The sequence below is a fragment of the Narcine bancroftii genome, chromosome 1, assembly GCF_036971445.1.
Source record: "Narcine bancroftii isolate sNarBan1 chromosome 1, sNarBan1.hap1, whole genome shotgun sequence".
In the NCBI taxonomy this organism is placed as follows: domain Eukaryota; kingdom Metazoa; phylum Chordata; class Chondrichthyes; order Torpediniformes; family Narcinidae; genus Narcine; species Narcine bancroftii.
This window is the reverse complement of record NC_091469.1, coordinates 152,879,371-153,019,735: the sequence shown is the minus strand read 5'-3', so window position 1 is coordinate 153,019,735 and position 140,365 is coordinate 152,879,371. Positions and strand designations below refer to the sequence as shown.

The window sequence follows — 140,365 nt, the reverse complement described above, 5'->3', positions numbered from 1 at the left end:
CCACAGGTGTTTGACAGCGTGTGCAGGGTCCCCCTGGGTGCTAGGGGAATGATAGGGGGGCCATTCCAATAAACCTTTCAGGTTGTAGCACCTTTCCCGGGAGGGGTCTGATGATTGAACGAGTCTAGCCGATCCAGGAAGTGATACTCGGCCTGAAGTCTCACTTCTCCAACTGAACGTCACCACCAAGGTCATCCCTCCCATCTCCATTCTTCCATTCCCCTCCCTACCCATCAGTTCCTCATTTAAGGCCTCCTCCCCTGAATCTTAGAAATGCCATGGCACAGAAAGAGGCCACTCGGCCCATCAGTCCATGGTCCTGAACCTCTCATTTTCTACTGGCTACCCCCGTGACCCTGTGTTCCTCTGTATCGGGTTTGGATTGTTTCTCCCCGATTCACCAGGGTGGTTCAAAGTGCTTTGCCAGTCTATTTATGGTCTCTGATTTGGGAATCCCCCTAGGTTGGGGACAAACCTATAATTCTGTACTTTGCCTGGACAGAAGGTTCAGCCTTGGGTATGAACTGTAAAGTTCAAGTGACATGGTGTGTTGTTCTGGAAATAGGGCATTTTAGATGGAGGTGAGGTAGACTTAGAACCACAAACCTAAAGATCTGCAAATCAGGCCATAGCCCTCCATACCCCTCCCATCCATGTACCTTAAATGTCAAAATTGAGTCCACATTCATCGCTTCACACTCCCACCACTCTCTGCATTAATGGGATTAGGCCGAAACATAGTTTGGCACAGACTAGAACAGTGGTTCTCAAATCTTTTTCTTTCCGCTCACATCCCACTTTAAGTAATCCCTATGCCATAGGTGCTCTGTGATTAGTAAGGGATTGCTTAGGGTCATATGCGGGTGGAAAGAAAAAGTTTGAAAACCACTGTTTTAATCGTCCCTCATTGACTCGTTATGTGCAGGGTTTCAGAACTCCAAAGGAAATGGGCCAATGACAATTTTTCTCAAGGAAAATATTTCAGTTATAATTGGGACTAGAGCAGTGATTCTCCACTCGCACCCCACCTTAAGCAATCCTTAATAATCACAGAGCACATGGCATAGGGAATACTTAAAGTGGGATGTGAATGGAAAGAAAAAGGTTGAGAATCACTGGACGGTCCAAAGGGCCTGTTTCTGTGCTGCAGTGTTCTATAATTCTAAGAAGATTCCCGTCTAATGTTGCTTTTAAATATCTCACCTTTCATCCTTGACTCATGTCCTCTAGTTCTTACCTCACTTAATTGCAGTGGAAAAAGCCTGCTTGCATTTACCCTATATACACCCCTCATAATTTTAAATACCTCTATCAAATCTCCCCTCTTTCTTCTATGCTCCAGGGAATAAAGTCCTAACCTATTTAACCGTTCCCTGTAACTCATTTCTTCAAGACCTGGCAACATCCTAGTAAATCTTCTCTGCACTCATTCCATCTTATTAATATCCTTCCTGGAGTTCGGTGACCAAAAGCTGCATACAAAATTATGAATTTTGCAAGGTCAATACAGAGTTACTGGAAGGATTCTTAACAGTGTGGAAGAACCGAGGAACCTTGGGGTTCCAAATCCAGAGATCTCTCAGGCAGGGAGGCAGTGCAAATTTTTTTAGGGCCAGAGCTCACCTAAAATGGCGACAAGGAAGTGTCGGAGCTGCCCCCTGAGGTGCTCTCAGGGTTGATGTGCAGGTTGATAGGATGGTTAAGAAGGCTTATGTAATGCTGGGCTTCATTTGTCAGGGAATTAAATTTAAGAGGCATGACGACATGTTGCAGCTCCATAAAACTCTGGTTAAGCCACACTTGGAATATTGTGTTCAGTGCAGAGTAGAGTTACCGGGATATTGCCTGGATTTGAAACTTGCCTTTTGAGTCAAGGGCTTTTCTCCTTGGAGTAAAGAAAGATGAGGGGTGACTTAATAGAAATTGAGAGGCGTGGAGAGGGCTGACATCTAGTGCCTTTCTCCCAGGGTGCCGGTAGAAAATACCAAAGGACATCTGTACAAGGTGAGGGGAGGAAAGTTTAGGGGAGATATCAGGGGTAAGGTTTTTTTTTTACACAGAGAGGTGAGTGCCTGGAATGCATTACCAGGGGTGGTGGTGGAGACTGGCACAATAAGGGCATGTAGCCACATGGATTCACGTAAAATAGAGGGCTATGGGTGTGAGGTATAAAAGGTTTAGACTGTTGATTAAGTTTACGTTGTAACTGTGCCTTAAATGTTCGGGCTGCATGAGTAGCTGAGGAATCTACCTCCCACTTTGATTTTACTCAGAGAATTAATGGCAGACACGGAGTTTCTCCAAACTACACCTGAACTCTCTTTACTCTTCTTTTTTCAAAACACTGAGTGAGCTACTTATAGAAATTTACACAAGCTTGACTTCAAGGCACAAGACAGTCTCGTGAGCCATTCAGTTGATTGATGGCTCCAGTGGTGTAGTGATATGACCACCAGCCTACTGCAGGGGGCGATCTCTGTACCTGTAGGAAGACCACCTAAGGGGCTGATGCCACCTGGCCGGCTATCAATTAGCCGACCTGAATATAAACCTGAGCCTGCCCCTCCTGAGCCAGTCACACAGGGAGCCATCAAGGCATGAACTGGAGTTCAGACTTCGACTGGAATAAAGCCTGTCGTACAGTCTTTGAGTTTAGTGCTTGCTGCTACCTCAGCCCGCCACAAGTGGTAACACCCACTCCTGGCGACTGTGGATCACTCTGATTAGGGCATCCTAGCAGTTTATATACTGTAGGATGGCACAACCTCATGGGGTGAAGGGCCTGTTCTAATACTCTAAATTTGGCCTCACCATTGTCTTGCACAACTTCACCATAACATCCCAGCAACTACACTCAATACTGGTTTATGAAGACCAATATTGCCACAAGCTCTCTTTACAACCCTACCTACTTGTGACGCCGCTTTCAGGGAATTGTGTGTTTGTATTCCCAGATTCCTCAGTGCCCTGTCATTTACCGTGTTGGTGATCTCACTAGAAATTTTAATACCTTTTGTTTAAAAACAAACCCAAACAATGTCGAAGCAGAATTAGACCAGATGAAAGGCTGCATTGCAGGAGTGACCATTTTTAGGTAGAAGCTGGGAGTAGTTTGGGATTGTTACGCTGTTGTAGACAGTGCTGGGCAGGGGGGCACATTAAGTGAAAGCTTTATTTTCACCTCACATCTCTGTATTGCAGCAAACAAACACAAAACTCGAGAAGACTGTACTACAGGCTTTAATCAGCTTAAAGGAGAAGTGTAGCTTGTGGTTCCACGTGCCCGAATGGTTTAGGAAGGGGACGGCTTGAGTCTTTATACAGGCCAGTGATTGACAGCTGGCATGGTGGGGGCGGAGCCTCCCAGCTTGCCTACCTGCAGGTACAGTGGTTGCCCCCTGCAGTAGGCCAGTAGGAGTGCAGCTATAGTAGTGGTTTTATCACCACATTCACCCCCTTCTTAAAAGAGTTCCGGGGTGGGGGGTGCTCTAGGGTATTTACATCCTTTGTCACTGTGACTGTCACAGGGCAGACACCTGGTCAATGGTCGATGGGAGCAGGGCCACTTGAAGTTTGGATGGGTCTGGGGTGGTCAGGGTGTGGGAGGTGCAAGCGGGGTGGTGCCTGATGGAGTGGGGGTGTAGGTGTGGGGCGGGTCCGAGGGGGGGTGGAGGCCTGTGGAGAGGCACTACGTAGGTGTCGTTCCCGTGGGGGGGGGGGTCCTGGATGGGCCAGGGGAGGCTGGGGTAGGGGGGATGGGTCCCTGCTGGTGCCAGATCCCTGGTCGAGACGGTGTCCTCTCATCCATTGGGGTACCTGATGTAGGCGTAGTTTGGATTTGCATGGAGGAGGTGCACCTCCTCATCCAGGGGGTTGGACTTGTGTGTCCTCACGTGCTTATGGAGGAGTACTGGTCCCAGAGACGTCAGCCAAGCTGGCAGAGAGACACCAGTCACTGATTTCCTAGGAAAGGAGAAGTAACGTTTGTGAGGGGTCTGATTGGTAGCTGTGCCCAAGAGTGACCGTATGGTGTGGAATACCTTGGGGAGGGCCTCTTGCCAATAGTTGGTCGACCATCCTTTCAACTGCAGGCCAAGAAGACTGCCTTCCAGATTACCCATTTTCACGATCAATCTGCCTGTTGCCTCTGGGGTTATAGCTAGTCGTGTGGCTAGATGCCATACCTCACACCGCCAGGTACTAGTGCAGCTCCTCACTCATGAAACTTGACCCCCGGTCGCCTTGGATGAATGCCGGGTATCCAAACATGGTGAAGATCTGCACCAGTGCCTTGAATAACAGAGGCAATGGAGGTGTCAGGACAAGGGATGGCGAAGGGAAAACAGGAGTATTTGTATATAACTGAGAGGAAATAGATATTCTTATTCGTGGAAGGCAGTGGTCCCTGGAAGTCGATACTGAGTTGCTCGAAGGGCCAAGTGCCCTTCACCACGTGGGCCTTTGGTGGATGCAGTTGCTTGGACTGCACACTGGCCTCAGGACAGGGTGGAAGTCATTGAGTTTCCCTGGCCTATACTGGATGTCATAGCTGAACGTAGCCAGCTCGACTCTCCAGCGCAAGATCTTGTCGTTCTTGATCTTTCTTCTGTGTGTGGTGCTGAACAAGAATGCCACTGAATGCTGGTCTGTGAGGAGGGTGAACCTTCTGCCTGCCAGGTAGTGCTCCCATGATCGCCTGGGCCTCCTTTTCGGTGGCGGAGTGCCCGAGCTCTGAACCATGAAGGGTCATGTAAAAAAAGGCCACGGGTCTGCTCCCTTGATTGAAGGTGGCAGCAAGGGGAATGCCAGAGCCATTGCACTCCACCTGGAATGGGTTCTCAACCACGGCATGCATCATGGCGATGGCGACGTCTTGTCTGATGCGGGCAAAGGCCGCTTGCGTCTCTGTGGGGAGGGGAAAGGTGGTGGCCTGGGCCAGTGGGCGGAAGTTGTCAGAGAAGTGGGGAACCCACTGGGAGTAATATGAAAAAATCCCTAGGGACCTGTGGAGGGCCTTGAGCTTGTGGGGGAGGGGGAGTTCCATTAGAGGATGCATGCATTCTTGGGCAGGACCGATGACACCATGTTCCACAATGCAACCCAGGATGGTGGTGGTGAACACACTCTTCTCCCTGTTATACGTGAGGTTTGACGCCTCTGCTGTCTGAAGAAATCTATCCAGGTTAGCAAAGTGGTCCTGCTAGTTGTGGCCACAGATGGTGACATTGTCCAGTTACAGGAAGGTACAAGGAAGGCTGTGGAGGTGACACTGGAAATCTAGTCCCAGGATAACTGGGACACAGAGCTTGGGCATGACCAGTAGCCTGAACCTTGGTATGTCTCCCCCCGCACCCCCACCCCACCACTGTCAAGTTCACTGAGCAGCACCTCTGTGCAGTGTTCAAGTGGTCCTGGGACGCAAAAGCGATGGGGATGTGTGCTGAGTGCACCCTGAGTTTCATTCTCCAGACCACATTCAGGTGCACAAAACTTTGAGTACTACTGTTCTTCCAACAGGCATTTTTTACCTTCCCGTTAACAGCAATGTCCATCATTGAGCACTCGAGTCCATGGGGACTGTCCTTCATCAGTGTGGTGGATGCCAGGACTCCCTCAGGGTCCAAGTCACTGCTCCCCGATGGTTGTGGTGAGCAGCAGCCAGTGGGTGGCCTTTGGAGCATTGGGTGCGATGAGTGCACGTCCTGTCTGCGCACATGTTGACCACAAAGTTTGGTCGGCGTGCCGGTACGGCTCGGGTTGGTGTGGTTGGGGGTCAGCTGGCCCATGATCGTGGCACCCAGGGGATGCACACAGCACACAGCGACACGCAGTGTCAGCTCAGCCCAGCAGCCCAGCTGAAAGTGACATCGGTGTGGGTGGAAGTGATGGGCAGGGTAATGGCATCGCCTGGCAATTGCACGTGGAGGAGCGTAGAGGGTCAGGAGGCGCTCCCGGCTGGTCGTGGAAGGCCGCAGCATTCCCGGTGGGTTTGGAGAGGTACACTTCAGCAAAGGGGCCTTTCTTCCCACATCAGGAGCAGAGCAAGTTCCTCGCAGGGCAGTTCATGTGGGAGCGGCTGTCTGACCCACACCGGGACCCACAGTACTTACGGCGGCGGCTGATGATCGTCTGTTCCTTGTGGGGCCCTTCAGCAACTGCTGCTGTCATCGACCAGGCCGATGAGTGGGGGAGGTGGGCATCGAAGACCTCCACATGGTGAGCTGCAGCTTCTAAGGACGGACCACTTCCATGATCCTGATGAGGGAGGGATTGTCCTCCTCCAACAGTCTCTGTTTGGTTGCTCTCGAGTACAACCATTGCACGCATGAGTTGCTCCACTTCCCCAGCAGTTAAGCCAGCTTCAACAGTGCATGTGCATGCTCGCTCTCAAAGAGCCTCCAGGTAAGTGTCGGCTGTCTCACCTGGCTGCTAAACTCTAATGCTGAGCAGGTTCTGGGCGTAGAGTATATTTTCAGGGGGCAGAACATACCTTACAGAGTGGCCATTGCAGGTTCAAAGCCCGTGCAGCCTCTGATGGCCGGGAAAGCATGGGGGCCCAGCTTAGTGCATAGGACCATGACCTTATTCTGGTTCATATTGGTGACCTTCGCTTGAATGTGGATGATCGCCTCAATCGCGTGCTTCCAGAACTCAAAGTATGATGGAACATCCGGGTGCTGAGGGTCTTTGTCCAGCCTCTCAAGGGTGAGGAACCATTTCATAGTTCTCAAATTTTTAAGTTGATTAAATTGTGGTGCGCTGTGGTATAGCAAACAAACACAAAACTCGACCATGCAATAGGCTTTAATCAGCTTAAAGCAGAACACCAGGTCTGTGTAGCTTCTGATTCCACGTGCCTGACTGGTTTACGAGTCTTTATACGGGCCGGTGATTGACAGTTGGCATGGTGGGGCCAGCCTTCCAGTTTTCCTACCTGCAGGTAGAGTGGTTTCCCCCTGCAGTAGGCTGGTAGGAGTGCAGCCAGTGTAGTGGTTGTATTGCCACAGTTGCCTTATATTAATTTTTAAAAATTGGAAGTTGTAGACCTTCTAATTCAAATCTCCATGTTAATTTTTCTTTAAAAAATCCTCAATATCTTGCCCTTTCAAAAAAATTTTCTTAAATATTTATTTAATTCCTGAAAAATGTTCTGTGGCAAGGATAGAGGCAATGTTTAAAAAACGTATTGCACTCTAGGAAATACATTCATTTTGATACAATTAACTCTTCCCAGTAATATTTTTAAGTCTTCATCAATTTTATTAAGGAGAATAATTCAATTTAAATAAATTGTTATCTACCCGAATTCCTAAATATTTTATTCCATTTATCAGCCATTTAAATTGAGTTTCTCTTTGACACTTGAGTATAATCAGAGGGATAATTTCACTTTTATCCCAATTTACTTGATAGCTGGATACTATCCCCTATTTTAATCTTAAATACAATTTATGTAGTGAGCCTTCTGGTTCTGTCAAGTAAATTAAGAAGTCATTTGCAAATGAATTAATCTTGTTTTTCTCTCGGTTCATTTTAAAACCTTTAATGTCAGGGTCAGATCAAATCAATTCTGCAAATGGTTCTAAAATAAATAATGCTGGAGATAATGGATACTTTTGCCAATTAGATCTAGTCAAATTTGTAATAGATCTATTAAGAAACTTATCTCAGCCATTTATACATTATTGCAAAAGAGAACTCAAAAGCAGGGAATTTATAGATCTACACAGGGATGAGAAACAGATTTAAATATTATTATTGGGGAGAAAAATTGGTCGGAACTATGTCAGGATAGTGTGACAAAGTATATAGAAATGTTTTTGGGAGATAAATTGGAAAAGGTTTGTTAGAGTAGGTCACATGCAAACACTTTAAAGCACATCTTATTTGAAATACTGGAGACATAGTGGCTTTTCACACCTTTTTGCAGGAGCTTTGAAAGTGCTACAGAGACGTCATTGATGAGTTCTTGTTTACCTAAAAGCAACAAATGAAAGAGCAGGCTGGTGCCCTATTGTCTACAGAAGACTTGCTGTTGTAAGAGGGTCATGTGGCTCTGCAAGCAGAGAGTTAAACAGGCTGGCTCAGTCTCAGAGTGTGAGAGAGGGGGAGAGACAGCAGTTTCAAGCAGCAGAAGTTGCTGGAACTGAAACAGAAGCTCCAATGTGGAAGACGGCCTACTAGTCTCAGCCCTTGTGGTTCATGCAAGAGGAGAGGACTGACTGTCTAATGTTTCACTTGGAATAAGTAGAACAGAAAGGAACTCTGTAGTCGCCTGAAAGAAAGAGGTTATCATCTGGAGAACCCTGATGGGGCAAGTTTTGTCAGCAAGACACTGAGGAGACTGAGGGAAGTACCTCAGTTGTGGATGTCCTGGAACAAGACATCTCTCTTTGAAAACCTACAAGAACCTTCCTGAGTGGTAACCATTTACCTTTCAAGCACCAAAGCCTGGTGAACTTTATACATGTTAAATTCTCTGCACAGTATAAGAATTGCCCGCAACAAGTGATCTTGGAGGAATGAGAAGTGAGATTGGACTGTGAACTAAATAACTTTTCTGAACGTGGACATGTGCGCTTAGAATTAGAAGGGGATTAAGTTAGGTAAAGTAAGTCAATAGTGATAAGTTAAAGTGTAATTCTGTTTTCATGGTTAAAGATGATTAAAATCAACTTTTGTTTAAGTAGCCATTTGTCTTGGTGAATATCTTTTGCTGCTGGGTTTTGGGGTCCTTTGGGCTCATAACAATAAATACAATAAATGTTAGATATAGATTGGTTCAATATAATTTTTTTACATCAACTATATCTTACCCCACAAAAATTTAATCATTTGAAGTCAGATCTTTCGGATCAATGTTTTAGATGTAGCTATGAGATTGGGACTTTTTTTACATTCTACATGGTCATGTCCAAAATTGAGACCATTTTGGAAAGAATTAGGAACTTTTTAGGAAAAAGTCACAGGAGTTACATTTCCACAGGATCCAATGTTATTGTTACTTGGTAATATTTAAGAGATAAGACCAAAATTTAAATTGAATTTACATCAAAAAGAATTTGTAAAAATTACATTAGCTGTTGCAAGAAAATGTATAGCAGTGACATGGAAATCAGATTCTCATGTGGAAATTCATAGCTGTGAATACCTCTTGAGAAGACCATATAATTTAAGAAATAAATGAGATACAGTTTTGAAAATTTGATGCCCATATTTACATATTATAGGTATAAATTTATGAATGGCTTTCCATAAACCTCGTGAAACCTCGTTAACTCCTTGAACTAAATAAACAAACAAAACTGGAAAAGTGAAAGGCAGTGAACCCTTGACAACTAGATCTGCTTTTTTCTTTCTTTACTAATTGTGGTGGATGATTGCTTCTCAGGCTAGTGGTGTGCCTCAGGGATCAGTGCTGGGACCATTGTTGTTTGTCATCTAAATCAATTATATGGATGATAATGTGGTAAATTGGATCAACAAGTTTGCAGATGACACTAAGATTGGAGGGACCTGGTGAAAGTGGTGTCACAGGTGGATAGGGCTGTAAAGAGAGCTTTTGGCATATTGGCCTTCATAAATCAAAGTGTTGAGTACAGGGGCGGGGATGTTATGGTAAAATTGTACAAGACAGTGGTGAAGCCAAATTTGGTGAATTGTGTGCAGTTTTGGTCATCTAACTACAGGAAAGATATGAATAATGTAAAAAGAGTGCAGAAAAGATTTACTAGGGAGTTGCCTGGACTTCAGGAACTGAGTTAAACAGGAAAGGTTAAACAGTTTAGGACTTTATTCCCTGGAGCGTAGAGGAATGAGGGGAGAATTGATAGAGGTATTTAAAATTACGAGGGGGAGAGACAGAGTTAATGTAGATCAGCTTTTTCCATTGAGGGAAGGTAAGATACAAACCAGAGGACATGGGTTAAGGGTAAAAGAGGAAAAGTTTAGGGGTACATGAGGGGGAACTTCTTCACATTGAGAGTGGTAGGACAGTGGAATGAACTCCCAGCTAAAGTGGTGAATGCGGGCTCAATCACCAACTCCCAATCTGCCCAGAGGACCACCCAGAGGTGGATGGCCACTCCTACCACTTCCTCTGGGTCCTTTTCAGTGTCACAAGCAGGGTCTCCATCTTCCAGCAGGAGATGGACTGCATGATAGATCTGTGGTGATGACCTGCAAGGCCATGATGCAAATCTCCATAAATTCCTCTAGGCTGAAAAATGCCTTAATCTTACTTATAATGAGGACAAATGTACGTTCTGGACAGCACGACTAGCCATCCTCGGCTGCATGGTTGAGAACGGCATCATTGACCCCCGACCCTGATCGCATGCGTCCATTGCTACCTCTTCCACGTACCCTCAAAGCACTGAAGAGATGCTTCAGGTTCTTCTCATATTATGCTCAATGGGTCCACAACTATGTCCATTGGTCAAAGCCACCACATTTCCACTGCCAACAAAGGCCCAAGCTGCCTTTGACCGTATCAAAGGTGACATCGCCAAGGGAACCATGCATGCCATAGACAAGTCCAATAGAGAGAGATGCGTCTGACTTTGCTCTGGCTACCACATTCAACCCACTGAGCAGGCCTGTCACTTTTTTTCTCACACACCCTCCAGGGCCCTGAAATTCGCCACTCCTCCGCCAAGAAGGAGGCCCAGGCCATCGTGGAGGAGTAGGCCACTGGAGGCACTACCTTTCTGGAAAACGATTCATCCTCCTCATGGTCACATTCATGTTTTATAATAAACAAAGGGGCAAAATCAAGAACGATAAGATCCTCAGGTGGGGAATCAAACTGTCCATTTACAACTACAACATCCTCTCCTGGCCTGGTACACTTAACGAGCCCCCGGATGCTCTAACCCGTAGGACCTGAGCAAGTGTCCAAATGGACAGATTGCAGACCCTCCATAATAACATTTACCACCCTGGAATTACTAGATTTTTCCATTTTATCAAGGCTCGGAGTCTACCATACTCCATTGAGGAAGTCCGGGCAATGACTAAAAACTGCCAGGTCTGCGCCAAATGCAAACCGCAATTCTACCGACCAGGCAAGGTGCACCTGATCAAAGCCACCTGCCCCTTCGAGTGCCAAAGCATTGATTTCAAGGGGCCCTTCCCCTCATCCAGATGGAATGCCTACCTCCTTTCAGTCATCGACCAATTCCTCCATTTCCCCTTTGCCATTCCCCGCCTGGACATGACCACAGTCATTGTTATCAAGGCCCTCCACAATATCTTCACGCTCTTTGGGTATTCCAGCTTCATCCACAGTGACTGGGGGACCTCATTCATGAGTGATGAGCTGTGGCAGTATCTGATGGCCAGGGGCATCGCCTCAAGCAGGACCACCAGCTACAACCCTTGAGAAAAAGGGCAACTGGAAAGGGAGAATGCTACAGTCTTGAAAACCATCCTCCTGGCACTGAGGTCACAGGGCCTCCCCAATCTCCCAATGGCAAGAAATCCTCCCAGATGCACTCAACTCTGACCAGTCACTTTTATGTATGGCCACCAACAACACGTCTCATGAATGGATGTTTGCTTTCCAGAGGAAGTCTGCATCAGGGACTATGCTGCCCGCCTGGCTGAGCCCCCTCAGCACCGGTCCTGCTTCGGAAGCATGCCAGGCAATCTAAGACTGACCCACTGGTTGAGAGGATCTGCCTCCTCCACGCTAACCCCTAGTAGGCCTACGTTGTCTCCCCTGGCGGGTGCAAGGACACGGTCTCGATCCGGGATCTGGCACCATTAGGCACCTCTCCAACCACCACTGACTACCAACAGGCACTTCCCCGCACTTCTACCTTCGGGGTCCCTGAGCCTGCAGCTGACCACTCTTCACCCCTGGCCACTGTCATTACCAACGATGCACCAGCACCACACTCCCTTACTCCCTCACCTGTTTCTCCCCCCCACCTCGACAAACTGGAACCGGTGATGATAGGCCAACCCATAAGCTACTCAGGAGGCAACGGCAACCATTACCATGTCATTCGCTGTGGCAAAGGAGACCTCCTGACAGACTTAATTTGTAAAATGTATATATGTACATTTGTTTCATCTTTTTTTTCTCACCCTGCAGGACTCTTCTTAAAAAGGAGGGTGAATGTGGTAAACCACTGTTACACTGTGATTGGCTGCTGTGGGCTGGACGTGCCTCCCGAATTCAATCCTTTTTGCTCCCCATTCCACTCTGCCTCTATCAGTCAATGAGGTTGATGGCTGTTCCAGTCTATAGTTAATAAAAGCCTGAGAGTTTCACAAATCCAGTCTTGTGTGATTATTGATGATGCATCAAGAAGATAAGAAATAAGAACAGGAGTCGGCCATCGGGCCCATCGAGCCTGCTCTGCCATTCAATATGATGATGGCTGATCTGATGACAGGCTCATCTCCACATCTTGCCTTTTCCCCATATCCCTTAATTCCTTCGCTATGCAGAAATCTATCCAACCTTGTCTTAAATATGTTAACTGAAGTTGCCTTCACTGCTTTAATGGACAGCAAATTTCATGGATTCATGACTGAATGCGCCTAGGACTGTCCGATCTCTGAAGCTAAGCAAGCACAGAACTGGTCAGAACTTGGAGGGGAACACCAGGGGCTGTACATTTCTGTGAGGGGCGCTGGACAGAGTAATGACTCTCTGTCTGCCTTATGGTAGACAAAAGTTAAAGAATTTCATGCATGTTACATTCCAAATGTACTATTACCCGACAATAATGGAACCTTTACCTTTACTCTTTGGGAAAAGCAGTTCCTCCTCATCTCTGCCCTAAATTTACACCCGTGAATCTTGAGGCTATATCCCCTAGTTCTGTCTCTCCTACCAATGGAAACAACTTACCTACCTCAATCTTATAAAAAGTATGAAATTATGAAAGGCATAGATAAGATATAAATTTTCACAGCCGTATGAATGTTAGAGATATTCCATCCATCTCACTGTGATAAATAAGCTGAAGCTAAAACCCTCGCTCAAAATCAGGACGTATTTTGAAATTTGTGAAGGCAGTGATCACAGACAGGGATGGTTACAGGATGTGGGAAGGGGATCGGTTGCCAGGGGAGACACAATTCCTTGGGAATTTAACAAGGATTACAGCTCCAGGCCTTGCCAGAGAGAACTGCAATCAAATGATAAAAAATGTCAAAAGGTTTTTTCAAAAATCTTGTTGCACGTTGACCAACCTGTTCCGAAACATGGGAACTCCCTGAATTCATTTCAGTCACCAAGATTTTCTGTGTAGCTTCCTGGCCTGCATCCTCTGAGCTCTGAGTCAGTACGTCCGCCGTGTGTTCAAATCCAGTTGTGGATTTTGTAACTCTGGTTCAAACCATGGCAGGATGTTAAAAAAAAAACACTGAAAACAACTTCACGTCATCAGTGAGCATTTTGACCAGTGAACTTCCTTTCAGCAATTTATACCGGAATCGTTGTCTGAAGAGGGCGCGCAAAATCATTGAGAATCCCTTCCACCCCGCACCCGGCACCTTTCGGCTGCTCCCATCAGGGAAGAGATCAGAGCCAACGCCACCCGGCTGAGGAACAGCTTCTTCCCCCGGGTAGTGTAAGGTAAAAACATCATGAGTTGGGACCAGAGAAGGAGTCACCCAGTACTAAGGAGTAACAGGATGCAGGTGTGACCTTGTACGCTCAAGATAAGTGTGGCAATAACAAGATGATGTGCAGCAGACTAACAGAGAAGGGCAGCAATAGCTTATTCATTGGACAATGTAATGGTATGATAATTTACTAAGTGTGTGTCCTGAGGTATAAAAAAACACCACTTGATGATATTGGGAGAATGTGCCTTCTCCAACTAACACTGTTAGTTGCAAGTGTTACAATCCGGTAATAAAGAACCTTGATTTCGACTCAGTCTGGTGTCTGACTCACTCATTCTCGAACAAAGCAGACCTAACAATTTGGTGACCCCGACGTGATGGGTGAGTGGATACTAGACGACGGTTTCTGTTTTTCTTGACAATCATCTCAGCCGGCTGACAAAAAGGTCCAGAGAAGCCTCTTTTAACAAAATTCTCTCTCTCTTAAAATCTTTATGATTGTCAGTAAGAAGTGGAGATCGGACAAATTGGACAATCATAATTGAAGGTCGTCACCTGCCAGGATTGTAACACGTTAAGTGTTTACAGACAAAACTATAAAAGTCCTTAAGGTGTTTTAGTGACATTTGATAAGTGCTTCGCCGACAAACTACTAGAGTTTAAAAAGTCTTTATTGTGACATTGCAAAGTCCAATAGAGTGAGAAGGTGGTCTAAGAACAATTGGGGACCTGAGTTTTCTGCCCTAAACCGGTTATTAAGAGGAGAAATCTCCCACGTGAAGGTTGGGCTTTGAAAGAAAACGAAGGTTCAGGCTTATTGGTCTCCATTGTATAAGACTCGCTTTTAAATGTGCGGTAGGTATGATAATGTCTGTACACTTGAAAACTTAAGAATTTATTTCCCAAATTCACCGTGGTGGAATACCACAGCGGAAATTAGAGACCTTGAGACGACAAAAAGAGTACTCAGAGATGCCTGCCTGGTGAACAAGGGCGACGACCAAAGACTGGAAAAGCTGTGTCCGGATCAGTTTCACAACAGGTGGCGAATGCAAATAAGGAGAACCCGGACACTGAAGGAGTTCCAGTGAAGGAGGGAGACCTGGTGTATATCCGTAAACCAGGGAAGGTACATTGGACTGAAATTAGATGGACTAGACCATACACTGTTACCGCCGTGACAGATAGGTCAGTAAGAATTGACAAACCAATAATTGGCATCATTTTGCCTTTTGCTCCAAGGCCAAACCACAAGTAGCGAGTATTGGAAAATATGATGAGACTCATGTGGACAATGCTGAGGGCCCTATGGGCATTCCTGTTGATGGGTTGCCAAACAAGCCAACAGAGTAGTTCGGATCCATGCGGGGCCAAAGTTATTCTGAAGATAGATAAAGTCAAGGATAGCACCTTCCAGTTCGATCTATGCAGTGTAATAGCGTGTGGTAGGAATGAGGCGTCCTGGAGAGGATATGATGTTTACATGTGTCACTTTCAGAGAGGATATCCGGAGTGGGGCCTACATGTATGTCCGTCCTGGGGTGAGGTTTGGTGGTGGACAGGACCCGACACTAGATGGATATGAAAGCCCCTTAACAAAGGGTCCAGCAGACCCCTTTATAATTTTTTCACTAAGGTCTCCCTGATACGTGGTACCGTTACCCATACTATGAAAGGCAAAAATCCCCTGATTTTGGCAGTAAAAGCGGGGCTGAACAACCTGTGGAATATGAAGGGATGGAGCTCTAAGACATGCGAGGGAGGCACAGGGAGAGAACCTGGAGTCGGAGATCTCCTCTACCTAATGATTGGAGTGTTTGTAAGTGGAAAAGACCCTTGGGGAGTGGTGAGGTTTGACTTACAAACCTACACAAAGGACATACCCAGACCCACTTCTACAGAGGAGGTAGTGCGAAAATTTGATAGTAAGAAGCTGTCCAGGGGAGAGAAGATAGCAAATGAGACAGGTATAGATGAGACAAACTCCTGGATAGAACAGATGGGTAAATATGCGGATCAGGCAAGGTATGGAAACTGCTGGATCTGTGCCCGGGGAAGGCCAACGTTACGGATGAGCAGATCGATTTTTGAGGAGACAGATGCTATGGACTGCGCCTTGAACCTAATGTCAGAGTCTAACCCACTGAATAGGTGTCTGACATGGGAACAGGCGTTTCCCATAGCTCCGGCCAATGTGACCCCCCCTATCTTTAGATCCACGGGCATAAGTAATGTTACTTGCTTCGCCAATAACAACACAGCGGCACACGCTTTCCACATGGGTTGGCTACCCAGTGACTCGTGCAGGACTCATGTTGATCTCACGGGCAGCAGAAATGCTACCCGATTGACCCAGGCTAGGGCAGATATTTGGTGGTTTTGCGGAGGTAGAGTGCTGTATAACTGGCTCCCCTCTAACTGGAATGGTCGGTGTGCTTTAGTAACGCTTAATGCGCCAGTCCTGATTGTGGAAAGGCAGGAGGGGGACGAGGATGCCCTAGATCTACACCAAACAAGGGGTTGGATGTGGAGAAGAAGGAGTGTTGGACTCCTGGGGCCAGAAGGAAGGAACCCTGACGGGATGTGGATTGATGCAATTGGCCAAGCCCGGAATATACCGGATGAATTTAAACTAGCCGATGAGATTGCAGCTGGGTTTGAAAGTTTTCCTATATTTAGTGCAATCTTTCCCATCACAGCAAATAAAAACGTAAATAGGATCAACCTAATTCACTATAATGTCCAGCACCTTACAAATTTGACCAGGGACGTTGGTGAGGCTGTACACCAACAACTGTCAGAAACTTCCCTTATGACGCTTCAGAATAGGATAGCGATTGATATGGTCCTGGCAGAAAAAGGCGGAGTGTGTGCCATGTTTGGAGATCTGTGCTGCACTTCTATCTCTAATAACACAGGGCCAGATGGGTCACTCACTAAGGGGCAGACAAAACTTAAGGCATTGGCGAAGGAATTAAAAGCCCAATCTGGAGTCTCTAACCCTGTTTTGTCCTGGTTACATGGAGTGTTTGGGAAATGGGGCACAATGTTGGGACAACTTTTCCTAGGATTCTTCATTTCTGTATCCATTTTTATCACTTGTGGCTGTTGTTGTATTCCATGCATTCGAAAGCTGGTCTCGAGGACCATTGAGAGAGCCTTTGCCAACCGCGATGAGCTGCCTCCAAAATATCAAGCTCTACAAGCTACGGAGCGGGACTATCTCACGTCACAGGAGGGGTCAAAAAATGCTGAGATCGATCCGGAGTCTGATGGAGAATGCGACAGGGAGGAGGGATTATAAAATAGATTGTAGAACAAATATTATAAAATAGATTGTAGCACAAATGTTAACTTTTATCTTAACTAATTACAAATGCTTAGAAGGGATAGCCAGTTATTTGCTTGGGGGAAAACGGGGAGGAAACTTGTAAACGGGCAATGGGATCGGGAAAACGGATGGGGGGTGTACGCTAAAGACGGTTGGGGGGAGCCCTCGCCCACCAGCCGAAAAACCCCGTGAACAGAACCCGTATAGAGCTTGGCAATAATAGACAAACTAATGTAACGCGGTGGTAGCATAGTCAGAGCAAGATTGTCCTCTAAAGAGGACAAAGGAGGGATTGTAAGGTAAAAACATCATGAGTTGGGACCGGAGAAGGAGTCACCCAGTACTAAGGAGTAACAGGATGCAGGTGTGACCTTGTACGCTCAAGATAAGTGTGGCAATAACAAGATGATGTGCAGCAGACTAACAGAGAAGGGTAGCAACAGCTTATTCATTGGACAATGTTTACTTTACTTTGGCTTGGCTTCGCGGATGAAGATTTATGGAGGGGGTAAAAGTCCACGTCAGCTGCAGGCTCGATTGTGGCTGACAAGTCCGATGCAGGACAGGCAGACACGGTTGCAGCGGTTGCAGGGGAAAATTGGTTGGTTGGGGTTGGGTGTTGGGTTTTTCCTCCTTTGTCTTTTGTCAGTGAGGTGGGCTCTGCGGTCTTCTTCAAAGGAGGTGGCTGTCCGCCGAACTGTGAGGCGCCAAGATGCACGGTTTGAGGCGATATCAGCCCACTGGTGGTGGTCAATGTGGCAGGCACCAAGAGATTTCTTTAGGCAGTCCTTGTACCTCTTCTTTGGTGCACCTCTGTCACGGTGGCCAGTGGAGAGCTCGCCATATAACATATAACATTGGACAATGTAATGGTATGATAATTTACTAAGTGCGTGTCCTGAGGTATTAAAAAACGCCACTTGCTGATATCGGGAGAATGCACCTTCTCCAACTAACACTGTTAGTTGCAAGTGTTACAATCCGGTAATAAAGAACCTTGATTTCGACTCAGTCTGGTGTCTGACTCACTCATTCTCGAACAAAGCAGTCCTAACAGCAGTGAGAATGCTGAACGATCAAAGGAACTGCTTGCACTGACCCTCCGAGACTCTAACGTTTATGGCACAATATTTATTTATTTATCTGTCTATATGAACACTCCATAGGTATTGTTTGTCTGTATGCGTGTTACGTCTGGTTGTGTGTCGATGTGTTTTTGCACTGAGGACCTGACAACGGTAGTTTGTCAGGTTGTATTTATGCAATCAGATGACGATAAACTTGACTTGAATCCACTGTTGCTCTGTTCTGAGTTCTGTTCTCAATATCTTTCCTTTGAGATTTATTCTCAGTGACCTGATTAGAAAGGGCAGAGATGAGAAATCCTATCTGTCAGCAATTCAATCTGAAACTGACCTCTTGAGCTGCCTATTAGTTGAGTTGTGAATATTAAAAAGAGTTTAACCCACTCTTCTCACACAGAGTTGGAGGTAAGAACCCCTGGAGGCAGTGTCAGTGATGTCACGCCAAGGCTGTAAGTGCAAATAATGAGCATCAGTTTCCAAGCCAGAGGTTTCACGAGATGTGACATTAACACACAACCCTGGTCCTGCTCATTTCTTATAAATTACAGAATTATTCTTGTTTGTTCTTTCTTCTTTAGCCTGGAGGCCTCTCGCCTCTGCATCTGAAGGTCAAATCCCACAAAGAGCCCCAGGCACGGGATCAAGGCACCCTGGTGCTCTACTGAGGGAGTGCTGCCTTTAGGATCAGGTGTCACAATGTGGTTCCACCCGCCCTCCCACGTCCTTGTTCTGAGACTGGATGACCGTAACCTGTGACGTACCGCAGGGAGTGGTGGACGGACGTGAACACCTGGGCTATGAATGGAGGAGGCATGATTCGGGAGAAATGGGTGCTTTTTGGATGTTTCAAAACTTTGATCAATGGATCTATGATGATGACGGGAAGGGAAGTTTAGGGGAGGCATCAGGGGCCTGGAATGGATTGCCACGGGTGGTGGTGGAGGCTGAAACGTCGGAGGCATTTAAGAGATAGGCAGATGGATGAAAGAAAAAAAGAGAAGTTTATGAGATAGGAAAGGTGTGAGCGCTGCTGTGCAAATAATTCTGATGCAAAGTCCACAGTCTGTACAACAGGCTTTAATTAGCTTAAACTTGTACACACCAGTTATCAGTATACTCCTGGCTCCACGTGTCTGACTGTTCCCATAGGGGCCGGCTCGAGTTTTTATGCGGGCCAGTGATTGACAGATGGCAGGCGGGGCCAGCCTCCCAGGTTGCCTACCTGCAGGTACAGTGGTTGCCCCCTGCAGTAGGCTGGCAGGATTGTGGCCAGTGTAGTGGTTGTATTACCACAGAGGGTTTCTTTTTTTGTAGGAATATATGAATCAGCATAACATCGAGGTTGAAGGGCCTATACCGTGCTGTGGGGGTCTGGGTTCTAAGAGCAAAAGAAAACCTGAGTCTACTCAAGGAAGCCCAGGATATGGCTGTGATCAAGGGTGAGAGCTTTATCTCACTTGCTGTTGGAGGGACACCAAAGGAACCCTCCGTGACTCAACTATTTATTTATTTGAATATTTGTATATACATACTGTGCATAATGTGACGGGCCCAGAGGACCCCAAAACCCAGCAGCAATAGATATTCACCAAGACAAATGGTTACTTAAAAGTTACTTTTAATTTTCTTTAAACATAAAAACAGAATCAAACTTTAACTTATTACTATTAACTTAGCTTAACCCCCTTCTAAGCGCATGTCTATGTAATGTGTGTGTAAGTTCTGAAGAGTTTTTTGATGGACAGTCCAATCTCACTTCTCACTCCTCCAAGTTCACCGGTATCAGGCAATTCTTCTACTGTGCACAAAATTTAACATTTATGAAGTTCACCAGGCTTTGGGGCTTGAAAGGTGAATGGTTACTGCTCAGGAAGGTTCTTGTCAGTTTTCAGAGAGATTTGTTGCTCATTGGACACCCACAACTGATTCCTTCCGATCAGCCACTTCAGTGACTTGCCAAAGAAACTTGCCCCGTCAGGGTTTTCCAGATGATAACCTCTTTCTTTCAGGTCATCACAGAGTTCCTTTTTGTTTCCCTTATTTCAAGTGAAACATTATACAGCCAGTCCTCTCCTCTTACATGGACCACAAGGGCTTTGACCAGGCTGAACTAAGAACTCACAACCCATCTTCAAAATGGGGTTTTCCACAAGCTTTCCAGCTTGTCCTGTTCCAGTCCCAGTTGATGCTGCTGCTGACTGTAAAACTGTAGAACTGAATTTCTCTCTCTCTCTCTCTCTCTCTCTCTCTCTCTCTCTCTCTCTCTCTCTCTCTCTCTCTCTCTCTCTCTCTCTCACTCAGCGAAAACCACATGACCCTCTTAGAACAGCAAACTTCACTCAGACAGACTGCGGGTCCGGACCCAATCTTCTGAGTTCGTTCATCTGTTGCTTTCCAAAGGCAAAATAATCCATTACTCCATAGCAGGTCCAATTAACACCTACTTGTGAAGTCCTTATAGGTATTCTTCAAAGCTTTTGCAAAGGCACTAGGAGCCTGAACTTGAGCAGAGCTCTGGCATTTTAAATGAGATTTGTTTTGAAGTGTTTGTATCTGTGTGTGACCTAACTAAAAACCCCACAGAATTTACTCCTTTAAAACATATCTATGGATAATGTAAAACATAACATAATCCATCTCAATATGTATCATTTCCCTGTACGTGTGTTATGTCTGAATGTGTGTTTGCAATGTGTTGCACCAAGGACCAGAGAATGTTGTTACATAGGGATGTAAATGGGAGGCAAGGTTGGTGTAGTGGTTAATGTATTGTTGTTACAGCGCCAGTGATTGGGACTGGGGTGCAAATCCCACACTGTCTGTAAGGAGTTTGTACGTTCTCCCTGTGTCTGGGTGGGTGTTCCTTGTGGGCGCTGGTTTCCATCCCATCTTTCAAAGTGTACCAGAGTTGTTGGTCAATTGGATGTAAATTGGGCGGCATGGACTCATGAGCCAAAAGGGCCTGTTATTGTCTAAAATAAAAACTTGAGCTTGAAGATGTAATTGGGATTCCTGCTGGGATTAAAATAGGAAGGCCAGCTGCTCTTTCAGTGAATGAACCCTAGGATGCTGAGGGAAGAAACTGCAGAGGCTCTGGTCTTAATCTACCAAACATCTGCGGATTCAGGGGGGGAAGGTTGCACTCTCCTTCAAGGAAGGTTGTAAGGAGAAACCAGGTGTACCCCTGGAATCTCACCAAAGACTCTTGCAAATTTCTCCAGGTGTACAATGGAGAGCATTCTGACTGGTTGTATCACTGTCTGATATGGACAAGACAGGAAAAAAAATACAGAGAGTTGTGAATATCATGGGCATCACACCAGCCTTCACTTCATCGAGGACACCTACAAGAGAAAGCAGCTTCTATCCTCAAGGACCCCCACTATCCCAGACCATGCCCTCTTCACACTGCTACTATTGGGGAAAAGGTACAGGAGCCTGAAGATGAGTACCCAGAGGCACAAGAACAGCTTCTTCCCCCCGCCATCAGATTCCTGAACAGACAGTGAACCGTAGACACTACCTCACTGTCTCTTATTTTTCCACAAATTTATTTATTTTTAAAGGTAATTTTATAGCAATATTTGTAAAACTGCTGCAAAATAATGAATGTCGTGACATGTTCTGATTCAGATTCTGGTAGAACTAATAATCAAAGCTAGAATTAACAGTGAAGATTAGGATTTATTAAGAAAATGTTTTACTAATCAACTCGATGAAGTGGCTGAGTGGGCTGTTGATGGGGCGTGAAGTTGTTGCTTTATATAGGGACTTCCAAGAGTGGTTTTGATAAGGTGTCATGTCATAGACCATGCAACAAAATGAATAGGTTACATACATACACACACTTTAAAACAGATCTTATTTGAAATACTGAAGAATTCAATGACTTTACAGAAACTATAGAGAATGCTATGCAAATTTCACAAGTAGGTGCTAATAAACGGTTATATGGTTATATGGAAGAGACCATTGTCTTGGAAAAGTCAGGTTGTCTGTTTTTACAAGGCTTCTGACCTTTTTGCCAAGTGCTCACTCAAAGGCAATTGAGAGGTTTGTTTACCTAAATCAACAGATGGGAGCAGAAGACTTACTCCTATTGTTTGCTGGAGAAGGTAGGGGGTTTTGCAAGTGAGAGAGTCACATGAACTTTCTGGCAGTTTGGTATCTCAGATGAGAGAGAGAGTGAGATCTGAACAGTGCAAGCCAGGAAACTTGTTGGAACTGAAACAGAAAGCTCCAGAGTGGCAGATGGCTGGAAGTGCTATGTGTCTGATGGTTCTTTTGGAATAAGTGAAACAGAAAAGAACTCTGTGGTAGCCTGAAAGAAAGAGGTTATCATCTGGAGAACCCTGATGGGGCAAGTTTCATCAGTGAAACATTGAGGTGACTAATGGTGGTACCTCAGTTGTGGAAATCCTGGAACAACAAATCTCTCTCTGCAAAACTATAAAGAAGCTTCCTGAGCGGTAACCATTTACCTTTCGAGCACCAAACCCTGGTGAACTTTATACATGTTAAATTCTGTGCACAGTACAAGAATTGCCTGCAACCAGAGAACTTGGAAGAATGAGAAGTGAGATTGAACTGTGAACCAAAGAATTTTTCTTAAATTTACACACACATTACATTCACGTGCGGTTAAAATTAGAAGGGGGTTAAGTTGGGCTAGTTAAGTTAATAGAGATAAGTTAAAGTTTGGTTCTGTTTTCATGTTTAAAGATAATTACAAACAATTTTTGTTTAAATAACTACTTGTCTTGGTGAATGTCTGGGTTTTGGGGTCCTTTGGGCTCGTAACACCTTCTCTGAAACGTTTACTCCGTCATGTGATGAGATGACCAGAACTGAACGCAATACTCCAAGTGTGGTCAAACCTGAACTCGAGAGGGTTGCAACAGTAGCTCATGGCTCTTAAACTCAATCCCTCCACTAATGAAGGGCAGTGCACCAGAAGCCTTCTTAATGACCCTATTAACTTGCACAGCAACCTTGAAGGGCCTATGGATCTGGACCCCAATCTTTCACCACCTCTGTTGCTCCACACTGTTAAGAATCCAGCCATTAACCATCCGCCCTCGTTGGATCTTCCAAATGCATCACATTGAATTCTATCTGCCATCTCTGTGCCCATCCCTATCCTTGCTTTACTATGCATGAGATGTCTGCTGGTCTGCTCACAAAACAACCTCTGTCACTGCATTTTCGAGGAATCAAGGGGAGGCAGGAAGGAGGATGAAAATGAGTGATGATGACTAGTGGAAGGGGAGTATGGGAAAGGGGACAAAAATGGGGGTGGGAAGTAGATCAGAAGGAGGGAGAGAGGTGGTGAAAAGTTGTTTCTTTGACTGGAGGGAAAGAGGTTATCATCTGGAGAACCCTGATGGGGCAAGTTCTCGACACTCCCTGGGTGAGCAAGTTTTGCCTGAATTCCTTGTTGAACTTCTCGAAACGTACGGGGGTGGGGGGAGGGGGGTGGATGCTCCCACTTTCAGATTGGTTCTGAGGTTTGGCCACACCACATTTGGAGTATCATGAACATTGGCCCCATGCCCAAGGCAAGACCCGTTGGAGAGGGTCCGAAGGAAGTTTACCAGAATGGGTTACTAGGGAGGAGCATTTGCTGGCTCTGAGCCTGTAACTCAGAAGGGTTTACAAGGATGAGGGGAGATCACATTGAAACGCAACAGATATCGAGTGGACTTGGAGATGTTTCCACAGTGGGAGAGACTAGGACCAGAGGGCACGGCCTCCGAATATGAGAATGCTGGTGAATCTGTGGAATTCGTTGCCACACACAGCTGTGGAGGCCAAGCCATTGGGTTTTTTTGGGGAATATTTTAATTTAGTTTTCACAAACTTACAAAATCCAATAAACAAAGTCATTCATGGACATACGCAAAGTCTGTAATTGTCCCAACCACACACCCTCCATCCACCACAGCGAGTGCATTCCAAAAACTTATCTTGATCCCACTCATCATGGGGCACATGACCCCTATGAAGACCTGTAATGGCAACGCCATTCAAAGAAAACTCTAAAAAGAAAAGAAACACAAAAGAAAAAGAAAACTAAGGAAGCCATTGGGTATTCATGGCTCTTCAACTCAGAGGCCCAGACTAATGAAGGCCAGCACACCACACACCTCTATCAACTTGTGGAGCAACCTTGAGGGATTTGTGGATCTTCTTCCCATACCTTAGAGAAGGGCTCAGGCCCGAAACGCTAGTTTATATTTCTTTACCTCCTCTGGACGCTGCGAGACCTGCTGAGCTCCTCCAGCATTTTTTTTAACTGCAATCGCCACGTCGGCAGACATTCATGCTTCACCCCAAGATCCCTCTGTTCCTCCCCATGGTTGAGAATCTTGCCTTCCACCACGTAATCCTCCTTCAAGTTCAACCTTCCAAAGTGCATTACTTCGCATTAATCCAGATTGAAGTTTCCTCTGCCACTTCTCCGCCTATCCTATATCTATCCAGTTGCAGCCTACCATAATTTCCTACATTGAAGTTGCTTACTGAAAATTTTTTAATTTAAATTAGATGTCATTCTTTTTAATTTTAAATTTTTTATTACATTAAATTTAGATACACAGCTCGGTAACAGGCCATTTTGGCCCACGGGTCTGTACCGCCCACTTTACACCAATTAACCTAACATCCACCCCCCCACCCCCGTACGTTTCGAGAAGTTCAACAAGGAATTCAGGCAAAACTTGCTCACCCAGGGAGTGTCGAGAACCAAGGCCAGGTAGCCACATGGAGTGATGAGAACCAGGACCAGGTAGCCACGTGGAGTGATGAGAACCAGGACCAGGTAGCCACGTGGAGTGATGAGAACCAGGACCAAGTAGCCACGTGGAGTGATGAGAGCCAGGACCAGGTAGCCACGTGGAGTGATGAGAACTAGGACCAGGTAGCCACGTCGAGTGCCTGAATAATGATACATTTAAGGGAAGGAACGTATAGACATGAGGATAAACAAGGGACGGACACATTGAAGGGAAGATGACTTATTAGAGCTCTACAAGATCATGAGAGGGTTAATACCTAGCACCAATTTCCCAGGGAGACAGTAGCAAATACCAGAGGGCATCTGTATAAGGTGAGGGATGATCTCAGGGATACTTTTTTTTACACAGAGCCTAGTGGGTGCCTGGAGTACATTAAAGGTAGAAGTAAAACACAAAAATCTGTAGATTCTGTGGATGAAGTAAAAACACAATGGTGGAGACATTTGACAGGTCAAACAGTGTCTGTCTTTTAGCAAAGGTCGACAGCATCGAGTCCACGCTGCTGAAGATCCAGCTGCGCTGGGTGGGTCACGTCTCCAGAATGGAGGACCATTGCCTTCCCAAGATCGTGTTATATGGCGAGCTCTCCACTGGCCACCGTGACAGAGGTGCATCAAAGAAAAGGTACAAGGACTGCCTAAAGAAATCTCTTGGTGCCTGCCACATTGACCACCGCCAGTGGGCTGATAACGCCTCAAACCGTGCATCTTGGCGCCTCACAGTTTGGCGGGCAGCAACCTCCTTTGAAGAAGACCGCAGAGCCCACCTCACTGACAAAAGGCAAAGGAGGAAAAACCCAACACCCAACCCCAACCAACCAATTTTCCCCTGCAACCGCTGCAATCGTGTCTGCCTGTCCCGCATCGGACTTGTCAGCCACAAACGAGCCTGCAGCTGACGTGGACTTTTTACCCCCTCCATAAATCTTCGTCCGCGAAGCCAAGCCAAAGAAGAAGAAGAAATTCTTAACTGACATTTCGGGCTTGAGTCCTTGCATTGCCTGGAATGGTGGTGGAGGCTGGTACAATAGGGACATTGGAATGACTCTTGGACCAGCACATGGATGCAAGAAGGTTATAGGTGTGAGGTAGGTAAGATTTAGACTGCTGAGTAGGTTAATATAGGTCAGCACAACAGTGCCTGTACCCTGTACTGCACTGTAATGTTCAATGTTCTATCACAAGGCAGCTGTGGGGTATAAATGCCAGTATGAGCTAGGAGGGCTGAAGGGCCTGTGTTCATGCTCTGAACTTCGGAACAATTGTGTGTCTTAAACCTCCAAGCCTCCTTCAGCTCCTCTGCCTTCCTCTTAATCAAGCCCATTGACCTGCTGGCTATCTGGTCCAATACTGCCCCCTGTGGGCCAGTACCAAGTTCTCCACATATCAACCCTATTGTCACCTGTGACCCAGCTGAGGGAGTGTTTGCCTTTCTACCAGAGAACTTGGAAGAATGAGAAGTGAGATTGAACTGTGAAGCAAAGAACTTTTCTTAAATTTACACACACATTACACACATATGGGTAACAAAAACACTGAAAAGCTGGGGGGACTTAGCTGATTTGCAGCTGCAGGAGCGATGGAGGCGAATGCACGGACTCTAATTTGCTTCTCTTTCTCCTATCGTTAGGGGTGCCGGGCAAGGCTCGTGGTGTCTCTTTAATGATTAATGCAGACCAAAGTTGAAGTGGATCGTGTATATTGCATTTTATTTTCTTTTGCTAATATTTTATTTATCATTTTAAATATATTTAACAATCAACAGCCATACAAAATCAAAATGTCAAGAAAACCTATCCATCCACCCAACTCCCGCCAATTAAACAGGGAAAAAAACGGAAGAAAAAGAAATGGAAAAATCCCATCGTAAGTGCGTACAGTAAAATGTATAGAGACCCAACGGAACTATAGAGTTAAATAGAGTACTATTTAGCTGATTTTGCAAGCAGCGACCTTAGGAGGTAAAGATATTTTTGTACTGACAATAACCACACCAGCAGTGCAAGTATAAGACAGCTTTAATAAACTAATATGTACATGGGAAAAAAGGGGAGAAAATGCCACTGTGTATATTCAAGAGGGAAATGTTTGTGTGTATTTTGATTAATATGGTTCATAGTGTGAAAAATTTTAAAAAATTAAAAAACTAATATGTACACTAAGAGGTCTTGTCTACCTGCAAGACAAACCTGGAAGGCCGGACTGTAGCTCTGGACTGCTTTATAGACAAGGTCACCAGGATGACCCCTGGTGACCTAGTGGTGGAATTACATCTCAACACAATTTTACCGACGTTTCAGTCTGAACCCTTCTTCAAGGTAGGAGTTACCTTTCAATTCAAGGCTGAATTGAAAGGCTGGGGAGGGAAGAATGGGCAGGGAAGGAGCATGGATCAACAGACAAAAGGTGTTCATTGGATATAGATGAGACATAGGAGAGAGAAAAGGTGAGAATTAATTGGGGCTGAACCGGAGCTGACTCGAAAGGCCAACATGGCCTGTTTCCGCTCCGTAAATGGTTATATGGTTATATGGTTATAAGGGGGGGTTGTTTGGGGCTCTGGGGAAGCAGAGCTAGGGGAAAGGAGACAGAGGGAAAAGGAGAGTGGGAGAGAGTGAGAGAGAAAGGAAAGGAGGCATAGGGAAAAAAGGGAATGTTTCCTATCCTTGCTGGATCTTCTGAGCAAAATGTAAAGGCTTCATCATGGTCTGGTATACATGCAGCAGCTCTTCATCAACTACAGCTCTGTTATTCCCTCAGGGCTGGTCAAGAAGGTACAAATCTCTGTAACCTCCACTGCAACTGGATCTTTGACTTTCTCACTGGAAGACCACAGTCAGAATGAATTGAAAACAATGTCTCCTTCTCACTGATCCCCAACACAAGCGACCCCCCCCCCAAGGATGCGTGCTTAGCCTACTGCTCTACTCGTTATACACCCATGACTGTGTGGCCAGACACAATTTCAATGCCATCTACAAGTTTGCCGATGACACCACAGTTGTTGACAGGATTACAAACAGCAATGAGGACGTGTACAGGAGAGAGATAGATCAGCTCATTGAATTGGGGAAGGGAAGGTTTGAAAACCACTGTTTTAGTCGTCCCTCATTGACACGTTATGTGCACCGTTTCATAACTCCAAAGGAAATGGGCCAATGACAATTTTTCTCAAGCCAAATATCTCAGTAATAATTGGGTCTAGAGCAGTGATTCTCAACCTTTCCTTCCCACCCACATCCCAACCTAAGCAATCCCTTACTGATCACAGAGCACCGAAGGCACAGGGATTACTTAAAGTGGGATGTGAGTGGAAAGATAAAGGTTGAGAACCACTAGGTTAACCGCTACCTAACTGTGCCACCACCGTAAATATCCCACCCTCCCACAGGTTTACAGATGAAGTCTTACTAACAGACTTACTAATAAAAGGGCAGCATGGTTGGCGTAGCGGTTAGTGCAACGGCTTCACAGCAGCAGCGATCAGGACCGGGATTTGAACCCCGTGCTGTCTGTAAGGAGATTGTACGTTCTTACTCTGTCTGAGTGGGATTTCCCCAGAGGCTCTGGTTTCCTCCTACCCTTCAAAACATACAGCATTATTAATTGGGTGTAAATTGAGCAGCACAGGTTTGTGGGCCGAAATGGCCCCATTACCATGTTGTTCTTCTTTGGCTTGGCTTCGCGGACGAAGATTTATGGAGGGGGTAAAAAGTCCACGTCAGCTGCAGGCTCGTTTGTGGCTGACAAGTCCGATGCGGGACAGGCAGACACGGTTGCAGCGGTTGCAGGGGAAAATTGGTGGGTTGGGGTTGGGTGTTGGGTTTTTCCTCCTTTGCCTTTTGTCAGTGAGGTGGGCTCTGCGGTCTTCTTCAAAGGAGGTTGCTGCCTGCCAAACTGAGAGGCGCCAAGATGCACGGTTTGAGGCGTTATCAGCCTACTGGCGGTGGTCAATGTGGCAGGCACCAAGAGATTTCTTTAGGCAGTCCTTGTACCTTTTCTTTGGTGCACCTCTGTCACGGTGGCCAGTGGAGAGCTCGCCATATAACACGATCTTGGGAAGGCGATGGTCCTCCATTCTGGAGACGTGACCCACCCAGCGCAGCTGGATCTTCAGCAGCGTGGACTCGATGCTGTCGACCTCTGCCATCTCGAGTACTTCGACGTTAGGGATGAAAGCGCTCCAATGGATGTTGAGGACGGAGCGGAGACAACGCTGGTGGAAGCGTTCTAGGAGCCGTAGGTGATGCCGGTAGAGGACCCATGATTCGGAGCCAAACAGGAGTGTGGGTATGACAACGGCTCTGTATACGCTTATCTTTGTGAGGTTACCATGCTGTATATCTAAAGATAAAGACTTTTACTAAGCAGGAATAAGGAGACACTTTACTAAGAGAGTCTTCCCCCAATGGTGAGCGGCATCAACCAGCTCTTCAACCTGGACAACGCCGTTACTGTTTTATACAACTTTATTCAAACAGCTGCTCAGAGCAAAGCCTGACCAAGGCCCTCCGCTGGCTGAATATTTGCTCCCATTTTCACCAAAGGTTCATGTGTTACTTCAGAGAACATTTACTTTTACAATTTTAAACTAGTATTTATATTTATATTTTTTCTTATTTATTTTCCGTGATTTTTTTGCCAATTACTTGAATTCCTCATAACAGGGGTTTTAATTATATTCCTCCTGTACTTACACCTGAACACCTTATAACTAATTCTCTCACGTGTTAGCCATTTCAGCCCTGGGGAAAAGCCTCTGGCTGCCTGCACAATCAATGCCTCTCATCAATTTATACACCTCTATCAGGTCACCCCCTCATCCCCCCACTGCTCCAAGGAGAAAAGACTACATTCACTCAACTGATCCTCATAACGTATGCTCCTCAATCCAGTGTCGCAGTCGCGTACTTACCTTCACTGGGAGCGGTGCTGGCTGCCACTGCTGACGTAAGTGATGTGACACGCGGGAGTAATAGCGCGCATGCGCAGGTGTGTTAGGTGTCAGTATACGAGTGATGGATCTCAGACGCAGGAGGAGGAGAGTGAGAATGTCAGTGAGCCAATGAGAAGGTCAGAGGGGTTTAGTTGGGTGGGGGTTTGGGGAGTTGAAGAATGCGGTGTTGTGTCTAGTGAATAATAAAGAAAGTCGACTTCATGGTGTGCTGGAAGAAACAAGTGAGTGTATTCTTTATTTGTTTGTAAGCAGTGCTGTTACACTAGGCAGCATCCTTGTAAATCTCCTCTCCACATCCTCATCTCCACATCCTCTTTAGCATCCACGTTCTTCCTGCAGTGAGGTGACCAGAACCCTAACCAGATCCCCATCATATGGTTAATCTCTCTTCTCACCACGACTTTGGGTCCTGGTTCAAGGACAGTTTTCATCCAATTCAACCCGCCCTGTTCCACCCTAAATCTAACACTATTCTCGAATCTGTCTGCACCATTGAAACAACATCTTTTCTACACTATTTGCAAATGTGAATCTTTTTATATTTATTAACTTTTTTTCTCTCATGGCATGTTGTATTAAATTAAAATATACTGTACATTGATTGTTGGTGTGTCTTATGCCCCCGTGCAACTGCAGCAAGCAGGAATCTCATTGTACTAATTATTGTCATGCAATAATGCATTGAAAATGTAATATACGATGTCACAAAGGTCATACCAGAAGGGCCTCACTTTCGTGCAGAGGCAGGTAGAGTGTAAGAAGGAACCAACCTCTACTCCACGCCTAAAGCTCATCTCTGATAATTCAGGATTATATTAGTGTAATTTCTGTGGGGTGATAATATCCCTGGCATTGATAGTAGCCAACCTACTTCCCTGGCACAGATCTGACCAGAGTTGTTTGTCAATTGTCGTGTCCCATCTCACCCTAGATTTATGTAAACCTGGCTTTGGGATCTTGCTCATCAATAAAAAAATACATTCTAGAAATAAACTGACGTGGAGTAGTTTCTTTGTGACCTCTGTGACACCCTAACCAAGATCACAGGAGTCACCTTCCCAGTAGACCCAGAGTTTTGTCTTCTGGGGAACTTGACAAGTGTTGGTAGATCACTAACAAATTCTCAAATTAAATTCACAGAAATTGTTGTATGTGTGGCCAGGAAATGTATAGCTGTAACATGGAAGTCTGACTCCCCTCTCCTCATGGATAGGTGGTCTTCAGAGATGAATAGTTGCATCAGACTTGAAAAGGTCACATCCAGTGTTCGGAGGGGATATAACACCTTCCTACAAATTTAGCAACCTTATTTAGATCATATAGGAACCTCACTGGTGCCAATATAGGGCTATGGCTGCTACTGACTAGCCAGCAAAACTCTGTAAAAATTTTAACTCTATAGTACCACTGGGTCTCTATACATTTTACTGTACGCACTTACGATGGGATTTTTCCATTTCTTTTTCTTCCGTTTTTTTTCCCTGTTTAATTGGCGGGAGTTGGGTGGATGGATGGGTTTTCTTGACATTTTGATTTTGTATGGCTGTTGATTGCTAAATATATTTAAAATTATAAATAAAATATTAGGAAAAAAAAATATATAATAAACACGATTCACTTCAACTTTGGTCTGCATTAATCATTAAAGAGACACCATGAGCCTTGCCCGGCACCCCTAACGATAGGAGAAAGAGAAGCAAATTAGAGTCCGTGCATTCGCCTCCATCGCTCCTGCAGCCGCACAGACTCCAGATCAAAATATTGGCAGCCCGAGATCCAGATCCAAACCTCCAACATGATCAGGAAGCCTTCAGGGCCTGAGGCCCTTTGGGAGCCCTTCTTGCCCGCAGCGCCCTCTCAAATCCTGGTTCGGATATCCAGTTCCCATGAGCCTGCAACGCACGGCCTATGTGGTTCCTTTGACCGCAAGTCACTGACAGCCCACAGCCTGGCTGGGTCCTACAGCTAATGAGCCCCTCTCCGGTCCATTGTCAAGATCATCTACCCGATAGGATCATTTCCGATGCTTCTCCTTCTCAAGTGGGGGGAGGGGGGGGTGGTCTTCTCCCTGTTTCTGGTGCCACTGCTTTCCCAGAATCTGCAACCCCTCATGGTACAGTACCCAGCACATGCGCCACTATCATGGGCACAGGATTTAGAAAAAACACCGTCAGCTCCTTTAACAGTCTGTTTAAAGCCTGTACAGAACCATCAGCATTGGACTGGGCTGTAGGACCCTGCTGAGCAGTGCTGTGTCTCTGCTCCTCGCTCTCCCCAGGTCTGGCAGTGCAATAACATCAAACTCTGATCATCTTCGTCAAACATCATATGTTGAGGGGAACCCAGCAGGTATTTAATCAGTAGGAAAGCTCCATGGTTTTCAAGGAACAACCTTGGGTTTCCTTGGAATTAATAGAGTTTTCCACAAGTGACATGGTGTGCTGGTCAATATTCCTCACATCTATTGGCTTTGAAGAGAGGTTTGGTGAATGCCCATTACTTAACCTATCCATATTTTATAAAGTGAAACATGAAAATCTCGTGTTACAGTGCGAGAGTAACAAATTGAGTCTCAATGTGTACAAGACGAAGGAGATGATCGTGGATTTCAGGAGGACCAGGAAGGATCGCCCTCCACTGCACATCAAAAACTCTATAGTAGAGAGAGTGGAGACCACCAAGTTCCTTGGAGTTCACTTAACTAGGATCCTATCGTGGACACTCAACATCTCCTCACTTCTCAGGAACACGCAACAGTGAAGACTGAAGCGGGCAAGGCTACCGGCCACCATTATGTTAACCTTCTACAGGAGCCTCTATCGAGAGCGTCCTGGCCGGCTGCATCACAGTGGGGTACGGTTGCTGCAGTGAAATGGATCAGAGGTCAATCCTCAGGACCATAAGAGTGGCAGAGAGGATCACTTGGGTCTCCCTCCGTCGATGGGATCTACCGGAATCATTGTCTGAAGAGAGCGCGCAAAATCATTTGAGGACCCCTTCCACCCTGCACACCGCACCTTTCAGCTGCTCCTCTCAGGGAAGAGATACAGGATCAGAGCCAGCTCCACCAGGCTGAGGAACAGCTTCTTCCCATGGGCAGTGAGAATGCTGAACGACCAAAGGAATTTCTCACACTAACCATCTGAGAGTCACATTCGTGCAAAACAATATTTATTTATTTTTATAGATTTAATACTTGTCCTGCAAATGATGTAGTGTGTGGTGTGCGTGTGTGTTATTGCACCGAGGACCGGAGAACGGTTTCATCGGGTTGTACTTGTGCAATCAGATGACAATAAACTTGACTTGATAGACATCCCGCCATCCCCTTGATGGTCCTGTGTTTATCGAGAAGCCTCTTGATGTGCTATCAATCACTCCAAAGACTAGGTTACCTGACTGAGAGGTTTTTATGACCATAAACAGACAGCATGTTTCATGCTACTCACCTGAGACCTGAGCTTGTTCTGGGGAGGGGGTTATTGCATTGTCACCTTTATTAGGGGTATCAAGGGGGAGGAGCCACAGGTACAATCAGCGGGCCAACCATACATGTACAAACAGCATTAACAGTGGTTCCACCATATTCACCCCCTCTCTTTTTTTAAGAAGTCCAGCAGGATGAAGTGGGTTCCACGTCCATCACAAATTCAGTTTGTCTGGTGGTCTTGTCTGCTGTTGCGACCTTTGTGGTGCTAGCTATGGCTCAGCTGTTGGCTCCTGGATAGTCTGGTCTTTTTTTAAATATTTTATTTAAATCAACACATATATGATAATTATAACAATTAATATCAAATCACAATGTTACAGTGTTTACAGATATATGTTAATATATTGAACAGAGTATATAGAAGTGTTTGGGAGATAAATTGGGAAAGGTTTGTTAGAGCAGGTCACACACAAACACTTTAAAACAGAATTTTTTTGCAGGAGCTTTTGCAAGAGAGCTCAGACTCATGATGGACTGTCATTTGCAAAAGGCAACAAATATAACAACAGGCAGTAGCAGCTTTGACAGGGAAACAGAACTTACTGTCTGGAAGGTCATGTGATCTTTCCAGGCAGAGAGCAGAAAAAACAGAGGCTTTGATCTCAGAGAGGAGAGACACAGGCATCGGTTCCAGAGGGACAAGCTGTCAAGCTTTGGAAGACTGCCTGGTCAAAGGAGAGGACTGGCTGTCTGTTTTTTTCCCTTAGAATAGGAGAAAGAGGAAGGAACTCTGTGACGTCTTGGAACAAGAAAATCTCTCTCTCTGAAAATGAACAAGAACCCTCCTGAGTTGTAACCCTTTACCTGTTCAGCACCAAAGTCTGGTGAACTTTATTAATGTTAACTTCTGTGCACAGTACAAGAATTGCCTGCAACCAGTGAGATTGGACTGTGAACCCAAGAACTTTGCTGAACTTACACATACATGACACACATGTGCACTTAAGTATTAGAAGGGGGTTAATTAGATTAAGCGAGTCAATAGAGATAAGTTAAAGTTTGATTCTATTTTCATGTTCAAAGATAATTAAAAGCAACTTTTGTTTAAATAACCCTTTGTTGATCCATTGCTGTTGGGTTTTGGGGTCCTCTAGACTCGTAACAACAGAAAAAAATAATAACAAGTATGCTAAAAGGAAACTACTAAAACTAAAAAAAACCCCTAAAACTAACCCCCCCCCCACCTAAACTAATCCCAATAACTAAAGTCCTATCTCAGCGGCACCATTTCATCAGATGCAAGGATCGACAACGAGATAGACAACAGACTCGCCAAGACAAATAGTGCCTTTGGAAGACTACACAAAAGAGTCTGGAAAAACAACCAACTGAAAAACCTCACAAAGATAAGCGTATACAGAGCCGTTGTCATACCCACACTCCTGTTCGGCTCCGAATCATGGGTCCTCTACCGGCATCACCTACGGCTCCTAGAACGCTTCCACCAGCGTTGTCTCCGCTCCATCCTCAACATTCATTGGAGCGCATTCATCCCTAACGTCGAAGTACTCGAGATGGCAGAGGTCGACAGCATCGAGTCCACGCTGCTGAAGATCCAGCTGCGCTAGGTGGGTCACGTCTCCAGAATGGAGGACCATCGCCTTCCCAAGATCGTGTTATATGGCGAGCTCTCCACTGGCCACCGTGACAGAGGTGCACCAAAGAAAAGGTACAATGACTGCCTAAAGAAATCTCTTGGTGCCTGCCACATTGACCACCGCCAGTGGGCTGATATCGCCTCAAACCATGCATCTTGGCGCCTCACAGTTCAGCGGGCAGCAACCTCCTTTGAAGAAGACCGCAGAGCCCACCTCACTGACAAAAGGCAAAGGAGGAAAAACCCAACACCCAACCCCAACCCACCAATTTTCCCCTGCAACCGCTGCAACCGTGTCTGCCTGTCCCGCCTCGGACTTGTCAGCCACAAACGAGCCTGCAGCTGACGTGGACATTTACCCCCTCCATAAATCTTCGTCCGCGAAGCCAAGCCAAAGAAGAAGAATATAAAATACATCATAACCTGTATTAATTTGGATTGCTTCAGAGGACGCTCAAGGATCGCAAAAATAACATTTTTCCAAAAACTGTTACTCGTTGAGGGAAAACCTCACTTGTTTGGAGATGGTCTGGTCATTGTGGGTGGGTTGACGGGTTTTTCCCTTCTCCCTGTAACCCTGCGACCTGCGCCTTAAAGATCCCCACTGACTTGGCCTCCACAGCCGGTCCGCGGATTCCACAGGTTCACCTCCCTCTGGGTCAGGGAAATCCCTCCTCATCTCTGTTCTAAAGGGACATGTTGTTTTTGTATTCTGGGGCTGCTCTCATAGTCCATCCCTCTCGAAATGAATGCAGGCATTCCATATGGTGGTTGACCTTCAGGGAGTCTTGCAGGAGGACCTCTCTGATTTCTCAGCAGCCCTCACCTTTATTCCTGCCCCTTCTCCAGCCTGCACTCCCTCTACCCACTCTCCCACCATGTCCAACTTCTGTAGACTCAAGGCTTCCTCAACACTAGCCTCCGATGTTTTGATTGGTCCTCAAGGCCATCGTCCGAACCCCCTCCCCCGCCGTGAGTGCGAGAGCGCGCTCCGCCCACAGCCGCCCAGTGTGGAGCGCGGCGCCCGGGGGGTGAATGCCGGCACTGCACAGTCGGCGAGGCCCCCTGAACCTGAACCTGAACCCCCTCCCTTCGGGCTGGCAGTGGGGATCATCAGCCACGGACTGGTGCCTCTTCGCTGCGCTCACCATTGGTAAAAGGAACTCTCGTGAGTCATTTTTATCACATTTGAGGAAGTGCAGGAGGGAGAGAGAGAGAGGGGAGAGGGAGGAAGGGGGGGCCGGGAGAAGGAGGAGGGGGAAGGGAGGGAGAGGGAGGGAGAGGGAGGAGGGGTGGGAGAGGGGAGGAAGGGGAAGGTCAGGGAGGGAGAGGGAGGGGAGAGGGAGGAAGGGGATGGAGGTGAAGGGAGGGGAGTGGAGGGGGAGGAGGAAGGGGATGGAGGAGGAGGGGGAAGGGAGGAGGGAGGGGAGTGGAGGGGGAGGAGGAAGGGGATGGAGGAGGAGGGGGAAGGGAGGAGGGAGGGGAGTGGAGGGGGAGGAGGAGGGGATGGAGGAGGAGGGGAAGGGAGGAGGGAGGGGAGTGGAGGGGGAGGAGGAAGGGGATGGAGGAGGAGGGGGAAGGGAGGAGGGAGGGGAGTGGAGGGGGAGGAGGAAGGGGATGGAGGAGGAGGGGGAAGGGAGGAGGGAGGGGAGTGGAGGGGGAGGAGGAGGGGGAAGGGAGGAGCAAGGGGATGGAGGGGGAGGGAGGGGAAGAGGAGGGGGGAGGGAGGGAGGCAGCTGGGAGAGAGAGGGAGGGGAAAGAGGGAGGCGGAGGGGAGGGGGAGAGAGGGAGGGGAGGGGGACAGACAGACAGGCAGACACAGGAAAGACAGGTGGGTGTGAGGGGGGAGAGGGGAGAGAGAGTGCGGGGGTGGGGGGAAGGGGGAGGGGAGAGTGAGCAGGTTCACTGACCGAAGGCAGGACCGTGAACCCGATGATCTTCCTTTGAAACCTCGTTCCGTTGGCTCCGGCGGGTTGTTCTGTTCAGGTAGGAGAACATTGGTGGTACTTATTTTATTTTTAAAATAAGGTTCAGTCGGATTGGGGTCAGGGAGCAGTTAGTCTCGGTGCTGTGAAGCTTAAATCATAGGGGCTGAGTCTTCTTTCGATCTGCGTTGAAACTACCCCCCCCCCCGCCACCCACGCCCCCGAGAATGGAAACTATTCCATGTGCATGTGGCGGCGTGAGCCTGGGTCTGTCTGTGTGTGTACAGTCTGTGTGCAGGTGTCTCCCTATGGGTTTCCGTGTGTCTCTTTCTCTCTCTCTCTCTCTCTCTCTCTCTCTCTCTCACTGCGTGTCTGTCTGATCCTGGGTGTGTGTGAGTGCCTGCACTTAATGGGAGCAGGGGTGAGGAAGAAATCAAGTATTTCCTATTCATTTGTCAGTTTTCGAGAGAATGTTTGACCTGATCCCCTTTGCCTCATTGTTGCCTATAACTTTATTTCAAAGCATAAAAGTATTTGGTTTCAGAAAGCAGAGTTCTGAAGGTAGAGCTCAAAAAGATTTGAACTGCTGTTGAATATTTCCAACTTCTATTGATTTTGTTTCAAACATTCAGTGAACGGCATCTGATTTAACTCAATCAGTCATAGAGTCTCATCATACAGAACAGGCCCTTCATCTCAACTCGTCCACACTGATCAAGGTGGCAATCTGGACTTAGTTCCATTTGCCTGCATTTGGCACATATCCATTAAACTCTTCCAATCCATGTATCTGTCCAAATGTCTTTTGAATGTCAGAATTTTACCCTCTTCTACAGTTCCCTCTGGCAGAACGTTCAAGATTTCGACCACCCTTTGAGTGAAAAAGTTGCCCCTCTCTGCTTTCCCTTGAATAGTTCCCCTTTCACCAACATACCCTCTGTTCTAGAATCATCTAACCCGAGAAACATGCCCCTCATTGATTTTATAAACTCTGTAAAATCGCACCCACCCCCCCGCCACCCATGACTTGTAGTCGAGAACTATAAACCGAGCATATCAGACCTGTCCGTGTAACTCAAGCCCACTAGTTCTAGCAAGATTCCACTGAAGGTCCTTAAAACTGGTTGCACAACTCTCCCCATTCCATTAACCCCCCCACCTCCCAGATATGGCAGTACCTATTATCGATTCACCTACAGTGTGAAAGGAACAATAATACTGGAATTTTTTTTACTGTTAATGTTTGCCTTTTGTATTTTGGTGTGAACTCTGCCCAACCATTCCGAGGGCTCACCCTAACCCTGAACCAGTGGTTTTCGAACTTTTTCTTTCCACTCACATGCCACCTTAAGCAATCCCTTACTAATCACAGAGTACCGACAGCATAGGGAATACTTAAAGTGGGATGTGAGTGGAAAGAAAAAGTTTGAGAACCACTGCCTTAAACTCTGGGCCAAATCGAAGTGACAGCCAAATGATAAATGATCATTTTAAGACAGGAAGGATGTGGAGGCTTGGAGAAACTCAGCAGGTCATGCAATGTTCTTTATATAGCAAATGTTTATTAGTTCTATCAATGAATTAAAACTACATAAGGTAGCAGTCACAGAGTTTGATTTGTTGGATTAAAGAGATCTAAATTTAGGATATCGCAGCTCAAGCTTTGGAAGACGATACACTGAAATTAAGATATTGGAACAAGGAAAGTGTCGTCTAGAGCTACTTTCACAAAGTTTATGAAATATGTGGTAATTCACAATTTGTGGAGCATTATTTCCCTTTCCAAGTGCTGGGTGATTTGCAAACAATTGAATGTTTCGTTCACATCGTTTTTATTTGACAAAAACGTAACTGCTCATAAACTATAACATTTGCACACGTTTCTACGGTTGTCATTTCAGTGCATGACACTGGCCCTGTGATGGTAAAGATACATAAGAAACGTTACAGGCCTGAAGCCTTCGTCATGGCACAAGCAAAAAGCAGCGGATGTTGCCTTAATTGAAGAACATGTGTGAGAGCTCAGACTTTTCTCTTCTGATAATGAAGAATGAACAGTGACTTAATAGAGGTCTACGAGATTATGGGGAGTGGGGGGGGGCAGAGAGAGACACCCAGCGCCTTTTTCCTGGGGTGATAATAGTAAATTCCACAGGACATCTGATAAAAGTCAGTGGAAGAAAGTTTAGGGGAGATGTCAAAGGCAAGTTTTTTTTTACTTTGAGTGGTGGGTGTCTTAAAATGCATTGCTGAGTGGTGGTGGAGGCTGGTACAATAGGGACATTCAGATGTCCATGATTTCAGATTTATTGTCATACGTGACATCAGATACAACCCAGAGATTCCTTTTTCCTGTGGGCACAGCAGAATTACCACTAATTGGTAGTGCAAAAAAAAATAAATGGTACACAGCGTAAACATGCAAACAAAGAAAGAATTGTAAACAGGTACCAAATATAAACAAACTGTGCAAGGCAGAGAGAATAAAAGAAAATCAATAAAGTGTACAAGAGTCCTTCAGTGATTCCCTGATTGAGTTTGTTATTGAGGAGACTGATGGTGGAGGGGAAGCAGCCGTTCCTGAACCTGGTGGGGGCGAGTCTTGTGGCCCTGATACCTCTTTCCTGATGGCAGCAGCAAGAGCAGAGCGTGTGCTGGGTGGCGTGGATCCTGGATGATCGCTGCTGCCCTCTGACGGCAGTGTTCCCTATAGATGTACTCATTAGTGGGGTGGGTTTTGCCTGTGATGTCCTGAGCATTCAAAAGACTTGTAGACAGGCACATGATGTAAAAAAAAATTGAGGGTGATGGGTGTTGGGGAGGGAAGAGTTAGATTGTTGTGGAGTAGGTTTCTACAAGGTCAGTATAACATACATAGGCTGAAGGGCCTGTACACTCATGTTCTAACAGTTTGCATTACATTAAAAATTAAAGGGAAAGTAAATACAAATGACAATAAATATTCACAGTGCAAAAAGATATGGCATTACAAACGTGTAATAGCCTTGGGCGAAGGTGTCCATGACACCTTCACTCACTCTACTCCTCCCATTAGAGCCATAGAAAGGGACAGCATGGAGACAGGCCCTCCTGCCCACTGAATGCTGTCTTCCCTTCAACCACTCAGTTACACCATTCCTGGATGAATTCTACCACCCCACCCCTCTTCACCCACTTTCCCATTAGAGTTACCAGAGCAAGTACTGGCAGGTGCAGTTACAACATCCTGTGCAGCCACTCTCAACCTTTCTTTGGCTGTCCCCATCTCCCCCCCCCGCCCCCAGGTCCCCTTATGGGCCTCCTTCTTCGTGAATATATATAAAAACTTATGTTACATGAGGTGAAAAGAAAACAAGGGTTTAACTTTAAATGCCCTGCAGCTCCCATTAGGCTCCTGTTGTTAACGGCTGATCTAAAGGATGTTTAGTTTGGTAATAGCAAAGGTTGTGTGTTTTTTTTTGTTGATGCTCAGCTGCAGCAGGTAAAAATATTAGTGTGTCTGTACATTGTGCAATGTATGTGATGTCCTTGACCATGATGTGTTGTCACATAGGGCGGCACAGTTAGCTCAACGCTCTTACAGCCCCAGCGATCAGTACCAGGGTTCCATTCCCTCTCAGGAGTTGGTACATTCTCCCTATATCTGCGTGGGTTTTCTCGGGGTGGGGGGGGGGGCGGAGGAGAGGGCTCCACCATTCAAAACATACGGGGTTGTAGGTCAATTGGGTGTAACTGCGCGGCACAGGCTCTTGGCCTATTATCGTGCTGTAGGTCGGGTCAGATACAGCAATGAGCTCTCTGAACCCTTCTCCATTAACAATGGCGTGAAGCAAGGCTGTGTTCTCGCACCAACCCTCTTTTCAATCTTCTTCAGCATGATGCTGAACCAAGCCATGAAAAACCCCAACAATGAAGACGCTGTTTACATCCGGTACCGCACGGATGGCAGTCTCTTCAATCTGAGGCGCCTGCAAGCTCACACCAAGACACAAGAGAAACTTGTCCGTGAACTACTCTTTGCAGACGATGCCGCTTTAGTTGCCTATTCAGAGCCAGCTCTTCAGCGCTTGACGTCCTGCTTTGCGGAAACTGCCAAAATGTTTGGCCTGGAAGTCAGCCTGAAGAAAACTGAGGTCCTCCATCAGCCAGCTCCCCACCATGACTACCAGCCCCCCCACATCTCCATCGGGCACACAAAACTCAAAACGGTCAACCAGTTTACCTATCTCGGCTGCACCATTTCATCAGACGTAAGGATCGACAATGAGATAGACAACAGACTCGCCAAGGCAAATAGCGCCTTTGGAAGACTACACAAAAGAGTCTGGAAAAACAACCAACTGAAAAACCTCACAAAGATAAGCGTATACAGAGCCGTTGTCATACCCACACTCCTGTTCGGCTCCGAATCATGGGTCCTCTACCGGCACCACCTACGGCTCCTAGAACGCTTCCACCAGCGTTGTCTCCGCTCCATCCTCAACATCCATTGGAGCGCTTTCATCCCTAATGTCGAAGTACTCGAGATGGCAGAGGTCGACAGCATCGAGTCCACGCTGCTGAAGATCCAGCTGCGCTGGATGGGTCACGTCTCCAGAATGGAGGACCATCGCCTTCCCAAGATTGTGTTATATGGCGAGCTCTCCACTGGCCACCGTGACAGAGGTGCACCAAAGAAAAGGTACAAGGACTGCCTAAAGAAATCTCTTGGTGCCTGCCACATTGACCACCGCCAGTGGGCTGATAACGCCTCAAACCGTGCATCTTGGCGCCTCACAGTTTGGCGGGCAGCAACCTCCTTTGAAGAAGACCGCAGAGCCCACCTCACTGACAAAAGGCAAAGGAGGAAAAACCCAACACCCAACCCCAACCAACCAATTTTCCGCTGCAACCGTGTCTGCCTGTCCCGCATCGGACTTGTCAGCCACAAACGAGCCTGCAGCTGACGTGGACTTTTTACCCCCTCCATAAATCTTCGTCCGCGAAGCCAAGCCAAAGAAGATGTCTAAATTCAAATTTTAAAAAAAATTACCCCGTTTAGATGTCTTTTAAATATTGCAAATCTACCCACCAAGCAGAGCATGAAGAGGGTACCCCGCCAGTCCCTTTTTAAACCTTTCCCCTCTCACCATAAACTGATGTTGCGTGATGGGGGCATCTATTTGCTTTATCCATGGTTTTGTAGGCCTCTATGAGGCCAAGCCTCAGACTCCGACATTCAAGGGAGAAAAGTCCCAGCCAATCCAACCTTGTCACACATTTCAAGCCTGCCAGATCCCGGAACGTCCTCAGTGCACTTTTGCTTCTTTCTGTCTCTGTAAACTCCTCCAGCACAAGGTCATCAACACCCAGCTGGTTTTGGAATCTATAGAGTGTCCTTGATTTTAGTCCATAATTATGCCCTCAGTTCCCAAGGCCCTAACTTCAGGAATCCCGCCTTAAATTTTTTTCTCCCTCTTCTTTCCCCTTTAGATCTTACTCTGTCAGCCTCAGTGTGACCTGGTGGAATGTTTTGTTTGGAGAGGGTGCAGAGAAGATTCACGGGGACGTTGCCAGGCCTTGAGCTAAAGGGAGAGATTGAGCAGGCTAGAGCAGTGGTTCTCAACCTTTTTTTTTCCACTCACATTCCACTTTAAGTAATCCCTATGCCATCGGTGCTCTGTGATCAGTAAGGGATTGCTTAAGGTGGGATGTGAGTGGGAAGGGAAGGTTACTGAAATATTTTGCTTGAGAAAAATTGTCATTGCCCCATTTCGTTTGGAGTTCTGAAACTGTGAGGTACGATTAAAACTGTGGTTTTCAAACTTTTTCTTTCCATCCATGTACCACCTTAAGCAATCCCTTACTAATCACAGAGCACCTATGACATAGGGATTACTTAAAGTGGGATGTGAATGGAAAGAAAAAGGTTGAGAACCGCTGGGATAGAGCTTAATTCCTTGGATTGCAGGAGGATGAGGGGTGATCTCATGGAGGTGTACAAAATCACAAGAGGAACGGATCGGTGAAGTGCAGAGATTCTTTTGCCCAAAGTTGGGGTCAGTAACCATAAATTTAAGCAGGTGAAGGGGGAGAGATTTAACAGGAATCTGAGGGGTAGCTATTTTATACGGAGGGTGGTGGATGTATGGAATGGACTGCCAGAGGTGGTGGCTGATTCAGATACAATTGCGATATTTAAGAAAGAAATTGGGACAGCTGCATGAAGAGGATGGGATTAGAGAGGGAAATGGGCCCAACGCAGGCATGTGGGATGAGATGTCACAAAGGTTGGGGGGGTGTAGTGGACAGCGAGGAGCAGATGAAATAAAGAGTGAAGGATTTGTGGACAGCGAGGAAGGCTTTCAAAGCTTGTGGAGGTGTCTGGACCAGCTGGAAAAATGGGATGCAAAATGGTAGATGAAATTTTTGTTTTTAATTTCTATCTGCCGTTCCTTTTCAACATTTTTTTAATGGTTTCATCAAATAAATGTTACTTGACAATAAAATAAAACATCTTTAAAAATCTTGCATATAATAAAAATGGTACATTGCATTACATTGAAAAGAAATAACTAAAAGCCAAAGCAAACAAAAAACCCACTAACCTAGTTAGCTAATTATCGATCCCCTCCCTTCGGAGGCTTCTGGCTTTAACAGAAACAGTCCACCACTAATAATTTAAAAAAGGTGAACAATGGGGTCAAAAACCAGAAACTAATTAATCTTACAAATTCTGAAAATAATTAAGAAAGGAACCCCATAAGGAAAAAAGATTAAGATTGATTTTAGTCATGGAACATCTAATTTTTTCCAAAGTCAAACATGTCAGACAACCATTGTGTGAGTGGTGGGGGGCAACATCTTTGCATCTCATTAATAGGGCCCTTCTAGTGATAAGGGAGGCGAGGGCAACTACATGGGATTGTGAAGCAGTCAATATTAGGCCCACTTATTCTAAAGAAAGCAAGGAAAGGATTTGGAGTCAAAGTATTGTTAAGAACTAAAGACAAGGTACGAAATACCCCTTCCAAAAAATTGGAAAGGGAGGGACATAACCAGAACTTCAGTTATACATTTATCACATTGAGAAGAGAGATTAGAATAGAATTTAGCCAATTGGACTTTGGAATAGTGGGCCTGGTGTACGAGCTTAAACTAATAATGAGTGTCTGGGACTTGTCAATGAATTCCATGTAGTTTTAGAAATTAACTGTTGAAAATCCTGTTCCCATAATATTTTTAATTCTGTCCAGGGAATGGTCCTAGAATTTAGAAGTAAATCATAAAGGCCAGATTTTACCCTTTATAGTTATAATCACCCCTGTCATATTAGGTTCCAGGTCTTCAGGGAGGAAAATTAAAGAATTCATAACATAACAATTACAGCACGGAAACAGGCCATTAGGCCCTTCTAGTCCGCACCGAACCAAACACTCCTCTTTAGTCCCACCTACCTGCACAATGACCATAACCCTCCATCTTCTTCTCATCCATATACCTGTCCAGCTTTTTCTTAAATAGTAAAATTGACTCTGCCGCCACTATTTCTCCCGGAAGATCATTCCACACGGCTACCACTCTCTGAGTAAAGAAGTTTCCCCTCATGTTACCTCTAAACCTCTGCCCCTTAATTCTTAACTCATGTCCTCTTGTTTTAATCTTTCCTCCTCTTAACGGAAATAGTCTATCCACATCCACTCTGTCTATCCCTTTCATAATCTTAAATACTTCTATCAAATCCCCTCTCAACCTTCTACGCTCCAAAGAATAAAGACCTAATCTGTCCAATCTCTCCCTATACTCTAGATGCTTAAACCCAGGTAACATTCTGGTAAACCTTCTCTGCACTCTCTCCACTCTGTTTATATCCTTCCTATAATTAGGCGACCAGAACTGCACACAGAACTCTAAATTAGGCCGCACCAACGCCTTATACAGTCTCAACATCACTTCCCAACTCCTATATTCCATGCAATGATTGATAAAGGCCAGCATACTAAAAGCCTTCTTCACCACCCTATTCACATGAGTTTCTACCTTCAGGGAACGATGTACCGTTACTCCTAAATCCTTCTGCTCTTCTGTATTCATCAATGCTCTCCCATTTACTAACGTATGTAGTAAATGAAGCTTCTAACCTAGGTATTGTACATTTGGTGGATAATTGTTCAAAAGAGGGCAAGAATTTGGTCAGAAAAAATATCCAAAAAAGACTGGATAGGAACCAATATCTTGAACCGACAGTAAAAAAAAATTACCTAAAATAGGACGAATTAATAAGAATCTATAGCATCCAACATGTTTCCTAAATCAAAACCAGATTCTCAGCGTATGTCTAGCAACAAAATTATCAGTTAACTGGAGGCCAGAAAAGGTAACGGTGCTCCAAGTATCAAAAGAAGAGAATACTTTTTGGTGGATTTAATTTTTAAATTAATCCATCTTGAAGCACCTAAATTTTCCTTACGGTGAATCCAAAAATTAATGGATCTAATATTAGCTGCCCAATAATAAAACCTAAGCCGCCATTTTTAATATTTTGAAGGATAACTTTTTAAAGATGGGGGCTCTTATTTTTCCATATAAAAGAGGATATGATAGAACAAAAACAGGTACAGCTTGAAAAATATATAAACATTTCGGAAGGGTATAATGTTGACGCACCAGCGAAAGAGGGGACCACTGTGTCAAGGGCACAGTGGTGGATATATGGAATGGACTGTCAGAGGAGGTGGCTGAGTCAGGTACAATTGCAACTTTTAAGAAAAAAATTGGACAGATGCATGAAGAGGATGGGTTTAGAGGGATGTGGGCCCAACGCGGGCATGTGGGATGAGATGTCACAAAGGTGTAGTGGACAGCAAGGAGCAGGTGACACCAAGATTGGAGGTGGTGTTGTCAGTGAAGAAGGCTTTCAAAACTTGCTGAGGGATCTGAACCAGCTTTAAAAATGGGCTGAAAAATGGCAGATGGAATTTAATGCAGACAAGTGTGAAGTGTTGCATTTTAGAAAGACCTACCAAGGTAGGACACAGTGGTTAATGTTGGGCACTGAGCAGTAGAATACAGATACATAATTCCCTGAAAGTGGTGTCACAGGTGGATAGGTTTGTAAAGAGTGCTTTTGGTATATTGGTCTTCATAAATCAAAGTATTGAGTATAGGATGTTATGGAAAAGTAATAGAAGACATTGGTGAGGCCAAATTTGGAGTATTGTGTGTAATTTTGGTCACCTAACTTCAGGAAGGATATCAAGAGTACAGAGAAGATTTACTAGGATGTTGCATGGACTGAGTAACAGGGAAAGCTTAAACAGGTTTGGATTTTATTCCCTGGAGCAAAGAAGAATAAGGGGAGATTTGATAGAGGTATTTAAAATTATGAGGGGTATAGATAGAGTAAATGCAAATAGGCTTTTTGCACTGGGGTTAGGTGAGATACAAACCAGAGGACATGAGTTAAGGGTGAAAGGGGAGAAGTTTAGAGGGAACATGAGGGGGAATTTCTTCACACAGAGTGTGGAATGAGCTGCCAGCTGAAGTGCTGAATGCAAGCTCAATTTTAAAATAGAAGAAAAATATGGATAGATATATGGGTGGGAGGGATATGGACTGGGTGCAGGTCAGTGTGACCTTGCAGAATAAAGGTTTGGCACAGTCTAGAAAGGCATTTTTTTACGATTCTATGCTTCTACTGTAGGTGGGGCATTTTGGTTAGCATGGGCAAGTTTGGCTGAAGGACCTGTTTCCATGATGTTTAACTCTTAGCACTGCTGTAAGCCCCTTCAGACATTGATTTGGGGGCATGGCAAGATGGCGTAAAAGACAGACGTGCAATTCCACCTTCCCCAGTTAGATTTTTAAATACCCGATTTAAAAAATTTTTTAAAGTAGTATTTACAGTTTTTGGAATAGTGGAGGATTGCGATGGCTACTAATGTGAAAAAGTCAAAAGCTCAATTACAAAGAAATTACCTTATAAAAGTGTTGAAGAATTGAGGCCTACCTATCAAGTTGAAGCCACTGAGTCATCGATGGGAGCCCCCAGGCCTCGGAGGACTCCTGCACGGTTAAGTATTACGCTGGCGCCAATCCTGCATCCGCAAGATGGCACCGGCTCCACGACAAGCTCGGCTGGTGCTGATTCAGGACGCACGGGCGGTCCGGCCGAGAGAGGAGCCCGCGATGTTGCCTAGTAGTCCGGGGGCACGCAGTGTAGTGTCGAAGGATGCACCTGATCGATCGATGGTTCTGCCGGGCATGCGCGGTGCTCCGAGGGTGCGTGAATTATTGGAAAAGGTGTGGGCTGTGGGGGAACCTGAGCGACAGCGGCCTTGACAAGGTCGGTGCACCGTCGTTGGGTGTCCAGACCCGCAGCTGCACCGGAAAAGGACCAGTTGTGGTTGAAGAAGAAGAAGAAGAAGATTTAACTTTACTGGAATGTACACAAGAAGAAATAGGGGCTGAGACTAGAGAAGGTAGGCCTCAAAGGGAGGTGATGGAATCTGGATTGGATTTTGTGTTTACTGTTTTGGAAGGGATTGCTTACCAAATGGAGAATATGTTGAAGCAGATGGCTCAAGGATTTTTGGAAGTAAAAACTAAAATGAGTACTATGTGTGAAGAAATGACAAATATGAAGCAAGATATGACTGTAGTTAAAAGTGATGTTAATAGATGTATAAAATCAGTAGACACTGTACAAGATAATTTCAAAAAAATTGAAGCAGCTTTTTTTGAATGTAAAAATCAAGTGGAATGTAATAGGGAAAAAGTGGAGGATTCTTTTGTGGACTGGGGGATTCAGAAAAAGGAATTATTGAAGAAGATTGATTCATTGGAAAATCAAAGTCAGAGGAATGATGTAAAAATAGTGGGTCTTCCAGAAGATATTGAAGGTTCTGACCCAATTTAAAAAAATTTAAGAAATGGATCCCTGAGGTGTTGGGCAAGGAGTTTTTCTGAAAGGTCTGGAGTTGGATTGAGCACATAGAGCATTAAGGAAGAAGCCGTTTGCAGGACAGTCACCACGGGCGGTTTTAATTCATTGTTTGAAATACCAAGATAGAGAATTGATATTACGACTGGCGGTGCAGAAGGCGTGACTCTGTCAAACTCCAACGATGATTCAAAATAATGGAGTATTCTTTTATGCGGACTTGAGTCAAGAAATTATTGGACGATGTCGAGAATTTAATTCAGCTACAGAAGTATGGTGGCGGAAGGGTTGTAAATTTGCTTTTCGTTATCCTGCGGTGTTGAAGGATTTTTACGGAAATTTTCAATCCCAATATTTTGGGAATGTCACGATGCATTAATTTTACTAATTCATTGCCAGATTTGCGAGGGAATGGTCAGTCTTCATCGTTGTCCCCTAAAAGAAGGGCAAATGGGAATGGGAAGAATGGGAAGCATGGAAAGAATGGGAAGAAAGAAGAACTGATACAAAGTCTTCTTGATATTGAATTTTATCATTGGGGCTGGAATCACTGGGTTGAATATACTTACTATATTTGATTGTGTTTAATTAAACAATATGTCTGGCAGGGGAGGGAAGGTGGATGGCACTGAAATCTTTGATGGTCATCTGCTGCTAGAGTGCTTTACCATGCTCAGATTTTTAGGGCATTACGAGCTCTGGGTGGTTTTTTTAGGGGTGATTCTTCTTTATTTTTTTCAATTTGATGTTTTACAGGGGAACGGTGTACGATTTTATAAGGGGAGCGATATTTTGTAGAGTGTGAATATTATTAGTTTGTAGGAAAGTCTAATTTGAAATATGCAACCTTTAATGTTCAGGGGTTGAATAATCCAATTAAGCGGAAGTGAGTATTGGCCTATAGATATATATATATATATATTAAAAAAAGAAAGTTGATATTGCTTTTTTGCAAGAAACACATTTGACTGAAAAAGAACACTTGGAATTGAAGAGACAGTGGGTTGGTCATGAGTTTTCTTCTTCTTTTAATTCTAAGGCGAGAGTCGTGGCGATTTTAATTCATAAGAGTTTGCCATTTGATTTAGAATTAATTAGAATTAAAAGGAAATGCTGGGAGAGTTTTGAGGGTGAACTGTAAAATTTTTGCTGAATCTTGGACTTCGCTTAATGTTTATGCACCTAATATTGATGATGAACGGTTTATTTCAGAAGCTTTTTTGTTGTTAAATCAAGCTAATGAAAATATTTTAGACGGGGGAGATTTTAATTGTGTTTTGGATCCTTTATTGCAGGGGTGTCAAACTCAAATTCACAGAGGGCCAAAATTAAAAACTTGGACTAAGTCGAGGGCCGAACTAAATATTTATTGAAAATTTTCAACAACATCTGCATGTTTTCTCTTCTTTCAACATATGTAATGTTAAACTTTAGGATATAACTTTAGGAGGATAATGTTACAGGTCAGGAGTAGGTAGCTCAAGTTCACTCTTTGCTTGACCTGAGGGAAACCTATTTGGTCCCTGTGGAGATGTAGTCAGCATTCACAGGCTGTGTCCATTTTGGCCTGCATCAGGACTCAGCATTTCCTGCTCACTCCTCAGGCTCTAGGCCTCTATTCACCCTCGACCCACCATCCCTCTACCTGACCAGTCCTTTACCCAACCTCTACTCACCCCTCACTCCACTCGCTCTGCCTCTACCCACCCCATCCTATACACGCCCCTCTACTGCCTCTCCCCTCAACCTGTTCCTCCCTCTACCCGTCTCTCACCCCTCCCCTACTCGCCCTGCCCCTCCCCTTTTACCTCTTCCCTATCCACCCCTCCTTCTACCCATCCCTCCCTCTAACTACCCCTCACACCACCATAACTTCCCCTGCCCATTACTCCTCACCTACACCCTCTGCCCACCCCTGCTTACCCACCCACTCAGGCCCAGCGCGCAGCCGATCTGCCTTTGCGGACAGTCACCATCTCTCTCTTCACGTGCAGGGCTGAACCAGCTGTCCCTGGGGTCCATGCGGGTGCAAGTGCTGAAGGCTGTGGCGACCGAGAGAAGTGCGCTCGCGCTGTGGAAGGGCCGTCCGGTGCCAGTCGCGCGGGTCTCGCGCTGCCCGGGGGACGTGCGCAGCCTGCCATGCCCATCGCGCCGACAGGAAATCACAGGCGCTCGCCCATCCGCCCCACCGCTCGACAGGTGGGAGAAGTGACTGGTTGTGCGGGGAGCCTTCCAACCGGCTTGCCGGCTGATGACATCGACAGACTTTTCGTGTTACAATTTCTCGTGTTACAATGGGGAAGGATGTGCAATGAAGGGGGAGGATGGTGGGGGTGACATTACCACAAAACAGCATCGGCTCTCGCTGCAGGGCGGGCCACCTCTAATACATTTTTGAAATGATCTTGCGAACCAAAGTTTGACATGTGTGTTTTATTGGATAGATCTCCGAAAAGTATAAGGAAATCAAAGATGGTGATACAAATTGGGGCCTTGATGAAAGATTTAAGTTTGGTGGATATTTGGAGAAGAGTTAATCCTACGGATAAAGATTTTTATTCAACTTTTTATTCATCTCGACATGATTCGTTTTCCAGAATAGATTTTTTTTGGTATCGGCTCATTTACAGGGTAGAGTATTACAGGCTGAATATAAAAGTAGGGTTATATCTGATCATTCTTTATTGCTGTTATCTTGTGTAAGCTCGGAAGTGGTATGTTCATCTTACAGATGGAGGTTTAATACAATGTTATTGAAAAAAACCAGTTTGTTACTTTTGTTAAAGGACAGATTACTTTGTTTTTGGCTGAGAATGTTAATTCTGTAGATAGTCATTTTGTACTATGGGATGCTTTGAAAGCTTATTTGAGAGGGTAGATTATTAATTATCCTACGTAAGTTAAGAAACAATATATGGCAGAAAGTTTAGCGTTGGAGAAACAAATTGCTGAGTTAGAGAAAGATTTTCAGAAAGTTATGACAGAAGATAAAAAAGCTGCTTTAGCGAATTTGAAACTGTGATAATACATTACAAACTTATCAATTTGAGCATTTAATTAATTGATCTAAACAGCGTTATTATGAATTGGGCGCGAGGACACATAAGATACTTGCGTGGCATTTAAAAATCGAACAGGTATTGTGGATTATTAATGCTGTTAAAAAGAATTCAATAGTTACCTATAAGCCTCAGGAAATTAATGACCAGTTTTATTCATTCTATCAAAAATTATATACTTCTGAGGGGAAGCAGGACAATGGTTTTATTGAATCTTATTTATCCAAATTAACGTTACCAGTATTAGGGGAGGAAAATGTTATGGAATTGGAATCTCCGTTTACAGATTTTGAGATTAAGGAAGCTATACAGGAGATGCCAAATGGAAAGTCACCAGGGGATGATGGATTCTCTGGAATTTTATAAAATCTTTTATGAAGATGTGTTTGGAGATGTGTTACAACAAATAACTGAAGAACAGGTGTTACTGGAATCTTGTTCGAGAGCCTTAATTACTATAATTCCAAAAAAAGATAGAGACCTGTTGAAAGTGTCTTCTTATAGACCTATTTCTTTAATAAATGTAGATTATAAAATTATTTCAAAAATGTTAGCAAATCGGCTTGCTAAGACTTACCTAAGTTGATACATAGTGATCAAACAGGTTTTATTAAGAATAGGAATGTGTCAGATAATATTCTTCTGTTGATAACATTGGTCAATGCATATCGAAAGCAGCCCAACCACCCAATGTTGATTGCACTGGATGCGGAAAAACCCTTTGATGGGGTTGAATGGGATTTTTTATTTAAGGTGTTAGGGAAGTTTAAATTTGGCCCTTTTTTTATTGGTTGGGTTAAAGCTTTATATACAAACCCAATTGCCAGGATGGTGACAAATGGTCAAGTTTCTTTCCCATTTAAATGGACATGTTCAACTTGACAAGGTTGTCCATTGTTACCAGCCTTGTTTGCATTGGCTATTGAACCATTAGCTCAGACAATAAGACCGAATGATAAGATAAGAGGGATGAGGGTTATGGATGATGAATATAAGATTAATTTATTTGCAGATGATGTGTTGATATATTTGACAGAACCAAAACAATCGTCGTCATAGTTGCAAGAATGTCTATTGCAATTTGGAGAGCTACCTGGATATAAAGTTAATTGGGATAAAAGTGAAATCTTGCCAGTTGGAGAAGGTGATTATTCAGAATATAAAAATACCATAAAATTAAAATGGTCAGATAAAATTAAATATTTACAATTAAAATTGTAAATGCTGATTATCAATCTTTATATAAATTAAATTATGTTCCTTTATTAAAAAAGATTAAAGCAGATTTAATTAAATGGAAAGATCTTCCGTTAACCTTAATTGGTCAGGTAAATTGTATTAAAATGAATATTTTTCGTCAAATTCAATATTTGTTTCAGTTGATACCATGTTTCCTTTCAAAGGGTTTTTTTCAGGATTTAAATAAAGTGGTGAGGGAATTTTATGGAAAGGTAAATTACCTCGAGTAGCATTGTATAAACTCACATGGAAATATGCATTAGGTGGACTTCAGTTACCTCATTTTCAAAATTATTACGAAGCAGCTCAGTTGAAATTTGTCAATAGATTGATGGATTTGGATCAACCCCCAAGTTGGGCGAAAGTGGAGATGGCTTGTATTTCTGAAGTTGAGGTACATCAATTTATAGTTCGATGAAATATGAATTTGCAACGGGAATGTAATATGCTGGTTTTAAAACATTTGTTAAAGGTCTGGACTAAAAGAAATATGGTTTTAGGATCGAAAGGTAAATGATCAATTTTAACTTCATTATATAATAACCAGCTTATTCCTTTTTCAATGTTTAATAATCATTTAAAGGGTTGGGATTCTAAGATTATTTTGAGGAAGGACAGTTTCTTTTAACCAATTGAGGGAATGATTTGATATATCTGTAAATTTTTTGTTTGTGTACTACCAACTTAGAGCTTTGGTAAAATATATTTATGGTAAAGAGATGAATTTACCTATATTGATGAAATTAGAATTTTTGATTTCCTCTATACCAAAGAAGGGTTATATTTCAGTTATGTATCAAGTCTTACAAGATAGTATGGATAAGCTGGAATGGGAGAAATCTAGGCTTAAATGGGAAAATGATTTAACATATATTTTTCCGGAAGATAATTGGGAGGATATGTGTTAATGATAGTGTAACTAAATTGATGAATGTAAGATATGGAATGGTTAATTATAATTTTCTACATCTGTTATATTTTACTCAGGATGTGGTTTATGTACTGGAACTTTTTTACATGCTGTTTGGTATTGTGTTAAAGTACAACCATTTTTGGAAGGAATTAGGTAGTTTTGGGAAAAATCATAAAACATTAAATTGCCATTAGACCCACCAATTTTATTGGGGGGGGGTTATATGGTCTCTTTGAGGGGATTAGGGGTTGGATAAGTTTCAAATTGCATTTGTACGCTTAGTGTTGTCTGTAGCACGAAAATGTGTAGCTAGTACTTAGAAAGATAATATAGAGATTAATATAGAACGCTGGCATAATGAATTGAAAGCTTGTATGATTATGGAAAAAATTACATATAACTTGCATGACAATTATTCTTTTTTTGTTAATAAGTGGACTCCTTACTTGGAGTATATGCATTTAGATATACTTTGATTTATTGTAAATATTTTCAGTTTTTTCTTTTTATTTATATCTTTGGCTCTCCTTAAGAGAGCTGGCTGATGGGGTGGGGTTTTTGTTTCCTTTTTCATACTTATACAAAATTGATTTCTTTTTGTTATTGGACTGTATGTTTTTTTTAAAAAGATCTTTTAAATAAAGCTTTTTTAAAAACATTGATTTATATTTATGACTCCTGTGTAAATGAAAGTTTTTGCCCATGGTTTAATGCTATCCGCATAACCTTTCACAGACATGGGAGATGCAGAATCCATCATTTGCACTGATTGTAAAAATAGTTTTCTTTCTGCCCATATCAGCTCCCCCCTCCAGATTCCACCCCTCAGCCGCACACAGTGGCTAATTAACCTACGAGCCTGCACGTCTTTAGCATGCCCTCTTCACTCTGCTGCCATCGGGGAAAAAGTGCAGAAGGCTAAAGATGAGTTCTCAATGGCACAAGGTCAGCTTCTTTCCCGCTGCCCTCAGATTCCTGAATAATCAATGAACCACAGACACTGCCTTACTTTTCGTGCAGTATTATTTTAATTTTTTGTAGTAACGTTGCAAGATGGTTATAATATGTAAGTTTGAACTGTAATGCTACTGCAAAGCACCAAATTCCTTGGTAACAAATCCTGATTCTGGTTCTAAACCTTTATGCCTATGAATGAGTAATTAAACCTCTGGGTTATAAATTTTTGAGATAACCATTAAAGAACTGGTTTCCTGTAAAATGGCTGTCTCTTAGTGATGTGGTTTAGAAATAGTGAAGGGTATTGACCTTTTCTGGCCTCATGCCCGCTTGAAGCATTTTACAGCTGTACTTTCAACTGTAGCCATGATTGTGCATTAGAAAGATGGTTGGACTGCTAAATACACTACACCTAAACATTCACTCTTCCCCCACCCTGCCACTGTTACACTGAGCCACTCATCATGGTGCCTGACAACACCTCTCGAGCCCATGACCCAACCCCCCCCCAACCACGGGGGAGGGGAGGGGGCAAAAGTGCTCGGAAGTATACCACCTAATTGCTGGGCACAACTCCTGGAACTTTGTCCTCATTGGAAATTGTGCTGCACTTTTCCCAGGGCTGATGCCGCTCGCTATCTTCTGGGCAGTTTGGGATGGCAGTAAATGCTGGAATTTCTGGTACTGAGATACGGATGGTGAAGAGCTTTGTTTGGTGTGCTATCAAGGCAAGTTAACCCATACTTAAACAAGAAAGTCTGCAAATTCTGGGGTTGAGTGCAATGCACAAACATGCTGGATCACGCAGCTGTTAAGGCACTACCAGTAACTGAGGGAACGATAGGCTTTAATGTACAGAAGAATCTTGCTGGCCTGAATCCAGGTATAAGAATGGAGGGAAGGGAGAGGTGGCTCGACCTTATGGCCCAGGACCACGGGGGAGGAGTCGTAGTGTATGAGTCATTATTTATTTATTTAATTTTAGACAGCACAGTTACAAGCTCTTCTGGCCCAAGAGCCCGTGATGCCCAATTGGTTGGTGTAGCAGTTAATACAACGCCTTTACAGCGCCAACGATTGGGACCAGGGTTCACATCCCGCATGGTCTGTAAGGAGTTTATACATTTTCCCTGGGGCTCGGGTTTCCTCCCACTGTTCGAAATCTACCGGTGGTTGTAGGTCAGTTGAGTGTAAAATGGGCGGCACGGTTGGTGGCCAACCTCTTGCGAGAGCTGGCCTTGGTGGCCAACCTCTTGCGAGAGCTGGCCTTGGTGGCCGCCATGTTGGCTGGTGGCCAACCTCTTGCGAGAGCTGGCCTTGGTGGCCGCCATGTTGACTGGTGACCAACCTCTTGCGAGAGCTGGTCTTGGTGGCCGCCATGTTGGCTGGTGGCCAACCTCTTGAGAGAGCTGGTCTTGGTGGCCAACATGTTGTCTGGTAGTCTTGGTGGCCGCCATGTTGAGATATTTCACTGCATTTTAACTCTGTCTGTCCAGCTTTTCTGATTCTGTTGTTCAATATTCTGATGGTCAGACAGTTTTTACTGGCCAGTAGAGTCCACAGGGTGCTTAGGGTCTGCAGCAACAGAGTGAATGAGAAGGATTGGAAGATAGAGAATGGAAGGGAATCTATCATTTTACTCTTCAATATCACAGGTAGGGCAATTTTGACTTGTCCACGGTTTCATAACTCCAAAGGAAATGGGCCAATGACAATTTTTCTCAAGCAAAACAATTGGGTCTAGAGCAGTGGTTCCCAACCTTCCCTTCCCACCCACATACCACCCTAAGCAATCCCTTACTGATCACAGAGCACTGATGGCTTAGAGATTACTTCAAGTGGTTCGTGAGTGGAAAGAAAAAGGTTGGGAACCCCTGGGCCAAAGGGATCAAATAGTGTGGAGAGAAAGCAAGGATAAGAGACTGAAGCCATGATTGTGTTGAGTGGGTGGGGGTAGGTTTGAGGGGCTGAATGGCCTCCTACTGCTCCTGTTTCTCTGTCTGCTTTTTTTGTTCTAATGGGCAATTGAGTCTATACATGTCCCAACCTCTGTATTTTCCTTCCTCTGCCCACTTCATTCTCTCTGTTCTTTAAGCCATTGTTTGAGGGCAGCGCCTTTGACCAACTGCATGGGTGTATTCATGAGGCTTGATCATTTCTGAGATGCTCTACCGTGCTTCCTCTAAAGGTGCTGCATATTTTGCCATTGCAAGTGACGTGAGCAGAAAATTGGGCCACCATGTTGGTCAGGCACTGCTATCAGGCAGCTGGATCAAGGGCTTCCTCATTCATTTGCTTGTAGCCTGACCAAGCCACCTCACTTGTTTCGGGGACTGATGGTGTTAATGCAGTGTATGATTATACAGGAGATCCTGTGCTAAAGTCATGTCCACATATTACTGAACTAAGAAATGGCCTTCCTCATTTTAATCTCCTCTCCCAACAGGCTATGACCGGTCACCACCATTGCTAATTCCGGTTCCAAGATCTCTTGGGTATTTGTCCCAAATATAGTCTTCAAATTATTCTCTTATTTTAATTTATATATTTTTTTTATTTAGGACATACAGCATGGTAGCAGGCCCTTTCGACCCACCCAATTACACACCCTCAGTACGTTTTGAACAGTGGGAGGAAGCTGGAGCAACCAGAGAAAACCCACGCAGGCACAAGGAGAACGTGCACACTCCTTACAGACAGTGTTGGGGCTGTAACAGTGTTTCACTAACCGTGCCGCTCTAAATAGGTTAAGCATTTTATTTGTCATTCTCCCTTAATCGTTATTCATTCAGACATTCCAGGGCTGGCACAGTTGGCAAAGCGGTTAGCGGAATGCTATCACAGCGCCAGTGACCAGAGTTCGAATCCAGCGCCGACTGTAAAGAGTTTGTACGTTCTCCTCGTGTCTGCGTGGGTTTCCTCCCACCCTTCAAAATATGCATGAACTGTAGGATTATTTGGGTGTAGTTCGGTGGCATGGGTTTAAATGGTTGGAATTGGCTTTTACTGTGCTTTAACTTTTGTTTAAAAAAGGCCTTAAAAATAAGGGGCCATTTTCTGCATTGTTCAATCTCCCATTCTCTTATTGACAATGAGGCGAAAGCGTCCAGGGAGAGAAACAGACAGGCAGTATTTCGTGAACCGAAACTAAAAGTAGCATTCTGTGAAAGAGTGTGGCTGACCTGAAATATTGACCGTCCACTTCGTCCCATGGTTCCTGCCCAAGCCGTTGAGACCCTCCAGCTTCTCAGTACTTACCCAGCATTCTGGTATCCACTGTTCCTCGTTTTAATCGTACCTAATTGACTCGTTATGCGCACGGTTTAATTACACCAAAGGAACTGGGTCAATGACGATTTTTCTCAAGCAAAATATTTCAGTAACAATTGGGTCTAGAGCAGTAGTTCTCAACCTTTCCACCCACATACCATCTTACTAATCACACAGCACTTATGGCATAGGGAATACTTAAAGTGGAATGTGAGTTTGGAGGGCAGTTTGAAAACCACTGATGTAAATGGTCATCACGAATGTTGTGGGCCGAAGGGGCTGCTTCTGTGCTCTGTGACTCCGAATCCAACTATAATCCTCTCAAATCAATTCCTTCCCTCACCTTTAAATAAAGGATAAACTTTAGGTCGGCACGGTTAATGTAGCGGTTACTGCAATACTGTTACAGCGTCAGCCAGTCACTAGAGTTTGAATTCTGCGCTGTCCATAAGGAGTTTGAACATTCTCTCTGTTCTCCCCAGGTGCTCTGGTTTCCTCCCACCATTTGAAACGTTCCGGGGTTGTAGGTTAATTGGGTGTAACTGAGCTGCCCTTGATGAAGGGCTCAAGCTCGAAACATTGGTGTTGTATCTTCACCTTTGTTACATTAAGGCACTGATTAACCTGCTGAGTTTCTCCAGTGTTTGTGTTTTTTCTCTTAACCACAGTGTCAACAGAATTCTGTTTTACCAGGGGTTGTAGGTCATTTGGGTGTAATTGGGTGACATAGGCTCTTGGGCCGAAAGGGCCTGTTACCGTATTGTATGTCTAAATTTAAAATTTAAATTCTTTCCTTTTGGATGCTGGATGAGCAAGAGCTGAACTTTTGCTTCAGTGTGTCCACTCTGTGTGAAACCGGGCTGATCTACAATATTTGGGTGAAAGACATTTAAACAGATACAGGAATAGGCAAGGTTTTGAGGGATGTGAGCCAAATTGGACTAGGTTGGGTAGCCAAATTGGTCAGCACAGACAAGTTGGGCGGAAGGTCCTGTTTCTATTCTGTACATCTCGATGGCATTAGACAACCCTGGGATAGATGACATACGACAGGCTGCACGAACTCCCTCTTCTCGTGGACGATGGGAAATCTGTGAAACCACTACCATGGAGGATTGTGGAGACTGGATAACTACAGGATATTTAAAGAGAAAGTAGACCTTATTTTTGAAAGTTCAGGGAATTGAGGGCTATGGGGAACTGGCCTAGTGGAGGAGATGAGGCCTGGATCAGCCAGGATCACGGTGGAAGGACAGGCTTGAGGGGCAGAGTTTGACTCATCCATAGCAACCTCTGACAGCAGGTAATCTTTCTTCTGCTTCATCAACATCCCTCAGACACTAGGGTCCAGAACCTCCTCAGTTTTTGGAGGGATTGGTGGCGAGATTACATTGTGCATTTCCCCCTTTGCATAAGACCCCTTGTTACAAACTTTCTAACTAACTTTTAAAAAAAAACCCCACCAATGGCCTGGCCTTCATTATGCAAATCGTTATTACTTATTTTCCTTGAGATTTTGACAAAAGCCTAAAAACTGCAGACGCTGCAAATCTGAAATTAAAGAAAGGACTCAGCAATCAGGCGTTTCAGGTTGAAGACCCTCCGTCGGAATGAGGAGAGGGCGTCGAGTTAGTTGCTTTAAAAGATCAGAGAAACACAAGCAACTGCAGATGCCAGAATGTCAAGAAAAGGAAGAGAAGGTCAGGGACTCGAGAGGCCAGGCAGCATCCATGGGTCCAGATCTGAACTGTCGACTATCTAGGGATCCTTCCTTCTTGAGTGAAACATGAAAGTCTGTGGTTGCTGTGATTGCACAGAAACACTGGAGGAACTCAGCAGGTCTCACAGCATCCATAGGAGGTAAAGATATATAACTGGCGTTTTGGGCCTGAGCCCTTCCTCAAGGAATACACAAAGAACAGGAAGGTGTAAGAATAAAGACTGAAGACTGGCTGGGGGAGGAGTCCAGACCAACCATAGGTGTTGGAGGAACAGCACCTCATCTTTCGTTTGAGCGCCCTCCAACTGAAGGGCATTAACATCGACCTCCTTTTCTTTTTCTCTCCTGTCTTGCCCATCACCTCAAACTCTGCTTTTAATTCACTCGGGCAATGTGGGCTTTGCAGGCCAGTCCAACATTTAATTTCCCATCCCTAATTGTCCTTGAGAAGGTGATGGGGAGCTGCCTTCTCAAATCACTGTGGTTCACTTCGGTCCCTAACGAATGGGTGCCTCCCCAGTGCAGATAGGGACGAGGGTGTCAGTGTGTTGAAGGAACAGAGGTGTAGTTCCCAGCCAGGGTTGTGTGCGGATAGAGCTGGTGGAGTTTCCTGTGTTTTTAACCACCTTTGCTGGTGTTCATTTCACGAGGAATCGAATACAAGAGCAGGGATGTGATGTTGAGCTTCCTAAGGCACTGGTGAGACCTCACATGGGGTATTGTGAGCAGCTTTGGGCTCCTCGTTTAAGAAAGGATGTATTGTCGTTCGAGATGGTTCATTCACTAGAATGATTCCGGGTTATCATATAAGGAGCGCTTGACGGCTCTTGGCCTGTACTCATTGGAATTTAGGAGAATGAGGGCGGATCTCATTGAAATATTTCTACTGTTGAAAGGTATGGATGTTTTCCTTGGTGGAGAGTCTCACAAGAGGGCACAACTTCAGGATTGAAGGCTGTTCACTTAGAACAGAGATGCAGAGGAATTTCTATAGTCAGTGGGTGGTAAATTAGTGGAATTTGTTGCCACATGCCATTATGGAGGCTGTCATTGGGTATATTTAAGGCAGAGATTGATAGGTTCTTGATTAGCCAGGGCATTGATTAGCCAGGTCATCAAAGGTTATGGGGAGAAGGCCAGGCAGTGGGGCTGAGTGGGAAAATGGATCAGCTCATGATCGAATGGCAGGACAGGCTCGATGGGCTCAATAGCTCCATGTCTTATGGTCTTGTGGACCTTCTAGCTGGGAGAGGTGGTGGGTTTGGTGGATGTAGTGTCAGGAGAAGGTCTCTTCATTCACAAGCTATTAGATCAGAATGACTTAGCAATTTCAGGAACTCCCTTTTCATCTCCTCACAGATGTGGTTTACATCTTTCTGTTTCAACTTGTTACCTTTCAAATTCTTTTCTGTTATCTTTCAGCAATTGAATTTAAATGCCATTGTGACCATGACCATCCTGCTCTCTGCCCTTTCAGCCTGCCCTCAAACCAACTTAAACCAGGCTCATCTTCCCACTGTTCCTGTTCTAATGAAGGTCACTCGCTTTGAAACGCTGTCTCTCCCCTCAGAGTCTGACTGACCTGCTGAGTGCTTCGAAGTCAACTTAATGGAAAATGGGACAGGCAGAGAAGTGCCTAACCCCAGAATAGCCACAGCTATGGAAGTGATAGTCAAGGATTTCTTTCTCTTCAGTTTTCCTCCCACAGGAGGGCCACATTCCGGATTTTATCTCTAAGCTGCTGTTTCATCGTCTAAAACTAGAGCAGAGGGAACAAAATTACCACTTTGGAAGAGCACTGTTGCCTGCTCTTATATCCCACTTCTTTGTACAGAAGGATATAAGAAAGGAGTTGGCCATCTGGCCATCAAGCCTTCTCCACCATTCAATCCGATCTGGCCATGGACTCATCTCCACATAGAACATTATAGAACAGAACAGGCTGTTTGGCCCACAATGTTGTGCCAACCTATACACACCTACTCAACATACTAAACATTCCCTATTTTACATACATAACCCTCTATTTTTCTTGTATTCATATGCTAGCCTACAAGCCTCCCAATACATTCCAGGCACCCACTACTCTCTGTGTAAATCACGTACCCTAGGTGTCTCCCCTAAACATTCTTCCCCTCACCTTGTACAGATGTCCTCTGGTAATTGCTAATCCCTCCATGGAAAAAAGGTGCTGGATGTCTGTTTGCAATTGTGCTTTGCAATGAACAGAATTGAAGCCAGTAGTTTAAAGCAACCAAGAACTTTATTAAAGAAATACAAACGCCATATACTGCGGGAGAGTCTGGAAAAGCTCCAGCTCCCGGCCAGCACTAGATTCAATTGGCACTGCTTATCCTGCGCAATGCGTGGGCCCATGTACGGTGGCCCCAATGTGATTCTAACAGGGCAAGAACAGCCAATTGTTGCAGCTGTCTACGCTGTCCACCCCTATCTATACCTCATAATCTTATACACCTCTATAAAAGTCACCTCTCACCCTTTGTCGCTCCACCATTGCAGGGTGGTCATATCCCTGCTGGGCCTGCATGCGTACAACTTCACCCAGGAGGAGTGGAGAGAGAAAGAGAGAGACTGGCTGGACCTATCATAATACCTCTTTTGTGCTGATGTATTGAGGATCTGTGCCTGGACGGATTCCAGCCTTATGGGTATGGGCATTAATAATTTTCTGGAGACCGGGATGGTTGTGCGAGTCTGCCGCGACGTCAGCCGTTGTGGCCGGCGAGCCCCGTGTATTGTCTCTGGGTACGTTCCTTAAGTTGAGGTGGTTCAGGAACACATCTGTTTTGTCCTGGAGCGACCTCTCCATTAACTCTTCGGCGCTGTGGACCGCTCTCTCGGCCAGGCCATTGGGCTGGGGATACTCGGGGCTGCTGGTTATGTGCTGGAAGTCCTACTCGGCGGCAAAGTCTCTGAATTTCTGGATAGAAAATTGGGTGCTGTTGTCTGATAGTACTGTGCACCGCGAAATGGTGCTTAAGCTTCGTTCTAACTGTAGATGCAGTCGCCTCCTTGAGTCGATCAACTCGAACCACCCGGAGTAGGAGTCTACAATTACCAGCTATTGCTGCCCATTCCACTCAATTCAGCAAAATATATGCTTTTATATGAGTTGACTTGTCCCTATGCAGAGCAGCTATAAAAATATCATATTCTTGCTCGAATCTTCGCCGCTGTTCAGCTACATTGCCATCGAGGATGAGCAGGTCCAGGCGCCTGAAGCCGTCCGCCATAATGGCGGCGGAAAACATGGCAGCAGTTTACTCACTGCATCAGCTGTGATTGATGGCTTCAAGCTTGGGTTCCTGTCGATCCCATTTTTGACACCATGTTTGCAATTGTGCTTTGCAATGAAGAGACTTGAAGCCAGTAGTTTAAAAACAACCGAGGACTTTAAATTAAAAAAAAATACAAATGGCATATGCTGTGGGAAAATCTGGAAGAGCTCCAGTTCCCAGCCAGCACCAGATTCAATTGACACGCGTCACTGCTTGTCCCTTGCCTGCGCAATGCGCGGGCCCAAGTACGGTGGTATCAACGCGATTCTAACAGGGCAAGAACAGCCGATTGTAGCGGCTGTCTATACTATCCACCTATCTATGCCCTCATAATCTTATACACCTTAATAAAGTCACCTCTCACCCTTTGTCATTCCAAAGAGAAAACCATTAGCTTACTGAATCTTGCTCTAATCCAGGCAACATTCTGCTAAATCGCTACACCCTCTCTAAAGCTTCAACGTCCCTCCTCTAACGAGGGAACCAGAACTGAATGCAATATTCCATGTTTGGTCTAATCGGAGTTTTATAGAGCTGCAGCATTACCTCATGGCTCCTAAACTCAATCCCCGACTAATGAAGGCCAGCTCACCATATACCTTTTTAACGTCACCCTATCAACTTAGATTGGCAACCTTGAGGCATCTATGGACCTTCATATTGTTATGAACCGTATGCATGTGAATTTTAATTTAGACACACAGCACAGTAACAGGACATTTCAGCCCATGAGCCAGTGCCACCCAATTTACACTCCCGATACGTTTCGAACGGTGGGAGGAAACCAGAGTCCCCTGGGGAAACCCACGCAGACATGGGGAGAACGCACAAACTCCTTACGGACAGCCCGGGATTTGAACCTATGTCCCGATTGCTGGCACTGTAAAGATGTGGTGCTAACTGCCATGAGAGGGCTTTTTGTCACGTACCCGAGATACAAAATCAGGATGTCTGGATGCAATGATGCTCTTGCTGCTGCACCATACATAAAGCACTCCAGCAAACAATACGTACAAATTAAATTACCACACGAGAAAGACAATAGAAATTTTCCCAGATGCAATTCAGTTTGGAGGGTTGTGACTAGTGGAGTCCCTTAAGGATCAGTTCTGGAACTTGTTAACAACTTGGATGAGGGGGTAGAAGGGGCGGGTTGGCAAGTTTGTTGATGACACAAAGGTTGGTGGCATTGTGGATAGTGTCAAGGATTGTAGAAGATTGCAGAGAGACATTGATAGGGTGTAGAGCTGGGCTGAAAGGTGGCAGATGGAGTTTGATATGGAGAAGTATGAGGTGGTACACTTTGGAAGGACAAACTCCAAGGCAGAGTGCCAAGTTAATGGCAGGATTCTTGGTCATGTGGAAGAGCAGAGGGATCAGGAGGTCCATGTCCACAGTTTCCTGAAAGTGGCCTCACAGGGAGACAGGGTAGTTAAGAGAGCTAATGGGCTGTTCGCTTTCATAAGTCAAGGGATTGAGTTGAAGAGCTACAAGGTAATGATGCAGCTCTACAAAACTCTGGTTAGACCCCACTTGGAGAACCATGTCCAGTTCTGATCGCCTCATTATAGGAGAGACGTGGAAGCTTTGGAAAGAGGAGATATAGCAGGATGATAACTGGTTTAGAGAATATGCATTATGAGCAGAGATTAACGGAGTTAGGGCTTTATTCTTTGGAGAGAAGGAAGATGAGAGGAGACATGATAGAGGAATACAAGGTATTAAGAGGAGTAGATTGAGTGGACAGCCAGCACCTCCTTCCCAAGGCACCACTGCTCAATACAAGAGGGCATGGCTTTAAGGTAAAGGGTGGGAAGTTCAAGAGAGATATTAGAAGAAGGTGTTTTTAAACCCAGAGAGGGGTTGGTGCGGGGAATGCATGACCTGGGTCGGTGGGGGAGGCAGGTCTGTTTTAAGAGTCTGCCAGACCAGCACATGGAGGAATTTAAAATGGAGGGTGATGTGGGAGGGAGGGTCTAAAGGTCGGCACAACATTGTGGGAAGAGGGTCCTATACTGTGCTGTATTGCTCCATGCAGTTAGCGCAAACAAAATAGGATGATACAATGGGACAAAAGTCCGGACAGGTTTTAGCACAGTAACAGGTCCTTGCTGCCCAGAAGCCTGTGCCATCCAAATACCCCAATTAACCTACAACCCCTGTACATTTTGAGCGGTGGGAGGAAACTGGAGCACCTGGAGGAAAACCATGCAGATAAAGGAGGAAGGTACAATCTCCTTACAGGCTGCGCCGGGTTGCTGACATTGTGATGGTGTTACGCTAACCGTACCACCCTTCTTTGGAGGGCTTGGAGTAGTGTGATGGTGACAGCAGTATGGGGAGGTTCCAGAGCTGGGAAGGATGTGGGCCAGATGCTAACTAGACCAGCATGGATGAGTCAGGCCAAAGAGCCTGATTTGTGGAGCGTGACTCTATGACAACAAAGGGAGGCTCCTCCAACTCACAACAGTAAAGCATGGTAGGACACTGAAATCTGTAAAAGATGGTGGGGCTGTCACGGGTATAGACCGGGGGGCGAAGAGCAGAGACACAGTGCTTCTCTGCGGGGTCCAACTGCCCGGTCATTACCCCGATGTCCCCAGGGAATGGAGACACAGCACTCCTACATGGGGACCTACTCCTCGGTCATTATGCTGTTGTCCACATACAGGTTTTTAAATAGCCTGTATAAGGGGCTTGAGGTGTTTTTGTTTAACATCACTGTTCCCCATGGGGGCCCGTGCCCAAGATTGTAGCGCCCATGCTTGGCTGCCCAGTCCACGATGGTTGCAGGCTCCAGGGTAGCAGTGATCCAGAGCAGGAAACATTTTCCCCCCTCCCCCCCACCTCCCACCAAGAAGGTGAAGCCTGGAAGAGGACCCTACAGGGAAGGAAACCACAGCAGCAGAACAGCGAGGGGCTCGGCAGATGTAGGACCCACACCAGGCCACGAGCTGCCGGAGACTGGCTTGTGGGAACCAGGGATCCATGATGGTGCGGATGGAAAACAGGGCTCCTGCAGGGCCTCGGGACACTGAAAGCTGCGGGAACCAGGAGCTCGGTCAGGGTCACTGCTGGAACAGACTGGAGGCGGTGTGGGCTGCAGGAGGTGAATCTGTGGAAAGGGACTTCTTTTTGCTTCTCTTTCTTTTACTGGTGGGCGTTCTGAGCGCTTGTGCCTCTTCGTGTTCCTTAATGGCCAAGCGAAAATTAATAAATTTTGTGTATTAAGGTGAATGATAATAAAGGAATATTGAAAAGCGTTCTTGCAGAAGGACCTTTTTCCTTTGGTTCCTTGCTTCCAGCAACATTCACAAGAGCTTGAACACAGCCTGGAGCAACTCAGCAGGTCAAGCAGCGTCCGCGGGAGAATCTGGGGAAACATTAATAGAGGCATCAGAATAAAGAGCCCTGTCCTCTTCACTCTCCCTCCTGCACTATGTTTACTCAGTCTTGAAGAAAGGGTTCCTGGTCGAAGCACTGACCATTCTTTTCCTTCCACCAACGCTGAGCCGAGTTCCTCGCTTATGGTTTTAGTTTGCTGGCTGTGCAGTCTACTGTTTACTGGGACTTCCTTCTCATTTATTTTTGACGAACTTACTGAAAATGAAAGAGTTGTAGCTGCAACTTTCACATTTCTGTTTTGTGAAAAGGAGACTCTGGGTGTTGTGGAGTCTGGGGGCCGGGGGCAGTGGCTGCATCCACTGTTTCCTCCCGATTTCTGGATGTCAGTGGAGCGATCTCTGGATGTCTTAATATGAATTTGTAACCTTTTTTCCATAAAATTGATTTCGCTGTATTAAATTCCTTCCTCCTCTTTAAGAGTTCAAAACTTATGTCTGGGTAAAAAAATATTTTTGACCCTTGTATTCCAATGGTTTATTATCTTCTCTAATTTTATTCCTTGCCCGTTCCAATATATTTTCTCTTGTTGCGTATCTCAAAAATTTTACTAAGACGGATCTTGGTTTTTGATGTGTCTGTGGTTTCGGAGCTAATGCTCTGTGTGCTCTTTCAATTTCTATTTCCATTTCTTCCTGCATTTCTGTCGTTCCCAGGACCTTCGGGATCCATCCTTTTATAAATTCCTTCATGTCTGTGCCTTCTTCACCCTCCTTCAGTCCCACTATTTTTATGTTGTTTCACCTACTATAATTTTCCAATATATCAATTTTCTGAGATAACAACTCTTGTGTCTCTTCAACTCTTTTGTCACTTTCTTCCAATTTTTCTCTTAAGTCGTTCACTTCCATTTCTACAGCCATTTCCCGCTCTTCCACAATCTCTACTCTTTTCCCTATTTCTGTCATGACCAGTTCTAACCTTTGCATTTTATCTTCTGTTCTTTTCATTTTCCTTTTAATTGCACTAAATTCTAATGACAACCATTCTTTTACTGATCTCATTTATTCTTCAAAAAAGACTTTATCTATATTCTGTCCATCTGTTTTACCTTTTATTTCTCTGTGAAGACCTTGGACTTCTTCTTCCTCTTCTTCTGTGTCTATCTGTGTTTGTGTCTTCTCTTTGTGTCTGTATCACTTCTGTTTTTCCTGATGAGCTGCTTTTACCCCTTCTTCAGGTTGGGACCCAAGGGTGGCACGGTTAGTGTTGCGATTAGTGCTATGCTGTCACAGCGCCAGCGACCCAGTTTCAAATTCGGCATTGTCTGTAAGGAATTTGTACTTTGTTCCTCTGTGTAGCTTTCTTCTGGATGCTCCGGTTTTCCATAGATGTACGCAGTTAGTGGTTGATTGGATGTAATTGAGCGGCATGGGCTCGTGGGCCAAAATGAATTGTTTAAAAACTATATTAGTGTTTCATGAATCTGAGCTGCTCCAGCAAACAAAGAATTTCAGTGCGTTTGTACGCTGTACTTGAGTGTATGACAATAAAGTCTCATCCCATTTCGAGTTCCCATCCCATAATGGAGTGGAACACGAAAGTCTGCAGACACTCTGATTGTAGTAGAAACACAGGGGTTCCGGAGGATCTGAATCATGGCTCATGATGTCCACAGGAGGTGAAGATATATCATCGACGATTTGGGCCTGAGCCCTTCCGAAATGTCGGTACAGGTTCAATCTCTTTAATCCAGTGACGTTGGGAACCCAGAAATTGCCAGACCGTGGGAGTTGCTGGACCACAGGGCGCCGGATAATAGAGGTTCAACCTGTACTATATCTTTGCCTCCTTTTTAAAATTTTTTTTATTTTTCACACGATGAACCATATTGACCAAAATACACATAAACATTTCCCTCTTTAATATCACCTCCTATGGATGATGCGAGACCAGCCGAGGTCCTCTGGCATCTCTGGGTTTCAAGTCCTGTAGTAAGGACTATGTTGGTGAATTCATGAATCATATTTAAGTTCCAGGAACAAAGCGGCTCCAGTTTATTCAGGTGTAATGACTGACAGGGCCAGGATTGTATGTAAAATAACGATTTCCTGTAGTACAAATGGAAGGTTGCCAAAATTGTAGATGTCACCTAAATATTTCCCCATCAACCAACTTGAAATCTCCTTAAATTGACAATGATCAGTCTGCTTTTGAGTTACCAGATATTTTCCTCCAGCTCTCCAACAGTTGTGTTGCAGGAAGTGATATTTATAATCCAGCTTAAAAAGTGTGTGAGCATAAAAGTGTAGATGGGTTGACCAGCCTGTAAATATCTGTCATGAAACACGAACATCTGCACATGCTGTGATGGTAATAAAATCCTCCAGCTGTCTCCTCTTTCTTCCCTTTGCCTTCTGCCTCAGTTCCCCTGGCTCTGCAATCACAGAGCCTCCCCCAACGAATTCTTACCTTCCCTTCTCTCATATCCAATTAACACCTTTTGTCTATTGGTCTGCACTCCTTCCCCTGCCTGTTCTTTTAATTCAGCCACTTGCCTGTTTTTTTACTCATTCCTTGAGGAAGGGCTCAGGCCCGAAACGTCAGTAATATATCTTTACCTCCTATGGACGCTGCAAGACTTGCTGAGCTCCTCCAGCATTTCTGTTACTATTGTAAATACCTGTCACAAATAATGATCCTGATTTGATACCTTCTCACAGGGCCAGGTACATGGGAACCAAAGCAGGCCTCCAATCAGTTTGCTCGTGGTTAATAATGTTATGAGCCCAGAGGACCCCAAATCCCAGAAGCAATAGATATTCACCAAGACAAATGGTTACTTAAACAAAAGTTGATTTTAATTATCTTTAAACATGAAAACAGAATTACACTTTAACTTATCACTATTGACTTACTTTACCTAACTTAACCTCCTTCTAATTCTAAAGTGTATAAGTTCAGAAAAGTTCTTAGATTCACAGTCCAATCTCACTTCTCATTCCTCCAAGTTCACTGGTTGCAGGCAAATCTTATGCTGTGCACAGAATTTAACATTTATAAAGTTCACCAGCCTTTGGTGTTCGAAAGGCAAATGGTTACTGCTCAGGAAGGTTCTCATAGGTTTTGTAGAGAGAGATGTGTTGTTCCAGGACATCCACAACTGATGTACTTCCATCAGCCACTCCAGTGTCTTGCTGACGAAACTTTCCCCGTCAGGGTTCTCCAGGTGATAACCTCTTTCTTTCAGGTCATCACAGAGTTCCTTTTTGTTTCCCTTATTCCAAATGAAACATTAGGCAGCCAGTGCTCTCCTCTTGCTTAAACCACAAGGGCTGTGACAAGGCCATTTTCCACACTGGGGCTTCTTGCCAGCTTTTCCTGTTTCAGTTCCAGCTGCTCTTTCTGGCTGAAACACAGTCAGAGTGATCTCTGCTTCTCTCTCTCTCTCTCTCTCTCTTTCTCTCTCTCTCTCTCTCTCTCTCACACACACACACCCACTGAGACTGAGAGAAAGCCTGCTTGACTCTCTCTGCTTGCAAAACCGCATGACCCTCTTACAACACCAAAACTCTCCTGCAGACAATAGCGGCTCCAGCCTGCTCTTTCATCTGTTGCCTCGATAAGGGCAGAGGGCCAAGCTCTGCTCATATTTCTTGTTTTTATGTACTTATTGTGACAGAGTATATAGATATGTTTTTGGGAGATAAATTGGGAAAGGTTTAGTGAAGTCTTTTGAGCACTGTTCAAAGCTCTTGTAAAAAGGTGTGAGAAGCCACTATCTCTCCAGTATTTCAAATAAGATCTGTTTTAAAGTGTTTGCATGTGACCTACTCAAACAAACCTTTCCCAATTTATCTCCCAAAAACATATCTATATACTCTGTCACAATAAGCACATTAAAAACAAGAAATATGAGCAGAACTTGGCCTTCTGCCCTGTCGAGCCTGATCTGTCATTTAATAAGTTCTTGATTAATTTTGCTGATCCAATTTACCACATTATCATCTAGATCATTGACACAGATGACAAACAGCAATGGATCCAGCACCGATCCCTGGTCACAGGCCTCCAGTCAGAGGCTGTCGCCTACTACCACTCTCTGGTTTCTCCCACAAAGCCAACATCTAATCCAGTGGTTCTCAACCTTTTTCTTTCCACTCACATGCTACTTTAAATATTCCCTATGCCATCGGTGCTCTGTGATTAGTAAGGGATTGCTTAAGGTGGGATGTGAGTGGGAAGGGAAGGTTGAGAACCACTGCTCTGGACCCCATTGTTACTGAAATATTTGGCTTGAGAAAAATTGTCATTGGGCCATTTCCTTTGGAGTTATGAAACTGTGCACATAACGAGTCAATGAGGGATGATTAAAACAGTGGGTTTCAAACTTTTTCTTTCCCTTACTAATCACAGAACACCTATGGCCTAGTGAATACTTAAAGTGGTATGAGAGTGGAAAGAAAAAGGTTGAGAGCCACTGGTCTAATCCAATTTACTACCTCATCCAGAATACCGAGCGACTGAACCTTCTTGACCAACCTCCCAAGTGGGACCTCGCCAATCATTCCTTAAAAAGTTAAATGACGCTGTTGGCCCTTTTCATTCAGATGCCTGCCAACATTTTTCAGTACCTTGATGGAGGACTCGAGCCTGAAATGTCAGTTATGTGTCTTTATTTTTGCTCTTTTAAGAACACAGTTTGGCCTGCTGAGTTTCTCCATAAACCTCTGCCTTAAATATGCCCAATGTCTTGGCCTCCCCTTCGCCTGTGGCAGCAAATTCCAGAGGTTCACCATTCTCTGGCTAAAGAAATTCCTCCACATCTCTGTCTTAAATGGGAGCCCTTCAGTCCTGAAGTTGTGCCTTCTTGTTCTTGACTCCCCTATCAGGGGAAACAACTTTGCTACATCTACTCTGTCCAGGCCTTTGAACATTCAGTTTAGAATGTTCTTTGAGTCCGAGTCTCAGCAAGATGCAGCATAAAGGGGTAAGTGAGGCCCCAGTTTAGCATCTCATGCAAAAGGTTGTGACAGGAGAGGGGAGGGTATCTGTGTTCTGGCTGAATTAGCTACGGGGTCAAAGGTCATGAGTTTGCAATCATTAATTTTCACTTAGTTTTAACCTAGTCATTGGATTTCCCGAGGGTGTCAGCAGAATCCTGACGGGTAGCTCTCAGTCGGATGAGGGGGAACAGTAACTGTGGGTGCTGTTGCTAATCCAATGCACTATGTGTTTTCTGTTCCAGAGGCATGGCCATGAGTGGGGAGGAGCCATGGCCGGTACCAATGCGGGCCATTGGTGCTCAGAACCTACTCACCATGCCGGGAGGCGTGACGCAGTCCGGCTACCTGCACAAGAAAGGGGCTTCCCAGTGGAAGATCATGAAGTGTGAGTGTGTCACTCTTCCTCTGGGGGTGGTAGGGGTAGGTACGTGTGTGTGGGGGAACATAGAGGTAGATGGGTGGGGAGGTGAGGTACATGGTGACGTGGGCGGGCGGGGTACATGCGAGGGAGGGGGTGTGTGGAGATACCTGGGTGGATGTCAGTTCTGAGATTCTAGGGCACTTTCCGACTTTGCTCTCTTTTCAAAATTGCTGTTCTGTCACACAACGCTCTTTCCTGCACTCTCCCACCAAGGCATTCCCACCTGGACATAGTACGGGTTATTCAAGCATAACTGAGGGACAGACACTGTACATGCCAAGGTCTGAAACTTAAAAAACAGTCACCTCAAGTTACAGTGTGACTTGGTTACATTGTGTCACCATCATTCCTCTGGTCAGTGGTAAATGCCAGACTTTGTGGGTCATCCCTACACAAGGGGTGTAGCTGAACACCTACATTCTAGATGGAAAATCTGGTTGTCCTCCTATGTTGTCCTATACGCTGGTATCTACGGTACTTAGCCCTGCTTGTGGGTCATCCTACACAGGGTGTAGCTCAACAACTACATTCTAGATGGAAAATCTGGGTGTCCTCCTATGTTGTCCTATACGCTGGTATCTACGGTACTTAGCCCTGCTTGTGGGTCATCCCTACACAAAGGGTGTAGCTGAACACCTACATTCTAGATGGAAATCTGGGTGTCCTCCTATGTTGTCCTATACGCTGGTATCTACGGTACTTAGCCCTGCTTGTGGGGCATCCTACACAAAGGGGGGGGGGGGGGTAGCTGAACACCTACATTCTAGATGGAAAATCTGGGTGTCCTCCTATGTTGTCCTATACGCTGGTATCTACGGTACTTAGCCCTGCTTGTGGGGCATCCTCTGTGAATCAATGACACAGTATCCATTGCCTTCTCTCCTCAAAGGAGGGCTCAGTTTAATAACTGTTAGTTCACATTTTTATTTGTATTTTTGCTTCCTTTTTCACATAATTTGATTGCGATTTTTGTTTCGGAATATGCGATCCTAGCTCCTGCCGCCTACTACCCTCACAGAATAAGGCACTGGTGAGGCCTCATTGGGAATACGGAGTACAGTTTTGGGTTCCTGATTTAAGGATGGTGCTGGCAGTGGAGAGGTTCAGAGAAGAATCACAAGAAGGTTTCCTGGAATGAAAGGATTAGCACACGAGGAACGTTTGATGGTTCTTGGACTGCACTGCTTGGAGTTCAAAAGAAGGATGGGGGAACCTCGTAGACCAAACTCATCTTCCTTGAATAAGGAGCCCAAAACAGCTCACAATATTCCAAGTGTGTCCCCGAGAACAGTCCGTAAATCAGAGAGTCTTCTGGTGCACTGCTGCTGGGGAATGTACTGCGACAAAGAGCTATGCATCCTTCTCCAAACAGTCTTAGTAAATCTGTATTCTGCACAGACGTCAGGCCTCAAGACGCCATTTTCAACCAATGAGACGGATTTCTTTTGGCATGAGGCTGGGCATATTTTTAGAATATAAACTGCCTCCCCCCCCCCCTTGCTCGCCACCTCCCTCCCCCCCTTGCTCGCCACCTCCCTCCCCCTCTCGCTTGCCACCTCCCTCCCCCTCTCGCTCACCCCCTCCCTCCCCCTCTCGCTCACCCCCTCCCTCCCCCTCTCGCTCGCCCCCTCCCTCCCCCTCTCGATCGCCCCCTCCCTCCCCCTCTCCCTCGCCCCTCCCTCCCCTCTCCCTCGCCCCCTCCCTCCCCCTCTCCCTCGCCCCCTCCCTCCCCCTCTCTCTCGCCCCCTCCCTCCCCCTCTCGTTCGCCCCCTCCCTCCCCCTCTCGCTCGCCCCCTCCCTCCCCCTCTCGCTCGCCCCCTCCCTCCCCCTCTCGTTCGCCCCCTCCCTCCCCCTCTCGTTCGCCCCTCCCTCCCCTCTCCCTCGCCCCCTCCCTCCCCCTCTCGTTCGCCCCCTCCCTCCCCCTCTCGTTCGCCCCTCCCTCCCCTCTCCCTCGCCCCCTCCCTCCCCCTCTCGTTCACCCCTCCCTCCCCTCTCGCTCGCCCCTCCCCTCCCCCTCTCGCTCGCCCCCTCCCTCCCCCCTCTTGCGCACCCCCTCCCTCCCCCGCTCCCTCCCTCCCCTCGCACACTCGCTCGATTCATAAGCGGGGAGCGAGGTGCACCAGTAACAGCCTGGGCTAGGGCATCGGGAGTACCCCGAACATGTAGTGTGGCAAGATCAGATGGGAGGGGTGGTCCCTACTAAAGTTCAGCCTAGGGTCTGGGTGAAAGTTAATCTGATACTGGTGAGTTTATTTACTTTTTATATACTTTATATTCATTTATTTATATCCTTGTGTATATATCAGATCTTTTAAACTGTAATTTACGATTGGGGATCCGTGATTTCCAAGTGCTCCCCAAAAGGGTTCTGAGCGCTAAAAAATTTGGGAATCCCTGCTCTGGACTGTGGTCCTTCCCCACAGTGCCCTCGTGTTGGCTGGGCCAAGCCTCATTGTCATACAGACAGATTTGTTTGGTGGTCCCTCTTATAATTCGGGCTGTATGGGGAGATTCAAGAGCCTGATACCATTGAGGTATCTTCTCCGCCCACTGTTTCACCCAGTTCCCTCACGTCTGCTGCTCTCACACTGGTCGTGTTTTATTATTGCAGGGCCACTACGATATGTGATCATTCACAAGGGCTGCATATACTACTTCAAATCCAGCACTGCGGCATACCCTCAAGGAGCTTTCTCCTTGAATGGTTACAACAGGTCAGTACCTAGCAAATTGCATCGCCGGTACCAGGTCCTTGACCCAGTTGGTGAAACCTGTGAGGGGTGTTCTGCTGAGAATCAGAGCGGTGATCTCCTTGGACCTCACTCTTGCCTCTGAAGGCAATGTCCCGGAGATCTCGGTTGTCACTGCACCTCTCAGCTGGGCTGCCTTTGGTGACAAGGTGACGCGGCGGGTAGTGCTGCTGTCTCAAGGCCCCAGAGACCCCAGCTCAAGCCCGAGACTTTGGTTATGTACCTTTATCTTTGCTACATAAAGTGCACTGTTTCAGCTACTGAGTTTCTCCAGCTTTGTGTTTTTCTATCTGAAATGAACAGGCCACCATTCTCCCCCCTCCATTTTCTTCAGGCGTATGCCTGCTTGCTTTTTGCTCGTACCTTGACGAAGGGCTCAGGCCCAAAATGTTGGTTATGTATCTTTATCTTTGTTACAAAAAGAATGTTGTGCAACCTGCTGAGTTTCTCCAGTGTTTTCCACAGCGTCAGCAGACTTTCTTGTTTAACTACATTTTTCTCCTACACCTTGTCTTCCTGGTTGTTCTGGACGATTTTGGGGGATGGGTGTAATGATGGTGATCGTGGTTTCATTTGCTACTAGCAAGGTCTTAAGGATATAGTTCCTGTTTGATTATACTTGGCTGCCAGCAGGGGCTGACACAGGAGAGACTGCAATGTGGAGATCTATAATGGAGGCTTGCAGCCTCATGGACTGTTTACATCATCTTTAAAGAACCTTTTCCTTCATCCATATGTTGTCTAAGAATTCACACATACGAATACAAGATGAAACATGGTGTCAGAAGTGGGAAGGAAATTTAAAGGAAATACTTTATAAGGAAAAATCTAAAGTCAGCACCTGATCATTGACGAGAAACTAACTCAGTGAAAAATGGAAGGATTACATCCACCAGTGAAACTTCACCTGACAGGTAAGGTGGCTGAAATTTGGAACAGATTTAAACAGCATTTTGGATTGTATTTAGTGGCAGTTGGAGCTGACGAGAAAACTGATAAAGTGAAATCAGTTTTCTTGTGTGTCATGGGTGATGAAGTCCTGGATGTGTATAATAACTTCACATTTGCTGCTGAAGGAGACAAAATGAAACTGGAAAAAATATTGGAAAAGTTTGAGGCATACTGCATACATAAACATAACATGACATTTAAGAGGCACAGATTTTTCACAAGTGCACAGAAAATGGAAGGAAGTATTAATCAGTATGTGACTGAATTGATAAAGAGAAGCAAAATGTTTGAATTTGGTGGACTGACGGACTCCCTGATAAAAGACGGATTTGTGTATGGTATTTCAGATAATAGTCTGAGGGAAAGACTGCTAAGAGAGCAAAATCTAGACCTGGAAAAAGCCATGGCACTCTGTAGAGCTACAGAAACTGTAAAAACACAGGCAAAAGAGTTGTTCAGTGAAACTAGCTGCAACGTGGATGCAGTGCGCAAGAATTATAGGAAGGATATAGATAAGGTGGAGAGAGCACAGAGAAGATTTACAAGGATGTTGCCTGGCTTAAAATTCCTAGAGTACAGAGAAAGATTGAAGAGGTTAGGACTTTATTCATTGGAACATAGATGGTTGAGTGGGGATTTGATAGAGGTGTTTAAAATTATAAAGGGAATAGATAGACTAGATGCAAGTAGACTCTTCCCCCTGAGAGCAGGGGAGGTTGAAACAAGGGGACACAAGTTGAGGGTAAGGGGGCAAAATTTTAGGAGAAACATTAGCGAATGCTTCTTCACTCAAAGAGTGGTGGCTGAATGGAATAATCTTCTAGAGGAAATAGTTGAGGCAGAGTCAATTCTTTCATTTAAGAGGAGGCTGGATATATACATGGATAAGAGGGGGTTGGAGGTTTATGGGCGGAGAATAGGTGGGGGGATCTAGCAGAGTTGTTTGAGTAAACCGGCGTGGACTTGAAGGGCCGAAAGTGAAGGTGACAGGATATTCAGGTACTGATATACCACTGCAAGGAGAATACATGGTCAAAGTGAAACACAAGGACAAAAAGCACATGCTAGCATTCATTGTGGTACCAAAGGATGTACAGGCCATACTAGGTTTAACAGCCTGTGAGAAACCGAACCTGGTAAAAAGAGTCCTCATTGTGGAAAGCGAAGGAGATACAGTCTATGATGAACTAGTATAATGACCCCTATTTCAGATCCTAGGCTGCCTTCCAGGAGAACACACGATCAGAGTGGATAAACATGTGCCACCGATAATACATCCATGCAGAAAAGTTCCATTTGCGCTTCAAAAGCAACTAAAAGCAGAGTTGGACAGGATGGAAAGCCTGAATGTGATTCAGAAGATAGATGAGCCAACAGAGTGGGTGAGTTCACTTGTTGTGGACAAAAAGAATGGAAAGCTTAGAATTTGCCTGGATCAAAGAGATCTAAACAGAGCAATAAAGAGAGAACACTTTAAACTTCCGACGCATGAAGAAATCATATCACAATTTTCAAATGCAAAGTTTTTCAGCAAGTTAGATGCATCATCAAGATTTTGGCAGTTGAAATTGGATGAAGCAAGTTCAAGATTGTGCATGTTCAATAGTCCATTTGGCAGATACAGATTCCTAAGGTGACCATTCGGAATTGCCTCAGCCCCTGAAGTGTATCACAAAACTATCCATGTGGCCTATGAGCACCTGGACGGAGTTGATACCTCAATGTATGACATCATAGTCTGGGGAACCACGAGTTGTCGTCTTGAGGCAACAACTCAGATTCAAGGACAATCAATCAGGAGATCGTCAAGACACGTGAATCCTCCTAAGAGATTCATTGAGCAAATTTAAAGACTCCTGTTATGGAATGAAGTAGTGCTATCTTATTCGCTCTTCAAGTTTTAGTGCATGTAAATGTGAACACACAAAACAAGTTTAAAAAATGTTAACAATGTTGATAATAATTAAAATGCAAGTTCTTGGTGTTAAAGTTAAAATTGCAGAGTTATACAAAGAAAACATTTTAGTTAAAAGTAAACTACTTTTGTTTTAAGAAAGCAAGATGTAATGACAGTGATCATGGTTGCAATGCAACTAGCAATGCCTTCAGGATTATAGCTCCCCTTTGATTATACTTGGCTGCCAGCAGGGGGCTGACAGAGCAAAACACCGTATGTAAGATCTCTAATGGAGGTTTTCAGCCTCATGGCCTGCCTCATGGTACTGTTTACAACTTTAAAGTAAAGAACCTTTTCCTTCATCCATGTGTTGTCTAAGAACTCACAGGTACGAATACAAGATGAAAAAATGGGTAGCTGTAGGTCCATGGTCAGAGGAAGAAGGTAGCTTGCACACAAAACTCAGCAATTCCCTGAGAAGGGACCAGTCAGACCGCACTTGCAGCAATGCGAGTACTTCTGTGCTTCTTATCCAAGGAAGGATGTGCCGGCATTGGAGAGGGATCTCAGTGGAGGTTCACGAGAACGATTCCTGGAATGAAAGTGTTAACATATGAGGAGCACTTGATTGCTCTAGGATTGTACTCACTGGAGATTAGAAGGAGGGCACACCCTCAGAAGACAAAATGTTTCTTTAGAACAGAGATGAAGAGGAATCCCTTCATCTAGAGGGGGGTGAATCTAGCATTCATTGCCACGGACAGCTGTTGAGGCCATGTTAATGGGTAATTTTCAGACAGAGGTAGATAGATTCTGGATTTGGAAATGAATCGAGGGTTACAGGGAGAAGCCAGAAGAACAGGATTAAAATTGAATAAATGAGCCATAATGGATCCAATCTGAGAAGCATGGACTCGATGGGTTGAATGGCCTTATTCCGCTCCAATGTCTCATGGCCTTATTTCTGTTTCTAAGAGACAGTGTAGTTTGAGGGTCCCACGACATTACTATGCTCCTAAATTTAGCTGTCTTTTAATAGAAACCAGGTTGTGACTTCCCCTTTGTAGTTCGTCCCTAGTTCAGAATCCACACTCATACTATCTGCAGGCCTCAGGGCAGAGAGTGAGAACAATCGTTTTTAAAACACACTCTTAAGCCCGACTTGTCAATACTTAACTGAACTAGTCCCATTTGCCTGTGTTTGGCTCCCATCTTTCTAAACCTTTTAATCCATGTACTTTCTAAACATACTTAAATAGTGTAATTGTACTTGCCATGATCACTTCCTCTGACATGTCCCCAGCGGCCTCTGTGTGAAAAAGTTTGCCCTTGGTTCCATTTTTAATCATTCATCTCTGATCTTAAAGACTCGCATCTCTTGAAGCCACAAGTGAGACCGAACTGGAGGAGCTCGACAGGTCATGCAGTGCTTGTGGAGGAAAATTGATAGTGTGTGATGAAACCTGGACTGAGTCACAGCTCCTGTCCACAAACATCAATGTATTCAGTTCGCCCATGGCAATTAAAGCAGAGCCTGTTGCTAGAACCATAGAACCAACCTTTCAGCACAAAAACTGGCTCTTCAGCCTATCTGGTCTGTGTTGGTCTATTATTCTGTTTATTCCCATTGACCTGTACCCAGGCCAGAGTGCTCCATACCCTTCCTATCCACGTTCTTCTTAAATGTTGAAACCAAGCCCTCATTCACCACTTCAGCTGGAAGCTCATTCCACACCTTCACCACTCTGTGTGAAGAAGTTCCTCTTATGTTCCCTTTAAACATTTCACATTTCACTCCTCACCCGTGTCCTCTAGTTCTTGTCTCACCCAACCTCTGTGGAAAAAGCCTGCTTCCATTTACTCTATCGATAACCCCTCATTGTCTTTCCCTATAACCCCATCCTCAGACATAGACACCTATACATACACCCCTCACTTTTCCCCCCCTCCCCATTACCCCAGTAGATCTGAGGTCCCTGGAGAGACAACAGTGTAGGGTTAACAAAGCAAGATCTTAAATTATAATAACAAGTTATTCTCTGAAATTTGGAGAGTGTTGATTTGATTAAGGTTTTCAAGATGTAAAGGTGAACTGTCAAGTTTATTGTCACCTGATTGCACAAGTATAACTCGACAAAACAGTGCTCTCCGGTCCTCAGTGTAGAACATGCAGACACAAAACCAGGTAAAAAAAGACATAGGAAGGTCAAATGTATACATATAAAAATAAATTAATAAATATTGTTTAGTAAATCTGAGAGTCTCGAATGGATAGTGTGAGTAGTTCCTTTGCCTGTGGGAAGAAGCTGTTCCTCAGCCTGGTGGTACTGGCCCTGATCCTCCTGTATCTCTTCTCCGATGGGAGCAGCTGAAAGATGCTGTGTGTGCGGGGTGGATGGGGTCCTCAACGATTTTGTGCCCCCCTCCTCAGACAATGATTGGGATAGGATGACGGATAGAATGGTAGGATGCGGGGCTTTTAACAATTTACTGGAGCTGCCTCCCAATCCTCGGCATGTCTCTATCCACATTCGCATGATTAGAATCAGAATCAGAATTTATTGTTGTGAACTTGTGTCACAAAATTAGTTGTTTTGCAGCAACAACATTGTGCATTACAGGTGCGAAAATGGCTATAAATTACATATCGGTTAATACATTTAAAAAAATGAGTGCAAAACGAGGAGAAAAGTGAGGCAGTTCATCCTCCATTCAGATGGTGGGGGGGGGGGGTGTTGGTGGGAGGAAGCTGTTTCCGTACCGTTAGGTATTTGTTTCGGGCTCCCATACTACCTCCCTGATGGTAGCAGTGAGAAGGGGAAGATTTTGGGGAGACATTAGAGGGAAGTATTTTACGCAGAGTTGTGGGTGCCTGGTATGCACTACCAGGGGTGGTGGAGTCTGAAACATAAGGGGCATTTAAGACAGGCTCATAGATGAAATAAGAGTAGAGAGTTATGAGGTAGGCAGGGCCTTGCCTCTCCCCTACTTACAACCTATCTGTACATATGACTGAAAAAAAGGATACTGCATACATTTTTAAAAATAAAGAAAAAAATATGTAAATATAAAAATTATGCTTGGCACAGCGTCCACCAGATTGGGGGCTGCTGGGAGAGCGCAGGCAATGGGATCAGTGTGGGGACGAATAGCGGGCTGTTAGGAGGCCGCGGGGCAGTGGGATCAGTGTGGGGACTGATTGCAGGCTGCTGGGAAAGTGCAGGGCAGTGGGATCAGTGTGGAGACTGATAGCAGGCTGTTGGGAGAGCACAGTGCAGTGGGATCAGTGTGGGGACTGATAGCATGGGGACTATGTGCCATGCTAACATACATCTAACTTAAGTCCATTTCGGAATCCAGATGGTCAGAACGGAACTCAGACATTTGTCAGGGAATGGCAGTATGTAGGTTGGCACAACATTGAGAACCAACGGCCTTTACTGTGCTATTGTGTTCTATGTTCGAAAGAAGGCATGGCCTGGGTGGTGATGGTCCTTGATGATAGAGTTTACTTGAGACACCGCCTCTTGTAGATATCCTTGATGGAGTGAAGCTCCATGAGCTGCGAGATGAAGTGGTGAATGCAGGCTCGATTTTGACATTTGGTTACGAAAGAATATAGACAGGATGAGAGCTGGATGGAAAAGTGACAGATGGAGTTCAACCTGGAGAAGTGTGAGGTGATGAATTTTGGGAGGTCAAATCTGAAGACTGAGAATACGGTTAATGGTCAGTTACTTAACAATGTGGAAGAAAAGAGGGACAAATCCAAGATTAATAAAATAGTTAAGAAGCCCACTGGGATGTCTGGCTTTAATGGTTGGGGGATGGAGTCCAAGAGACGAGAGATCATGTTGGTCTATACAAATTTCTGGAGAGACTACACTTTGGATTTTGTGTTCAGTTCTGGTCATCTCATTGTAGAAGAGATGTCAAGTTTATTGTCATTTGATTGTACAAATGCAACAAGATGAAACAGCATTCTCCGGTCCTTGGTGCAAAGCACGCAGGCACATAACCAGAAACAACACACATACAGTCAAATAATATATATGCAGGACAAGTGTTATTTCAATAAATATTGCTTTATGCATATGAGAGTGTCGGATGGTTAGTGTGAGCGGTTCCTTTGGTCGTTTAGCATTCTCACTCCCTATGAGAAGAAGCTGTTCCTCAGCCTGGTGGCGCTGGCTCTGATCCTCCTGTATCTCTTCCTCAACGGGAGCAGCAGAAAGATGCGGTGTGCAGGGTGGAAGGGGTCCTTAATGATTTTGTGAGCCCTCTTCAGCTGGTAGATCGCGTCAATGGGAAAGAGATTCCAGTGATTCTCCCTGCCGCTCTTATGGTTCTGTGGATTGACCTCTGATCCATTTCACTGCAACAACCGTCCCACAGTGAGATGCAGCCAGCCAAGACAGTCTCGATAGCTCCTATAGAAGGTTGACATAATGATGGCCGGTAGCCTTTCCCACTTCAGTCTTCTCAGGAAGTGCAGTCGCTGTTGTACCTTCCTGACAAGTGAGGAGATGTTGAGTGTCCACAATAGGGTCACTGGTTAATTGAACTCCAATGAACTTGGTGCTCTCTGCTCTACTGCAGAGTTGTTGAAGTATAGTGGAGGGTTGTCATTCCTGGTCCTCCTGAAGTCCACGATCATTTCCTTTTATCCACGATGAGACTCAGGTTGTTCCTCTTGCACCATTTCACAAGATTTTCCACCTCTTCTCTGTCGTGCGACTCATCGTTGGTGCTGATGAGGCCAACGGCTGTTGTGTCATCTACATACTTGATGTCACTGTGGAACTGGATCTGGTGATGCAGTTGAGAGTCAGTAGAGTGAACAAGAGCGGGCTGAGCACACAGCCCTGAGATGCACCAATGCTTAGTGTGACAGCGCTCGATGTTCTGTTACCGACCAGGACAGACTGTATTCTTTCTGTTAGGAAATCCAGAATGCAGTTACGGAGAGTTCCAGTGAGGACAGTTTTTCCAGCACCCTCTGGAGAATGATCGAATTAAACACCAAGCTGAAGTCAATAAACAGCAACTTGGCGTATGAGGTATCGTTCTTCAGGTGGGTCAGGACGGAGTGAAGTAACAAAGCTATAGCTTCGTTTGTGAAACAGTTTATTCTACAGGCAAATTGAAATGGGTCCAGTGTCTCTGGAAGATGTGCTTTGATGTGTTCCATCATCAGACCCTCAAAGCATTTCATAATGGCCTGCAAGGTTAACTTGTGATCTGTAATAGTATTGATCCCTTGGCACATACGCCTTGTGATGCTGGTGTCGCACAGCTGTCTGTGGATCTACTGTGCATACATAGAACACCACAACTTTGGCCCTCAATTTTTGCCGACCCAAATATTTTCTTAAAAAGCACAGTACTAAACTCACCCTACCCTGTAACTTTCTATTTTTCTTTCATCCACGGGACTGTCGAAGAATCTCTTAAGTTCCCCTAATATTTCAGCCTCCACCACCATCCCTGGCAAGGCATTCCAGGCACCCACAACTCCCTGTGTAAAAAATTTTTTTTAATTCTTCCCCTTATCTCTACCCTAAACTTCCTCCCTTCACTTTGTACTTATGTCCTCTGGTGCTGGATGTCCATCCTATCTATGCCTCTCATAATCTTGTAGACCTCAATCAAGTCTTCTCTCATCCTTCTACACTCCAAAGAGAAAAGTCCCAGCTCTGCTAACCTTGTCTCATAAGACTTATTTTCCAATCTAGGTAACATCCTGGTAAATCTGCTCTGCTCCATCTCCATTGCTTCTACATCCTTCCTATAATGAGGTGACCCGAACCAAATACAATATTTTTAGTCTTAGCAGAGATTTGTAGAGTTGCAACCTGACCTCTCTACTACTCCTGAACTCAATCCCCTTATTAACGAAGCCCAGCATCCCATACCCCTTAACTATTCTATCAACCTGTGCAGTCACCTTAAGGGATGTATGGATTTGAACCCCAAGGTCCCTCTGTTCATCCACTCTCTGAAGTAACCAACCATTAACCCTGTACTCAGCTTTCTGGTTAGTCCTTCTAAAATGCATCGTCTCACACTTATCTGGATTGAACTCCATCTGCCACTTTTTTGCCCAATTCTGCATCCTGTCTATATCCTCTTGTGACCTGAAGGCAGCATCATGAGCTTTGAGAAGGGCCAACTGTAGGTGGCCGCCTCCCTGAAACAGCTCTAGTCCGAGGTCTCAGAGCAGTCTTGCAGCACTGCTATGGCTCCCCAACCACGTCCCGATCTACCTACAACCTGACCTAGTTTGCTTTGCTAACAGTCTGTACACCGGAGTTAGCAGGACAGATGTGTGATCCAAGTAGTCAAAGATGGGGGTGAGATGCAACCTTGTTCATACCAGGGACTTTGGTGTACATCCAATCTTGGGTGTTCTCTTCTGATGGCGAAGTTCACTTGCTATTGAAACCCGTGGTAACATCAGGTTGGGGTGATTGAAGTCACCAGCAACAATCATGGCACTGTCAGGGTGGGAAGTCTGAGATTCTCAGATGGCGTCATAAAACTCCTTCAGGCTTCACCCTCATTAGCCAAAGGCAGAACATCAACTGCGGCAATCAGCATGACCGAGAATTCCCTGGGCAGATGGATGAAAGAAAAATAGAGGGTTACGAGGTAGGAAAGGTTTAGTCAGCGCAACATTGAGGGCCGAAGGGCCTATACTGCGCTGTAGTGTTCTATGTTCTACTCAATCTGCCGGCTCATTAGACTGAGCAGCTGAATGGAAATTCACCAATTTAGCCGCTATGCTGCAAATTCCCAATGAAACTGAAAGGTTCTGATGCACAGAGGCCTCCGATGTGAGAGAAGGCAAAGGTCGGTGCAGTTACTGTAAAAAGGTCACAAACGGACAGGTTCAAGAATCTTTTTTTAATCCAGAATTTGCCAAACATGTGACCACAGGAAGTAGATGAGGTAATTGAAGAGAGGAGTCTAACGTGCAGCTGAGAGTATAAGGGCCGCTGACTCATTGAGAGAGAAAGGAGGAGAGATTCCGGGAAAGCATGAATTCAAGAATAAAACCAATAGTCAGTATGGCCTGTTATGTGCTGCTTACCCTAGTGAGATGGGTTAACTGGCTGGTAGCATTCACTGGTGGGAGCTTCTGAGAAACTTGATCCATTTTTATCAAGGTTCCAGTGAGTGATTCAGAACAGTTGTACACACAACACTTCCCTAGCCTCCACCTGAACATGCAGAGCAGAAGAAAGTAGGGACACAGGAACAGGAGGCATTCATTTTGACCCTTTGTGTTTCCTCCACTGTTTCAGGTCACCACAGAGTTCATTTCTTGTGACAGAATCTCTTAATCCTTGTGATAGATGAAAAATGTATACATCTTCCCCGCTGCCCTGTGACCTTATAATCCAGACTATTTCAAGTAGGGTCAAACCAGGAAGTGTGCCAATGTTTATGCTCCACACACGTCCCTTCCATCTTCATCTCCCCCGTTGCATGGGAGCTGCAAGACAGCATGCATTTAAGGTGTACATTAAAGCTGATGTACATAGAACATTCCACCCCAATACAGCCCCTTCGGCCAAATGATCTTTTGCAATCCATGTGAACCTACTCCACAATCTAATTCTTCCTGCCATCCTGCCCATAACCCTATATTTTTCTACCATTTTGAATGTCCCTGTTGTTCCAGCCTCCACAATGCATTCTAGGCACCCATTGCTCCACCTGTGTGTAAAAAAAAACTTGCGAATGATGTCAGCCTAAGAAAGTCACAGAGACAAGAAAGTCACAGGGTCAGTGCGGCACTGAGTTCAGTGTACCAGACCCTGGCTCAAATGTTGCTGAAACTATGTTAAGTTCTGCACGGACCCTGTGGGGAAACACATCCTGTTTCAGTGCAAATAGATTCCATGTAACCACTGGTCACCTCCAGCCTGAAACCACACATGCACATTCTCCGAAAAGGGGCGAGCTGTGGCTTTAGCTTGATGCAAGTGCCAGTGTGCAACCTCTTGCAGAATGAAACCTGGACTCTGAACTTTTCATTTGTCCAGCATTTGCAGCTTTAGAATGTCGATCAGTACAGCATGGGGAGAGGCCCATCGGCCCACCATGTCTGTGCTGACCATGATGCCAAATTAAACAAAATCTTCTCTGCCTGCATGTAATCCATATCCCTCCATTCCAGGCATGTTCATGTGTCCATCTAAAAGCCTCATAAACGCCTCTGAAACATCACGTCTGCCTCCAACTCTACCCCTGGCCATAAAACTATAAGATATAGGAGTAGAAGTAGGACATTCGGCCCATCATGAGCTGATCCATTCTCCCATAGTCCCACTCCTCTGCCTTCTTCTCCCCTTAACCTTTGATACCCTGGCTATTCAGATACCTATCTATTAAGACTTGATTGTTTGCTTGTTGATTCCAGCATTTGCAGTTCCTATGTTTCTCCTTTTTGCAGTTTAAATTTTGCTTCCACAAAATCTTGGGGAGATGTGCCAGCAACATGTGAGGAGATAAACAGATGGGTCACAGAGCTCTTTCATGTGCTCAATACTGCACGCATCCATTTTTTTTTTGTGGAATATTTAATTTTAGATTTTTTTCAAAAATAGACAATAAAATTCACGAATAACACAATATTATTAAACTTTTTGTACAAACAACGAAAACAAAATGTTCCATCCCTCCTTCCCCCATCCATACGTACAAATCCGCACACCGTCAGAACTTACGTATCTTTTAAATATATGGAATACAGTTGGGGAAATCACTTTTGGGTATGTATAATATCAGCATTTGTATTCCTTTCTGTTACAGTTTCTAGGCCCCTATGTGGTCCAGGTCTGGCTGCCAGATCTTTTGAAAAAGTGTCATATTTATTATATGTGACGTTTTCCACAGCTGTTCATTTCCACAGTCCATCGTGTTATGAGTAGAGGGAAGTTGCACTTCCAAGTGATCGTGGTACTTTTTTTTTGGTACCGTCAGTGCTATTTTTATAACTGAGATTTGATATTTAGTCAATTTGTTGCTTATTTCAATAAAATTACCTGGTAGATGTAGCTCCGGGCCACTCCTGTTATCCTGCAATTTCTTGCCAAAATGGCCTCACCTTCACGCACAACCACGTGGCATGTAGAAAAGTTCCTGTTTCAGTTCTGCATCTGAATCATGCCTCTGAATCTTCTGCTTTTGATCTATGCAACTTCTGTGGAGTAAGATATAATAGGTGTAGAAAATCATACTGCACCAGTTCATAGCTTGCATTTATAATTGATGTCATACTGTCCGTACACCAATCTGACCAGCTTCTTTCTGAGATTATTACACCCAAGTCCGACTCTATCTTTTCCTTGACCCCTGTAAACCTGGTTTTCCACTTTCACTTTGGAGAGCATAGTACATTTTTGTTTTAAGTTTGGGTGTATTCCCCATTCAGACCATTTGTTCCATTTCACTCCTTTCAGATGGGGTCAACATTGGTTCCCATCTTTCTCTTCAGAGCTATCTTAGCTGGAGAAAACAATAAAAGGTCCCATTAGCCATTCCGTATTTATTTTTTAGTTGTTCGAAGGACATTAAGATTTCATTCTGTTTAGCAGTCTTTAATACATCTTTTCCTTTATCATACCACAAATTTAATATTCTATTGCATATATCTTAGGCAATAGCACATTTTTTTACAGTGGAGATTTTATTGATATCCCTATTTTTTTTCCTATACATTTGTAAATTTCCTGCCACATTCAGATTATATGTATTAGTATAGGATTACCTGTCTTTTTTTTTAAGAGATTTGACGCTCCATTTATAGATAAAATCCTTTGCTTCCCCCTCCCCCATTGAGTGCATTCCCATTTGAATCGAAGAGGGGGGAATGTCTTCAACTGCAAGGAATCTAGCCTGTGCATCTAAGTAGTATATTTTTAAAATCCTGAAGTCTTAAGTCCTCCCAGCCTGTAGTCCCATGTCAGTTTTTCTGATAAAATTCTTGGTACCTTGTTATTCCATAGGCGCTGTCTAAGACGATTGTTCTCAACCTTTTTCTTTCCACTCACATACCACTTTAAGTAATCCTTGTGCCATCACAAGTAATCCTTGAGCTCTATGATTAGTAAGGGATTGCTTAAGGTGGTATGTGGCCCCATACCTCTTTCCTGACGGCAGCAGCGAGAACAGAGCATGTCCTTGGTGATGTGGATCTTTAATAACTGCTGCTGCTCTCCGATGGCAGCATTCCCTGTAGATTTTCATGATGGTGATGGAAAGAGTTTTGCCTGGGATGTCCTGGGCTATGCCCGCTATCTTTTGCAGGGCTTTCTGCTCAAGAGATATTGGTATTCTGACCTTTTCTAATGATCTCTCCTTCCACACATCTCTCCACCTCTCACTCCTGTCCAATACTCTCCTCTGGCTTCTTTTCCCCTTTAGATATAATGTTATCGGTTCTATCTTCGTCAGGTTCAGACCTGAAATGTTGACTGACCAGTTCTAACCATAGATGCTGCCTGACCTGCTTAGTTTTTCCAGCAATTCTTTGTCTGTTCTCTTTCACCATAAAAGGCCTGTCTGCGTTATTATTTCTTCCACTATATGGTAACAGTGAATACTTATAATCAATCTGAGCAGCTGCAGAGGCTGCGGGAGCGAGCAAGTTCACGGACACTCAGAGGTGTAGCTAAGGTACAGCAGGTATGGCACGTTCCCTGGGTGCCACTTGAGGGGAGGGGGGGGGTGCCACTGAGCAGTTTCTATTAAAGTCAAACAAACCATCCTCAGATAGTGAAAAAAATAATTTTTTTCAGCTGGGCCCCCGGTGGTCTGATTCATTGCCCCGGGCTCCCAGTGGTCCCTGCACCTCCCCTGATGACTAGAAGTGGCACATGGAAAGAGGCACGATTTGCCTAGACTGAATCTGACACCCCCCCCCTACCCCAGCACCACCCCCGCACCGCCAACTCCCCACATCCCCCTGCCAGCATCACTCTACAAAGAACACACACCTCTTCTCCACTTCATCCACCCTTCCTCATCCTCTCATTTTCTCTCAACTTATTAAAAGTCCGAAGCCAATACAAAATGGCGGCCCCCAAGGCCAGCTCTCATGAGACTTACTTGTCACTGTTTATTTTGACGCAAGGAACGTAAAAGGTTGGCCACCGCCAGAGGCATTATTTTCTGAAGATCGGCCGTTGCGGACACTCAGTGTCTCTGAAGGGACTCTCTTTTGCTTCTCTTTCCCTTGAACTGTCAAAGGGCGTAAGGTGATGCTAATGGCAACTCTTTGCCTTATGGCAGGCAGAAGGCAATTTCGTGTAATATTACATGTTCTGTCGTATTACATGACAATAAAGAAATCTTGAAAAAGAAATTGTATCTATTATCTCTAATTTTAAAAAATTTTGAAGTACCTGTTCAGCTGCGGCAAGTAAGTACTTGTTCAGCTGCGTTGTACTATGTATATGACAATATTCTCATTACTCATTGAAAACACAGTGCTGGAGGAACTCAGTGAGTCAAGTAGCTTCTGCAAAGCAGGGAATGCACCATAGCTCTCCCTTCCACACCATATATTGTCCATCTTTCCCCTTCCCTCTCCGGCCTGAAACAAGAAACCACCATGAAACATTGACCATTCCTTCATCGCAAACCACTGAATTTCATGACTTGTTCATGACAATAAATTCTGATTCTGATCTCCCACTGATTCTGCTCGACCTGCAGAGTCCTTCCAGCGGGTTGCTCCTTGCTCCAGGTTCTGGCACCTACCATCTCCTGGGCGCCCCTGAACTTGCACTTTTTGCCTCATTTACTGCTTGACTCACTGACCTCTGTTTTTGAAATTTAATGTTGTATCGTCTGCCGACTGGGTTCTAACCATAGAAGAAAAGACTAACTGGGAATCTGGGTGGCATGGTTCGCAAAGCGGTTAGCGCAACGCTGTTACAGTGCTGTCAACCAAGGTTCGAATCCCATGCTGTCTGTAAGGAGTTTGTACATATTCCCCATGTTCGCAAGGGTTTCCTCTGGAGGCTCTGATTTCCTTCCACCCTTCAAAATGTACCGGGGGTTGTAGGTCAATTGAATGGCATGGGCTCGTGGGCCGAAAGGCCCTATTACCGTGCTGTGTGTCTAAAATTAAAAATTTAAATTTAGATCAAAACACTGGCATTACTAATTACAAACAAGTAATTTTCTTCGTTACATAAGAAAATCCGCAGATGCTGGGGTCGAATGCAGCTGTTCTCAACCTTTTTTTGGCCATGGCCCCCTTAGGAGTTTGCTCAAAGTTTATGGGCCCCCTTCCCTGTGAAGCAGTCAAGTTTAGTTGATTTCTTCTGTGCTTCTCTCCTACCGACTACATAAAAAACACAAAAAGTGTTTTATGATTTCAGTCCGAACCCCCCCACCCCTAAATATGTTGTAGCCCCCAAGAGGGCCTTATGACCCTGTGAGAATGGCTGCTCTATTGCAGTAGTTTTCCAACATTCCCTTCCTAGGGAATTTGGAAAAGCAGGTGCATACCTGAATAAAAAGGTGGGGGAAGGGGCTGGAGGAGAAACAAGAAGGGAGAAAGGGGCAGGGGAGGAGCACAGGATAACTGGTAAGAGGTGATGTGGGTGCGGGTAGATCAGCTCATGATAGAATGGCAGAGTGGATTTGATGGGCCTATTTCTGCTCCTATGTCTTATGGTCATATCTACAGCTGAACATCCTCTTGCACGTGAAGTCTGAAGTAGCTTGACTTCGCACACTTTTTCTTGTAGGATTATGAGATCGACAGAAGAAACAACATCGAGCAACGTGTTTCCCTTCAAAATCATTCACGTTAACAAGAAGTACAGAACCTGGTTCTTCTCAGCATCCTGTGAGGAAGAGAGAAAGGTAAAGCCCACGTCATAAAAATTGGAGAAACGACACCTCACCTTCCATCTGGGCACCCTCCAACCAGGCGCCATTAACATTGATCTCCAATTTTCGTTAACCCCTTCCCCAGTATCTCCTTTTCCCTAACCCGCTGGCTCCTTTCCTCCAGTTCCCCACCCTCTTCCCTTCCTTCTTCTTTGAGAGCTACCCTGCTTATGATGATCCTCCCCCTCCCCTCTCCCCTTTCAGGAAAATACCCTCTTTTCCACATTCCTGATCAGAATCAGGTTTATTGACATGATGACTTATCACAAAATTTGTGGTTTTGCAGCAGTAATGTGGTGCAGATCAAGGTGCAAAATTACAATAAAATTACAATTCTGTAAATACAAGATTTAAAATAATAAATAGCCGGTGTAAAAAAAGAGTAAAGGCAAGATAGTGAACATAGGTTCATTGTCCATTCAGAAATCTAATGGCGGAGGGGAAAAAACTGTTTTTGTAACATCGAGTGTGTGTCTGGAGGGGCAAGGCCTGAAACATTGGTGACTCTCTACTTTGTATAGATGCTGCGTGAGCTGCTGAGTTTCTCCAGCACGTTTGTGTGCTGCACTCGACCCCAGCATCTGCAGACTTTTTGTTTAATTCCTTCGGCACCCCCCCCCCCCCACCTCCACCACCGTCCATGCCAAGCATCCTTTTATGCTAGCCTTATTGCAAGCAATGAGCTATTTGTCACTCGGCATCCAGGAGAGAGTACTAGTGATATTTACATCCAACTAAACAAGCACCACCTCCAAAGCCAGGATATCCTCAAATTAACTTTAAGAAAAATTAATCATTGCAGAGAGGGTTGAACAGGTTGATTTTGGAGGTGAGGGGTTAGCCTATGAGGAGAGATTGAGTCACTTGAACCATAGAACACAGTAAAAGGCCCTTCACCCTCTCTAGTCTGCACCAAACTTTTATTCTGTCTAGTCCCACTGACCTGCACCTGGACCATTCCCATCCATGTACGTATAGAAATATTTCTTAAATGTAAAAATTGAGCCCATATTCACTTCAGCTGGAACACTCCCACCACTCTCAGTGTGAAGAAGAGCCCCTCCCCCTAATATTCCCCTAAAACATTTCCCCTTCCATCCTTAACTCGTGTCCTCTAGTTCTTGTCTCATCCAACCTCAGTGGAACATGCCTGTTTGCACTTACACCCCTCATAATGCTGCCTATAGTTCTCTTGGTACGGGTTATCTCTCTCCACTCCATCAACACTTCTTTCCAAGTGAGTTTGTGAGAGAAGTTTGAGGAAATCTGACCACATGCACTTTACCCCTCACAAAGCCTGGCACTATACTCACTAAATTCAGAAGAGGAGAGGATATTATAGAAACATACAATTCTAAAAGGGATAAAGAAAATAGAGACAGGAAGGTTGTGTCCACTTGGAGATGATACTAAAATGAAGGGAGATGGCCTCAAGATTTAGGATAGAGGTGAGGAGGAACTGCTTTTCTCAGAAAGTGGTGAATCCATGCTGCCATGTTCAATATCTATATTTAACCCCACATCTTCCACATTGTGATGACCTCCCAGCCATTTCCCACACTCTTGACCTTCAGTTGCCCAAGGCCAGATGTTCCTCCACACACCAATCTCCTATTGACAGCACCCATCATCCAATAACCCTCCTCCCTCCACCAGCCTTCCAATTCACTAGCCTCTTGAACTTGCTCAATGATCTGAAAGAGAAGCCTAATTCTCATTGAAAGGTTATTGCCCAATGTAAAACGAGACAAAACAGTGAGGGGAAACAAGCGAAGGGTTCATCAGGGTCAAGCAGCATCAGTGGGAGAAAGAATGATTGATGTTTCGGGCCGAGCCCTTCATTGAGGTAAGTGTGTCTCCACCGCCTGGAGTTAATTTTTTAATTTAGATATACAGCACAGTAACAGGTACTTTTGACCCACCAAATTACAACCAATTGGTTTACAGCCCCCGCTGCATTTTGGAGGGTGGGAGGAAACCAGAGCCCCCCCCCACCGCGGACACGAGGAGAATGTACAAACTCCTTACAGACAGCACGGGATTCGAAGCCCAGACCTGATCACTGGTGCTGTAACAGTGCTAGATCTGCTACTCCAAACTTGCCACCCTAATATTGGCTCAAGAAGGTTGCCCAGGAGACACAGTGATGCAGCGGGTAGACAATAAGATATAGAAGCAGAAGTAGAGCATTAGGCTCATTGAGTCCACTCTGCCATTCCATCATTCCCTGTTCTCACATTCAGCCCCACTCCCCTGCCTTCTGCCTAAAACTCTTGATAGCCTGACTATTCAGAGACCTGTCAATCTCTGCCTTAAATACCCCCAATGACTTGCCCTCCACAGATGCCTTTGGTAACAAATTCCAGAAGTTCACCACTCTCTGGCTAAAGAAATTCCTCCACATCTCTGTTTTCAATGGGCGTCCTTCAGTCCTGAAGTTGTGTCCTGGACTCCCCTACCATGGGAAACAACTTCTACTCTGTCCAGCCCTTTCAACCTTCAAAATGCTTTTATGAGGTCCCCCCTCATTCTTCTGAACTCCGAGTACAGTCCAAGAGCCGTCAAATACTCCTTCATTCCAGGAATCATTCTTATAAATCTCCTCTGAATTCTCTCCAACACCAGCACATCATTTCTCAAATAAGGAGCCCAAAACTGTACCCCATACTCACCAGTGCCTCACAAAGCCTCAATATCATATCAAAGACCTGCTGCCCTACAATTCCAGAGACCCAAGTTCAATCCTGACCTCAGGTGTTGTCTGTGCAGTATTTGCCCACTCTCGTTGTGACTGTATGGGTATCTCCAGGTGCCACTCACTCAGTGGTCTGAAGGAACTGTCTCTGTGTGGGATGACTCTACAATTTGTACATTTCATCAGAAACAGGTGCAGGAGTCAGCCATCCGGCCCATCGATCCTGCTGCACCATTCAATCAGATCTAGCCGTGGACTCAGCTCCACATACCCCTTCCCCTGAACTCTTAATTCCCTGAAAATTTTTTAAAAATTATCTGTCTGTGTCTTAAATAAGCTCAATGAGGCAGCCTCTACTGCTTCCTTGGGCAAAGAATTCACAGATTCACAACTCTCTGGAAGAAGCAGTCCCTCCTCATCTGACTTCAGTCTATTCCCCCCGAATTTTAAGCCTCTGTCCCCTATTTCTATTCACCCACCAATGGAAACAAGCTTCCTGTTTTTATCTTATTTAGTTGTACAGCACAGTAACATGCCCTTCCAGCCTGTGAGCCCGTGTCCCCCAAAGACACCTTATAACCTCCAACTTCTATACGTTTTGACAGGTGGGAGGAAACCAGAGCACCCGGAGGAAACCCATGCAGACATGGGGAGAATGTACAGCCAGTGTACAGAGAGTGCTGGATTTGAACTCAGGTGGCTGACACTGTAACAGCACCATGTTAACCACTACTTTGCTATTCTGTCATTATTTTTGGTGTTTCCAGAGGATTCCCTCTCATCTTTCTCAACTCCAAAGAGCATAATTGAGTATCCCTAGTATCTGGCGCCTATGGGGATTGATAGATGCCAGTTGTGAATTTTCCGGTTGCTTGAGGTTGCGGATTGGGGAACTAACGGCAAGGTGTGCCAATTTTAAACTTCCATATTTTTTAACCTGTTTATTTTCCTCAATTTTTTTTTTGCTGGTTGCTTGAGGCTGCCGATTGCAGGTTTTACTGTATAAGCTAACCCACTTCATTTCTGGAATCAACCTGGTGAACCTCCTCTGCACCATCTCCAAAGCTAAGTATATCCTTTCGCAAGGAAGGAGAACAGAAATGCTTCAATGAGATCACCTCCAATCTTCTAAATTTGAGACAACACAGGACAGTCTGTTGAAAATATTCTCAAGAATTTTTCTCTCATTATGGAAACCTATCTGGTGATCTTTTGTTGCACCATGGCACACATCCTTCCTTTTAATTTTACTTCCATTTTCATCTCTGCTACCTCTAGGTACATTGAAATGTTCAGGTCCTGCACCGTGCGTGGGAAGGAGGTGTTGTGTCATCGGCATGGATCCATCCTGCAGGATGAGAAGGATCCATTGTAGTGGCAAGAGAGAATGTTGGAGGAGTAATCCATGGCTCTTCCAGTTAGTCATTGATTGTCGTGGAGTTCTATAGTGCAGAAACAGGCTCTTCGGCCCATCCTGTCCATACAAACCAAGCTAGTCCCATTTGCCTGCATTCGGTTCATATCCCTCTAAACGTGTCCTCTCTAAATTTCTTTTACATGTAACAATGGTCCTCTGTCCCTCAGGTCCCTTTCAAATCTTTTCTGTTCGCCTCATTACAGGAAGGATGTGGATGCTTTAGAGAGGGTGCAGAGGAGATTTACCAGGATGATGCCTCAATTGGAGAACACCTGATGAGGCAAGGTTAGCAGACCCAGCGTTTTTGTCTTTGGAGCAAAGAAGGATGAGAAGTGGCTTAATAGAGATCTACAAGAATATGAGAAGCAAAAGTGAACAGGCAGCACCTTTTTCCCAGGGTGAAAGTAGCAAACACCAGAGGAGATCTGTATAAGATGAGGGGAGGAAAGTTTAGGGGAGACATCAGGGGGGTAAGATTTTTTTTACACAGAGAATGGTGGGTGCCTCGAATGCATTGCCGGGTTTGGTGCTGGAGGCTGGTACAATAGGGACGCTTGAAAGACCCTTAGACAGGCATATGGATGCAAGAAAAAATAGAGGGTTTTGGGAGTGAGGTGGGGGTTTATTTAGATTATATAGGTCAGCACAACATTGTGGGCCAAAGGTCCTGTACGGTGGTGTAAAGTTCGATATTCGATGTTACTCCCACCTTTTTATTCAGGAGTCTACCTGCTTTTCCACACTCCTGATGAAGGGCCCAGGCCTGAAACATTGACTGCCATTTACTTCCCATGGATGCTATGTGACCTGCTGAGTTTCTCCAGCACTTTGGTGTATTGCTCTCGATCCCAGCAGCTTCAGACCTTCTTGTTAAACTACAGTAGAGTGCATATCATTACACTGTAAAAGAGAAAATAAATAGAAAAGATAGAAAATAAATATCCCCATTACCTGGAATTCAGGCAACAGGTAGCCTCAAGCAACTGGAAAAAAAATAACAAAATAAATAAGTTTTAAAAAATACAGAAGTTTAAAATTGGCATGCTCACCATTAGTTCGCCAATCACTCTACACACAATCTCAGGCATCCAGAAAATACGCTTATCTGTCATGAACCAATTCCCATAAGAATACCAACTGCCTATTTCTCTCCATGGATGCTGCCTGACCCGTTGAGTCCCTCCTGCTTCTCTTTTTGTTGAAGAAGCAAAAACAAAGTGCCTTGCATGCAGTGCAGCAAATGGATGTACATGTCCTGGACTGTTTATTCCCAAGGTTAAGCGGGGTCGGCCAGTGGAAAAGGAAGCAGGTCTGATCATCATTTATTGCTCTTCCTTTCAGAAGTGGATGATGTGTTTGCGAAGAGAAATCAATTGTTACCACGAGAAGGTAGACTCGCCAGGAAACCTGAGGTACAGTCACTGTCATTTCCGAGAAAGTTAATTCTTATAGAGCCCAGTGCGTTTTCACATTGTGTCCTTCACGGACATAACCTTTCTTTCGGTTTGAACTTGCTCATTCCAGTTGGGAGATGGGGAATGGGCAGATAACCACTCTTGATGTGAGCAGTGGGAGTCAAGTGTTCATTATGTATTATCTTCGATCCCTGGCTAGGGTGGAGGAGGCCCATTTTCCTCGTTAGAGTCGTAGAGTAGGGAACAGGCATTTCATCCCAACTCACCCATGCTGACCAAGTTGGTATTCTGGGCTCATCCCTTTCCCCCGCATTTGTTCCATAGCATTCTCAGCCCTTCCTGTCCATGTGACTTTTGAACGACAAAATTATAGCCACTTCTATTCCTTCCTCTGGTCGCTCGTTCCCAGATACAGTGAAAATTTATTTCTAATGGATTTCTCTAAAATCCCTCCTCTCTCACATTAAATCTCTGCCCTCTAGTTCAAGAATCATCTGTCCCTGAGGACAAAGACTATGAGCATTTACTCGATCCATGCCACTCAGAATCTTATAAACCTCAGATAAAGTGCTCCTCAGTCTCTTGCGCTGCAAGGAATTAAGACCAAAAATGTTTTGAAATTCATACCAATGTGAGCAAGTGAGGCACAGGCCGAAATGACAGAAATTCTTTCAGTCGCCTCTTTTACACGTGCCCTCCACGTGAAAAGGATTTAAAATGTAGATTAGTCATACAGCACGGTAACAGGCCTTTCCAGCCCATAAGCCCTTGCCGCCCAAAAACACCAATCAACCATACATTTTCAAGGGTGGGAGGAATCCAGAGCACCTGGAAGAAACCCATTCAGATACGAGGAGAACATACAAACTTGCAGACAGTGCCGGTTTCAAAACATGTTGCTAGCATTTTAATAGCATTGCGCTGACCTCTACTCTAACCGTGACTTGTCGATCTTCATGGCTGAAGGCCAGCATCTGGTCAGCATCGTGGGAACTGCTATCTCCTGGGTCATCTTCCCCAGGTCAGGACGGCACAGAGAGAAGAGAACTGTAAAGTGAAAAAACCCAGCACAAGCTCTGTTCTTGCTGCTGCCATCAGGATAGAGGTCTAGGTGCCACAAGACTCACACCACCAGGTTCAGGAACTGCTGCTACCCCTGTCCACCATCAGATTCCTCAAACACAAATTCAATAGAGACTCATTTAAGGACTCTTACTTGTGCACTTTATTGATTTTCTTTTTGTTCTCTCTATTTTGCACAGTCAGTTTCTTTACATTTGTATCTGTGTACAGTTCTTTATTTACATGTTTAAAAAAGGCTCCAAAAGTAAACCAGGAAATTACAGGCTGGTGAGCGTCAGTAGTGGGTAAATTATTGGAGGAGGGTGTCCTGAAAAATCGGACATACAAGTATTTGGACACCAAGGGCTGATTAAAGATAGTCAACATGGCTTTGTGCATGGTAGGTTGTTTTTCACAAATCTTATAGAGCTTAACGAGAAGATTACTGATAAAGTAGATGAAGGGAAGGCTGTGGATGTTGTCTACATGAACTTTAGTCTGGCCTTTGACAAGGTCCTACATGGGAGGTTAGTTCAGAAGGTTCAGACATTAGGTATCGATGGAGAAATTGTAAACTGGATTCAAAATTGGCTGAATGGAACAAGACAGAGAATGGTAGTGGATGATTGCTTCTCAGACTGGAGGCCTATGATTAGTGGTGTACCTTAGGGATCGGTGCTGGGTCTATTGTTGTTTGCTGTCTATATCAATGATCTGGATGATAATGTGGTAAATTGGATCAGCAACTTTGCAGATGACACTGAGATTGGAGGCATTGTGGACAGCGAAGAAAGTTTTCAAAGCTTGCAGAGGGATCTGGACCAGCTGGAAAGATGGGCTGAAAAATGGCAGATGGAGTTTAATGCAGACAAATGTGAGGTGTTGCATTTTGGAAGGACAAAGCAAGGTGGAAGATATACAGTAAATGATAAGGCACTGAGGAGTGCGGAGGAACAAAGGGATCTGGGAATACAGATAGATAATTCCCTGAAAGTGGCATCACAGGTAGACAGGGTTGTTAAGAAAGCTTTTGGAATCTTGGCCTTCATAAATTAAAATTTTGAGTATAGCAGTTGGGAAGTTATGGTGAGGTTGTATAAGACATCGGTGAGGCCAAATTTGAAGTATTGTGTTCAGTTCTGGTCGTCAAACTACAGGAAGGATATCAGTAAGATTTGAAAGAGTGCAGAGAAGATTTACTAGGACATTGCCAGGTCTTCAGGAGTTGAGTTACAGGGAAAGATTAAACAGGTTGGGACTTATTCCTTGGAATGAAGAAGAATAAGGGGAGAACTGAGGGGTATAGACAGAGTAAATGCGAGTCGGCTCTTTCCACTTAGATTAGGAGAAATAAATATGAGAAGATATTGCTTTAGGGTGAAAGGGGAAAGGTTTAGGGGGAACCACTCAGAGAATGCTGGGAGTGTGGAATGAGCTGCCATCTGTCGTAAATGTGGGCTCACTCTTGAGTTTTAAGAATAAATTGGATATATACATGGATGGGAGCGATCTGGAGGGTTACGGATTGGGTGCAGGTCAGTGGGATTAGTAATCTTTCAGCACAGATTTCTGCGCTGTAGTGTTCTATGGTTCTACATTTATGCTGTGTACAGTTTTTCTTGCAGTATTGATTATTGATAATTCTGCCACACCCACAGGAAAAAAGAATCTCAGGATTGTATGTGATGTCATGTATGTATTCTGACAATAAGTCTGAAATCTGAAATAAACATGAATCATTAATTTAGTTCAGCGAGGCATGGGCAGCACTGTTTATCATCCCAGGATATCCTCAAAGCACTTTGTGGTTCGTCAAACCAGTCAGCTCCAGCTGATTGCATAAGTACAACCTGGCGAAACAGCGTTCTCCGGTCCACAGTTGAAAACGTGCAGACACACAACCAGACATGGCACACACAGAGGCAAACAAGTATTCATAATTACAAATAAGTTAGGGTGAGCAGTTCCTTTTGTCGTTCAGAATTCTCACTGCCCATGGGAAGAAGCTGTTCCTCAGCCTGGTGGCAGTGGCTCTGATCCTCCTGTATCTCTTCCCTGACGGGAGAAGCTGAAAGATGCTGTGTGTAGGATGGAAGGGGTCCTCAATGACTTTGCGCATCTTCTTCAGACAACGATTCCGGTGTATCACGCGAATGGTGGGGGGTGGGGAGGGAGGCTCCAGACATCCTCTCTGCCATTGTTAAGGTCCTGTTATTAGAGTCACAGAGCACGGGGACAGGACTGCGTGAGGTTCACAGAGTGGCGCGGTTAGACTGCATATATGGAGAAACAGTCAAGCTTTCATCAGAACCTTTGATCCAATCCATTTGTTTCCCTCTCAGCGACACCTCCGACATGGAGAATTTTTATGGCTCAGTTGAATGTCCGGTAGAGATAAAGTACCCTTTAAGAGAATCCGAAGCTGGAGGCAAGTAACTTCTCTTCTATTTTGTGTTCAGAATCAAAATCAGAAGTTATTGTCATGAATGCATCATGGAATTTGTTGTTTTGTGGCAGCCTCACTGTGTAAATATTGCTATCAATTACATTTAAAAATAATTAAAAGTGTAAAATAGGAGAAGGTGACGCAGTGCCTGTGGTTCATTGTCCATTCAGAAATCTGATGGCGGAGGGGAATAAGCTTCACTTCCTTCCTTCCTGATCCCCTTGACATTTGACTCCCCTGCTGGCTGAATGTTAATCGACCGCGAGTATATTCATCAATTCCTCTTTCACAACTCCCTGGGGCAGGAGACTTGCAATAATTCGTAACGGTCTGTGAGAAAAAAATTCTTCCTCCTCTCGTGGTTCCAGCAACCCGGGTTCAAATCCACTGCTGTCTGATAGGAGTTTGTATGTTCTCCTCATGACCTGCTTAGGATTCTTCCGGGTGCTCAGGTTTCCTCTCACATTCCAAAGATGTGGGGTTAGTAGGCTAATTGGGTGTATTTGGTCGGATCGTGGGCCAGAAGGGCCTGTTACCATGCTATATGTCTAAATTAAATTAAATGATGCATGCAAGTTCCAACTTTCCCCACAAGGTAAACATAGCACAACCAACCACCCCAGAACCTGATGGTTAAGTGAGATCATCTCTCATCTTTGTAAACCCCAATAAATTTACAAAAACAGAATTAGGAGTGAGAAAAAGATATTTAGGCCAGAGACTAACTTGACATTCCCCCTTAAATCTTTTCCCTCTTGATTAAACCTATGCCCTCAAGTTCTGAAATTACCTACCCTAGGAAATTAATTGTGACCATTTACTGGATACATGCCCCTCGTGATTTTAAATATATCACGGTAACAAGTCCTTCCAACCCTCAGGCCTGTGCCGGCAATTACACCCAATTAACCTACAACTCCTGCACATTTTGAAGAGTGGGAGGAAACTGGGAAAAACCCATACAGACATGGGGAGAAAGTACAAGATCCTTACAGAGAGTGCTGAATTGGAATCCAGGTCGCTGGCGCTGTGATAACGTACTAACCATGCCACCCTGTTATGAATCTCCATAAGGTTACTACCCCTCAGCCTCCTGCACTCCAGCTTATCCGACCTGCCCTCTCCATTCCCAGAAACCTTCTGGTGAACCTTCTCTGCACCCCTTCCAACCTATTGGTGTCCTTCCTGCAGTGGATGACCAGAACTGCGCATAGTACAGTGCTCCAGGAGTGGTCTCACCAATGCCTCATAGAGCTATGTCATGAGCCAACTCATACCCTACCCAATGAAGGCCAGTCAACACCTTCGCCATCACCTGTCCACCTGAGTCACCACTTACATGGAATTACAGTATTGTCCTGTATTCTCTGGCTTCTTCTTCAGAAAACAACTAACTCAAGGCCGCCCCACATTGAGGGGACTGATACAGGGCTGTGGGAAGAGTGGGGCAGTGGGATCAGTGTGGGGACGTCCCGCGCCGGGGGGCAGGGGCAGCGGGGAGGGGGGCTGTCAGGTGCTCGCAGCTGATTGTCATCCACTTAGCAGCCGCTTTCAGGCAGCTGCTTTCAGGTGCCGGGGGGATCTCAGTGCTCCGGCGATCATCCCTCCCGGAGGAGGGTAACAAAGTTCGCCTTTTATGTGCCTCCTGTGCTTTCAAGTGGCTTCCTGACAGCCGCATTGGGGTATAAAATGTGGCTTTATATTGGGGGATTTTGGCCACCTGAAAGTGTCTTCAGAGTGCACCAGAGGGAGTCCCACTTTTGGTCATCCAAGTGTGGCAATCAGGGATGATTGGTGGGGGGGGCGTGGCAAGATGGCGTAGAGTCCAGATGTGTAATCTCGACCTCTCTGGCCAGACTTTTAAGTACCCGTTTTTTAACCCTTTGTTTTCAAGTTTAAACTTTTTAAATTTTAGTTTAAAGTATCAGGGAACTATTATGGCCGCTAATGGTTAAAAGATGAAACCTCAAGTGCAGAAGAAGTTACATTTTCGAAGTGCTGAAGATTTGGGGCCTAGACAACCTGATACAGCCCCAGGCTTAATTTCTTCAGTGTCTAAACGTCAAAGACTGCCTGTGGGAGCTGAAAAAAAAAGTCTACTACTCACCAAGTGAAGGATGGCGCTGGAATTACCCGTTCTCTGGAAGAAGGTGCGTGTTCCCAAGAAGTGGATCCCGATTTTGAAAGCCTTTCGATTTCAACGGAGGGAGCATGCAGGAAGACGACTCCATTGTTGGAAATGCATCAGGAAGCATTTCAACCTGAAGAAATCGCTTACCTTCGTGATTTCATGAAAACACAATGAGATGTGGGGGGAGACCAGCAGCGGCCCCCTGAGGAAGTCGGGGTGCCGTCGCTGGGAGTCCAGACCCGCATTAAAACTTTTAAAATGCCTTCTGCTGCAGTTACCTTGTTCTGCCACTACGTCAGAGAGAACAGGGCTGAGTTTTTCTGATCTACAGCGTATGCAACTAAATGCAGATATTCAGCCTCTAATGAATGAGATGGTTCAAATGAATGCTAGTATAAGTTCAGAATTGAATACAGTTAAAGCACGTGTGGATGCATCTTATGAAGAATTTTTAAAATTTCAGACTGCTTTTTCGAACTGTAAACAACAAGTGGCTTCTAACACAGAAAAAGTGTTAAAGGTTGAAAAATCAGTCATAGAATTGGGAGAATGTGAGAAGGAGCTAGAGAGGAAAATAGACGACTTGGAGAATCAAAGCAGAAGGAATAATGTGAAAATTGTTGGTCTGCCAGAAGGTATAGAAGGACAAGATCCTCTTCGTTTCTTTAAAGACTCGTTCCTGCAAGTATTAGGGCAAGAATTTTTTATGGATGATTGGTACTGGAAAGAGCCCAGAGAGCTCTAAGAAGAACACCCTCAACCACCGAGACTGGTAATAATTCGATGTTTGAATTATTTGGACAGAGAAGCAATACTTCGAATAGCAGTGCAAAATGTGAGACAACGACAAACTCCGTTATTGATTCAGAATAGCAGAGTTTTTTTTAAATCCTGATTTCAGTCAAGAGGTCATTCAGCGTCGACGTCGATTTAACCCAGTTAAAGAAGCTTTGTGGCAAAAGGTTTTAAGTCTACTTTTCATTACCCGGCAGTGTTGAAGGTGTTTTATGGAGACTATCAATTCCGGTTTTTTGAGAATGATCGTGAAGCAATGATTTTTGCTGATTCGTTGCCAGATATAAGAGGACAAAGATGGAGTCCACCATTATCTCCTTAAGAAAAATCTGGTTGTTCTGGAAACGGAAGAAATGGCAGAAATGGGAAAAACGGGAATGGAAAGAGCACAACTTCTTCTGAAATAGGATCTTCGAGATTGGAATCTCTTGGATGAAAAGAAGAATTTTCTTTTTCTTACTCTATTTTTTTTGTTATTATGATATTTTATTGTTATTCATTGTTTGGCTGGGGAGGGAGAGATTTGCTCTAAGTTCTTTACTAGTCATCAGCCACTGGTGGGTGACCCACACCCAATTTTTGCTTAGGGGATTCTACCTTTTGGTAGCTTTTTTTTTGGGGGGGGGGTTCTTTTTTTTTCTTTATTTTTTTTATTTTCATTTTAGTTAATTTTTAATTTGTGATTTTTTTTCTATTGGAGGGCCTATATACGTTGATTTGAGTTTTTATATAAAGATATTATTGGTATTTAGTAATATTAGTAGATATGTCAAAGTTGAGCTTTCCTACTTTTAATGTTCGAAAATTAAACAGTCCAATTAAACGTAAACGAGCCTTGGCGTATATTAAGAAAATGAAAATTGATATTGCTTTTTTACGTGAAACACATTTGAATGTGAAGGAAAGTATGACATTAAAGAGGGACTGGGTTGGGCATGTATATTCTTCTTCATTTAATTCTAGGGCTATTTACGGTGTAGCAATTTTGATACATAAAAATGTATCTTTTGAATTACAATCAATGGAGGAAAAGGCAGGATGTGTTCTTAAATTGAATTGTGATTTTTAGTGAATTTTGGTCTTTACTTAATATTTATGCCCCAAATGCAGATGATGAAATATTTATTTCAGATGCATTTTTATGTTTGGGTCAGGCTAATGATAATATTTTAGTTGGTGATTTTAATTGTGTTTTGGAACCTTTATTAGATAAATCTCCGAAGAAAGTTAAGAAATCCAAGTTCAGGTTCAAGCGTTGATGAAAGATCTTAATTTAGTAGATATTTGGAGACGTCTTAATCCGACAGAGAAAGATTTCTCCTTTTATTCATCTAGACATGAATCGTTTTCAAGGATTGACTTCTTTTTAGTATCAGCACACTTACAAGGGAAAGTACAACAAGCGAAATATAAAAGTAGGGTGATTTCAGATCAATCTTTGTTATATTTTACATATGCAACTTCTGAGAAAATTCAAGTGGCCTATCGTTGGAGGTTTAATACAATGTTGTTAAAAAATATGGAATTTATTGATTTTTTTTAAAAACAAATTAATTTTTTTTTAAATTTAATTCTGTTCAAAGCAAGTTTGTATTATGGTATGCTATGAAAGCCTATTTGAGAGAACAAATAATTAGTTATACTTCTAAAATAAAAAAGAATCGATTAGATCAGATTCTTGAATTAGAGAAACAGATTGATGAGGTAATGAAGCATATAAGGATAACCGAGGAGGTAGTGATGGCTGTGTTGAAAAAGATAAAGGTGGATAAATCTCCGGGACCGGACAAAATATTCCCAAGGACACTCAGGGAGGCTAGTGGACAGATAGTGGGGCCATTAACAGAGATATTTAGGATGTCACTGGCCACGGGGGTAGTGCCAAAGGATTGGAGGGTGGCGCATGTGGTTCCGCTGTTTTAGAAAGGGTCTAAATGTAAACTTGGGAATTATAGGCCCGTGAGTCTGACGTCTGTGGTGGGCAAGTTGATGGAAAGTGTTCTGAGGGATGCTATTTACAAATATTTGGAGGTACAGGGATTGCTAGGGAGTAATCAGCATGGTTTTGTCAGGGGTAGATCATGCTTGACAAACCTGATTAAGTTTTTCGAGGGGGTCACAAAAAAGGTTGATGAAGGGAAAGCTGTGGATGTTGTCTATTTAGACTTTAGTAAAGCTTTTGACAAAGTTCCCCACAGGAGGTTAGGAAAAAAGGTGGAGGCATTAGGTATAAATGAGGAGGTAGTGAAATGGATTCAGCAATGGTTGGATGGGAGGTGTCAGAGAGTAGTGGTAGAAAATTGTTTGTCCAATTGGAGACCGATGACTAGTGGAGTTCCTCAGGGATCGGTCCTGGGTCCACTATTGTTTGTTATATATATATTAATGATCTGGAAGTAGGGGTGGAGAATTGGATAAGCAAGTTTTTATTTATTTATTTTTTTCACACCATAAACCACATTAACCATGATACATACTTTTTTCCTTTTCAAATATATACAGTGCCATTTTCTCCCTCCTCCCATCCCACCCTCCCTACCTCCCCCCCCCACCCTCCCTACCTCCCCCCCCCTGTCCATTTAAAGTACAAAATCTAGGATACATTAAACCAGTCAAACAATGTTGTCATTCAATAAAAATAAACGAGAAATTCCACTGAGTCAGTTCTTTTCATTTCCTTCTCCTTTCGTTAATTTAGGTAGTGAATGTCCCCGGTAGGTTTTCTCTATTGTGTTTCATGTAAGGCTCCCATATTTGTTCAAATATTTCAATATTATTTCTTAAACTATATGTTATTTTTTCTAATGGAATACATTTTTTCATTTCTATATACCATTGTTGTATTTTCAAATTATCTTCTGATTTCCAGCATGACATAATACATTTTTTTGCTACGGCTAGAGCTATCTTAACAAATCTTTTTTGTGCATCCTCCAAATCAATTCCAAATTCTTTGTTTTTTATGTTACTTAGGAGGAAGATCTCTGGATTCTTTGGTATATTGTTTTCTGTAATTTTATTTAATATTTGGTTTAGATCTTCCCAAAATTTTTCTACTTTCTCACATGTCCAGATTGCATGAATTGTTGTTCCCATTTCTTTTTTACATCGAAAACATCTATCCGATACTGTTGGGTCCCATTTATTTAACTTTTGAGGTGTAATGTATAGCCTGTGTATCCAGTTATATTGTATCATACGTAACCTCATATTTATTGTATTTCTCATCGTTCCAGAACATAACTTCTCCCATGTTTCCTTTTTTATCTTTATATTTAAATCTTGTTCCCATTTTTGTTTAGTTTTACCATTTGTTTCCTCATTCTCCTTTTCTTGCAATTTAATATACATATTTGTTATAAATTTTTTGATTATCATTGTATCTGTAATCACATATTCAAAGTTACTTCCCTCTGGTAAACTCAGACTGCTTCCTAATTTGTCCTTCAAGTAGGATCTCAATTGGTAATATGCCAGCACTGTATCTTGAGTTATATTGTATTTATCTTTCATTTGTTCAAAGGATAATAATCTATTTCCTGAAAAACAATTTTCTATTCTTTTGATCCCTTTTTTCTCCCATTCTCTAAAGGAAAGGTTATCTATTGTAAAAGGGAGTAACTTATTTTGCGTCAATATTAGTTTTGGTAATTGATAATTTGTTTTATTCCTTTCTACATGAATCTTCTTCCAAATATTGAGTAGATGATGTAATACTGGAGAACTTCTATGTTGTACCAATTTTTCATCCCATTTATATAATATGTGTTCAGGTATCTTTTCCCCTATTTTATCTAATTCTAATCTAGTCCAATCTGGCTTTTCCCTTGTTTGATAAAAATCTGATAGGTATCTTAATTGTGCGACTCTATAATAATTTTTAAAGTTTGGCAGTTGAAAGCCTCCTTGTTTATACCATTCTGTTAATTTATCTAGTACTATCCTCAGTTTCCCCCCTTTCCATAAAAATTTCCTTATTATTTTCTTTAACTCCTTGAAGAATTTCTCTGTCAAGTGTATTGGCAATGCCTGAAATAGGTATAATATCCTTGGGAAAATGTTCATTTTAATACAGTTTATCCTTCCTATTAGTGTTAGTGGTAAATCTTTCCAATGCTCTAAATCGTCCTGTAATTTTTTCATTAGTGGATAATAATTGAGTTTATATAGTTGGCCGAGATTTTTATTCATTTGTATACCTAGGTATCTTATTGCATGCATTTGCCATCTGAATGGTGATTCCTTAAATTTTGAGAAATCCGCATTATTCATAGGCATTGCTTCACTTTTATTTACGTTAATCTTGTAACCCGACACTTCTCCATATTCCTTCAATTTCTTATATAATTCTTTTATTGATAGTTCTGGTTCTGTTAAGTATACTATAACATCATCCGCAAATAAACTGATTTTATATTCCTTGTCTTTTATTTTTATCCCTTTTATATTATTTTCTGTTCTTATCAATTCTGCTAGTGGTTCTATAGCTAACGCGAACAATAAGGGTAATAGTGGGCATCCCTGCCGTGTTGACCTGTTTAAGTTAAATTGCTTTGATATATATCCATTTACTGTCACTTTCACCAATGGTCCCTTATATAATGCTTTAATCCAATTAATATACTTCTCTGGTAAACTGAATTTTTGTAATACTTTGAATAAATAATTCCATTCTACTCTGTCAAAGGCCTTCTCTGCGTCTAAAGCAACTGCTACTGTTGGCGCTTTACTCCCTTCTACAGCATGAATTAAGTTCATAAATTTACAAATATTGTCTGTTGTGCGTCTTTTTTAAATAAATCAAGTTTGGTCTAGATTTACCATTTTCGGTACATACTCTGCTAATCTGTTTGCTAATAGTTTAGCTATTATCTTATAATCTGTGTTAAGTAAAGATATTGGTCTATATGACGCTGGTGCGAGTGGATCTTTCCCTTGCTTTAGTATTACTGTAATTATTGCTGTTTTACATGAATCTGGTAAGCTTTGTGTTTTATCAATCTGGTTGATTACTTCCAGGAGGGGAGGAATTAATAAATCTTTAAATGTTTTATAGAATTCTATTGGGAATCCATCCTCTCCTGGTGTTTTATTATTTGGTAATTTTTTTATTATCTCTTGTATTTCTACTATTTCAAATGGTTCTGTTAATTTATTTTGTTCCTCTATTTGTAGTTTTGGTAGTTCAATTTTAGTTAGAAATTCATCTATTTTCCCTTCTTTCCCTTCGTTTTCAGTTTGGTATAATTGTTCATAGAATTCTCTAAAGTTTTCCTTGATCTCCGTTGGATTATATGTGATTTGTTTGTCTTTTTTCCTTGATGCCAATACCATTTTCTTAGCTTGTTCTGTCTTAAGCTGCCATGCTAGAATTTTGTGCGTTTTTTCCCCTCGTTCATAATATTTCTGTTTTGTCTTCATTATATTCTTCTCCACCTTATATGTTTGTAGTGTTTCATATTTTATTTTTTTATCTGCCAATTCTCTTCTTTTAGTTGTATCTTCCTTCATTGCTAATTCTTTTTCTATCTTTACTATTTCCCTTTCCAACTGCTCTGTTTCCTGATTATAGTCCTTCTTCATCTTGGTTATATAACTTATTATTTGCCCTCTAATGAACGCTTTCATTGCATCCCATAATATAAACTTATCTTTCACTGATTCCGTATTTATTTGAAAGTACATTTTAATTTGTCTTTCAATGAATTCTCTAAAATCCTGCCTTTTGAGTAACATGGTGTTTAATCTCCATCTATACATTCTTGGAGGGATGTCCTCTAACTTTATTGTCAATATTAAGGGTGAATGGTCCGATAATATTCTAGCTTTATATTCTGTTTTTCTTACTCTATCTTGCATACGAGCTGATAACAAAAATAGGTCTATTCTTGAGTATGTTTTATGTCTAGCCGAGTAATATGAATATTCCTTTTCTTTTGGGTGTTGTTTCCTCCATATATCCAAAAGTTGCATTTCATCCATCAATTTAATTATAAATTTGGTTACTTTGTTCTTTCTGTTAATTTTTTTCCCAGTTTTGTCCATATTTAAATCCAAATTCAGGTTGAAATCCCCTCCTATTAATATGTTCCCTTGCGTATCTACTATCTTCAAAAAAATATCTTGCATAAACTTTTGATCTTCTTCGTTAGGTGAATATACATTGAGTAGATTCCAAAACTCCGAATATATCTGACATTTTATCACTACATATCTCCCTGCTGGATCTATTATTTCCTCTTCTATTTTAATTGGCACATTTTTACTAATTAATATAGCTACTCCTCTTGCTTTTGAATTATACGACGCTGCTGTTACGTGTCCTACCCAATCTCTCTTTAATTTCTTGTGCTCCAATTCAGTTAAATGTGTTTCTTGCACAAATGCTATATCAATTTTTTCTTTTTTCAGTAAATTTAGCAGTTTCTTCCTTTTAATTTGGTTATGTATTCCGTTAATATTTAAAGTCATATAGTTCAGCGTAGCCATTTTATACTTTGTTTATCTTCCCTTTCCGTTTCTCCATCATCACCTTTCCTTCTTATCCATTTCTGCTTTCTTGTTTTGAACACTTTATAAGACAACATTTCTAAAACATCAAACATTTTCCTTATTCTCCTATTTAAAACTTCTTTAACCCCATTCTCCCCTCCCCCTCCTGAGTTGTCCTTTATCCCTTGTCGGACAACCACATCTCCCCTCTCCATTTGGATTTGCGAATTCACTCGCAAACGTCAGCTGATTTTGCAGTGACCGTAACTCCTCCCCACCCAGCCCCCCCCCAGAAAAGATTTCAATTTTCATATGTAACAAAGGTCACTCTTTTAATTCCCTCCTTATTCCCTCTATTTCATTTCCCTCCCTTATTAATTCTTGTCTATACTCTATATATTTTCCTCTAAATACGGATACATTCATGTATGCACACTATATACCCCTTTACATACATACATATAGATCGTGGTCATTTTTACTCTTATTACATGTCTTCATCTCTCTGCTTGTTTTGTAGTTGTTCTGCAAATTTCCTTGCTTCCTCTGGATCCGAGAATAGTCTGTTTTGTTGCCCTGGAATAATTATTTTAAGTACCGCTGGGTACCTTAACATAAACTTATATCCTTTTTTCCATAAGATCGTTTTTGCTGTATTGAACTCCTTCCTCTTCTTCAGGAGTTCAAAACTTGCGTCTGGATAGAAAAAAATTTTTTGACCTTTATATTCCAGTGGCTTTTCGTCCTCTCTTACTTTCTTCATTGCTTTCTCCAATATATTTTCTCTTGTTGTATATCTTAAGAATTTTACTAAAATGGATCTTGGTTTTTGCTGCGGTTGTGGTTTCGGGGCTAAAGTTCTATGTGCCCTCTCTATTTCCATTTCTTCCTGTAATTCTGGTCTTCCCAGGACCCTGGAGATCCAATCTTTTATAAATTCTCTCATATTCTTGCCTTCTTCATCTTCCTTAAGGCCCACTATCTTTATATTATTTCTTCTATTATAGTTTTCTATTATATCTATCTATCATATCTATCTTCTGAGCTAACAGCTCCTGTGCCTCTTTAGCTTTATTATTAGATTCTTCTAATTTCTCTTTTAATTCCTCTACTTTCATATCTACAAATGTTTCTCGTTTTTCCATATTTTCCACTCTTTTTGCCAATTCTGATATGGCCACTTCCATTTTATTCATTCTTTCTTCTGCATTCTTAATTCTTCTTTTTATCTCATCAAATTCTTGTAATTGCCATTCTTTCACTGATTCCATATATTCTTTAAAAAAAGATACATCCATTGTCTTGCTTTTCTCTTCTTCTTCCACTTCTTTCTGTTCTTCTTCTTCCTCTGGATTGACCATCTGTTGTTTCCTTGTTTTCTTTTTACCCTCTTCTTTCTTGTTGTTGTTATTGTCTGTGTTCTGCACCTTCTGCTGTGTTGCGTGTCTCTCTCAGCTGTGGAGATCGACTCCGCAGCTGCTCCCCCCTCCCGTCAGTGTGTTTTTTTTTTCATGCGCATCGCGCATGCGTGAGGAGTCGCGCATGCGCGGTTGCGCACTTTTACTCGGCTCTGCGAGCCATTTTTGTAGTCCCGAGCCCGGGACTTCCACTGACCTGTGGGAACGGGCTTCTCTCTCCGTGGCGGGCCTCTTCGGACAGGTAAGGCCTTCACCTTCTTCTTCCGACGTCTTTCCTTCTTTTCTTCCCGTTGTTTTTGGTTTTTCTTTCTTTGCTGCCATTTTCTCTACACTTTTACTTTTACTTTGTTTTGGTTTTTAAGTTTGTGCCTTTGCTTTTTCTCTATCTTTTTTTAACTTTTCTGGAGAGGGCTGGAGTTCCCCTACCGGCCACTACTCCATCACGTGACTCCTTCTGGATAAGCAAGTTTGAGGATGATACAAAGATTGGTGGTGTTGTAGACAGTGAGGAAGATTACCGTAGATTAAAAGGTGATTTAGGAAGGCTGGAGGTGTGGGCTGAGAAATGGCTGATGGAATTTAATACAGATAAGTGTGAGGTGTTACATTTTGGAAAGGCAAATCTAAATAGGTCATATGCATTAAATGGTAGGCTATTGAGATGTGCAGAGCAACAAAGGGATTTAGGAGTTGTGGTAAATAGTACCCTCAAGGCTGATACTCAGGTAGATGGTGTGGTGAAGAAGGCATTTGGAATGTTGGCCTTCATAAATCGGAGTATTGAATTCAAGAGTAGGGAGGTTATGATGAAATTGTACAAGGCATTGGTGAGGCCAAATTTGGAGTACTGTGTACAGTTTTGGTCACCAAATTATAGGAAAGATATAAACAAAATAGAGAGAGTGCAGAGAAGGTTTACGAGAATGTTGACAGGATTTCAAGGTTTGAGTTACAGGGAAAGGTTGTGCAGACTGGGGCTTTTTTCTCTGGAGCGTAGAAGATTGAGAGGGGACTTGATAGAGGTGTTTAAGATTTTAAAAGGGACAGACAGAGTAAATGTGGATAGGCTTTTTCAATTAAGAGTGGGGGAGATTCAAACTAGAGGACATGGTTTAAGATTGAAGGGGGAAAATTATAAGGGGAACATGAGGGGAAATTTCTTTACACAAAGGGTGGTAGGAATGTGGAATGAGCTTCCGACAGACGTGGTCGAGGCAGGATCATTGGTTACATTTAAGGAAAGACTGGATAGTTACATGGATAGGAGAGGACTGGAGGGGTATGGACTGGATGCAGGTCAGTGGGACTAGGAGGGTGGGGATTTGTTACGGCATGGACTAGTAGGGCCGAACTGGCCTGTTCTGTGCTGTAAGTGGTTATATGGTAAAAGTTGCATTTCCTGCATTGATTTAACCATAAATTTGGTTACTTTGTTCTTTCTGCTAGTTTTTTGTCCAGTTTTATCTATCTTTGAATCCAAAGTAAGGTTAAAGTCCCCTCCTATCAATATATTCCCCTGCGTATCTTCAATCTTCAAAAAAATATCTTGCATAAATTTTTGATCCTCTTCATTAGGGGCATATATATTGAGCAAACTCCAAAATTCTGAATATATCTGACACTTTATCATTACATACCTCCCTGCTGGATCTATTATTTCCTCCTCTATTTTGATTGGTACATTTTTATTGATTAATATAGCTACTCCTCTGGCTTTTGAATTATATGATGCTGCCATTACGTGTCCTACCCAGTCATTCCTTAATTTATTATGTTCCACTTCAGTTAGATGCGTTTCCTGCACGAATGCTATATCAATTTTTTCTTTTTTCAGCAAATTTAATAGCCTTTTTCGATTTGGTTATGTATTCCGTTAATATTTATAGTCATATAGTTCAACATGGCCATCTCATACTCTGTTTACATCTCATTTCCACTTCCTCACCACCACCTTTCCCCTTTTCCCCATTTTCATTTCTGTTTCCACAGCCTATGAGATTGATGAACCATGTCCTGTACTGAGTAAATCATCCCAACTATTTAAATATATTTATTATATCAGTTTGTTTATACAGGTATGTGACTAATATGCGCTGTTTATGGGCAATTCAGAGAAATGCTGTTTCATCTGGCTGTATATGTCCAGTTGGATGATAACGAGCAGCGCTGTGCAGCATAGTACAGGTCCTTCAGCCCACAATATTGGGCAACAACAATCTAATCTTCACTACTTCACACCCAAGAATCTCTATTTCTCTTACATCCCTATGCCTGTCCAAGAGTTTTTTGATTGTCCCCATTGTACCAGCCTCCACCACACCCACCACTCTCTATGTAAAAAGAAATTACCTCTGATGTCTTCCCTAAATTTCCTCCATTCACCTCAAACAGATGTCCTCTGGGTTTTTTTTAACTAATGTCAGCCCAAGAGAAAGGATTCTGGCTGTCCACCCTATCTAGGCCCATCCTAATCGTCTTGAATTTGAACTTCATCTTTTTCAGATTATGCAGAAGATGACGAGGATGAGGAAGGTGATTACTTGAAACCAGATGGGCTGCCGGGAACCCCAGGGTCAGAAGGTAGGGACCCGTCCACTTTATTTGACTGCACTTCACCAGTGATACTATATAGTGCAAAGATCCTCACAGGCATAGCAACGTTAACTAACCTGAGGCGGAGTGTCTCTGTGACTGGTATCACGTAGAATTGGATTGTTCATTGTGTTCACCAAGAGACAATGAAAGCTTTGTTTTGTGTGCTATCCAGGCATATCAACCCATACCTAAGTAGAGCAGGTGGAGTGATAATAAAAAGGATGCAGTTTTATCATAAGTTTAAAAGCACAGAGACAAAACCTCCAAGGCATGCACCTTCCTTCACTGTCATTGGGTCAAAATCCTGGCACACTCACTCTAACAGCATAGTAAATAGAGAAAAGTGCTGGAGAAACTCAGCAGATCCGACAGTGCCCATAGGAGACAAAGATGTATAACCAATGTTTTGGGCTTGAGCCCTTCGTCAAGGTTGCAGGAACTGCTGAGTTCCGGTGTATTTACAACAATCGGGGCACCTGAAGGCTTTCTTGATTCACTCCCTAACAACACTGTGGGAATTCCCACACTCCAAGGACAGCAGGGGTCCAAGAAGGCAGCTCTCCAAAGGTAGAGATGAGTGATGATAGGCCCAGGCCTGAAACATTGGTTCCCCTGTGCTTCCTGTGGACCCTGCGAGGCTTGCTGAGTTTCTCAGCCAGCAAGTTTGGCTGATCCTGCCATCCCCAAACCTTGGATAAATAAAACAAATCTCCATTGAACTAATTCCAATCCTACCATATCCTTTTCCAGGTAGGGGGCCAAAGCTGTGCCGTGATCCAGAAGTGGGCTCACCACATCCTGCACAATGGTAACAAGGCCTCTCTGTTCTGAAGTTCCAACCTCTCCACAATGAAGGGCGATGTGGTTTCTTAACTACTTGTTGGAACTACTCACTAAACTTTGTGAATCCTAGTCCACCTGGATCCCTCAGGGAGGGACTCATTAACAGCCTTCTCCTGTCTAGACAGTGGGCTGCCTTTTGATCCATTGGGTATATTTAAGGTTCTTGATTAGCCAGGGCACATTGTCCCCATAAAGCAATTCAATTCTCCACTGGTCACATCTGCCCTTAAAAAAAAGTTGCTCTTTAAATATATCGCATCTTTGGTTGTGGACTGATATAAATAAATAGAAGCTTTTCTTTTCATATGATATCTTCAAAACATATTCCAAATACTCCACATCCATTAAGTTAAGACCATAAGTCATAGGAGAAGAATGAAACCATTCATGCCATCGAGTCTCTCCACCCCATTCTCCTGCTTTCTCCTTTGTCAACCTTCCTAATCAAGAACCTTTGCTTTAAGTGTTGTTGCGATCAGGCTTGAATGGCGGACTACTGCCGTGCTTTTTAGACAGCATGGTTGACGTAGCAGTTAGCACGACGCCTTAACAGCACCAGAAAGACCAGTAAGCGGGGTTTGAATCCCGCACTGTCTGTAAGGAGTTTGTACATTCTTCCTGTATCTGCGTGGGTTTTCCCCGGGGGCTCTGGTTTCATCCCACCCTTCAAAAAGTATTGGGGGTATAGGATGTAAATTGGGCAACACACGCTCGTGGATCGAATGGCCTATTACCATGCTGTATGTCTAAATTTAAAATTTAATAATACCTAATGGCTTGGCCTCCACTGCCATCTGTGACAACAGATTTCATAGCTACGTCACCCTCTGGCAGAAGAAACCTAAACCTCTCCTTGTCCTTTTATCCTGAGGCCGTGCTCTCTGGTCCAAGACTCACCCAAAACTGTAAACATCTTCTCCACGTCTACTCTATAGAGCCCTGTCAAAGATTGCTTTCTAAATTGTAGTCACTGCTCTATACAGGAGATCAAGTATAATGGCTCTCTGCGGCACCCAGAAAACTCCATCGCGTATAGTCCAAATCTTTCTAATCTATCCACGTATGACAATCCTGCCATCCCGGGAACTAACCTTGTAAATCTGTGCTGCACTCTCTCTATAGCAAGTATGTCCTTTCTTAAATATGGGGACCAGAACTGAACGCAATACTCCAGGTAGGGATGGGTGAACCGGGGAAGCATGAAGAATGAGTTGGGGGGTTGGGGGGGTGGTGGGGAGGGAGGAACGTGCAATCCAGTTAATCAGTGAAAACACACTGAAATGCTGGAGGAACTCAGTTAGTCTTTCAGTGTCCATATATCGCCAACGTTTCAGGCCTGCGCCCTTCTTCAAGGAATAAGCAGGATGGAGCAAACACAGGAAATCTCAGAATACAGACAATGGATGAGAAATTCAGACCTACAAAAAAAACTGTTAATTGGACATGATCAGGGGAGAGGTGAGAATTGATTATGTTTGTATGAAAGGAGATAGAGAAAAGGGAGAGAGACAGAGCAGGGGAAGATGGGGGATTGGCGGGGGGGGAGTTTAATGAAATCAGAGGTTGATATTAATGCCACTTGGTTGGAGGGTGCCAAGTCAGAAGATGTTGTTCCTCCAATTTGCGGGTGGTCTCAGACCATGAGACCATGGTCAGACGTGTCAGTGGGGGATTTGAAATTTGTGGCCCCTGGGAGATCCACAAATCGCTCAACAAAGCGATCTCCCAGTCTGCATCCAGTCTCTCCGATGTAGAGGAGACCACAACTGGAGCAGATTCACAAGAGAAATGTTGCTTGAATTGAAAGGACTGTTTGGTTCCCCAAATGCTGATCAGGGAGGAGGTGTGGGGCTTGAGTTCCTCCACCAATTTGGTGTGAATTGACTCTGCAGACTTGTGTTTCTCACCATGCAGTGTATCAGTCAATTTACAGGATTCTGAGAAAACAATTATAGCTTAATGCGCAGAAGCTTTGGAGAAACTTGTAGCTTTCTTTATGACAAAAATACAGCACCAATGTTTCAGGCCTGAGCAAAAAGCAAGCAGGTGTCTGAATAAAAAAGATGGGGCTTCGTGCTCATGCCTTGTCGAAGGGCTCAGGCCCGAAATGCTGATTAAGTAGCATTGCGTAAAGAACGTCGCATGACCTGCTGGGCTTCTTCCACATTTTTGTGTATTTACACCAACCACAGCGTCTGCAGACTTTCTTGTTTCACTTCATTTAGTTGCTCCATTGCGAAGTCTCTTCTTGGGATGCCTACCCTGAAGAAGTTCTCTCTTCAATGGGAGTTTCTCTCCCTGCTCCCCCTCTGCAACCCCTGCTCCCTATCATTCCCAGCATTTTTCTCTCCTGCCCTGTGCTGTTCCCCCATCCCTCCCTCCCCCCACTCCTACCTGCCTGCTTTTTTGCTCATGCCTTGACAAAGGGGTCAGGCACTTTCTACACAGAGAATGGTGCGTGACCTGGAGAATCAGGAAGTGATGAAACTGAACACCATTTAACTGCAAACAAGGATCTTTATATTACACACAAGGGGGAAATTGCAACAGGGGTAGCACTCACACAAACAAACGAGATCACACACAGTTCAAATGCATCGGATGCAGCTGAACAATCAATACTCGCTACAACCAACAAATTGCTATTATTCGCAGTTCCAACAGCTAAACGTACAGGTGAAACAAACAGTAGCCACCACCCCTTTCTAATGAGCAGACACAGTATCCCATTTAATTACAGAGTCTAATCACACTGTTAACAAGAATGAGACACAACTGTTCTTTCTAATAGGTATGCAATACAATTGCCCCCCATCCTGTACTGGTACACATCTAACAATTGACTCTCCAGCGTCACCCATGGCTCACAACCTGAAGTCCAGTTAGGGTTCGTTCTCAGGGGAAAGAGAGAGAGAGAGAGATATCTGCTCCACATGGTGGACTTTATACTGCAGCCGGCTGGAGGGGCTGGCTCAGGTTTGCCCAAATGAGGCAAGGTGTTCAAGAGAGACAATCGTAAGGTGTGCCCCTCACCCGTGGGCAGGCTAACCTTGATTGACATGGGAAAATGACTTTAGACCTGCCTGGTCAGATGACCCTCCAGGGGCAAGCACATGGTGTGGTGATAAGACCACCAACCTACTGCAGGGGGCGATCACTGTACCTGCAGAAAGACCACCTAAGGGCTGACTCCACCTGGCCGGCTGTCAATCAGCTGACCCGAATATAAACCTGAGCCAGTCACGGGAGCCACCGAAGCATGAACTGGTGTTCAGACTTTTACTGGAATAAAGCCTGTTGTACAGTCTTATGAGTTGTGTTTGTTTGCTGCTACTTCGGCCCACCACACATGGATTATTCTTTGCTGGATAATCCTCTGGAAAACACCTGCTGAGTTTCTCCAGCACTTTTGTGTATTAAACTACAATCACAAAATCTGCAGACTTTTCTGTTTAACTTGAAAACAATTATAGAACTGTTTAATTCTACCTTGTAATGAATTGCTGCAACAATACTATGTGTTTTTTCTCTCTGTCCCATGTGTTCATGTTTCCACCCTGTACTCAACCACTCTTCAGTTCAACCAGAAAGCATTAGTTTGAAGTCACCACCCCCTCTGCCACCTCCCAGCCAGAGACGACCATCACCCAGGTTAATCAGTGGGATGGAGGAAAACGACACGCCCTCCAAACTTGCATTCCCCTCCGTTCCAGCAGCTTTGACCACTCCTGTTCATTTAAGGCCCACTTTTTGTGAAATGAAGCAATGCGAGAAACCTATAGAGCCCCCAAATGCTGGTGGCAAAAGAAGTAACTTTACACAGGACTTAAATAAACAACTTCAGCAAATGATTGGAAACAAGGAATTGTTCAATGTTTTGACTCCTCAATCGCCTCCTCACAAGGGACCTCCTCCAGCCCCTCCAAGCAAAGGATCTACTGGTGGACCACCACCCATCCCTTCCAGCAAAGGATCTCGACTTCCCATCTCTTCTGTAAAAAAATCTGGACCTCCTGTGCTTTCACACAAAGATTCTGGACCTCCCACCCCTTCTAACAAAGAATCTGGACCTCCTCTGCCTTCCCACAAAGGTTCTGGACCTTCCATCTCTTCCAACAAAGGAACTCTTGTGCCGTATCATGAAGGATCTGGACCTCCCATACCTTCCAATAAAGGATCTGGGCCTTTTCCTGTGCCTTCACACAAAGGATCTAGACCTCCTCCGATACCATCCCATAAAGGATGTGGACCTCCTCCTGTGCCCTCCTATAAAGGATCTGGACCTCCTATCCCTTCCAACAAAGGATGTGGACCTCCTCCTGTGCCTTCCCACAAAGGATTAGTCCCAAGACCTCCACTTGCTTCCCACAAAGGATCTCCCCCTCTGGTGCCTTCTAATAAACCAATATTGTCAGAAGTTCCACCTCGAACCCAGGAGGTGAAACCCAAGCTACATAAACCAGAGTTATTATTAAAATCAGAATCTGGTGTTCGAAAACCACCGCCTCCTGTTTGGGCAAAAGGTGAAAAGCACAACACACTTCCCTTATGGTAAGTATGAGGCCTGTGATTTGTAGATGTTTTGTTTACCCTTCCTCTCTACCCTGACGAAGCACCATTAAATAAAAATATATAGGGAAATTTTTTTAAAAAGGAAAAAATAAACCATAAAACAGAAATTTTTGACATTATTTGAATCCTATTAGCATAAAGCATTACAGCATAGAAAGCAGGCCCTTGTGTTGAATTATTTATTCTGCCTACTCCCACTGTCCTGTACCCAGTCCATAGCCCTCCACACCCCTCCCATCCATGTACCTGTCCAAATTCTTCTAAAATGTTAAAATTGAGCCTGCATTCGCTACCTCAACTGGTAGCTCAATCCATACTCCCATCACTCTCTGTGTAAAGAAGTTCCCCCACTGTTTCCCCTAAACCTTTCCCCTTTCGCCCTTAACCCATGTCCTCTGGTTTAGTATCTCACTTCCCCTCAGTGGAAAAAGCCTGCTTGCATTTATTCCACCTAGTGGTTCTCAACCATTTTTACCCCAACCAAGGGATTACTTAAGGTGGTATGTGAGTGGGGGTAAAAAAAAGATTGAGAGCCACTGATCTATGCCCATCATCATTTTGTTTGCCTCTACCAAATGCTCCAGGGAATAAAGTCCTAACTTGTTTAACCTTTCCCTGTAACTCAATTCCTCAAGTCCATGCAACATCCTGGTAAATCTCCTTTGCACGCTTTCAATTTTATTTCTATCTTTCCTGCAGTTGGGTGACCAAAACTCCAAATTTATCCCCAACAATGTTTCGTACAACCTCAACATAACATCCCAACTCCTGTACTCAATACTTTGAATGATGAAGGCCAATATGCCAAAAGTTCTCTTTACGACCCTGTCCACCTGTGACGCCACTTTCAAGGAATTATATACGACCAGATCCCTCGGTTCCACCGTCCTCTGCAGTGCCCTACCGCTTACCGTGCAAGTCCAACCTTGGTTAGTCCTCCCAAAGTGCAACACCCCAAACTTCTCCGCATTAAATTCCGTAAGTGTGTTGCTGATATAAGACTGATGCATTTGAATGTCATGGTCAATGCACAATGAATAAGAATCTATAAAACATTATTCTTGTGCAGCCGTGCATCTCCCGATGGCCAAAGTTTTCGTTCTCCTGCAGCAGAAAAGCCCTTTTCTCGTCTTCGTTCTCAGTCCCAACCGGTGCAGATGATTCACCAGTCTGACGAAGAAGATGAAGATTATGAGAATGTAAGAATGCTTTTTATTTGCTGATTTCACCCTTTACTGCCACTTTTGTTTCCGATGGTTCAAGAGTACCTTATTTCTTGCGCCTTGAGTACAGCTTACAATTACCATATATGCCATCGTATGGGACATTTCTAAAAATCAGGGCTGTCTATTACAAAGGGTCTAAAATTCTTCCCCTGACGGCGAAGTCACAGAACCGCCACCAACGTCCTACCAGCTCCGATACAATGTCGTGCCTGATCTATTAGTTATTTGCGAATTCTCAGCATTCCTCTCTGCAGGGTCCATCCGCCCGGTCCAACTGCTGTGGGCTCTGTGGGCTCTGTATGGGCTTTAAATGGCCTGTTCCAGGAGCTGAAAGAGGTTTATTTTAAAATATCCAAACAAAATTTAAACCTTTGAACGATAAATTTATTATTAAAATATTGTGATTTGATTTTAACAGCATCTGTAGCATGCGAGCTACCACAAAGTGTGGAATGAATTCACACACACACACACACACACACACACACACACACACACACACACACACACGAGGAGTCCGAGTCGACGACCGATTTATTGCACTGGTAGCTCTGCTTATATTCTCTCCCCGCTGCTGATGGCGCCGATCTCCGACTGGGTGGTGTTCCCACCGTTGCTTGTTGTTTCCCACTGTGCGGGTGGTCACCTGGGATGAAGGCCGTTGGCCCCAATAGGGTCTGCACGACCACTGTGTCCGTCAACCATTTTGTGTAGCGGGCCACTGCACGCTCCCCCCCTCACCACCAGAACCGGCAATTGCCGCTTTTGGTGGCCTACCTCTGCATTGCGGGGTCTGAGTGGAGACCGGGTTGGCTAATGTCTAAATGTACTAGTTTGAGGTGGTCGATAGTGAAAGTCTCTTCCTTACTGCCAATGTCCAGCACCCGTTGTGCCTGATTACTTTATACGGCCCCTCATACGCCCATTGTAGAAGTGTTTGGAGTGTCCTCCTCCACATACTCACAGGTCTCTAAGTCTTTGGGGGCGTAGATTTTGGCTTGGCCATGCAGCAGAGGCTATGGAGGTGCTAGGGTGCCCAGTTTTTCCCTCAGCTTAGTCAATGAGGCTGAGGGGTCCTCCAGGTCCTAGGTGGCAGCCAAGAACTTCCCTTTTATCACCATCGGTGCGCTGTACACCATCTCAGCTGCTGAGGTGTTGAAGTCTTCTTTTGGCATGGTGCAGATCCCCAGGAGGACCCAGGGTAACTCGTCCGCCGAACCATCAAGTCCACCTTTAGGTGGCTGAGGAACTGCTCCACCAACCCGTTGGCCTGAGGGTGGTATGGTGGAGCTGGGTTCCCATCAACTTGGCCAGCGCCACCCAGAGTCTAGAAGTGAACTGTGTATCGGAGATCAAATGCTCCGAGACTCTGAACCTCAACGCCCAGGTGCCCTGGAGCAGGTCTCAGTGGTTGCGTCAGCCAGCAGGACCACTTCAAGCCACCTCATGGAGAGGAGATAGTGCTATTTACAAGTAACTGTGAATAAAAGCAAGTGCTCTAACAAAGGAACAAATATAATATGGGTGCAATTCTGCTCAGTGCTGTGATGTAAGGTTCAGCGGTGTCACAGATTCATGAAAGTTCTTCCTGATGTCTCTTCCCCTTCCTCCCTCCTCCACTCCCGTGAGTAGAATGGGTCACTGGTGGTCCCAGCACGTTTCAAACTGGGGCAGGATGGACCCAGTAAATTGCCATCCCAGTGATTAAAGGGGGACCCCACCCACGCAATGACGCATTGAATGATGTGTCTCGCAAATTATCGGTAAGTCTCCCCCATCCCTCCCACCAGCTGTCTAGTGATTACCTAGGTCAGACCTTCCAGGTTTCTGTACTATAAAGCCATGTGCAGTAGCTTTTCCTCTTTTGCTCTTCGGCCATGAGACGAACACTGCTGTGGACAATGCTGGAGAGTCATTGGTAAGGTGTGCACTACATAGGGATCAGGGCTTTTGCATACTGTTATAGATCATGTCTGAGCCGTGCCCATGTTAGACAAGGTAACAAGGTCCTTGTGACATGTATAACCAAGTTTAGGTTGTGAGTGTCAAATATGCAGTGATGCAAGTACTAAAATTCCCGGACAATATATCTTCGAGACTGCAACACAGCTGTTCAACCTTGACTATTTTCCGCACCTTGGTCACTTCGGTGTGTGTGTGTTGTCACATTTCCTTTAGTTCCTGTGGGAATTGACTTTAAGAGCTGAAACAGTGAAACGCACAAGTCTGGAGATGCTGTGATTGGAGTCAAAACACAGAGATGCTGGAGGATCTCGTCTGGTCTCACACCTCCGACACCCACTTTAAACCTTCGTCCTCCTGGACACCGATTTCTGGCCTACTCCCTGCTCTGGACCTTTATATTTCCAACTGCTGCTGTGTCATCAACAAAGATATACCTTGAGGAAGGGCTCAGGCCCAAAACATCAGTACTATATCTTTACCTCCTATGGACGGTGCAAGACTGGCTGAGTTCCTCCAGCATCTCTGTGTTTCATTAAGAGATGCCTTGCGAGAGGTTGGACACAAAGTATTGGCGAACTCAGTGGGTTAAACAGCAATTGACAGTCCATAAGATAGAGGAGAAGTAGGCCATTCAGCCCATCACTCTGCCATTCATTTCTGAGCTGATCCATTCTTCCACTCAGCCCCACTCCCCTGCCTTCTACACTTAACCTTTGATACCATAAGACAGGAGCAGAAATAGGCTATTCAGCCCATCAAGCCTGCCCTGCAATTTAATCATGAGCTAATTCATTTTCCCACTCAGTTCCACTGCCTGGCCTTCTCCCCATAATCTGTCATGCCCTGGCTGATTAAGAACATTATCAATCTCTGCCTTAAATTCACCCAGTGACTTGGCCTCCACAACCACCTGTGGCAACAAATTCCACAGATTCACTACCCTCTGACTGAAGAAATTCCTCGCATCTCTGCTCTAAGTGGACGCCCTTCAATCCTGAAGTTGTGCCCTCTGATCTGAGGCTCTCCCACCACGGGACACAACCTTTCTACATCTACTCTGTCCATGTGTTTCAACATTCAAAATGTTTCAATTAGATCCCCCTCATTTTCCTAAACTCCAGTAAGTACAGGCCAAGAGCTGTCAAACGCTTAATATGATGAACCTTACATTCCCGGAATTATCCTTGTGAACCTTTTCTGAACCTTCTCCCACATCACCACATCCTTTCTTAAATGAGCCTAAAACTGCTCACAATATTATAAATGAGGTCTCACCATGACCTTATAAAGCCTCAACATCACATCCCTGCTCTTATATTCTATTCCTCTTGAAAGGAACACCAGCATTGCATTTGCCTTCTTCATCACTGACTCAACTTGCAAGTCTACCTTCAGGCTATTTTCCACGAGGACCCCCAGGTATCCAAGCATCTGGATATTTTAAATTTTCTCCCTATTTAGTCTGCTTGTTTATTTTTTCTGTACACTTTCCAACATTGTATTTCATTTGCATCCAACTATTCAGATACCTGGTTGATGTTTCCGGCTGGAACCTTTCATCGGTAACATCAAGAATCAGGCAGTTGCCCAAATAAGAGGGTAGGAGCACGGGCTGGCAGGTGATACAGGTGGGAGGGGGAAGAAAAGAAAGGAGGTAAGATGGGATGGGGGGAGGGGCAGAGGGCTGAGAAAGACACACTGTGATGGAAGGAAGGAAGCAGCCTTGTGAAATCCCCTACATGCATCAACTATGCAGGTATTATCTCTGTGACATCATCAAAGTTCTCAATCCAGTCAAACAGGATTTGCCATCAACCAGTATGATTTTCATTTCTGAGACAATAATTTTCAAGCAGCAGTTTGGCTTTTACTGAATTATTGTCTCCAAAGTGTGCCAAGTATCAAAGTTGGACTTGTGTGTCCTATTCTTACTAGGTTTATTTTGATCTTTTTGTTTAAATGACATGGTAATAGTATTTGCAGTGTTATATAGCAAGGCACCAAATGCCACTATGTGCTGAGATTCTACCTGTCCCAGGGTGGCAAAGGATGGGCCTGGCCCCATTACCGCACCATGTCCCAGACAGCTGGACATTTCCACACTACCAATCCTTTGTGGAAGGTTTTTCCAGACCAACACATTTAACTACAAGTCCATCAGGCCGTGGTCAGCACAGAACATCCTGCAGACACTGAGAGACAAGTACTTGATGGATACTGTGGGATAGTTTACTGAGTAGATTGTCCAGGTCATCTGGCAAAATGCCTCATCACCAGTGCTCACAAATGAGCACCAGGACTTGGCCTGGCTGGCACTGAAAGGTGGCCTACCAGTCAGATCCTTCCTATACAACCAGAACATCACACAAAGTGCATATTGTCCCCAATATGACTGCAGTGGAGTGGAGACAGTCGCCCACCTTTTTGCTGAATGCAGATTTGCTAAGAGTGCGTGGAGAAGAATGCAGGGGTCCTTGTCAACTCGGTGAAAGACGCACTTTCAACACACAGAGATGTTGGTCAGGAAATGTTACCAACTGGCACATTCCAGGCTGCAGGAGTACATGCTAAGGGGTGCACTGAGGCTTGGTGCTATGGGGAAGGACCGCAGTCTAGAGTCCTTCTGCCACCGGACATTGAGGGGACTGAGGCGGAGGGCAAATCCCTCAAACAACAGAGGGGAGAGGAACTACAAGGTCTAACCGTGGTAGTAAGAGGTGCTTTATAGAGAATGAACCTCACAATGTACAGTATAAATTGATGGAAATGTACGGATATGACAGTAAAGATGTAAAAAGACTGAACGCTTTTCTTTTTTGTAAAAAAAATCATCGTGAATATTGTTTATTTTTGGAAAAAAGTGTACAATTCTGGAAGTCCCCTCCCCATATTAAAGGAGGATTTTAAGGTACAATTTCATAGAACATTACATTACAGCACAGCACAGGCCCTGCAGCCCACTATGTCCTCCTGATCTATGGAAACTATCTGATCTCGCAACCAATACCCTCTATTTTTCTTACAGCCCTAACTCCCTTCGGTCACCTTTTTTTAAAAAAAAATTATTTTTCACACTATGAACCATACTGACCAAAATACACACAAACATTTCCCTCTTGAATATACACAGTGTCATTTTCTCCCTTTTTCCCTCCTTCAACCCCCCCATTCCCACCCACTCAACGTTCAACATATATGATACATTAAACCCATTAAACAATGTCCCTTCGGTCACCTTTGATGTGACCCTTCCCGACTGTGGCTCAAGACATTTGAAAAAATTGAGTCCTAATACTTTTTGTATAAATTGGTTGTAAAGCAGTTTGGGCAACCTGAGATTTGGAACATCATTTTGTAAATTGAAGTCCTTTCAGTGCAGGGAATCCTGCACTAAATCCTGTCAATGTTAATTTACAATTATCGTGTATTTTGTGTTACTGACAGTTTGGGGACTTTAATTGTCCTTGAGATGAAGGTTGTTGGATAGCTTTCACTTCATAACCCAGTCTCAATGTCGATCGCCAGGATCAAGTTCAGGTTTATTATCACATTGTGCTTGGTACAGTGAGAAGGTTTCTTCCACAAGCAGCCTAGAACTCAGTTGTGTGGAGGAAGAAGACAATTACAGAATACAGTGTTAAAGTGAAATGATCCATTAGGCACTGAGAGCATGTGGGATTCATTCAGGAGCCTGATGTGGGGAAGTATGTTGGTGCAAGGTTTCTCACTCTTGAACCTCCTTCTGCATAGGAGTAGGGAGAAGAGATTGTGTCCGAGTGTGATTTTTAATTTTAAAAAAAAAATAACTTAGACTTACAAGATGGTAACAGGCCATTTCAGCACTCGAGCCTGTGCTGCCCCAATTACATGCAATTAACCTACAACTTCTGGTACATTTTGAACGGTGGGAGGAAACCGGAGCCCCCAAGGAAAACCCATGCAGAAACGGAGATAATGTACAAACTCCTTACAGGCAGCGTGAGATTTGAATCCTGGTCCCGATCGCTGGCATCGTGAACAGCGTTGTGCTAACCGCTACGCCCTCCGTGTTGCCCCAATGGGTCCTTCAGTATTGTGGGCTGCCTCAAAGTGCGTCCGAAGTTGATGGAGCAGTGGGAGGTGTGTGTGATGTTCTGAGCTGCATTTGCCGCCTTCTGCAGCTTCTTCCAATCTTGGGCAGAGCGGCTCCTGTTCCACACTGTGATGTGCCCCTGTTGAAGTTGTGAAGGGATACGGGGGACATGCTGAACTTCCTTCGTCTAGCGTAAGAAATAGGAGCAGGAGCCAGCCATCTGGCCTGTGATTTCGATCCGAATATTGCTGACTTGGCCATGGACTCAACTCCATCTACATGCTTTTATCCCCATATCCTTTAACTCTCCAACTATGTAAAATATCCAGCTATGTCTAACTAAATTCCATCTAATCTGATCTTTTTTCCTTCGAAAGTAGATAGCCTTCCATTGTACTCGCACTGCCAGACCCTTGCCTTCTTGTATCTTTCTTAACCTTCAAAGAAAGTATGCCTCAAATTTAAATTCACATACAGCACAGCAACAGGCCCTTCCGGCCCATGATTCTGTGCCACCCAATTAACCTACAACTCCGTACACTTTGGGGGAGGTGGAAGAAAACCAGAGCACCCGGAAGAAACCCATGCAATCTCAGGGAGAACATACAGACTGCTTATAGACAGTGCCAGATTTGAACCTGGATCACTGGCGTTATAACAGTGTTGTGTAAACCGTGCCACTCTTACTTGACCATTGTGTCAGCTGGAAATGCTTATCCCCCCCCACCCTCCCCCCCCCCCCCCCCAAGAACTTGAAGTAGCTATCGTTTCCATTTCAATGCCATTGATGCGGACAGAGGCTCTTCCCCATCTGCTGAAGTCCACGATCCTTTGTCTTATTGGACGGTGACAGAGAGGTTGATATCTTGGTGCCAGGCCATTAGACTCTCATCTTCCATCAGGATTCCGTCGCCTCGTTATTAGGTATTAAACTTGCGACTAAGGTGCCATCAGCAAATTTGAAGACTGAGTTGTACGGTCCTGGGTGTGGAGAAGGTACGTACACAGAATATAGAACATTACACTTCAGCCCACAATGTTCCAAACCTCATTCATGACAATTAAATGTTTCCCTAATTCCAAGTTCAAGTTTATTTATCGTCCAATTGTACCAGTACAACCCGACGAAACCACGTTCTCTGGTCCATCGTGCAGACAGTGCAAACATCCGTACAGACGTAACACACATGCAAATGATGCATATGCACAGTTAACATTTCCTCCTCACTGACAATCAACACAAGTGCACATCAAGGATGCATGTTCATGTCAATAAACCTGATTCTGATAAGTGTTGACCAGCACCCTTGCAAGGAACCCCTGTTCTTCAAAATAGACTGCCTGGGAGAACTGACAACTCAACACTCCTGAGAGTGCATCTGAACTAACAGCATTGAGGCTGACACCTTGGAAAACCAAAATGGTTGGAATATTCAGTAGGTTAAATGACTGCCGTGATGGTTGACCCAATACGTTAACTCTGTCCCAGTTGCTGAGTCACCTGATGAGTATTTCCACCATTCTCTCAGGATTTATCTCAGGAGTTCTGCATCGACTGTATCTCATTTTACACAGTTGAAGAAGTTACTGATGCGAACGGATGGGCTTGTCATTGTGCGTCTGTCGTCAGGTCAGACATGAAGAAATCTTTGAGGAAACATCCCTTCAAAGGGGTTTGTAGGTTAATTGGTGTATTTGGGCCGTTTGGTCTCGTGGACAAGAAGGACCTGTTAATGTGCAGTATCTCTAAATTTAAAAAAAATAAGTAGAACTGTTGTGCAATAGATAACTGACATTTCTTTATTGTGGTTTCACTGTAGGTACAACTACCGGCCTCTCTCTTCCTGAATACAACAGAATCCAACGATGTGGAGAGGTATTTGATCAGATAAACTTACGGATATTTTGTATTTCACAGAACATTACAGCACAGTTGAGGCCCTTCAGCCCACAATATTGTGCTGATCTATGTAAACCTACTCCACAAGAATCTAACCTTTCCCTACCTCACACCCTCCATTTTTCTTATATCCACGTGCCTATCTTTTGCTCATACCAAGAAAAAGGGCTCAGGCCTCAAGTGATGGTTATGCTTCCAATGGATGCTACGTGACCTGCTGAGTTTCTCCAGCACTTTTGTGTATTCCAATTTAGTCTTTTGAATGTTCCTATTGTACCATCCTCCACCACCACCCCCGGCAATACATTCCAGGCACCAAGCACACGCTGAGCTTTTTTTTAAAAAAAACCTACCTCTGGCATCTCCCCTAAACTTTCTTCCCCTCACCTGAAACAGATGTGCTACTTTCATGCCAGGAAAAAGGTGCTGGCTGTCCACCCCTGTCCAAGTCCTTCATAATCTTATGTACAAGTTGGATTAATTTTTGTCACAGCTCACAGAATGAATAAGTGATTATATAAAATTCTTTCTTGTCTGCACCTAAAGGTTGTTTATGTCCAGTAGTCCTGACAACAATCCAGAGAATGGACTGTTCTGCATTAGGAATTCCTCAAAGTCCGGAAAGGTATCAGTATAACAATGTGGAAGATTTGACCAGTTTTCCACTGCAGTCGTGGTTTATCACAAAGACATAAATAATCCAATTTGTTTTCCCTCCTTCGTGATAGGTGTTGGTTGTCTGGGACAGTTCAGAGAACAAAGTGAGGAACTACAGAATATTTGAAAAGGTCGGTAAACTTTTTCAAAGTTTTGGAATTATGCTTAATATTGTGAAGTCATAAGCAAGGAAGCAGGTCCTTTGGCCCATCCATTCTATACTGAGCATCAATTACAAAACTGTAAAAAAATTACGAGGGGTTTAGATAGAGCAGGCTTTATCCACTGAGGTTAGGTGAGGTACGAACCAGAGGACATGGGTTAGGGGAAAAGTTTAAGGGGAAACGCTGAGTGTGTGGAACGAATTGCCACCTGAATTGGTCAATATTGACACTTAAGAAAAATTTAGAAAAGTACATGGATGGGAGAGGTATGGAGCGATGCAGGTCACTGGGATTTGGAAGAATAAGCATTGGGCACAGAGTAGATGAGTCTTGAGTTCTAGCCAACAGCTTGGGACCCTCAGTTCCCTGACCTTTCAAAAATGTATTTACTTATGAAGTTATCTGTACATTATACGCCACATTTCGCCTTGTTTGTGGTAGAGTGAAGATGGTTCTAAATCCCATTTTTGATTTTCTTTCAGGAATCAAAATTCTACCTAGAAAGTGAGATAAAGTTTATGAACCTCACAAGCATGGTTGAATTTTATTACAACCACACACTCCCAATCCATGAGAATCTATATCTTAAAGTACCCTATGACTCCAGGACCCATCTTTGACTCCAATGCATGAGTTTCCTGTTTCCACAACAGAGCCACTTGAAACGCTGTCGTTAGAGAATTTACAAGCTACACATTCAAAGCGCGAAGACTCCTTCACAGCAACAAGGGTGCAAAAATTGAACAGTGGCACATTGCATCACCGAAGAGCTGTGTATCTCTCCTCACTACCAAAAGTTGTCACGCCGACACTGACCTACAAACTCTGACAGTCCCCTTCCCTCTGTTCAATGCAAAGCCCTTGATTCGTACCCAGTTCCCTGATAACACAAGCAAGATTGGGTCGAAGGGAAATTATGAGGCAAGCATCCACCTTAGTTAATGAAGATTTATCTGTATTACATTAATTTAAGAAAACTATATCATTGAAAATTAGGTGTAAATATAGATTGATAATTATTTAGTAAATGTACATTCTTTTTTTATATAAATAAACTATTTTTGAGATGCGTTTGTCTGAGGGAACTTTATTACACTGTTCCTCAGTAGGCTGTAGAACTGTGGAGTTTCTCAGCAGAGAAACAGGCCCTTCAGCCCGATTCATCCATGCTGACCAAGTTTTCTATCATAACTCTTTCTAATTTAGGCCCAGTAACAGGGCCTTCTAGCCCACAAGCCCTAGCCGCTCAAATACACCAATTGACCTACAAACCCGGTGAGTTTTTGAAGGGTGGGAGGAAACCGAAGCACCCAGAGGAAACCAACACAGACATGGGGAGATCATACAGATTCCTTACTTACAGTCATCTCATATAAATATAAATGCAGAAAAAAAAGATGGAACTACATTAAACAGATCCTTAAACCATGAAACAAGTTATTGAATTAATCTATAATAACCATGTTAAATCCATATTTTTCAAATTAATCTAGATTAACAGAAAACAAACAAAAGAATACTAAATCTAATCTATCCAAATATCTTTAAAATGGTCTTAATTGGTTCACATTTTTTTTTCCAAAATTCATCTTTATTCTATAGATACGTCAGGTTATTTTTGCATTGCAAGGAAAATCACAACCTAAACTGGTCACCATGGAGACAGGTTAATTCAAACTGCATAGAGTGTCAAAGCTGGCTGATCCCATGGTAGGCCATACCTGGAGTACTGGTGCGGTGTCCTGGTTTAAGACAGGGTATGGCCAAATGGACAATTCCAACAGAGTTCAAACAGGCGAGTTCCTGGAATGGAAGGTTGGCCCGTTCACTGGACGACAAAGATCTTAGATCTGCATTTTAAATGCAGACGTGCATCACGGCCCTTCCAGTCCACAAGCCCGTGCCACCTAAATACCCCATTTAAACTATAACACCTGTATAGAAACATAGAAAAATAGGTGCAGGTATAGGCTATTTGGCCCTTCAAGCCTACACCGCCATTCAATATGATTATGGTTGATCAGTGCTCGGTTCCTGCCTTCTCCCCATACCTCCTGATCCCCTTAGCCATAAGGGCCAAATCTAACCTACTCTTAAATATTGACAAGGAACTGGCCTCAGCTACTTCCTGTGGCAAAGAATTCCACAGAATCACCACCCTCTGAGAGAAGAAATTTTTCCTCATCTCAGTCTTAAAAAACTTCCCCCTTATCCTTAAACTGTGACCCCTGGTTCTGTCTTCCCAGCATTGGAAACAACCTACCTGCATCTAGTCTGAATGGTGGGAGGAAACCAGAACCCACTCAGACACGGGGAGCATGTACAAACTCCTTACAGACAACAGTGGTTTTGAACCTGGGTCACTGGAGCTGTAAGAAAGTTGCGCTAACCATACTGCACTAAATTACTTTGAGGGAATGGACTGAGGGAGCATGGAACTCCATGTCATGGTGGCATCATCTCACTGCTCCTGCCTCCTGTCATGCTCTTTTTGGGAGGGGGCGTTGAAACCCATGTCATACAGAGATCACGGCTACCTTGGAAGGCGAGGTGGTGATGGTCAGTGGGAGAACGAGACGAGCAGTGTTGGCAACAGAGTCTGATACAGCCAGGGCATGCCCCAGGTGATACCAGATCCAGGGCAGTCACCATTGCCGCAAAGACCACTCTACCTGGGACAGTGATTGACGGCCATGTGGTGATGGTTTCTGCTGAATTCCCATCCAAACACAAAGAATGGCAAGAAGCTGCCTGAAATTAATCCAATTCTCCTGTTGGGTTAAAGTTCTGGAGCCCCAGTCACTCTGAAGAGTTGGAGCAGTTCTTGATTAGAGTAACAAGGGGAGGTTCAAGACCCAGATAAACTGTTCTTGAACCTCAAGGTCCTGGTCCTCAGGCTGCTGTCCCTTCTGCCTGAAGGTAGCAGTGAGAAGAGGTTGTGTCCAAGATGATGGGGGTCCTTTACGATGTTGGCTGCCTTCTTGAGGCAGTGCCTCACATTGATGTCTTTAATAGATGGGAGGACAGAGTCTGTGATGGACTTGGCTGTGTCTGCTTCCTTCTACAGCCTTTTGCATTCCCGGGCACTCGAATTCCCAAACCAGACCACGATGCAACCAGTCAGTATACTGTCCACAGTGCACCTGTGGAAGTTCGATAGAGGATTTGACAAACCTCCTCAGACTTCTTGAAAAGTCAGGTGTGTCGGTAAGCTGCTTTCTCAGTCAAGTGCAGGGCCTGAACCGGAAACGTCAACTCCACAGATGCTGCTTGACCTGCTGAGTTCTTCCAGTATCCTATTTTTTTTAAGCTGCAGTGTTGCTATTCCTGGACTAATTTTCTATTTTTAGAGGATAGTTTTTTTTTTAATGAGTGTAGTGGGTAGCGCAACACTGTTACAGCACCCGTGTCTGTGTGGGTATCCTCCGGGGGCTCTGGTTTCCTCCCGCCCTTCAAACTGTACCGGAGTCATAGGTTAATTGGGGTATTTGGGCAACTGTGCTGTATATCTAAAAGAAATTAAATTAAGTTAAAATACATGCCTATTCTCACACACAAAAGTACGGGGGAAACTCAGCAAGTGCCGCAGCATCCAGAGAAGGCAAAGATACATCATCAAAGTTTGGGGACTGAGCCCTTCACTCCTCTGGACCCTGTGGGACTTGCTGAGTTTCTCCAGCACTTTGGTGTATTTACTGCAAACACAGCGCCTGAAGACTTGCTTGTTTCACCCCGCTCCTTATTTCCTGTTTTAAATAAGCTAGGATTCCAACTGTGCTTTTGTTTGGATGTCAGGCTTTTAAAAAAAAAGAAAAAATACATTTCTCCCTCTCTGTTGACCCCCCCCCCCCCCCCACCACCACCCCCGCCCGGCTGTTGATAGCAATATTTCTTTTGTTAGATCAACAGAATATTGCCAGTGGAAAACTTGAATGAATAGTCTCCCTATTCGGACTTGGACGTTCACTGAATAGTCAGAAAAGCACAATAATTTGGTTCATCATGGAAAGAAAGAAGAGCCAGAATTAGAGGAGGGTTAAAGTTGAGTTGGGACCTCAGTTTAAACAATCCCACTGGTGAAATGACTGTTCACATTCACATTAATCTTCACCAATTGGCTATTGTTCCTTCTACTGTTAAAGTTACACCAAAGTACTTTATCATCAGATTCAACGCTTGCTAATCTACAGAGGTCTAAACCAAAGGTTTTTTAAATGTTACCGTTAGTTTTGTTAAGTTTTAAAGCAACAGGCCCTTCCTGCCCATGAGCTGCCCTGCCAAATACACCCATGTGCCCAATTAACCTACTAACTCCGCATGTCTTTGGAACATGGGAGGAAGCTGGAGCACTCAGAGGAAACCCAAGCAGGTCACGGGGAGAACATACAAACTCCAAACAGACAGCGGCAGATGAGAACCTAGGTCGCTGGCCACTGCAATGGCGTTGCGGCAACCCCTATGCTAACCGTGTATTTTTGTTTAAAATAGCAGTTTTCCTTTCATTGTGTACAATGCTTGTTCTAATGTGAATCGGGGCTCATGAGGCAGAGAGCTTGTGACAGTGTCTGCACGTTAATGAATGAAAAGACCATTAAAATAAATGCAGTTAAACAAGAAAATCTGCAGACGCTGGGGTCTAATGCAATACAGGATCCTATGGATGCTGTGTGACTTGTTTCTCCAGCACTTATGTGTATTACATCATCGTAAATGCCTTCTGTCTCAATACTTTTATCTCCCTGTCAGCCTGTAGTTCAAAAAACTAGGCTCCAGGTCAGGGGCACTGCCTAAGGAGCTGTCATTCAGTGGCGACCTTAACCCAGGGCCTGTTCTCTGTGGACATTCTGCTTGAAAGAAACACCCTTACATTTACATGATTTAGCCCATAAGACATAGGAGCAGAAATAGGCTATTCAGCCATTGAATCAGTCCCGCCATTTAATCATGAGCTGATCTATTTTCCCACTCAGCTCCACTGTCTGGCCTTCTCCCCATTACCCTTGATACCCCAGCTAAATCAAGAACGTATCCATCACTGTGTTCAATGACCTGGCCTCTATATCCACCTATGGCAACAAATTCTGCAGATTCACCACCCTCTGGCTAAAGAACTTCCTCCGCATCTCTGTTCTAAGTGACAACCTTGATGGTGTCCCCTTGTTAGTCTAGACCCTCCCTCCATGGGAAACAAACTTTCTACATCCATTTTGTCCACGCCTTTCAACACTTGGCTGTACGTGGCCCAGGTGTGGCCCATTCCCTACAATTCTGTCCTGGTGGCTACCTGAGGAGTTTTCTGATTCATATGGATAGGGTCCAAAGGGGTGCCATGTACAAGTTTCCAGATATTGGTGGCAAGGCCATACCCAACATGGCCCTCATCCTGATGAACACCTTCATGTGTGGCAGTATCAGGCTGTGCTTGGAGCCAAAGTACAAGGGCACCAAGTGCCACTATGTGCTGAAATTCCACCTGGCCCCGGTGTCATCCAATTTCCCAGTCAGCTGGACTTGGCCACACCACCTATCCTTTGAGGAAAAGCTTTTCCAGACCGATACCTTCGACCACACGCAGTGGTCAGCACAGAACGTCCTGCAGAAACTGAGAGACCAGGGCTCGATGGACCCAGTGGAATCGTTCACTGAGCAGATCATCCAGGTCATCTGGCAGAATGCCTCATCACCAGAACTCGCAAGCACCAGGACTTGGCCGGCTGGTGGTGAGAGGAGCTGTCCCAATCAAATCCAACTGGAGCATCACCCACCATACTCCTCGAGATGACTGCGGTGGAATGGAGACCATCACCCACCTCTTTGCTGAATGTAGATTTGCAGAGTGTGTTGAGAAGGATGCAAGGGGGCTTTGTCACAGTCCATCTCCAGTGGCAGCATGACAGAGGACTCTGATCTACGGGTGTTCAAGGGGACATACTCGGAGTCTGACATCCAGACTGCTGGAAGTCCATCAACTCGATGAAAGACGTCAAATCCTGTTAGTCTTTCAGTACATGGGAGATGTTGGTCCGGGAATGCTTCCGGCTGACACATTCCAGGCTGCAGGAGTATGTACTGAGGGATGCACTGAGATTTGGTGCAGCCAATGCCAGGGTGTGGGAACGACCAGTGTCCTGTTACTGGGCACTGAAGGGCTGAGACTGAGGGGAAGGTCCTAAACAACAGAGGATAGAGAAGCAACAAGGTGCCACAGTTGATTTGATTTTATGTCAGATTTATTGTCAGAGTACATACATGACATCACATACAACCCTGAGATTCCTTTTTCTGCAGGTGTGGCAGAATTACCACTTATTGGTGGTGCAAAAGAAAATTGTACACAGCGTATATGAGTAAACAATAAAGAACTGTAAACAGAAAATGAATGTAAACAAACTGTGCAATACAGAGAGAATAAAAATCAATAAAGTGCACAAGTAGGAGTCCTTAAACAAGTCCCTGATTGAGTTTGTCCTTGAGGAGTTTGATGGTAGAGGGGGAGCAGCTGTTCCTGAACCTGGTGGGGCGAGTCTTGTGGCCCCTATACCTCTTTCCTGATGGCAGCAGCGAGAACAGAGCGTGTGCTGGGTGGTGTGGATCCTTGGTGATTGCTGCTCTCTCTAATGTCAGCGTTCCCCATAGATGTTCTTGATGGTGGGGAGGACTTTGCCTATGATGTCCTGGTCTTTGTCCACTATGTTTTGGAGGGCTTTAAGCTTAGGGGTATTGCCATCTCCATACCAGACCATGGTCAGCATACTTTCCTCCACACATCTATAGAAAATTTCCAGGGTTTCTGGTGTTATACTAAACCTCTGCAAACTTCTGAGGAAGTAGAGGCACCAACGTGCTTTCTTCATGATGCCATTAGTGCGTTGGGTCCAGGAAAGATCCTCCGAGATAGTGACTCCCAAGAACAGATTTGCTCACCCTCTCCACCTCTAATCCCCCAATGATCACTGGGTCGTATCCTCTGGCTTCCCCTTCCTGAGGTCAACAATCAGCTCCGTAGTTTTGGTGACACAGAGCAATGTTGTTGGAGCACCACACAGCCAAGTTTTCAGTCTCCCTCCTGTATGCTGACTGATCACCTTTCTTTATACAACCCACTAGCGTGGTATCGTCGACAAATTTGTAGATGGTGTTACTGTCGTACTGAGCCACGCAGTTGTAGGTGTAAAGTGAGTAGAGCAGGGGGCTCAGAACACAGTCCAGCACTGATGGTGATACAGTGGTGGTAACGGTGTATTGAGAGGACAAATGTTACAACGTACATTGATGAAACTAATTTGTGAATAAAGTATATTTTTAGTTATAAAAAAAGTTTCAATGATATACTCCTAAATTCCAATTAGTACAAGCCAAGAACTGTCAAACACTCCTCATATGATAACCCTTTCATTCCCAAAAACATCCTTATGAACCTCAATTTGAAATGTAATTGGGCAGAACATTTCAACATGCAAGTCATGTGGGTATATCTGTTCTTTCTCCTGGTGTTAGAAGCACCTTTTAAACTGCAGAGGGGGATTACAAAGGAACATAGGAAGTAGGAACAGGAGTAGGCCAAAAATGGCCCATCGAGCCTGCTCCACCATTCAATACAATCATGGCTGATCTAATTTATGACCTAACTCCACCTACCTGCCTTCTCTCCATATCCCCTAATTCCTCCATCATGTAAAAATTTATCTAACCGAATTTTAAATATGTTTAATGAGGCAGCCTCAACCAGTTCCCTGGTTAGAGAATTCCAAACATTCACTACTCTCTGGGAAAAACTATTTTTCCTCATCTCTGTCCTAAATCTACTCCCCCAAATTTGAGACTGTGTCCTCTTATTTTAGTTTCCCCGGCCAGCTCAAAAAAACCTTCCTACATCTATCCTATCCATACCCTTCATAATCCTATATGTTTCTATAAGATCTCCACTCATTCTTCTGAACTTGAGCGAATACAATCCTAGACGATTTAATCTTTCATCATAAGTCAACCCCTTCATCCCAAGGATCAACCTAGTAAACCTCCTCTGGACCGTCTCCAAACCCAGTATATCCTTCCTCAAATATGGAGACCAGAACTGGACACAGTGCGGTCTCACCGGTACCTTATACAGTTGCAACATTACCTCCCTCCTCCTGAATTCAATTCCTCTAGTGATGAAGGCCAACATTCCATTTGCCTTCTTAATAACCTGCTGCACCTGCAACCTAACTTTTTGCGATTCATGCACAAGCCCTCCCAAGTCCCTCTGCACAACAGCATGCTGTAGTTTTTCACCCTTTAAATAATATTCAGCTCTTTTATTTTTCTTGCCAAAGTGGATCACCTCACACTTACTAACATTGTACTCCATCTGCCAGACCTTTGCCCACTCATCCAGCTTAACTATATCCCTCTGCAGACTCTCCACATCCTCATTACAGTTTGCTCTTCCACTCAATTTGGTGTCATCCACAAACTTGGCTACACCACATTTTGTCCCCGCCTCCAAGTCATCAATGTAAATGATGAACAGTTGTGGGCCTAACACTGACCCCTGCGGCACCCCACTTACCACTCTCTGCCAACCTGAAAAACTCCCATTTATCCCAACTCTCTGCCACCTGTCAGACAACCAATTTTCAATCCAGGCCAATAGACTTCCCCGGACTCCACTTTCCTGTAACTTTCTGAGAAATCTCTTGTGCGGCACCTTATCAAACGCTTTCTGGAAATCCAAATATACAACATCAACCTGTTCCCCTCTATCCAACGCACCCATTATATCCTCAAAGAATCCTAACAAGTTTGTCAAACAGATCTTCCCTTTCTAAAACCATGCTGCGTCTGCCTGATTGAACCCTTACGTTCCAAAAGTTTCACTATTTCATCTTTAATGACAGCTTCAAGCATTTTTCCAACTACAGACGTTAAGCTAATTGGCCGATAATTTCCAGTCTTCTGCCTACATCCCTTCTTAAAAAGTGGCGTGACATTTGCTGTCTTCCAGTCTGCTGGGACCTGCCCAGAATCCAAGGAATTTTGGTATATGACCACCAATGCATCAACTATAACTTCTGCCATTTCCTTCAGAACCCTTGGATGCATATCATCAGGACCAGGTGATTTATCTGGCTTTAGTCCCATTAGTTTCTCCATCACTACTTCCTTTGTAACAACTATTTTATCAAGGCCCTCCCCAACATTTGCATCCTTAACTCCGCACTTAGGCATGCTGGACATGTCTTCCACCATGAAGACTGACACAAAATATTTGTTTAATGCCTCGGCCATTTCCTCATTATTTGCTACCAGTTTTCCTTTCTCATCCTCCAAGGGTCCTATGTTAACTCTGCCCACCCTCTTCCGTTTTATATATTTATAAAATCTTTTGCTTTCTGTTTTTATATTTTGTGCCAATTTACTTTCATAATCCTTTTTCCCATTTCTTATTACCCGCTTTGTAACCCCTTGTTGTCTCTTAAAGTTATCCCAATCTTCCAGTTTCCCACTGCTCTTTGCAGCTTTGTACACCTGCGCCTTCAATTTTATACTCTCTTTTATTTCCTTTGTTAACCACGGTTGATTTTTCCCTCCCTTGCTGCCCTTTTTCCTGACCGGAATATATTTTTGTTGAGCATTACAAAATATTTCTTTGAAAATCTTCCACTGTTCCTCAACTGTTTCATCAATGAGCCTGTGCTCCCAGTCCACTCTGCCCAATTCCTCCCTCATCCTATGGTAGTCACCCCTGTTTAAGCATAATATGAGTTTTAGATCTAACTATTTCCCCTTCCATCTGAATGCTATGATCGCTATTTCCCAGATGCTCTCTGACTATTACATCATTTACTCTACCTATCTCATTGCACAACACGAGATCCAGGAGAGCATTTTCTCTTGTGGGTTCCTTAACACGCTGCTCAAGAAAGCTATCGCGGATGCATTCTATGAAGTCCTCTTCTAGACTCCCACGACCAACTTGATTTTCCCAATCTATGTGGAAGTTAAAGTCCCCCATGACGACTGCCGTATCATTATTACATGCCTCACTTATCTCTCTATTTATTTCCTGTGCCACTAAACTATTGTTATTTGGTGGGTGATAGATAACACCCACCAATAATTTTTTCCCTTTGTTATTCTTTATCTCTACCCAAATGGACTCAACATTATGCTCTTTAGATCTTGTATCATTCTTCACTACTGCCTGGAGCTCATCTTTGATTAAGAGTGCAACTCCACCTCCCTTACCATCCTGTCTATCTCTTTGCACCACCTGATACCCTTGAAAGTTTAATTCCCATTTAGAGTCACCTTGTAGCCATGTTTCCGTGATGGCTACCCAATCATAGGCATGGGTACCGATTTGCGCCTCAAGTTCACTGACCTTATTTCTAATACTGCGGGCATTCAGATAAAGTGCCCTTATGCTCTTTGTCCTTTTAATATCTAGTGACTTCTGTAACCTTTTGATTTTTCTGCCCACTATTTTTCTTTGTAATTTTCTTAAGACTATCATTGACCCGAAAACTCACTGCACCATCTGATTTTTTACTTTCTCCTCCCAACATTACTTTTCCTATTTTACTTTTCCTGGCCATTACTTTATCTTCCCTACCCTTTTCTCTATCAATCAGGTTCCCATACCCCTGCCAAATTAGTTTAAACCTTGCCCCACTGCTGTACCAAAACATACTTGCCAAAATGTTGACACCTTTTGGATTTAGGTGCAACCCGTCCCTCTTGTAAAGATCATGCCTTCCCCAAAAGAGATCCCAATGATCCAAGAAGCCAAATCCTTACCTTGCACACCAGCACCTCAGCCACACATTCATTTTCCTTATCCTTACATTCTTTTCATCACTTGCATTTGGAATAGGTAGTAATCCCGAGATCACCACCCTAGCGTTCCTGTCTTTCAGCTTTCGTCCCAGCTCACTGTAATCCCTTTTCATTACCTCCTCCCTTTTCTTATCAATGTCGTTTGTACCCAGATGTACCAAGACATCAGGCTGCTCTCCGTCTACTCTCAGAATATTTTGGACCCAATTTGTGATATCTCTTACCCTTGCACCAGGGAGGCAGCACACCATGCAGGCATACTTATCTGGCTCACAGAACCTCCTGTCTGTACCCCTGACAATGGAGTCCCCAATAACTACTGCATTTCTCCTTTTCCTTTTCTTCTGCACCACTCTGCCAGGCTCATTGCCATTGACCTGGTGCCCGTGGCCATCTTCTGTCCGGTCATCTCCCTCAACAGAATCCAACACAACATAACTGTTGCTGAGTGGGATAGTCACTGGTGTGTTCTCCAATTTTCTCACTTTTTTCTTCCCCCCCTCCCCCCCCCCCCCCGCCCCACTGAGTTCCTCAGTGCAGTGCTCTTGGCCCAGCCTTCAAATGTTCAACAGTGAAAACAGTGTAGTTTTATTTTAAATCCTGTGAACGCGGGGTTGGAACCCAAGATGGCGGCGCCTATAATCGGCAGCAGCCACGAAGGGTTCCAGACTCCACAGAGGCAGAGGATTGGCACAGGACAGCAGAAAACGGGGAGATGCACACCCCCACCTGAAAAGGATCTCCTACAAGGTGGTGACGAGAGTGGCGGGCCATTGAGGGGTTCTACGGCTTGTGGTGCGCTCCAGTGAGAACAATCAAAAAGTACGAAAGCTGTACTACATCACTGGTGCGGGCGCAGCTCGATACTTGCATGTGGAGATGCCCGGAGGATGTGATGATGTAATGGGGGGTGGGCGTGTTATACTGACTGCTTGCTATTGCCTATGCTTCCCATAGCCTAACTTCCATGTACCTATCCAAAAGGACCCTAACATATCCACCTCCACCCCCATTGCCCATTTCACACATCCACCAGTTTCCGTAAAAAAATGACCCCGACGTCTCCTCTGTACCTACTCCCCAGGACCGTGTGGCAACCATTTCAGCCCTGGGAAAAAGCCTCTGGCTATCCACACAATCAATGCCTCTCATCATCTTACACACCTCTATCGGGCCACCTCTCATCCTCCATCGTTCCAAGGAGAAAAGGCCGAGTTCACTCAACCTGTTTTCATAAGGCATGCTCCCTAATCCAGGCAACATCCTGGTAAATCTCCTCTGCACCCTTTCTTTGGCTTCCACATCCTTCCACTGTTGAGGTGCCCAGAACTGTCCACAGCAAGTGGGGTCTGATCAGGATCCTATTTAGCTGCCACATTCCCTCTTGGCTCACAATTAATGAAGCCCAATACACCGCATACCTTCTCAGCCACAGAAACAATCTGCTCAGCTCCTTTAAGCAACCTATAGATTGGGACCTCAAGATCTCTCTGATCCTCCACACTGCCAATAGTCTTTCCATTAATAATACTGTGGTGATACGACCATGAGCCTACTGCAGGACAGGCTGACACCAAAGAAAGCTCCTTGCCCCAGTGATGAACGTGCCCTCGCATAGCTGAGGAGAACCCTATCCAAAGTGAACCCACACAAGGCAATGGGACCAGACAATGTACCTGGATGGGTACTGCAGAACTGCAGAGTCTAACTGACGGAGGTCCTCACGGACATCTTCAAAACGTTACTGCAGCAGTCTATTGTTCCCATGGGTTTTAAGACAGTGGCGTAGCTAGTGGGGTGTCCCCCGAGCACATTTTCCAAAAGTGGCGCATCTCCCCACCCCGTCATCCCCCCCCTCCCTGGTCCAACATCACAACCACCCCCGGTCCGACACTGTGGGCACAGCCCCCCTCCCTGTTATGATGCCACAGCCCCCCAGTCCAACGCTCTGGCCCCACCAGTCTGACACCATGCCCCCCCCCCCCCCAGTCCGATGCCACCAAAAAATCAGTGAAGCTCACCATTCAACCACTAACTCACCATCTGGTATGTGTCGTGGCGCCTTCTTTATGTGCTCGCTCCCCCTAACTTTAGAACCTGGCTACACCCTAAAGACAACCACCACCATCCCGATATTTAAGTGAGTGACAGGAACAGGCCTCAACGACTACTCCCCTGTTACACTGACCATTAAGAAATGCTTCAAGCATCTGGTGATGGAACTCATCAAAGCACATTTCCTGGAGACACT

At 44.3% G+C, this 140,365-nt stretch overlaps 1 protein-coding gene and 1 long non-coding RNA gene across 6 annotated transcripts; one reads left to right on the top strand and one right to left on the bottom strand.

Moving 5' to 3' along the window:
• Positions 1-35,846: 35,846 nt before the first annotated feature.
• sh3bp2 (SH3-domain binding protein 2) lies at positions 35,847-128,360 on the top strand. Of its 5 annotated transcripts, XM_069942119.1 has the most exons (14): positions 36,763-36,829; positions 38,670-38,782; positions 70,737-70,879; positions 73,527-73,629; positions 89,284-89,401; positions 94,882-94,952; positions 98,360-98,445; positions 111,802-111,879; positions 116,316-117,288; positions 118,379-118,508; positions 126,393-126,448; positions 127,019-127,097; positions 127,201-127,260; positions 127,776-128,360. In XM_069942119.1, the coding sequence occupies exons 3-14, from the start codon at positions 70,741-70,743 to the stop codon at positions 127,911-127,913; spliced, it is 2,031 nt and encodes a 676-aa protein (XP_069798220.1). In that variant the 5' UTR covers positions 36,763-36,829; positions 38,670-38,782; positions 70,737-70,740; the 3' UTR covers positions 127,914-128,360. The 5 variants fall into 5 exon arrangements, with proteins under 5 accessions (XP_069798204.1, XP_069798211.1, XP_069798220.1 ...); XM_069942103.1 differs by lacking the exons at positions 36,763-36,829; positions 38,670-38,782 and adding an exon at positions 35,847-36,011; XM_069942110.1 differs by lacking the exon at positions 38,670-38,782 and having other exon boundaries at positions 36,740-36,829.
• On the bottom strand, positions 80,401-88,115 carry LOC138746031 (uncharacterized). Its single transcript, XR_011346663.1, has 3 exons — positions 87,928-88,115; positions 85,567-85,724; positions 80,401-83,126 (listed from the first exon to the last, which is right to left on the bottom strand). It is a non-coding gene; the product is annotated as an uncharacterized lncRNA (long non-coding RNA).
• Positions 128,361-140,365: the final 12,005 nt, after the last annotated feature.

What these genes read in the sequence shown, in the direction of transcription:
- sh3bp2 (XM_069942103.1), top strand. Translation starts at nt 70,741, where the DNA reads ATGGCCATGAGTGGGGAGGAGCCATGGCCGGTACCAATGCGGGCCATT. An exon ending in AAGAGAATCCGAAGCTGGAG is followed by an intron (nt 98,446 to 111,801) that starts GCAAGTAACTTC and finishes CATCTTTTTCAG; the next exon opens with ATTATGCAGAAGATGACGAG. An exon ending in ATTCCTCAAAGTCCGGAAAG is followed by an intron (nt 127,098 to 127,200) that starts GTATCAGTATAA and finishes CCTTCGTGATAG; the next exon opens with GTGTTGGTTGTCTGGGACAG.